Raw genomic sequence first — 120,845 nt, forward strand, 5'->3', positions numbered from 1 at the left:
AATAAAACAGTATCAATTAAGATGACTGCAGCTGTCATGAAAAGTCAAATCATCATTGCATTTCAGAGTTGAGTAAAGCTGATGTAAAGCTTGATGTACCCAGAACCCAGTGTACCAGTGTTTTGAGCAAGATACTGAACCCCAAATGCTCCTGATGCCAAAATGGTTAAACCAGTGCCTTGCATGGTAGCTTGCTGCTGTGTGAGTGTTTGTGTGAATGAACAAATGAGATGCAAACAATACAGCCCTTTGGATGAAAGTGCTTTACTGTAAAGTTAACTTAATTAAAAAGTCAATATGCTTGTAAATGTCAGAGTATATTTGTCTTTTATTTCAGTGACATTTCCTGCAGTTTGTAATCTTCTACTCATTAAAAGACTAATGAACTTTGCTGAAGATAAGGTCGTTTCTGTAAGTGCTGAAATCATCCAGCAGGGGGTGCTCATTGTGTTTTTCTGCGAACGTCGTTTGGCGACGCAGGACGCTGTGAAGCGAGCCAGCCTACACAGCCTGTTCATTTCCAGGCCGGGTAGGACCCCAGCAACAACACTGCAAGCGGTTCGACCTATGAAGATTGGGCTTTACAATCGCCATCCATCCTTTGATTAGACAACATTTTGTGGAAATATATCACTGTCACTGATCAGAAGGTACACTAAGTCGTTGAATCGGTGAGTTATGGGTGCGGATGGTTGTGCCAAATCTTCACTTTTGCTTGATTTCTCCGCTGCCTAGTTTTATTGTTGCTTTGTTCTGTGCAGCAGCCATTTTTAATCGCCTTGTCCTACATTCCCATCCCTGTCGTCTGACCGTTCTCAAAGCCAAGAAAGGTTGAAAATATCAACATGGGTGTGATTTAGAGAGTCCCCATTAAAAGCAGTGTGTTTAGTAGTGCCAAATACTCCACCACTGAAAACCCCCGATCTGTCAAGGTTGTTTTTAGAAAAAAAAAAAAAGATTGGAAGTTGAACGGGATTGCCGTTTAGCTAGTTTGCGAAGAAGATGCGACTGTCGAAGCTAGCCATTGCTAAGTAAGAGCAATTGCTTGTGTTTTGTTATGCCTGTGTGCTAGCTGAAATAAACGGAAAATCACAAATTTCTCGCCATCTCCTGAGCCGGAACTGTGGTAAAAATAATGAAACACAGCTCTACAGGACCTTGGCCACTAGCGGTTGGTGTTTACATAGCTATTTTCTTTAGCCACTAGCTAGCATATTTTACCAGTGATGGCTAGCGACTGCACCTAGTGTCTTTTCTGACGTTTGTGTTGTTAGGTTAGGTAGTTTAGGGTAGTGATGTGTAATCTACAAGCTGCTGCATTCCCAGAACAGCTTTTATGTTTTGTCTTGCTAGTTGAGGTCGCTAGATTGTGTTTTTGTTTTCGTACAGCCTGAACTGACTGATGTCGGCTTCATGTGCCGGAATTAGCATTAGCTTTCAAGGGGGTAACGACACCAACAACTAACGTTAAAGAGGTCAAACGTTATTCTGCTGTCCAAGTAAACATGTCATAGTTACAGCCAATGTATTAATTTTCGATACTAATGTTATTTTCTTTTAGTTGTGTGGTGGAAATACAGTTTAAAGTCTAAAAGTCAAGAAATGGAAAACGCCAGCTGCGTCCATACCTAACTTGAGGTAGCGTAACTAACGTTAATGTTGAATATATTATTTGGTGGTCCTTGTAGAAATTTTTTCCTGAATCTCAAGTCGGAGGAAATGGCCTGACATGATCGTTTTAATACTTGACTAATACGACCTTGATGGACGGATATTTTTCTTAGGAGGTCCCGGTAAAACGCCTATGCGGAGCTTTAACCGAGCAGCCTCCCATGCCTTATGGATTGTCCGGGCTGGTATTCTGCTCAAAAGACCATATTTATTTGCGAAGATTTGTGTGTAAAAAAAAAAAAAATCATAATCATATCAGCGGTGGCCTGTTGGGCGTAGCTAACACTATTTAAACTAAAAAAATAAGGGCATTTCGGCACAAGCCTAACCCGCATCGTGTGTTGCTTGGTGTCAGTCACTTTGAAATGTGAGCCCTTGTAGCCATCATAAAAATGTTCAACTAAAGAACATGTTTGGCCATGAATCACAACATTGAACTAGAAAACGCTTGCCAGGGTCTGCACCTCATTTGATATGACTGTCTTTGATCAGAACTGCTTCATGTTAGATAACAGAAAATAAATCTGCTTGCTTATTGATAATTAACTGGATGGGAGATGATCTGTTCCTGCAATTGTTTGCAAATGTTTGCTGCCCTCACTGAACTGTTGTGTCAAGAGAAAGCTAATAAATCAATTAGAAAATGCCCCCTAATTTGAAATAATTCACCCAGACCCGACAAAATCTGCTTACCTGTAACCTCAAGTGAGAGGTCAACTGGAAAACATCATTGAATTGCCTTTTATTTTTATATTTCCCATTTACAGTGTCTTGCATATTGTTGTTTGACCACAGTCTTATGTATACCTCTGTAATTAGTGCTGTTAGAAGTTACAATTGCTGCATTACATAGGTAACAGTTGGCCTTGATAGTTTCATCTTATTCAAGTATGCAGCTGATGATTTGGATTTTGTCGGATGTGATTTTGTCGCACAGAGCATACAAAAGCTTAACCCGATGCTTTGAGAACACAGTTCCTTCTTTATGAAAACATATGCACCGCAAGTCAAAGCCACAAACACAGCATCAGTCGAACAAAGGAGCTCGACAGGAAGGGAAGAATAGATGGAAATGGGGTTTCAACCAGGGAAGAGAAGGGACTCTTTGCATGGCAACATCATGATGCTTACTTCCTGCCAACAAGAACATGGTCTGTCATGCTTCATTTTGGTTTATATAAAGTGTTAAAACATGGCAGACGCTTACTCATCTAAAATGGAGAGCCAAAATAGCATAAAAACATTTCCCCCTTAGCCATAGTGGTATCTAATCTTACAGATGTAGTCAAGGTTTTGAGATATCTGCAGCTGACACTTGGTGATGAGGTGTCACATTTAGTGTATGGTGTGTGTGTGTGTGTGTGTGTGTGTGTGTCTGTCTGTCTGTGTGTGTGGAACAAAAAGTAAGAGGTAGTATCCCAAAAACAATGTCTCATTTTAGGATAATCCACATACCTGAATTGTTTTCACTGTGAACTATTTTCTCTTAAACATAGAACTAAGCGGCAAATAATTGGTGACAGGGATGCTCTGATTGATGTCCAGTTTCTGTGGTTTTAGTTAAAACTGCGATTTCATAGTAATCTGATAGTGTTTAACTGTACTTGTGTGTGCTCTCGTATGGACATATGAAGGGCAGCAAGTCACAGCAGTGGTTTTAATCACAGCTGCTCACATCAACTTTATGTTGTGTGTGAAGTATGTATTTGTACAAAATACCAGTAATCCTATTTGAGGAGCTCTGCCTCAGACATGTTTTAGACAAGTTGGACGTGTTTGCCTCTCTGCCATCAGGACAGGATATAGAATAAACAAAAACCGAGGTTGAAGTGAAGCGCCAGATACAGCAGATAGAAACATTCATAGCCAGCATGCATGTACAGCCTGCACCTGTGAGAGGAAATAATGTGTTTCAAGTTTATAAAACATCACAGACAGACGATCTGAACAAACTATCCAACCAAGTATATGTCACTGTTAATCCAATTAAACAGTCTCTTCATATCCTCTCAATGCACATGGCGTATGGTTGATTTAGAAGTTGGCATTATAAAGATTTCCTTTGCCTTTCTTGTATTTACTTCGTACTGGCATCTTCAGGCTGTGCTTTTCTCGTGGCAGAGACAAGAAAACTAAAGGGTAAATGGGATCAAGCTGAAAAGACAATCAGAAAGCTCTCTCCAGTCCACTGCACCTCTTCTGTTTCATGCTTAATGGTCACTGCAGCCTATACTGTACACATCAGTTCTACACACCAAGCACAAACTATGGGCAATGGTAGGCCACATATGCTAAACGGTGGTTATTTTTAGCTGTCAAGCTTCAATTTCTCTTGTTGCAATGACAACCTTCATGGGCTGATTTTATCAGCTGTGGTTGATTCATGTTTAACTGTCAGTTAACCCCCTCCCAAAAACAGCTCATAGGTATGACGGGCCGCAAATATTTTTAGTTATATGAGCCTTGGCCTTGAGCTGTTTTCCTGTGAAAGCAGTACTTCCATCTCAGTACAATGGGGGCAAGAGGAATTTTGTTTGTGGTTCACAAAACCTCGAAAATGACATTTGACAAAAACTCACCCAACAGTTCGTCATTCCAGAAAGTTCTGACTTCTCAGAGTAACTCACAGAACTAGCTGTCAACATTTTTCCTTCATAGTATTTCTCTGGTAGACAGTAACACAAGTTCTGCAAAAGTAAGAAGTCTATACATCTTATTTCAGTATGAAGGAAACAAATTTCACCATTATACAGTGTCGCTGATCAGATCCTGTGTTTAAACATAAATTCACAAACAAATCCACAGGGTAGCTGTTTACAGAGCTTGATTAAAACTTGGTAGATTTAAGGGTCAGTGTTGGCATACATTATAGTGACTTAGTGTTATGTTAGGTTCTTTTTCTGAATAGATATTTGACCTATTGTAATTTAAAAATTAAAAATTTTTCATAGGTGTTTGTTTGATCCACCATTCAGCCCAGATGACACAGCAGGTGTAGTTTCTAGACTCAGTCAGTTGTTTGATTTTACACCTACAAATATGAATACTACATTTCTATTTCTTCTTTTGGTGGACAAAAGACAAAACATCCAGTACCTCAATTATAGTTGCCACATTTTCCAACCACGCTGTTCTGAAAATATGAGTTTTAGCTTCCAAAGTTATGGCTTCCTTGGTTTCTTTTCATACTGGAGCAAAGTGAGACGAACTTAAAATAAGTTCAGTATTAACAAAATCTAGATAATGCTCACACACAGTAGCAGATGAGCACCCCCCACCCCACCCCACCCCACCCCTAAGGTTCAATATTTCTTCTCTTCTGTTTGTAGAATCAGAAGGCACTGGGAAGAGGCGCAAAGAAAAATTTCCATACTCGATGACATTACATCGCAATGTCCGATCGTTTGGGGCAAATAACCAAGTCCAAGGATGGGAAAAGCAAGTATTCCTCACTCAGCCTATTTGACAAGTACAAGGGAAAATCAATAGAAACTCAGAAAAACACAGGTAAGGTTGTTTATTCTGTTCCTCTCCTCAGTGCTTACATACTTTCTTCACATTTCTGTTGCCCTCTTTCACTCCCTTTCTTAATTTCACCCCCATGCTTTATCCACCCTTGTTTTCTCTCTCAGTAGTTCCGCGACATGGCTTGCAGAGTCTTGGCAAAGTGGCCACAGCCCGGCGCATGCCCCCACCTGCTCACCTGCCGAGCTTGAAGTCCGAAAACAAAGGAAACGATCCCAACGTGATTATTGTGCCTAAAGACGGTACAGGATGGGCGAACAAGCAGGAACAACCCGATCAAAAGAGGTAAGGGGAGAAGGGTTAAGACGCTCAAAGCTATCCTCTCATCTGATCATTAAGTCATCTGTGCTCTTGCCATGTATCAGCTCGTCCTAAATATGACAGCTTTGACTAAATGTCACACAACTGACATTTATCCTTTTCTTCATTGTAGTTCTATTGCATCAATACCACAGCTGCCGGAGTTGCAGCCACAGCTGGCTTTACAGAAATCTGTCTCCAATCTTCAGAAGCCCTCACCGGTAGCCAACCAGGAGGTGTGTATGTGTGGTAATGGTTACGTTCAGCCTGGGACATGTCTAAAGATGTGTCCCCTATTTGAGAAGCCCACCTTAATATACAGCTGAGAATTCAGTACAGATTTTGTGAATTATATCCAGAACGTCAGGAATTCCCCTTTTGTGCAAGAAAACTCACACTGCAGCCTTTAATTAATGTGACGAAACAATTGCTCTTTAATAATCCATTTGGAAGTTTTTGGCAAGTATCACACTCAGTGTGTCTGAGTTTGTGTTAGATACTCCTGATTCAATAAACAGTTTCAGTTTGAGAGCTGCAGCCTTGAACAAAAAAAAAAAAAGACAAATAGCTGTTTACACTGTTATTACTTTCCATATATCAGAAGGAAAATAGTCCATATGCACACTCAGGAAAAACGACTCAGTCTGTGTCTCAAAGGTCAGAAAGTCTTCATGCAGGTATTATACTGTGACCTCGGTTTTCTTCATTTCCACAGAACACAAACACAGGTGGACCAAAGCAATGGGCCCAGCTAAATGGAAAGGCAGTAGAGCAAGATGGTGAGTCATCTGTTTACGTATGATGTATAATTGAGATTGTGGAGGGCTGAAAATCGAATGACATGGTGATGATGATTGGTATGCTGTCCAGATTCTGACACCCCCCCACGTCTGTCAATTATTACAACACTCTTCTGTTTGCATTAGTCTGTCAAACATCTTTCTTTATGCCACCTCTGTCAATGACAACATCAGGTTCAAGGGCCTCAAACCGACTTCAGCCCTTCTCTCACGAGGAATTTCCCACGCTGAAAGCAGCTGGAGAACAGGACAGGGCTGGCAAGGAAAGAAGCGGCTTCGATCCGTCGTATGGGCCCGGACCAAGCCTCCGCCCCCAGAGTAAGTTTCAAGTCTTAGGAATTTGCTGATAGTGTGATAGATTACAGATAAAGCCTGCTGGGAAGCAAATTGTTAAATTGGCGACAGGAGTTTCGACATTCTGGAAGATGTTACTGTTGAAACACATTAATGGCTCGGTGATAAACGAAAAGAAACAAATTCCTATGGAAGGATGGAGGGTATGGCGACTGCCCCGACTGGCGGACGGGAAAATTCCTTTTTGGCTTTTTTTAAGCATCTGTGTAAAATTAGGATGTTCCATACAAGGAGCATTGATTGACCACATATTTAACTCCTTTCTTTAAAGACACAGAGATGATGTGAAAAACGGTGTGGTCTTACTTTTAGAATTTGTTCATCGTGATTTTTGAAATCTCCCTGTCCCCACTTCAAGATGTGACGAGCTGGAGGGAAGGTGGTGGCAGGAACCTTCAACCCTCGTCCCTGACCCTCGGCCTGCCAGCAGATCCTGAGGGTAAGGTCACTGCCCTGGGTGAGACTGGCACCCCCCAAGCCTCATCTCACCCCACCTCTACCACCGGCACAACCTCTACTAGTGTAGTGACTGCTCAGTCACCAGTCCTTGACCCCAAGGAGCCTTCCCTACGACCCGCCCAGCCTGTCCGGAGAACAACCGTCCCTACTGCCCTGCAGTACCAGCTTCACCACACCTCAACTGCTGTCTACCATGACATGTTACCTGCATTTGTAAGTATTATGACTCCTGAAAACCGTTGTTTGTGAAACACTCAAAGACACTCTACTGTTTTTAAAATGAGCTGTCAAATAGCACAGCTTATCAAATTGTTGCGGTGCCTCATTATGTTGCTATTAAGAAACACATTGTTTCATCCTGCTGTTTTCAGATGTGCTCTAAAGAGACACGTGAAGCCCCAGGTACAGAACATGTTCCCACCACCGTTGCAGCCCCAGCCCGATTTGACAGCAAGCCCTCCTTCAGGCAGAGCTATGCCAAACCTGAGCTTGTCAAGTAAGTACATTGTTCATTAAGCTGTTTTATTGAGAAGTTTGTGGCAACTGACAATTGCTGATTTGTTTTTTTGCCATCTCTTATTGCAGTGGTGATGTGAAAAGAGAGAACCGATTTGTCCGCGCTCCACCTCGACTGTCTTCTCAGCCCATCCGCAGGCCTGGTGACAGACCGCAACGCCCGGCCATTATTAATCCAGAGGACCTGAAGGATCTGGATGAGCTTGACAATGATTGTGAGGATGGATGGGCTGGTCAGTATTCCTTACAATTATTTAACTGCCTCCAGTCCCTCTTACAGTGAGGCCAAATACCAGATTTCAGTTGACTGTGCGATGTTTCTTCTGAATATTTACAGGCCATAGTTTGCACATCAGTGTTGCTGAATAACTCATCATATGCCAGCATTTATTACCATTCACTGCTCTGACTCCTATAACAAGACTTCAGCAGTATGTCCTTAGCCTGCATCCATTGTCTTATAGGCAAGCTGGAAGATTAAAATCTGTGCAGTTGCTCTGGTTTTGAGGCTTTATCTCACATACACACAATATTCAGTCAAATTACATTACATAGAGAGACAAAGATTTGCATTCTTCATCCTGTAAAGTCAAGGTAGCTCAGACAGTTAATCAGATCAAGCTCCATCTGTAATGTTAGCTTGTGTAGCATTCTGTGGCTCATACTCATTGGGTTAAAAGGGTTAATCTCTTCAGCGTCCAAATGATTGCAGGAATTTTGTTTGACTGTTATTAGACAAGTAGGATGTGTTGGCATTACCTGCTCAGGACAGCCTTTCAGCTTTTAGGTTTTCATTCAGCTAGATTTTGCTGTCATTTGTCTTTCGAGCTCATTTCATTCAGATCTCTTCAGCCCAGATTGAGGTTTCTTTTAGCAGTTTCTCTGCACCGAGCCTTTGACTTGACAGATAATTCTACATCTTTAAACTATAATTTCATTTAAAAACCTTTTATAAAGCCATCTCAGGTATTAGTCTTTGTCAAATACTAACATATAGTTGTTAACCAGTTAACCAGCTGAGATTATGCTGATGGATACCAGTACCCGTTCCTGGTGTTCTTGATCCTGTACTACAGCACTGGTGGTAACTGTTAGCTCACTGTTTTTTCAGGACTCCATGAGGAAGTCGATTATAGCGAGAAGCTCAAGTTCAGTGATGATGAAGACGAACACGGAGATAAAAACAAGATGTGGTGAGACCGCTTTCCTCATAGCTCATTATTGTTTTAAATAATCTCACACTCTTTGTTTTTTGCTATCATTTCATGGGGTTCATGGTTTAATTTTGATCTGTTCTCTTTTAAGGACTGAATGGGAGAGGGAGAGAGACATCCAGCGTGACTGCCAATCCTCCCTAAGTTCAGGTGAGGTGTCTTACCCACAGGAGGGCCCTGAAGAGAGTTATTCTTACCAACATCACCATCACGAGCCTCCCAGGAAGACCAGCGGCAGATATCTCTCGGCGGACACCCCGGTAACTACACACTGTACTGTGTTTTTCCACTTTCATCGTCCCCTTTTGAGATTACTTATCAAAGATTAAATCCTTATGATGTTATCCACAGTTAAAACGCATCTTGTTCTTTAATCCCTCCGTGACTGCGGAGGATAAGGCAACACTACAAAGCATATGAATAGCAGTGTGCCTTTGCACACCCTCGAGAGAGACTGTCATTGTGAATTGAGAGAGATGACCTTGCGGTAACCATAGAGATATGTGCCTCACTACTTTTTATTTGCCAAGCCTTTTGCTTGGCAAGTGCAAAGGATGTGACAGACATAATGAAAATACAGATTATGCCTCTGTTTTTTGGCCAGTTTCAATGTGAAAAATCTGTCAGACAAATTCTCTTAAGATAAACTACAAGAAGAATTGCACATTTAGGCCTGTGTATTTGATACTATCATTTATTTCATGAAACAGGTCTGTCAGCCTTCTCAGTTGTCAGTGTGAGCAGGTGTGCTTAGCAGACAAAGTAATTTTCGGGCTCACAGTGGTCTAAGGTGCTTACTATGTAATGGTTATTTCCTGAGTGAAAATTCGGCATGGGGCCTAGTGCTTCTCATCCCTCCTCCTTTTTCTTCCACATTGCCATAATTTAGAGGAATGCGACATCTTCAAATAGTTTTCCTGAAAGGTAGACTGAATCAATTTGTTTTATTACCAAAAATCTCATTGCCGGGGATAAACAGATGGCCACCCCCAAGCATGCACACTTTCAAAATTAGCAAATCCTTTGGGTCATTTAGGAGTAAAAAATAAATTATGATTATGATAAACTTATCTTTTTACGAAGTTCCTTTAAAGTCTTCACTGCATATATTATGAGTCTGGACAGACAAGGCTGTAAACTGCAACTTGACTGGCTGGCAGAGACATCGGTGGAAATTCTAGATTTGTATATTTTGAACTGTGTTTGATTGGCCAAACAGATACACACGCACACTCATAAAAACAAAGCAGAAAAATTGAGCCCTCTCCCTTTAACTGTCTGTTTCATCCCAGCAGAAAAGCCAAGGTGAGCCCCTGCCTGACCAGGAAGATCACCAGCGCCAGTCTCAGACTCAGGGACCGGCTAGGGCAAAATATGTGTCACCTGAGCTGTCGGAGGCTGTTGAGAGAGCACGCAGACGCAGGGAGGAGGAAGAGAGGCGTGCCCGCGAGGAACGCCTGGCTGCCTGTGCTGAAAAACTTAAAAAGCTGGATGAGAAGTTTGGGAAGACTGAAAGGCAGACATCAAGGACAGATGAGGGCCAGAAAGAGGGAGAGGGCAAAGAAGCTCCACTGTCCCCAAACAGGGAACAGAGTAAAAGCCACCATGAGAACTGGCAGTACAGCACAAAAGGTAAAAAAAAAAAAACTGCGAGTGAAATTGGACATTCAGGATTACATATTATATAATGCTCATATTTAAGCATGTTCCATGCATGTTTTCCAGATGCAGGCGAGTGTCCTCCCAACAACTCACCTGGCCATAGTTACCGCGAGGAACCTGGCTTCTCTAGCTACCGTGGCAGTGAGGATGATGGCCAGGAACCCTCCTCTCCATCAGGAGACTACAGTGGACGTCATTCCTCCAAACCCGTCCCACCCCGCTTTCAAAAGCAGCCACAGCACCACCAGCAGCAGCAGCAGGTGAGTGCCAGCCGATGCCCCTTCTAACCCATAAAGTCCTAATCCCAGACTAATGCGTCAGTGTATTAGTGGCTGCTTTGTGAGAAGAGAGCTTTCAAGAGCTCAAGGAAGAAGGGATTGTTTTGTGGTTGCAGTCATCAACGTGAAAAGCAGTGAGCCTTGTGAAGGGTGTTAACCTATTTGTCTTTGATTGGATAGTTCATTGTTAATTTTTGCAAGGGGTTTTAGGAGCCAGCGTCATTTGGTTATCTCATGTAAGAACAGGAAATGCTGTCCATACAGAGGATTCATAAAGTAGGCAGCATTTCTCACATTACAGTTCACCTTAAGAGAGTTAGTTGAGCCTCAGAGAAGACATTTTAGTATGTCACGATCAGAAAGACACGCAGAAATTATGCAATTAATAATGATTGAATTCCATTTAAACTGCTTTGGCTCACTGTCACACTGTCATGGCTTACTGGGATAGATTAATAGAACTATTTTTCATGTTGTAGCAACACCTTTGCTTTTTCTACCGTCACAAGTCAAAATGTCTGCTTTGAAAAATAGTGCTTTGCTATATTGCTTGACTTGTGGGTAATTTTCTCCCTCACAGAGAACAACTGCTGTGATAATGACCATGGCAGGGTCATTTTCATGCAGAACAAGAACTGTGGATTTTTGCCACCATCTCTTACAAGTGTATTTGTTGTATACATTCTACAGGAACAAGTGTACAAGATGCAACACTGGCAACAGTCAGGCCACCCTGCCCCCTCTGGCTCAAGCCACGCCCAGCGAGGCTACTATCCCCCACATGTCCTTGGGTTTGATCCCCGCTGGATGATGATGCCACCTTTCATGGATCCCCGCATGGCCCAAGGACGATCTCCTGTGGACTACTACCCTGGTGCTGTCCACTCTTCAGGTGAGATTTAATCCAAGAAGATGAGTGCATCTGAAATCAGACTATATCCTCCAGTTTTCTATCATGGGACAACTCTCCAATTTGAACACTGTTTTTTTCAGCAGGAATGATGAAACCCATGATGCATCAGGATCACTTAAACAGCCCTGGATCCGATGAGGGATGCCATCCTAACCTGCATCAGGAGAGAAGAGCCCCTTCCACTGAGCCTTACCCTATGTGGAACCAAGATGGCTACCCTTTGCGCAGCTTCACTCCACCTTACCAGAGACAACATGATAGCTCAGACAGTGGCCAGCCAGATGACAGGTCAGTTATTGTGCTTAAAAAAATAACAGTGAGTGAATTTTTAAGGTCGTTAATGAAGGCTCTCTTTTGTATTTTGATTAAAATCCATGTCTAAAACCCTGCTGAGTGACATAGACTCCTCTTGGTAGGTCTGTTTTTGTCATTCTTCATCTTTTTTGTGTCTTTTTTTCACCCACAGAAGTGATATGGCCTGCTCCCAACAGGATTCCTATGAAGAGAGGCCCAATGAGTGCTTGGCCCACCCCCAAGAAGATCTCCCCCATCATGCTTACCAGAGCCGTGTCCCAGACAGAGAACACCAACACCATGACCAAGGCTTGCTTACCACTGCTCAGAGTCATACAGATAGTGATTACCCAAAACAAGACTCTAGAGACAAGCATCTGAAAGACGGCTCTGAATCTCAAGATGAGGCCTTAGATGGCTCCAAGGACAATTGGAAAAGAGATGGAGGCCAGAAACAAGATGGAGGACTCAACAGTGCACAAAGCCAGTGGTCTGAACCCAGTTCTAGTTCCAGTAGTAGTGTCAGCCAGCCATCTGAGGCCATTGGGCGCCCCTTGACTCGCCGAACTGGGCCCATCAAGAAACCAGTTCTTAAGGCTCTCAAAGTGGAAGACAAGGAGAATGAGAAGCCTAAGCCTGAGCCTGAGGAGAAGACTGTCCCTTATCGCTTGGAGAAAGAAGTCCTTACTAATGTTTATGACTTGAAGAAAGATAACCAGCCTGCCAGCAACAGGCGTTCAGCTTCACCTGTTGTTGAGAAACAGCCAGAAGAGAGGCAGCGTCAATCACCAGCTCCCACCAAAACCGAGAGGCCTCTGAGCACCCACAGTGATGACTCTCCTAAGGAGAGCGCTTGGGACAGTGGCAAGAGCCAGTCGCCTAGAGATATCCAGGAGAACCGGGAGCCACATGCACCACGGCGCAATAACTGGATCTTCATTGATGAAGAACAGGCATTTGGTTCAGTCAGGGGAACAGGTAGAGGCCGCAGTCGAGGCTTTAGGGAATTTAGCTCAAGGGGTGGAACCCGCGGTGGCAGGGGTGGAGACAATCTCCGAGGGGCTTACAACAACAATAACAACAGCAGTGGTGCTCAGCGTACAGGCAGAGGTCGAGCACCACCAAGGGACCTTGTCAAGGCGGAGGAGTTCCAGAGGGGCAAGCCCAGGAGGCGAAATGTCAGTGAGACCTTGAGTGAAGCCTCTGAGTACGAGGAACTGCCCAAGAGACGTCGCCAGAAGGGATCTGAAAATGGAGACAGTTACACAGAGTCTGGAGAAGTTCGCAAAGCTGATAGAGATTCTTGGAGATCCAACAAGGTGTACACAGATGACCAGACAAACCCAGATTCCAGAGAAAAGGTCAAGGCCAGCAGGGGCTTTGGAGGTCGCATGCTGCCTCCCAGATTGAACACCACTGGAAATTACAGTCGAAGCTTCGGAGGATCCAGGGACATTTCTACATGGAGGGGCCGTGGGCCTCAGTTTAGTAGCAGTGGTGGCCCCATGCAAGAAAATGGTTATGGTCCTGGAGCTGAGACTACTTACTCCCGCAGAACCCCTGTTGAACGTGAGACCCTCAAGTACCCCCCTAAATTCACTGGCTCCTTCATGGAAAATGGCACAGAGGACCGTGAAGGAGAATACTACTTTGACAGTGACAACCCTGACAGGCAGATGTTAAGGAGACGGCGTCCACCCCGTCAAGACAAGCCTCCACGCTTCCGTCGTCTACGACAAGAACGTGAACCTGGCTCAAACCAGTGGACAAGTGAGGAATACATAAATGGAGACTTTGCAAACCCCTGGCCTGGTCGTTCCAAAGCCAGCGGGGAAGACAGCTGGCCCAGTGGCCACTACTCTGGTGGACGTTCTAGCCAACATGGTCAGGCAGAGGAATGGGAGACGGGATCAGACAACAGCGACTTTGGTGACTGGAGAGAGAAGCGAGGTGGAAGTGGGGGCGCAGCTACACAGGGACATGGTGATATTCCGTCAGACTCTGGCCATAGTGAACCAGGCTCTGGTGAGAAGAGGGAGCTTTGCAAGAGAAGCTTCTCCAGCCAGAGACCTTTGGTGGAACGACAGAACAGGAAGGGAGAGCCATCGCTGCTGGAAGTGAGCAAGATGGCACGCACACCTGATAATCCCCCCACCACCTCCTCTAACAGGAGTGACAGTTGGCAGAATGGAGGGACATCTTGTAAGAGGTGAGGTGACAATAGAACAAACTCTGAGTTGAAGTAATTGTAGGTAATACTCTCCTGTACCCATATGTATAGTTACGTGAAATGAAGCATCCTCAACATGTTCTTGGGAATTATACTAATGGTGTAGTTTCAGGTCTGGTTGTTATAGTTGCATAGAAACCAACAACACAGTGTGTCTCCTGTGTTGTTTTGACTTTAAATGTTTTCTGGCTGACACTGTCACAGTGAAAGGAGTGAACATCAGGTTTTGGTTTTTTTTTGAAGAAGAAGAAGAAGAAATAAACAATTCTCTATTATAATTGTAATTGTTCAGTAACATTCTTGGCTTGCACTTCACCAGCACTGGTTATATTGCCAGTCACTCTGATTTAGTTGAATTGTTGTGTCTGTTGTTAATTGTATTGACTGTTAACTTTTGAGGTGTAATTTTGTCCCAAGTGGCTGAGGCTCACTCAAATTAGCTGTGGCTTCCTTAGTTCACATGGGAATTGGAACATAGCCATGCGCCATTCCTACTTTATTTACCAACAATTGTGCATCACTTGACTGAAATTGATTCAGTCATTAAATACATAAATAGTTTGTAAAAAATTATTTATAGTTTGCCTCTGCTATTAAACAAAATCTGTACTGGTACTGAGCATTTCTGGCCTTGCAATATATGTCCCACAAGTCAGTTTCATTGACTTGAATGTGGGCGAAGGTGTCTGTTTGCAACTGGAGGATTGGCTAAATGAGCAACACTGTATTTTTCATTGCATTCCCCTTAGCCTGAATGTTAAGTCATCCTGTTTCTTCTTATTCCACCTGCCATCTGTAGCCATTGCTGAACTTAATGGGCTAACTAAAACTATGTTTTAGGTAGATAATATTCCCAGATGTTTTAGTTATTTTGCCACTGTTACATTTTTTATGAAGATGTTTTAGTATTGCTCAGAATACCCAATTAAAACCTCCTCATCTCTCCCTTTTGTGTTTTCAGCAGGGGCCCAGATGAGTCAGGCCCAGTCTTCAGCATAGAGCAGCCAGAGGACCGGGAGCCCAATGAGCCCTCTGGGAAGAAATTAGACAAGGAGCTGAAGCAAGGACCTGTCAAAGCAGACATAGCTGAACCTCTGTCCCAGTATGAGCTCAGCAGCTACCCAAGTGAGTTCAGTTCTTTCAATTTGTCTTTTTGTGTTCTCCATGTTTATAGAAGTGAAAATAGAAATTCTAAATGTGAACTTTTACCTTTTCCAATGTAGAACTTTGTTCCTACAGTGGAAAAATCCCCGGGCAGTTGATTCAGTTACTGAAGTACATTTTTAGGGTAGCTACCGATCTCATTTAAGTTAAAATCGTATGATACTTGTTGTACTGATTCACAAAATCTTGAACAGCAAAACAGAAAATGTTCAGCACTGCAGTTCCTACTTACCTACAGATAATCTTGCATTGACCACATGCCTGTTTTTGTAGTTGAGGGGGATACAGGGGGACCAGTTTCAAATCCAGACGGATACCAGGATGCCTTGTCCAAAAAGCAAAGACGCCCACAGGAAGATGAGAGGAGGAGGAAGGACCAGGGAGCTTCAGTACGTTAACATATGCTCAATCTAGACACTCAGTAATCATGAAAAGGATGAACAAAAAAGGGTGCAGTTTATCAAGCTGTTTCTCATTGTTGCCTGTATCAGGTGCCAGTGAAGAACAGGACTATCGCATCCAAGATTCCGCCACGCTTTGCCAAGAAGCAGGGAAGCATGAGCATTGAACAACCTGAGGAAGCGCTTTCTTCTAACAACCTGGGAACTGAAATCTGGGAGACCAACAGCTCAGGTACTCGACAGACCCAACATTGTTTCTATGCTTTGTTTTCTTCATGGTTTTATTGGCGTGATAAAGCAAGAGACCTTAGAGACTAGTTTATAGTAGCCTGAAACTGTTTGTCAAGCATATTTGCTTAATTAAATCATTGGAATATTTCCTGACAGCAAATGTATTTAACAAATACAAATATTAAACTGAGAGACAGAGTTCATCATGGTGACATTTCTTAAGCTTTGTTATTTTAATATTTACTTTAGTGAATTACTTTGTTATTCACTAAAGGCATTCGTTTATGTTTTTCAGCTCTTTCAGTACAGTCGTCAGGGGGAGACTCATGGACTAAACAGGTGTCTTACACTGGGAGTGAGCCCAACTCTGAGGTAACCCAATGCAGTTGCTTGTTGCAGTGTCCACATACACTGCATATATTCTGTATCTGTATTTATTGTTAAATATTTCTTAATGCTCAAGATAACATTTCCTCTGTCTTATTATTGACCGATAACAAATTAACTGCTATGGGATTACTTTGAGAAACAAAACAAATGAATGCCTGTTCTTCTTCTTGGCCAGGACTCTGATGCTGGCCCAGAGCAGAATAAAGAACAGCACAAGCCAGGGCCCATTGGAAATGAGCGCTCCCTAAAGCACCGCAAGGGCTCAGAAGGTGTTGATAGACTGGAAGGCGGCCCAATCACACCAGTCAATGGTGTGGACCTCCATGTGGACACTGTGCTGCCTGTGCCTCCCATTGAGTTTGGTGTCAGTGCCAAAGACTCTGATTTCAGCCTTCCACCGGGCTCCACCCCAGTGCCCGTCTCCAATCCCGTCAACAAGCTTCAGGATGCACTTACCACCAATGTGAGTTATTAAATCTGTACTTTTGCAGCGTCCTATAAATCAAATAACTGATGGTAGTCTGGTGTGATAGCCAATCAGTAGTAGAAGTGCTTCAAGTTTTTTTTTTTTTGTTTGATAGTGCTTAAAAACAAGACATGTTGACATACCACTTACAGATCCTTAACTTCTTTTTAAACAGACGGCTCTCAATCAGAGTATCCCCATGCTGCGTTCCAACCACCTGCAGCCTGGCATTAACCTCAATCCCATCTCCTTCCCCAGTGCTGACCTCACTCTTAAGGTATTTGAATTACAGTCCCACATACACAGATACATCTTTTCATACATGTCATAATAAGGAATAATCAGCATCTGTCATGCATCCTTTTCTTGTGGTGTGAAAAATGTAATAAGAACATAATAACAAAACTGATATTCAAACATGTATCTCAACTTAAAAATTTCTTTTCTTCAGATGGAATCGGCACGCAAGGCATGGGAGAACTCCCAGTCCCTCCCTGAGCAGGGCTCTCCTGGCGGAGGTGCTTCAGGTGCTCAGCCTCCCTGCAGCGTTGGCTCATCCAGTGGCGTCAGCTACAGTTCCTTTGGAGGGGTCTCCATGCCTCCGATGCCTGTGGCATCAGTAGCACCTTCCATGTCCATGCAAGGTAAAACTTTGTTTCATGAGGGCTTGATGAAGCCTTGATCTCTGAGCAGAACTAAACTTAAAGCCTGTTGTTTCCTGTCCCTTCTGTAGGTAATCATATCCCCCCATTGTATCTGGATGGTCATGTCTTTCCAAGCCAGCCACGCCTCGTCCCTCCCACCATGACCCAGCAGCAGACCTACCAACAGGTAGAGAGCTAAACACACACATGCACACACAGACAGGCTTGTTTGTGTAGCAGCAGAAGTGTCATTATGTTTTGTTTGTTCATGCATTCAGGCGGCCGCAGCCCAGCAGATTCCCATCTCTTTACACACGTCTCTTCAGGCTCAAGCTCAGCTGGGGCTTCGAGGAGGTCTTCCAGTCTCCCAGTCCCAAGAGATGTTCAACTCTATTCCCCCCTTTAGGTACTGCCGCCTCATTTTTTTTATTCTATTGGTCCAATTATTTTTCTTCTTTTTCTTTCATGTTGTGGCACCACCATGTAGTTCACTCACTCTGCTGGCCTGCTTTCCTCTCAGGTCCCAGGTTTACATGCACCCCAACCTGTCACAGCCCAGCCCCATGGTGCTATCGGGCGGAGCCCCTCTCAAGGGGCCCTATTCGGCTTTCCCTGGCATGCAGCCCTCAGACATGGTAAAGCCACAGTCAGGCTCACACTATCAGCCTATGAACGGCAGCCAGCAGCTAGTCTATGACAGCCAGATGAACCAGGGGCCTGGTATGGGTTCTTCCCAGCTCATGGACTCACAGCTCATCCAGGTGAGTGGATTTGACAACAACCCAACGTACTGTATTCCTCTTAATGCTTGTCAGATTTCAGAGGGATTTATTAAATTACACATAGCATTCATTTAAGCCCAGCAAGTATCAGCCTTTAGAGCATAATTACACCATCATTGGCATATTGCCTTAGATGATGATAATATTTACAACAAAATCCTTGCATTCACCAGGTGACCATGCCCCTACCTGGCTCTCAGCTGCGCTATGGCTCAGCTCAGCAACATCTCATCCTCCCACAGTCCATTCAGCTTCAGCAGGGACAGAACCTGTCAGTCGGTGCCCCACGTCGAATGCTGCCACCTGGCTCCCAGCCCGCTGTCATGACTGGCAGCCGAGAGGTGTGACTGACTGATCTTATGTTGCTCAACCAAAAACTGATGTGTTCAGACAATGGACGTTAAAATCCATTGTATGACACAACAGTCTAGACAACTTTATATAATGCCGTACATCTTTTATCTATAAAAAAGCAGTCCACAGTTGTTTATGTGTATTGACAGCATCTTTCTCATTCTCAGGGCTCGCAGATGGAAATGAAAGGCTTTCAGTTCTCCGACAAGCCCAGTCATTCCCCGGGTATATCTGGAGGGTCCTACAGGTGAGTGGAAATGACAAATACCAGAAGTTAACTGTCTAGAACACTTATTATGCAGCTTTGTTCTGTCAACACTTGAGATATGGTGTATGATGAATCCACATTTTAGGAAGTGGTTTGTAAAACCAACTTTATTTTCTTTCTCCCCTCATCAGGCCTGGGTCTGCCAGCCCCAGTGGGAAGCCCTCAGGTCCTGGGGGGCCTGTTGGCCCTCTGCCAACACATTTTGCCCAACAGGTATTTATGTTTCAAACATACAAGTTGAGATGTGTTTACTTAAAAGGTTAATCAGGGTATTTTTATTCTTGCTAGTTTGTTGCTCCCTTGGTCCATCTCAGGGTTCACTTTTAAAAATTAAGAATTTAAGAATGTGATTGGTTGAAGGCATCCACAGTCGCATCACATCATTATGTACAGTCAAGTATTTGGAAAGTCTGAGAATGCCCTAAAAATTTCAATACTAGCATGCTAATTATTTGTGTTTTCGTTTATTTCCAACACCCTCATCTACCTCCCCCATCCTCCTCCTCCTCCTCCTCCTGCCCCGTGACCAACAGGTCCCACCTGCTCAGGGTAGCATGGTGATGCACATGCGGCCCCCCACCACTGGCCCTTTCCCCAACCCCATCCAGAGACCAGTCATGCAGGTCAACAAGCCTGTCATCATCCGCTCCCCCCCTTACCCCAATCCTGGCCGCGACCCTCCCCACTCCACCCCTCCCTCTGCCCCCGAGCCCCCTGTCAAAGGGCCAGAGGATGGCATGAAGGTGAGCCACCCACTGTAAATATAGGTAATTTAATTTTAATCCATTTTCTTTTTCTCTATTTGCGTTATGTGTTCAGTGTGTACCTTTGACTTTATGTATAGTTATATTTATCATGCTAAGATTTTTAGTGCTGTAAGATTTCTCTCTGATAGTATAAATCTACACTGGTAATAGTAATGTTAAGAATGATAATGTGTGTATAGACGTAACTGTACTGTGTAAATATTTCACAAATATAGTTGTCTGTAATATTTTTTGGAGTATTCTCTTCCACATGCTAATGATAATGACTTTTGTATTTCTATATATGAAGCTTCACAATTTAATTTCACGTGACAATAATGTGTCTGAAAACATTTCTGTAGAGTTTGTGGCATTTTATGGTAATTGAAGTAGACGTTATGTTATGGATAGCTGTCTTTCACCAATATAGTTCACCAACTGTTGTCAGGAAATGTGCAGACTAAGAAAATTAAGCATCTACTTTTTTCCCCTGATAGCTGAGCATCAGTCTTGGATTATCTAAACAAGTGTTGATGCATTGAATGTATGGTTTTCCAGGCGCTGCTGCAGGTCATAGTAACTCCGCCTCTTCTTTGTGCAGAATAAAACCATGCGAGAAGTGCGCAAGGCAGTGGGCGAGGGCAAGACACCATCCGGGGGCATGACCAGCAAACTCCAGGAGCCCCTACCCTCCGCAGGGCAAGCCAAACCAGCACGCACTGGAGCCATCAAACCCCAGGCTGTCAAAGTAGAGGAGGGCAAGGCATAACAATGGACCTTAAAATCCTCATGACCACCCAGCCTGCCAACGTGAGGCCCTTGACCAATGTCTGAGCCTTCTAAGAGCCACCGTATCTGAAGGCACCAAGGCAAGGGGCATACATGCAGACGTCATAATGAATTACTCTTCTTGAACTGTCAGAACTGGACATTATTATTTCACACCACGTATAGAGATATATAAATATATATAAATATATACATAGACACAAACAGTCTTTTAAGCAGATCTCTTCAAGGTCCTCTTTAATTTATTATTAGTCACTTTTAAGGGGAGATTGGTAAAGAGAAAAGATATTTCTTTTTTTTTTTTCTTTCGTTTGTGTGCGTGTGTTTCTCTCCGAGGTGGGGAAAAGGAAAGTGGCCAACTCAGACAGATGGTTCATTTTTTTCATACCATTTTGCCAAACTGTATTTACTCCCTGTTTATGGACTGTAGCCCTTAAAACCAGGCAGACTCTTGATATAACTCACTATGAGAGGCAAAGTCTGCTTAATTTTTTAAACAAATATGAAATGCAGCGGGGAACTTTTTTGTCATTTCATTGGCATTTTTGCTGGTAAATAAAATGTTCATCTTCACCCGTTCCTCCACTTGGTAAGGACTTCTTTTATTAACCCAGAAAAATAACCTCCAATGTGTGGACATCACTGCATGTCAACATGGCAAAAGTCAAGTGCATCATCCCTAGAAATGCATCTCCTGGGGTGCCTCACCCAGCCCACGAACCCTGGCGAAACTGCTTAGATTGGTAGAGATGATTTCTTTTCTTAAAAACGCTCTTCTTTGCTTTTACATTCTGTCGCTCGCTCTCTTCTGTATGTAAATTGAAACGTAAAGGTGGACATTTTACCAAAATCATGTTGCTTCCATGGGAACTTCACTGGCATTGATAACAGCGTGTGCATGTGATCTGCTGAACATGTGTAAACTCGCAGGACTCCTGCCTAGAACCTAGCAACACTTCACAAAGACTGAACCTGAACTCAGCATTCACAGTGCTGCCGTTGACTGTGTGGATTTTGATCAACCAAGCTGACAGTTTTTTGGGGGGGAGGGTTGGGGCTGTTATGTGTGGGGGAGGGGCTGTGTTCACAATTGCTGTAAAGGACCCCCCCAGAATAGCTGATTGAAATGTTTGCTTTCTTATGGCTTTGTTTGGGTTGTAATTAATCAAGCTGTCTGTTAATGAACATGTGTTGTAAGTGATGATTTTTGCGTCCCGCAGCTGGGGCGTGTTTTTTTTTTTTTTTTTTCCTTTTAATGCTTTCAAAAGACTTCTCTCTCTAATTCCGTTTAAATCGCATTTCTCACAATCCTCACTCTGGGGAATTCAGAAGAAACGGACACGTCCCCATTTGATTATTCAGCATCTGGTCTCTGAGGTGGCACTAGCAATAACTGCAGCCTAACTATAATCACAATCAGGGTCCAAATAACTCCTTTTTTTTCTGTTAGAAGCTAATGATCACAAATGAGGGGCGTTTCGCATTGCTTGTTGACTTTAAATGCGCTCTTTGCTTAAGCTTTTTTTGTGAGCACTGCAGTTCCAGTGGACTACGAAGGACTTTTAAAGTGTTTGTTCTATTTGAAAATGTGAAGCTGTTGGGATCCTCATTACTTTGTTTTTTTGTAATGGACACTCGTTTTGAAACTCACAATGCCAATGTCATACCTGGTTAAATGTTACTGCTTACCATAACGCTCCATGACACTACAAAATGTTACGATTTATCTTTATGACAGTGTTTCACTGGTATATATGTATATGCATACTTAACTGTACAGTCAAGCCTTGTCAGCGAGGGGAGGCTTAAATCCACATTTCATTTTAGATATTGTGGCACTATAAAGGATTTAACGTTGAAACGGTCACTGTGTTCTCAGAATGGACTGCTTTCACTTGTTGATATGTTTATCGGGCTTGGAGTGTTTTGCCTCTCATCCCTTCCTGCAAAAGATCTTTATGCTTCTCATCATTGTACCTGCACCAAAATGTTGCCCTGACTTTTTTTGTACTTTTAAGATGCATATTTCATTTTGTCAGAGGACCAGTGCTTTCTACAGCTGATCCAGCATTCTATTTATCCTACCTGATCTTTATCCTTTCAGATATTTGGTCATTACTCTCCCTTGTTTAAAAAAAGAAAAAAAAAAGAGCTTATTGAAAGAAAAGAAATAAAGCAGTTGTGATTTCTTAAATGTACGGTTGATTCTGTGTTCTCACTTTGTCATTAAAATCTTGCATCTTATTCGTGTGAAAAGAGAAATTATGGGGAAATGATTTTAGGCTTTGTGTCCAGCAGTTTCTGACAGTACATACATACTGGTCTGTCCAGAACACCAAAACTGTGTTTAAATGAAAAGCCATTTATTGAAGGCATAAAAATACTGTAAATCCAAGACCGCTCATGATTGTGCAGTTTTAAGGGTCTGTCCTGTTCATCCTTGTGTAGCCAGCTCTGGTGGTTCCCAACCTGAGGGCCAGAACTCCCCACAGAGACCCAAGATAAATCTAAGGGATATGAGAGAAAAGTATGACAAAATTATGGATCTTTGTCTTGTAATGCCAGAACGTTCTTGCCTGACCAGTTTTCAAATGTGAATCTGCAAAGAAAACATGAGCTCACAGATTCATCCGGTTTCCAGACAAGGAACTTTTTCGTCTTCAGGCCTCTAAAAAAAAAGCCTCCAGCTGAAACAATCTGGATTTGATAGCATGTCTCTTTGTTTTAACTGCTTATAACTCCACTCTTTGTAGAACCCTGATTCCGGAAAGTTGGGACACTCAACTAAAAACAGCACAAAGACAATATATTTAATGTTTGAGCTCATCAGCTTCGTTGATTTTTATAAATATCTGCTTATTCTGAGTTTGATGGAATCAACATGTTGTAAACAAGTTGGGACAGGAGCTACATAAGACTGGGAAAGATGAGGAATGCTCCAGAATCACCTGTTTGGATCGTTCCACAGGTAAACAGGTTGATTGGTAACAAGTGATAGCATCATGATTGGGTATGAAAGGGGCATCCTGGAAAGGCTCAGTCGTTCACAAGCGAGGATGGAGCGAGGTTCACTGCTTTATGCAAACATGATTGTATAAAGGATATTAATACATCGGCTCAGAGACACTTTGTATGAAAGAGTTGTTGGTCAATACAGTTTGTTTGGTTTAAATCCAATGCAACACTAAGTGATTTTAACAAATTTTGTTTCTTATTACCTCTGAATTCTCCATTGTTTGGTCACGACTTTAATGAATTAAAATCCGCATGAATAACGCACCTGCATGAAGCGGAACACGTGACGTCAGAGGTGTCACATTCCGGAGATGTTTGCGGGACAAAGAGGCTTGTCCGGGCCAACAAAGTACACTTTCCCCTTCGAGTCTACGGAGCCAGAAAGTCGCGTACCTCATCTCGGGATTCAGCGGAATTTTGACGTTACATGCGCGCATTTGAGTGTTTCCACGTCAGGTAAACAAGGTAACTTCACTTACACTTTTTTGTCGCCCCCGCCGTGATTTACTAGTCAGAGGACAGACTCCGGTTTGCTGGTGTCCTGCACGCGCAAAAAACGTTTAGCATTCAAAATGTAGCGTTAGCATTTAGCCTCGTTCTGAGGATAACCAACGGTCTACGTGTTTCCTTTAGTTTGTAATGGAGCAACATGAAACTTGGTAGTATGATAATGGATATGAGCACGATGTCCTGTTAGCTAAAAACACCTGGAGCCTCGTTTGGACAGCTAAAACCTCTGCCCGCAAACGATGCTCGCTAGCAAAACAGTTATTTCCGAAGTTAAAAGTCGAACATGGTAGCTCAGTTAGATGAAAGGGGTGAAAGCAAAATCCGTGTCGCTCCAGAGAGGAAAACGTCAGCCATCTTACCTGGATCACGCTAACTCTTGTGTTGTAAAACTGATTAATTAATCGACTGGTGAGCATGTTATTCGTCACCATGTTAAGTAAACAGCAACAGAAAGGGCCGTTTTTGTTACCACCTGATTTACAGGGCATCTAGTGGGGATAAAAGTTGGATTGATGCACCCATGTAGTCCTGTGATTCTGGTCGAAACCAATACAGAAAAGCTGTGATTACCAATTGTTTCCCTAAGATATCATTTATCTCATATTCTGCAATGTTTCTGTAAATCACATTTAAGGTGAAACAAACGTTTTCTCATCCAGTCGCTGGTAAAACCATAATTTGCTGTATTTCTCATGAGCAGTGAAATGGTTCATTCCACAGAATGGTAAACTTTTTTTTTTTTTTTTAACGGTGACAGCTGTCAAATGAGTGTCAGTCGTTTGCCTGAAATTCCATCATCAACATGGTGTTACTCATTGTTACTTGTCGTATTCAAATCTTAAGAGAAATTCAGTGAGAAAAGGTTGCAGCAGGATTTTTCCACTGCAGCTCAGAAGTTTGCTCCAAAGAGTTTGTGTGGTGCTGTGTCTCCCTCTGGTGGTTGTCCGCAACAACTACAACAACACCAATAATAATAATAATAAACTTTATTTATATTGCATCTTTCAAACAGGACATGCAGCTCAGAGTGCTTTACAAGAAAGAAATGACATGCACCATGTGAGTGTTTCACATCGAAAAAGACAGAATGGACATATAAACAGATTAAAAAATGAATGTAAAATAAAATGAATAAAACCCACTTGATAATGATAGTAAAAGCAAATAAGGACGAAAATAAAATGAAAGACAATGGGACTTTGTTTAAAAAGACATTTAAACTTTTGAAGTTATGATTGGAGTCACTCATTAAACACTGCCTCCGAGGTCAGAGATCATAATAAAGCAACATGTTAACATCAGAAAATCATCTTCTTGGTTGATGGTAATGCATCATGTTACAAGCCAGCATGTTGCAATTTTCTTGAAATAACAGCCGTGTTTCTGTGACCCAGGATGGCTACCAAGGGTGGTGTCAGACCCGATGAAGGCCTGATGATGATGCAGGAGCTTGACGACCGTCTGAAAGAGCAGATTGACAAACTGGAGCATGTTCGCCTTGCTGCTGTTGAGCTGAAGGACAACTTCTCTGGGGTACATTAGGCAGGCAGTAGATCCCCATGTGTAGTAATAAAAAAATGGTTGATCAAAACTCATTTTCCTTGAGCTCTCTTCTGTTTTGACCTGATTTTCTTCTAATACAGAGCAACAATGATCTCACCCAGTCTATCGCCGACCATCTGGATTGGTTGAATCACTTGTCAGAGCGAGTGGAGACGCTTCACATGAACACAACTGTTTTTGTTCAGGTGAGAAACAGACAGAGCTCCTCATGGGATCTGGGTAATGTGCGTGCAAACGTTTGCAGTAAGCATCTTCTTTATATATATTATGGTATGCTATGCCCTTTGCAGATGAACCCCAAACCTCGTGCATGGGCAGGAAAACAGGGTTCCAAACATGGCCACCGCTTGGGACGTTTCCACCATGCTGAAGACGCCCAGTCAGAGTTTGGCTGGTCCCCCATCCGCACACGACGAAACAGCGATGCTGCTTCTGAAATGTCCTGTAACTGGTGAGCTGGCAGACTGGCCAAGAGATCAGCTGATTAATGCAGACCATTGTACAACTCACTTCCACCAAATTGATGACTGAAAACTAAACTCTTTGCACATTTCTTTTGTTATTGGTACATTTCCACTCATTAAGATGCTAAGTTTTATAGGTAGTGTCATATTTTTCTGTGTCCTGTATTGTTATCTTGTTGAACAGGCTAGATTTTTAATAAAATCATGGCTACCCAGTTCTGTCAGTATGTCTGTTTTATGTCCATGGTATGTTTTTTTTTTTAATTTGCTTAAATAAAAATCATTACGCATGATATAACATAATATAGTATAGGTTTTTGACCTACAGATGTAAACTTCAGGGTTACAGACCAATCCCAAAGTTGGACAATTGGTGACATTAGGTTCAGAGAGACTGAAATGATCATTGTTAGTATTATTATTAAGTATTAGAATTGGTTTTAATCCAAACTGAATAATATGTAATGATAAAATGTATAATAAAAGAAAATGTAAAGAATTTTCCGATGTGGGATTATTCAAGGTGATGTCCAAGCTCATTTTCTCAGAAGTGACTTTGTAGGCTTTAGTTTTTAATTTATTGAAGCTTGCAATTTCTGTGCACTTGTTCTCAAAAACAGCCAACAGATACAACAAACTATTTTGCAGTACGTGTCCTGGTTGCAGTGGGTTTTTCTCTGCCTGATGTAACGTGTGTTTACAAAGTGCAATCAGGCTGAAAACCTGTCGATCCGGATGTAGGTCACCGGGCTCCACCAGCAGGGGTCGCTGCCGACACTCCATTATGTCATTGTCCGTCACTCTGTTTTAAATAAAGCTATAGCTGAACGCGTGGGAGATACTTCTGGACGGAGCGTGTGAAACGTTAAAGTAGCACTACCCCATTTAAAGGGTTAATTTTGAACACGCTGAGTTGAAATTATTTTTATATATATATTTAACATTACGGGTATCGACTGAAGCCCCGAAAAGATGGCAGAAAGTGACTGGGATACCGTGACTGTGTTGAGGAAGAAGGGGCCGACTGCTGCCCAGGCCAAATCCAAGCAGGTTAGCATGAACGCTGCACTTCGCCTGTGTTTGTTTGTTAGCTGCTCTGTTAGCTGCTTAACTGTGGGTACCTAAAATCACCTCAAATTGGGTTTGTTATTGTAGTAAACACCCTATTAAACGGCTAGAATATAATGTTTCAGATATTTCTGCTTGTGGTTACGAGCAAACATCGACCCCCATGTATCGTGGTTTAGTTAAATAACAGTAGGTAGCACCGTCTGTCTCCCCCATTTTTAAATCGTTCATAACGGTTGGAATGAAATCAGCTGTCTACTAGGTAGCCACATGCAGATATCTGGTGATATATGTTAGCAAACTTAGGATACAGATGCTTTATAGGCGTCAGTAAACGCCTCAGACAGTCTGTCTTAACGTTAAAATATGTATTTCCTGCTTCGTTTTGGTCCAGTGTGAGCCGAAGTATTGTGCTCAGACAGGATCGGTCACGTCATCTTCTGTTTAACTTGTTCGTCATACTTAGATAAGCAGGTTGATTATTGACTGACAGCATGATCTGTTGCTATGAGCCAAAAGCTGGTTAAGGGGTGTGTTATAAGCCACATAAAGTCATGATACAATCTGCTGTCAGTAAACCTGGAAAATGTTGTGAAATGTAAGATTTGTACGTGTCCATCTTTTCTCCAGGCTGTCACCACTGCTCAGAGACGTGGGGACGAAGTTGAGACAACCAAGAAATGTAAATTTATGCTTTTTGTACAGTTCACTTGTAGAGAGACATTATTTTTGATGCAGTTCAGAGTTTCTTCTCTTCACGCAATTTGTAATTCTGCAGACAAAACTTAACAAGAACTAAATAAATTTAATGACCTGTGGTTTTGCTGTGAAGTTCCACTGATCCACTGCTTTGTCGCACAGGGTCTGCAGGGCAAAACAAACAGCATCTTGTGACAAAGAACACAGCCAAACTAGACCGGGAGACTGAGGAGCTACACCATGACAGGGTCCCCCTGGAGGTGGGCAAGGTCATCCAGCAGGGCAGGCAGACGGCTGGCCTGACCCAGAAAGACCTGGCCACTGTGAGTAACACTGGAAACACTTCTCATATACCGACATGCAAAGCAGAAAACATCGTCTACCTTTGTTATGCATGTTGGTGGATCTGACATTTGCTCGCATAAAGTGATGAACAGAGGATAAAAGATGACTAAAAGCAGAAAATTAGGATAAAACCAACCAAGTCACAGTGAAATATAGTCACATTATGTGATGATAGAACCAGTGTGTGGCCGTCATTCACAGGCTAGGATATAAACTATAAAAGTCTTTGACAGAATCAACTGCTGCGCACAGTCCTGTACACAAATAGTCACAAATGATGTTGAATTCCAAATGACAAAACCATAATTCTTCCAACTGTTAAACAAACAACAATATACTTGGTATAAAATGCTGTCATTGTACAGTAAGAAACCAAAACCAAAACCCCAAACAAGCCTTCAAGGAAGAAACAAGTGGGTCTAAATCTGCTGAGGTTTGTTCTGCTCATTTGAAGCTTTATATATTGATGTTTTGGAAAACAGCTCTTGTTAAGGTTTGGATGACAACCTCACATGCCTGTTTAAATGATGAACATGTGATTGTTTTTAGAGGTGGTAGCAGACGTTTTGCACTGTGGCCTGTGCTGTAAAACCTTCAACCTCTGAAGCACCAGTGCTATGTGCAGCCCTGAATCTCCTTTTTCACTGAACAGACATTTTTAATCCAGCATTTACAGCCAGTTCCTGTCTAAACCTAACCATCATTGCTTTTTATCATGCTGACCATGAGAAGAAAAAAAATGTGTAGATGACCATTTCCTCTTATTGAGCGTTTGACAAAGTTGAGGTACATGTGACTGCAGTCCTTTGAAACGTGTTACTGGCAGTTTTCTTCAAGGCAGCCCAGAGATAAAAGGATTCCCAGCCACAGGAAGTGTTTCTGTATGCTTGAGGAGTTTGCCGGTTAAACACAGTTCTAAATTATTTATGTCCAATCTTTTCTTCAGAAAATTAATGAGAAGCCTCAAGTCATTGCGGACTATGAGAGCGGGAAAGCAATCCCCAACAACCAGGTCCTGGGCAAGATCGAGAGAGCGATTGGTAAGAATACTGCTGGCTGAAACTGAGCGATCGTGTTTATTATGCGTCAGTTGCCAGCTGTATGACCCGTATGTTCCTCCTCTGTCATAAACAGGGCTGAAACTGCGTGGGAAGGATATTGGCCAACCCCTGGAGGCAAAATCCAAGAAGAGATGAACACAAAGCCTCGAAATCAGCCCCCCCCCAGGTCCCATCTTTCCCAGTTCCTGAAACCTTCCTCACACTACCTCCAAGAACCCTGAAAAACTCTCCTCCTCTCCCCCATCCCTTCCTCTACCTGGGCTGATCTCACCTGTGTCCTTCCTGAGGACCGGGTGCTCCACCGCATAACACGCTGCATACTGACAAGTCATCAGAAAATCCTTTCTTGACCACATAATCGAAGGATCGAACGCATTTTTCAACACCACAAACTCGAGGTTCTGTGTATCTCTTTTCACTCACGTCTGCTTAGGCTTTGGCATGATAAATTCAGCTTTTTGATAGTGATGTAAAATCATGAAAGGTGAATTAGTTTTCATGACCAAACCATCTAGTTTGACTAACGTTAATTCTGAGCATGATGTTAAGCCAAAAGTGCTTGATTGCATATTTTTTTTTCACACTCGTAAGACAGTGGGTGAATGTCGTTACAGTGTTGAAATGCTGTGCTTTGTTTTGATCTTAAAATAAAGTTTGGCAGTTCATGACATTTCTGGGTGTGCATTTATAGCCACTGTAGCACATGATTTCCCAACAAAAGCGGCTGACTGTCGCAGAGCTTCAATACATCTTACCTGTGAATGCTGACAAAGAACTCATCCGTAAGGAGTCAATGCCTCATAATGACAAAGACGCCACCAGAACCAGTTGTTATGAATGTATGCAACTCATGAGAAATGTCTACTATAACAAGAATGTTAGAAAAATTACTTTATTTAAAATCATAGCTGTGTTTGGGTTCCTGAACGTTAAGGAGTGGGGAGACAGAACGCACAGTCAACCTAAAATCTGAATGTAGTAATGATAATGAGCCACTAGATGTCAGAATTGTACCAGGAATGTACTGTTACTGTTAAACAGGCTGAATAACACTACGGAAAGTCAACATTGCCGTTAGACTTTGTGCAAAGATGTGACTGCTTTATGTAAAAATGCTTCAGATGTTTAGTTTTTTTCAAGCCTGTGAAATGCTGCCAAAGAGTATCTACCAGAAGACAACTTGCCCCATATTTTTTTACCGCTGCTGATAAAGCACAGGTGCATAATTGTGAATTTCAGCACTTTTTGCGGAGATATGCTGAAGTGTTTCTTTTAGAGTCTTCAAAGGCCTGCACCCTTGAACACTGAAATGACCGGCCCCGATGAAGCTTAACATAGTCGTGATTTGCAACGCTTTTCATTTCAGTGTTCTTCTTCAGACCATGGGTTATTGATTTGAGTATTACTTTTGCCAGCAGTAAGGCTGCCTTCTGTCTCATTAAAGATTCATGGACCTTATTGTTGCAGAAAAACAAAAGCAGCACGGCGAGGGGAAGTGCAAGCAGGGCGCAGCACTTTCAAGGACGAAAAACTGGAGTGGAGAGGAATGCAGTGTCGATGAGAGCTTGAAGGCTGGTGGAGTGTGAAGGACTGGGAGGAAAGCCGGAGAAGTCTGTCTCTTCTGTGAGGCAGTGTGGCTAAGTTGAAATGAGGGGAAGGGCAATCGTCTCTGCAGCCTTTCAAACCAGGACTGCAACAGAACCAGAGCAGGCCACAAACCCTTTAACTGTTTTCTCTCTGATATGTTGTGCTGTGTTCTGCCATTGACCTTGATCATAGAGTCATCAGCAACATGATATTGGAGCTGGGGAACTGTGCAAGGAACTAGGTCCTCCTCAGGTGAGAGAGAGACAAAGGAAGAGCACACAGCGGTCAAGCAGAGCAAACCATGATGTCCTCTGTATCGCATAACCTCTATCAAACCCACAATGCAACCTCTGGTTTGGTGAGATAAGACCGTGTGGTGCCTCTGGCACATTCGTGAATCAATGTGGTCACCATTGGAGGGAGGCTCCAGAAACACAGCAGGCAGAGAGCTGCAGCTGCGACTACAGCGGCCGTTTGTTTGGTTCACAGGGGATTCTGGGTAACATGGAGTATCACTTTAATCTTGCTCATTAATTACAGAGCAATGCTGCCATGTCTGTTTCCTAATTGGTCTTTTTTTCCCAGCAGACATTTTGACACAGGTGTTGCTAACAGCGTTAACGATGGCTCCTCTACTCAGGTGTGCCAGTCAGCCATGACAGTGAACCAGCATGCACGATACCAGGACCCTGAAACTGAAGCAGGTAAATGAAATCTAGCCGTCATACATCTGTTTTTCCTACTGTTTTACGTCAAAACGTGTCCTGTGAAACTGCCTACAGAACCGATTCATGGCTTCAGGGTTTGAGCTTTGTTTCAGGGATGAACCCACAGCCTAAACACAGAATCTGTTGCAGTTCATGCAGCAGTAGTAAGAGCTTTGTTTGAGTGGGCAAATGGTTGCAAATGGCAGCGAGCAGGAGTCAGAACAGCAAGGACACAGACAGGAGACATCTGAGCCGCCACACACCTCCACCCAGCTTCACTGGGAATCCCTCCCCAGTGCTGAGTGGGCTCAGTCTTAATGGGCAGCTGTGTCGAGGTGATGGAGCAGCAGCCGTCTGGGCTGCTGTCAAATTAGCCGCTGGCTGTGCGATAACAATGTGAATGGAAATTTGGCCTGGGAACTTCTCTACAAAGCGGTCCTGAGGCCTGCTGAGCCAGCCAACGCTGAGCATGAAATATTCAAACTGTTAATGGGGTGAATACATAAGCATGGGTGAAATATGCCATGTGCCAGTTTGTGCACCATCCACATGATTTAAGCATATACGTACTTCCAAAAAATACTGATATGTACATATTAATGTGGGTTGTGTCTTTGTATTGGGTGTTATAAAATTATTTATTTACTTATAGAGAAGTGCGTGCTCCAGCAGGAGATCGTGGTATTCATTAATAATATGCAAAGTCAGGCATAATAGACATAATGGGTGTATTTATATCCAGTGTAGGACCCACTATCTGGTTTAAAGAATCAAATGATGTGGATGGTTGAACAAATCTGGAAACAAAGTCATCACATTATGTTTGTGTTTGACCACTCATCCCTATAAGAACAAGAAAAAAACACCACAGAGCAAGAAAATGGACCCGGAGGCACAGAACAGTGTTTTCAGACTGGATTTTTCCTTTATGTTTCACGTTACTTTAAATAATGTTTCTCACAGCAGTTGCATGTGCAACATGTTCATATTTAAGGCGTGGGGAGGTTTGAGCGTGCTGTGTTTGTTGTTGTCTTCTTAGGTCCCTGCCCCGAAGACGGTTTGCTGGGATGCATGTTTACTCCAAGTACGCAACCTCCTGACTGGTGTTCGCTGGACAAACAAAGAAGGGAGCCATGTTGTTTCCAGGGGGTTATTTGGATTCTTGCTCAACAGGCTGCTTCACTCAGTAAGTGTGTGTGTGTGATAGACAGAGGGAGACAGAGACTGCGTTCCTGGAAATGCCATTCCATTGGTCAAAGCACCATAGCAACATAGTTCCACCTATGACAAGGGAGCAGCCAGCGGTTTTGACGGAGCGATGTGAAGCAGAAAGCTTCACGGGGTGGGGGCAGCGCTCAGGGAGGCGCTGGGGTGGAGGAAAAGTCTGGGGTCTGTTTTGGCCCGAGGCTCCAAACTCAAATTGAGATTCCACCACACGTACAACCTGTTGTGTTGATCCATGAAATGCACCCTCTGTCTCAGCTGAAGGAGAAGCTCGGTCCTCCTGGTTTGTGCCCGTTTATACTTCCTTGAGTTTTAAAAATTGCTTTAATCCCTTCAAAAAGAACCACTGTAGTTATGTATGTACTTATCCAAATTCTATTATGTTGGAAAAAAATAACCTGACAGTAAAAAGACTAGAAGAAGGATGCCTTCAGCTGCAGTACGGTTTCCTGCGGCTCCATACATAATGCACTTCAGAGCAACATGAACTCTAAGTAGAAACTACAGTAAGACTACAAACAAAACAAAGACTTGGCCTCTCTGTATGAAGTCGTGCTCATGTTGTACATCAAAACAACACCCACCACTTCCCCTATCACAAGACATGGGGCCCGGACCCCAGTCAGGCCCTCATTTCCTGTCACCTCTGTGCTGCTGAAGCTCTAATAAAGCCCTAAAGTGAAACACTAATATGTTAAAAATGTGATTAAGACTGATAAACTCTACCATATGGGACGCAGCCAAAAAAAAAAAAAGAAAAACACCAGATGACACTGTGAGAAAATATATGCACAGTTTATTGATAGATGCAAATAGGTGAGGCACACACAAAATAATTCAAATCAACCATGTATTAGTCGTGAGCTCTGACCGTGTTTGTCGGTCAGCCGTGGACAGAAACCTGCATGCAGGCTGTGAAATTCTCTCTTCTGTGGACTTTATTAAGAAATTCCTCGCCGGAGATAAAATTCCCATAACTTGTTTTCTCTGCAGCCTACGTGAGACACAAGAGGCCAAAACACAAGACAGGCCCAGCTGCTGCTGCGCCAGGAAATAACTCAATAATCTACATATGAAAATAAACAGAAGTTCCAGTGACTACTACAGGATAACAAATTATATCATAAATATTTTTTAACTGCTGCTCATATTCATGGCTTTTAAAGACCTGCTCGGGCTCATCTACAAATTACTGTACAAAACCGCTTCTAGAACATTCTGTGAAAGGCCAGTTTCACAAAGGACGAATGATCAGTCATATTTACATTTGGCTTCTGCGTCACTGTAACGTATACAAAGAACAAAAGGCACTGAGACAAATGTCAAAACATTTAAATACGTACTGAAAGTAAGCTGAGGGGAGACCTGGGCATCCAGTCGTTCTGTCCGTCCAGTTACGTTTGTGTCAGACAGCACGGCTCATGATTAACCAAAACTAAGTCTTAATTATGCAACGCTGTCTTAACAAAGATTGTGACATGACGGCACACTGAAGGAAGTCTGTGCTGCTGTGGTTCCCAACCTTTACCCTCAAGGGACTCCTTTTCTAGTACAGAACAAGTGATTAACTGTCCAATTAACTTGAATAGTGAACTCAATAACTGCAGGAAGTTTGTGTAAAATGCGCAATTTGAGATTTCCTGTGACTATTGCATCAGATGCGTTTTCCTGATATCTGTATTATGTAATTTTTACTCCTAATAGGCTTCTTTATTTTGATAAATTCAGTGTTTTCTTCACTCTGACACTTGACCGCCGTTCTATTAGCTCATCGGTTGTTTTAAAAGAATACTTTTCTAATGCAGGACGAAATCTTAAATGATAATCTAAACTTTAAAAAATGCCAATTTTAATTTAAGTTTCCTTCTCAGAAATGAATGAAATGCTGAGATTTAGCCCCCCCCACCCCTCAGGTTGGGAACCAGTGGTTTACACAGTATACAGCATGTGCCCATGAATGAACGTGACGGAAAAAGGTGCAACAGTGTAAGTCTGCTAGTGACCTCATACTTCTATTCAAATATCAAACAAATGAAAAGTTAGCTGCACACTGACGTAGATGCGACACGGCATTACTTTGCAAAGCTGGCTGACGCAGAGTAAGGTTATGGATTATTAGCCTGCTGTCAGTGAGTAAAATGTCTTAATTTTTAATAAATACACATAATACAGTGTCAAACGTGAAACTTTGGTAAGTGTATTACAGGATTAAGAATACTGTCCATTATTCTTCCTTTTTTTTTTTAACCAATGTATTTATCAGCACAAAGTGATGCTAGTCTGCGGGTGATGCGAGTGATTTTGTCCATATGTCTGTGACTGTTACGAGAACATCTAAAAACTTTTCACAGGTTATGTCTTTGCAGGTCGACAGTCTGTTGCAGGATACTGACAGTGGACGGGTTGATGCGCGGCTCTCATGCATGTAGCAGTAGCGCAAACAGGTGGGTCGGTTCACAGTATCTCCAGAGGATCACGCTGTCTGGATCAATCTATAGTGTCCAGACGTCAACTTTGTCGGTCTTTCTCATACACACATTCACGAATTCCTTCAGATCCACTCACACGTTTTTAACCCTCAAGTGAGGCGTCACTTTAGCGAGTAGAGCAGTTCGGCAGTATGGCAGAGAGACAGAGGGTGAGCCGAGGAAAAGTACTGACAGCACAGCCAGTCCTCCAGCTCCGCGTTCCTCTCGGGCTCCAGCGAACGCTCGGCAAACTTCATCATCAGCAGGGCCCGTTTCACATCCAGCCAGTTGAGGAGGCCCTCGTGCCGGGATCCGCCCATAAAGCCTCCGTCCTGTCCGTGTCTCTCCCACTGCTGCTCCATCAAGTCCTTCCTGGGCCCCCAGAGCAGGCTCTGCAGTATGCGCTTGGCCTCCTGGATGTGGATGCGTTTGATGGGGTCAGGCTGGAGCAGGAGCTGGGCCAGCCGCTGGAGGCCGGCGGAGTAAAGGGACACGGAGGGGATGGGAGGCAAGTCCTCACAGCGGTAGTCTTGTTCCTTCAGAGCTGGACTCACCTCGAACGGGTTGGGTTGGTGCAGCAGTTCATAGATCAAGATGCCCGTCTGGAACTCGTCAAATTTACGGTACTGGGCCGCTGAGACGATCTCAGGCGCCAGTCTGGCGTGGTCACGCTTGATGCGAGGATCCACAGTGGTTAAGCCGGCATCCTCGGAGGAGCGACGCTTGGCCTTGGCAAAGTTGCTGATGAGGAGCCGAGGAAGGTGGCGCTGAATGTCAACACCACCTGAGCCGTTACTGGTGTTGTTGTCAGCGGTGGTCTGTTGGGAGAACTGGGAGGGCCTGCGGTGATGAGGCACCAGCAAAAGGTTTTCAAGGCAGAGGTCGCGGTGCGTGACCCCGTGCTCCTTCAAGTGCTCCAGGCCATTGCAGAGCTGCAGGAGGAGGAAACAGATGCGGCGCTCGTAGACCTCTGGCTGCGTTTTATGGAACGCATCCCACTCCCGAACGAAGTCAGCTGCCGTCTGCTGAGGGATCTCCGACGTGATGACCACCACTCGCTCTCGGTCTGCCTGCTGGCCAGGCGCAGACGTGGAGGGCTGAGGCAGCGAAGAGGCGGGTGTGGTGGGCAGAGAGACCTCGTCAGAAGGCAGCATGCTCTGGGGAACACAAGCGAGAAAGTGGCCACAGTCCTGCTGGAGGTTGAAGTGGGGAGGCATGCTCTGCTGCACCGACAGACTGTAGAGATGGCCCTGCTTGGCCTCCATGGATGGACTCTTGCAGATCTGGAGCAGCATAAACACAAAGGACAGTGGGAGGAAGGAAAGAAGTGAAGGAGAAGAAAGCGACAGCGGGGGGAGAGAAGAATTCCACACACAGGGAGACGGGAAGGGAGTGGAGCCAAGAAACATAAGAAAGGAATTCTTGTTAGTGAGGTTTCAAGGTCAACGCCAATTCAGTTCCTGCTCTCATTCAAGTGAAATCAGTGTCTTTGATGCAGATTTAAACCCAATCCTCAACTGAAAGCTTTTAAAAAAAAAGAAGTGTTTCTAAGCCATTAGTAGATGCCAGGACTGAACTACTGTTTAAACTACTACAGCCCCTCAGTGCCTGAATTTTCCCACAGCTTGCAAGAGAATGACAAGCGTCTCTGAATAAAAGCTTCCATCCCAAATCTGAAAGTCTTCTGTTAAATTTCAGTATGTTCTCGTTGTGTGTTGGGGTCAGATTTACAAATATAATCTCTTCTTTGTGATTTAACAGGACTAAAATCTACTTTCATGGGGTTCAGCTGGTATTAGTTCTGAATATGAACTCAAAGTTTTCATGCTAATAGTCTCATACTACGTAGTGTGTACTGTCTGGTGTGTGAGTGTGTGTGGCCTTGACAACAGGGGTTTGTCTGACTGTAAATCCTGCCTGGAATGTAAAGATTAATTGGGCCTAGAGATATTAAGCAAGACTGCGGGCAGCCATGCCGTGGCACAACACATACTGTACAAACAGCCTCTGCTTTGTACAGCACTAATGACTTTGAGACAAAGGTCAACGAGACTGAATACACACCCTACTTCCTGATTGTTTACAGCTCATGCCCTGAAGGTTTGTGCCGTAGCGGGGCCATCCCATCTTTAGCCAAAGAACAAACAAGACCACCCAATTTTAATCCACTCTTTCTGTCCTCAAACTGTCAAATCCCTGCTTAGAAGATCAACCCACTGTGCAAATTTTTCCTTAAACAGCAGCGAAGATGATATTAAGTGAGCTGCGAGTTGCTCTCTGCACAACAACCTCTGAGTGGAGAAAAACATCTGTACATTACAAAAACATCTTCTTCACAACAACCACCAGCCAAACACAGAACCCACAGCTGTTTACAGTCCTGTATTTGTCTTCCATACTCAGTGTTCAAAGTCAAGGAAATCATCATAATGTTCAAACCTTGTAAAAATTAAACATTTAAAATGTATGAGGTGATGATGATCCAAACAGGCAGAGCTGTGTTTCTCTTGAGCATTAAAGTTATAATCCTTAATATTTTCATCAAGTCAAATCCTGTTCTCCATATTTCCATCCAGTGTTTTTACATTTCCATAATTACCTTCTATACATTCGTTTTCCCTGTCAGTGGCGGAGTCCGCCAGTCATGCGTGGAATTTAAATTGTCTTCCTACGCATGAGACAGAAACAATGCATCCAAGCATGTAACCATAGCTGGTTTTAATTTATCTCATTCATATAAACTGTTATTATTCACTCTTCTAACGTTGTATCAGAGCTGTATTTGTATTTCTGACAAAATATTTGCTGCCCTCAGAATTCTGGGATCTTTAGTATCACACAGGACTTTCCACCATTAACCACCAAGGCTGAAATATTAAGGATTATAATGGTAAGGTGTTCTGAAAGTGAACATAACAAACACATATTTAACAAATCTAACAAAACTTAATTAATCAAAATTAGGCTGGGGTTTAGGATTACCTTAACAGCGTAGGAGTTGCTGGGGTCTGAGGCACAGGCAGCAGAGTAGTACACAGCATCCCCAGCATTGCAGCTCGGCTTGTTAGAGGTGAGCCTGAACAGAGACCAGTTGCTCTCCTCAAACCGAAGTGGGTTCTTCTGGGAGCGAGTGAAGTGATCCTCACATTTTAGAGCCAAGCGCCGCAGAGACTCGGCGTACAGGCCTCCCAGCTTGGAGTAAACTCCCTCCCTGCTGTCTATGTTACTCAGAAGGGTCTGGAGCTGCAGGCTGGAGCCCAGATTTGGTGCCAGACCCGGTTCTGAGGCTGAGAAGGGAACGCTGAGTTGGGGGGAAGAGGAGCAGGTGATGCTGCTCCGGCAGTGGACACCCAGACGCCCCTGAGTTTTCAGCGGTTCATCTAGAGTCCGGGACCTGGAGGACCGGCCTAGCAGGGCGTGGCAACGCTCTAGAGACTCGTTGGAAGAGAAGAGGGGTCGCGGGTCAACAGGGCTGGACGGTAAACTGGACCGGGAGCTGACATCAGCCGGTCGACACACGTTGCTCTCCGAGCCAGTGAATGGAAGGCGTGGGTAGGCTCGGACGAAGGGTTTTCCATTGGCGCCATCGGGAGCCGACACGGTGCGGTTGACCATTTTTTTCTCCGGGAGTGGAGGCGGCTGGTTACCGAAGCTGTTAAAGGAGGGCGGGTGAGGAGACCCTGGAGCTGAGGCCACGGGACTTCTGGTGAACGGAGAGGAACAAGACATCCGTGTAGCATCCCGAGAACCTAAGAGGAAAAACAACAACATCATCAGAACAACAGTCAATCACTGAAAATGAAAGTAAGCATCACGGCATGATCAAGATCATACATCAACACGAGGAACAAACTTCTTCACGCAAGTGAATCAACCGTACTAAGAGGAACAAAATTACTCGAGCTGACAGTGAATACAAATATTACAAACCTTGTAAAACAAACACAAACTTCACTTTTCAGTAAGATACGCATATTGTTAAAGGAACAGTTCAGCATTTTCGGGAATGACATGCTTATTTGTTTTTTTTGCTGAGAGTTTTATTAGAGGATTGGTATCACTCACACGTCTGTACACCAATTATGAAGCTACAAGCAGCAGCCAGACATCTTATCTCTACCTGTACACAAATACAGGTAGAGATAAAGACCTTTTTCTGGATTCACACGTCTTGTTTCTCTGTGCCCTTGTAGGTTAATTTCCTGTAACCTCACAGTACTCACAGATTTACGTATTCCTGGGTGGCAGCTGTGAATGTGATTTATTTACTACACCCCTTCTGTCACTGCCGACTGCTTCGCCTTAGTACAAACACATACCTCGCTTCCTCAAAAGAACTGGAAGTTTCCACGATCCGGGATTCAAGCTGACACTCAAAACATCTTCTTCAATTATCATCCATTTGTCAATTAAAGACTTAAAGCTGGAACTTGACATTACGCTAGAGGAGACAGATACTGGGATAATTGTGCAGCGCAGTCTTCAATAACTGCTCCACTGAAGGGGAAGACCGTAAAGAAAAAAAAGTACTCTGTAGGATGTAGCCAAGCCCTTTTTCCCTCGTTATCAAAGTCCATAATTATCTCTTCTAACAACATTGCCCAGGAAGTTACAGCAATTACAAGCGTCTGAGCGCCACAGAGGTTTAAAGCTGATATGCGGAGGATGACATTAATTTCTACACTAAAGACACACGCCACTCACTCTGAATCACGTCTCAGGTTTGATGATTATAGAAATCTTGAACTGCGTCATGATCATGATCACACGGTCAAAACAAACTGAATATGTGCACTTGACGAAAGAGGAAGAGAGGAGATAAGATGACAGACTGCAGCTGTAAAACCTTCCAGCGCTCCCTTTCCTCTTCTCACTGCTGTTGCACAGTTTCCCTCTGGACAAAGTGCATCTTCATAGTTAAACAGTGTCTGAACAGCAAGATGACTAACATGCACCCAAATGCATATAAACTAAAACATCCCGTAAAAGCTGTGGAACACATGTCTAACCCGCTCAATAATCTACAAACTCTCTGCTTTATCAGATACTGTATCAGACAGATATGATCCTTGGACTCCCTGTGCATGTTTCTGTTGGAGCAAAAGGATCTGCACCACTCAGATATTCAAATAAATCCCTTTAACCAGGCCAAAATCTGAGTGTGCGAGGTTTCTTACCGGTGTCAGCAGTCAGGTTGTCAGTGGAGGCAGCGGGTATGCTGAGACTGCCCAGGCCCCGCAGAGATGACGTTGGGCTCTCGACCGACCCTTGTTGGCTGCAGCGGTCAAGCTCCATGTTGCTGCCACTCATCTTACTGCACACTCTAATGGAGAAGACAACAGACAAAGGGTAAGTCAACATAGCGGGGCAAACAAGATAGAAACAAACACCATATTTTGTGTACATTTGCATCTGCATTGCTGCCCGTCTCAGCTTTACCAAAACATCCCGACCAAGTGCAGCGTCTGTAGGTTCTGCAGAAATACAGTATTTTCTTTTCGTGCACCAGTTTAAAAATGTGGAAGCGCTCCACTTCCCCCTGAAGTCTCTTTATCTGCAATATGTACTACTAACAAGTCCACGTGACAGAGCACATTGTTTCTTTTTAAATGACGAACGTGTACCGTCAGGAGTAGTTTCACTTCCCCGTTACAGAGGAACACTTCTGGATTCAGTGCTGATTTATGACTGCACCAAACCAGCCTCACTAAGGAACGACAAAGAAGAAAATCATCTCATGACATGCTTGGAGTCTGTCAGATGTGGCAGTTATGCTCATTTCTAATACTGGCTCGCCTTCTTGAAGACAGTTAACTGCTTCAAGTATTATATTTCCTGTCAAAACTGAGCCTCAAAGTGAGATTCTTTAACTTTAGTAGATTTTAGTACCAATTTTACACATCAAAGTCTGTTAAAAGGTCTCGGGGAGCGTGAGTGCATACGTGAAAAGCTTGCGTATAAAGCTTTTTGTGGCTGCACAGGGAGCTGCACAAAGTCTGATGAATTATCTTAAGTGATGCCACTTGAGGAAGTGTCAGCCGGGGATGAAGGCCTGAGTGAGAGCGAGTGCAGCAGGACCGCAAGCAGGAAACGCCTAGAGCACACAGCATATCTGAGCTAAAATAGCGAGGGTCATCGAGACAGGAAACCGACTCCTTTAATGCAACATGTAACCGCAGTTTGCTATCATGAGCCACCGTTACCCATTGCACATACAAGACCAAGTAAATGTGCAGCAGCAACAGAGCAGCCTCATGGCCTCGGGGTTAAGGCGCTAACCATGAACTTCTCGGTTTGCATCCAGCTGGGGGCCTTTCTCGCATGTCACTTCCCATCTCTCTCTCACCTCCTTTTCCTGTCATCTCTCTACTATAGGCTATAAATAAAGGCACCGGCAAAACCTCTGAGTGCACTGATTTGAGAACAGCTCACTTTTCATTTCTAAGAGGAAGATTGTGAGATTATTTCTTATCGTTTACGAGAAAGAAGCTTTGCATTCCTCTCGTTCAGTTTGCCTGACGACCATGATGGCCACTTATAATACCACTGAAAACCGTGCATGAGCAGACTTCCTAATCAAGGTGGCCAATTAGGCTGAGTGACAGCCTTTCACGTGTCTCATTATACCCGTTAATGGCTCAGAGAAGCAGGATCCAATCCCATCCCTTCATCTCTCCTTCCTCTCTTCCATCACGACTCTCCTATGCATTTATCTGCCGGCCCCTGACTTCAATTCCACCATAAATCAGCAGAACAAACAGACGAGGAGGAGAAAAGGAGAGGTGCACCGGGGGGAGACAAAGGGTTAGGTATTCTCTGTGGGCAGTTAGCTAAAGGATCCGCTATCGTTTTACACACAAAAGACCGGTGATGAAAGGCAGTGGAAATGCTGAAGCAGAGGAGAAATGGTAATGGGTGCAGGGATTATGAGTGTATGCGCATGTGTGCGCCTGTGCATGTCTCACTCCACATCTCTCAGATTTGTATCCAAAACATGAGATTTTCCTTGGTGAAAGAATGTCACTGCTTATGTCCTGCGGGAGGATGTGCATGGATGAATGAGCCTTCTGAGCAAGGGCATGTAAAAAGACCTTGGCTCTGATTAGGACTGCATGTAGGGATATGCAAGCGTTTAAGGGCTGCAACTAACAAGTATTATCGAAATTGCCCAAAATGTGAAAAATACCCTCCACGATTTCCAGGAGCTCAAGGTGATGCCTGCAAATTATAGTTTTTGTCTACATAACAGTTCAAAACCCCAAAATATTCAGCTTATTGGCAGCATATTCTAACGTTTAACGAGAAGCTGGCACCATCAAATGTTTGGCATTTATGCTTTAAACAATCACAGATCAACTCATCACTTAATTAGCTATTCATTTCAGCACTACAAGCCCCGTGCTAGCACTCAGTCTCATGTCATGACGCACAAAAGCACCACGCATCAGGATTTGATCGCTCTGCTTGGAATGCCCAGTTTTAGCCAAAACATCTATTAATAAACATCTTAATTGTTTACTTCCTCAGAATTGATTTAGCTGCTTCCTTTGCTAAAAAAAAAAAAAAAAAAAAGTCCATGTCGTGATCAACCATGATTTGTGTGCCGCAATCAGCCGGGCAACGACAGCAGCCCAGATTTAGAATGTAAACAATCACGCCACAGTGAGAAACCCACCGGATCTGTTGACCCCGACATGTGCGTGGTATTAATAAAGCTGTGTGAGAGGAGCTGGGGCAGCTTTTAAAAAGGGATCAGATTGGGGTTACAGCTAACTAGCTACAGAGAGCAGTGTGACAGCGCAAGAGGAGACCCTGCAGTGTTGTTGTTGTTGTTGTTGTTACGGCTCAGGTTTGCACTGCTTTCACTTGCTGACTCTTATTCAGAGCCTTCGCTGTCATAAATAAATCAAATGCGAGGCAAGGTGCTGTAGGTCCATTTGTTACATGCAAACACACATTTCCTTTGCTATTCTATGTTCTGACAATTGGTGAATGAAATGAAATACTGGAACCGGATAACGCACTCCCAGCGTGTCAATGTTGACATATAATTCAGGGTTTTGTTCACATGAGGTGGAGTTCGGTATGCTCACTCAGATTGTACTCAGGTGTGGGTGCGATCATGAACACCTGTGCAGTGTAATGCAACCCCCTTCAGCAGCCATGCAAGAACACAACCTTCAACAAGCTTTTTTTTTTTTTTTTCATGAGAGACGACTTTAAACTGCTGGGTTATATAAACAGTGTTAATTGCTCCTCTGTTATAGTTGAACACATAGTTTCCTGCATGCAACCTCTGTATGTTACAACGTAGTGCAGAGAAGAATGGCATGCATTGTTTTTCGCATGATTACAGGATAGTTACCATGGCTATACAGCCATATAAACCATGGGTCTGAAACAAGGATCCATTGATGTTAGACACCAATCCGTCTTATCTTTTGCAAACTCCTCCAGCCTTGCCTTGTTATCTTATGCTGTCAGCTATCTCCGTCCTTTATTCATTACAAGCCACTCTCACTTGTTTGCACCACATTGCATAAAGTAACACACTTCAGTTTCACTTCTCACCATCCTCATCTTACAACTGTTTTAATCTTACCAACATGATAAGCTCAAATAAAAGAATAAGTAGGCAGAAAAAAGACTAGAAGAAGAGCAAAAGGCATGGTTTGGAAGAGGGAGGAAATAAAAGATTGAGCAAAAAGTTTAACACATACCATCCGTCACTGCGCCACTCAAAGCCTCATGTGAATTTGGATGACCGAGCACCTGACAGAGGTGTGAAAAGGAGCCAAACAGGCCTGTGCTTACCTCCGAAGCCTCTGTGCTTTATCACAATCTTCCTGAAACACACTCAAACCGCGACCATTTCCCTGCGTGAACGAGAACATCGCCACTTCCTGTCACAACACCAACGATAGATGTGTCATCATTTCTGGTGTCTCACTGAGGACGCGCATGAGAAAAAAAATGCCGTCAGGTGCCTACCTCATGCTGGAGAGGCAGAGGTCCTTGTCGGGCTGGCGGGCGCAAAATGCCCCTAGATCAGACCGGTGGCTCTCTAAAGCCCCGCCATGTGTAGTAACACAACCCTGGCTCCACACGAGTCATACGTGTATTTAAAGTCTCTCTCTGCCGGAGACGCAGCATCATCCGTTAGATGCTCAAAATTAAAGCACTCATATCTCATATATAGCATTTACTCATTGACCTAGTAGCTCACTTTAGAGCAGCTTTAGGTCTGTCAGGCGGCAACAAGATGCTATCTGCTCTGCTGCACAGAGGGGATCAGGATGGATCTGTGGAGGGAGGGGCAGCACATCTTGGAACGATGGTTTGCAGAGCAAAAGGCAATTCAAACCCAAGTCTAACTCAGTGGACTTAAATCCACACGGCTGATCTATAAATTCTGCTTCTATTGGTGGCAACCAACTGCCAGACTGGGGACAGTTTGGGAGTTGCTGGGGGCAACAATCTGTTCACTGAAGCCCCTCCCTCACTGACCAGTTGACACGCCTTCCAGCGTTCAAGGGTACTTCCTCACAAACTCATGCATGACATAGGCACAAGCACAAGCACACACACGTCTTAGGCTGACCCTCCACATGATTATGGAGGTTGTCCAGTGAGGAGGAATAAAAGAGGGAAACTTTGGTGTTTTCCACCGTGATCAAAGGCTCCGGGAGGCAGATTTTTCTAACCATCTGTGGCTTTTAAATGATTCAGCAGATCAAAACGCTGCTTCACAGGGTGCATGTGTGCATTTGCATTGTGAATGTTTTCCATTCATTCCACACACAAGATTCCTTTTTCTGACAGAAATAAATCTTTCCATTAAAATTTGATGCAAGCTTTCGATTCCCTGCAGAACTCTGTCACTGAGTTTCGAGGTCATGCCTGGTGACCAGGGACACTTGTTGATTAAAAACACACTAAACCCGATGATAAGCTTGGAGCACGAGAAAGCCACAACTGTCGCCGGTTGGCTTGAGGCGTGTTCCCACATGTGTCTCAACAAGGTGTATTTTTATCAGCGCAGAATGTCGGCAATGTCATAACAGCAGAGATAGGTCCTTACTAGAATTACCACGAACATAAGGGCTCTTGAAATGTGATCGGCAATCCGTGTTTTTGAAGGAAAAACATTCCCACTCAGCTTTTGCTGACTCCAGCAGCTCAAGATGGTAGAACATCTGTTTCTTTTGAGGAAGTCATCATGACGTCTCAGACAATGCAAAGTTTATTTTGAGGAGATCATTTGATGCTTTAATAACTGCAACACAAGGCTCTGTTTCTGCTCTGGGTAGCTGACTCAGACAGCGGAGTGTATTCTTGGCCTCGTGCAGACTCAGGTTAAAGCATGTGTGCAAATGTTACTGCTAATAAATGGCTGTGTTGGCGAGGAGCCCCGCATAGGTCACAACAGTCTGAGCCTCGAATAAAGGTGAACATTTATCATTCTGCACATCCTGCAAGTGAGTTAAATGCTGTTACTAAGCTTTAAAAACAGCCGGGACGTGCATTTCAGCAGCAACCTGTGAGCATCGAGAATTTAAAGCACAATTATGCCCACGGTGCAAATATGCATTTTCTTTCCCCAAAGATGCATCTGAACGCCTGCTAAGGGCAGCTTTGTCAATATCAATGGAACAAGGCCTGTTTTTTTTCTGTTCTGTCTATTGTGCTGCAGCCAAAACAAATTTACAGCAACATGACAAAGCAGAGGACTATTTAACAGACCCATTTTGTGTGTTAATTAGAATTGAAAAAGTCACACTACTGGCATGAATAGAACAAGGCATGCATTGAGGAATATGCCGGAACAGTTTGAATGATCACAAGGCGCTAGAATGAAGGCTGATTCAAGGCCGAATAATGATGCTATGAAAGGAGAAGGCACAGTAAGATGCACACAGATGACTGCAGTCACATGCATGTATGTGCTCATATGCACAGTCACAGGCAAGATGTTCCATAAGCAGCACCAACACTACCTATATATATCACTATGTGGTCCCGTGAGAGAGCAAAACACATTAATGCATTTAAGTGCATGTTCTAAGTGCTAAATTATGGAAAATAATGAAACCTCGCAGTCTCATGGCTGAATTACAGTCCCATTAATTCTCATGCAAGTTTCAGGTAGGAGACTGAAGGACAGGCACGCAAATATGTGCTGTAATGGCAGTTTAAGTTTGATAAATGCAGAGCATTCATCTGACAGCAAGTGTATAGCATGCCAGTGTTTAATTAAACCTCTATTTTTCTTTTCCAGAGCTGCCTTATAGCAAACAATATTTAAGACCGACCCCTCCTTGAGGTGGCTGCTGTATTCACTGTGCTTTGCAAATATTTAGCACAAAGGGTACTATGAGAAATTTATAATAGGCCATTTGTTGGAGATTACATGAGAACAGATAAAAGATGTTGCACCGCTGAATCTTCTCAGCTGCACTAAACAACACAAAAAACATAGCATGAAAAACATAGCATGTGGACTCTGAGGAAACACTCATCACCTACGTCCGTTCTCGAGAGAACATTCTTGTCATTCTGTGGTCATGGCTTCCCAGATGTTAAGTACTGCTCACTTTTTATTGTTTCATGTTGTAAACTGAATATCTTGACTACTTGTGTCTATTTGTCAAACTGACTAAGCAATGTTATGGCCTCACACTGCATTTTGTCATTACTTCTGACATTTCACCGATTAACTCACCAAGATTAATCAGTAATGAATGACATCTATTAAATATAGTCCTACCCTGATGCAGTGCTAGTGTTCAATCCTATTTGACAGGTAATAATTTAATGTGCAAATGCCTAACAAAAAGTTCTTTGTTCTTCTTACCTGTGCAGTTTCTTAGGTGGGGGAGGTGGTGGATTGGGTTCATTGTTGGCAGCTCCCTTCCCTGCTGCCAGCAGCTCTGATGAGCTGCCATGCAACGGTTGCCTGGCCGGCATGCTCCCGTTATGCTTGGCCTCCTCCTCTGCACCGGTGCCCTCAGTCTCCCCCTGACAGGCACCATTGTTGGGGGCAGCCGGGGGGGCCGTGCCTGGCTCTGTCATCGGAGGGGGGCTGCTGTGGGCCATCCCGTCACTGGCCTCCTTCCAGACAGCGGCACCATTGACCAAGCTTGTCACCCGAGAGGTTGTCCCTGGGTTAGCGGCCAGTTTTTTCTTCTCCCCCTCTTTCCGCTCTCTCTCCTCCTCCTCCTCTTCTTCCTCAATACGACAGTTCCAGCCAGGACTGTGGTGGTGGGGCTTGTGCCGGCGTTCGGGCACTGCTGGGCTGTGGTTCTCTGTATGCACCTTGAAGTGGCCCTCTCGAGCAGAGACGAGGAAAAGCATGGGGAGTTCAGGGAGAGGGACGGGAGACGAAATGGATGGTGAGAGGCTGGAGGTGCCCAATCTGGGGAGATCAGGAAGAGGGACTGGAGAAGACATGGACGGTGAGAGGCTAGAGGTGCCCAGTTTAGGGGAACGGATGGTCCTTTTCGGGGGAATTGGCGGGCTAGACTGAGGCTTGGGGTGAAGGGCTGGGGCAAGGCTGGCTTCTGAGGTCAAAGAAGGTGCGCTGTGGCTGGGGCTGGGGCTGGGGCTGGGCCAGCGGAAGGCCGGGGTGCTGGGGTCTTTACGTGCTGTCGGGCTGAAGTGGCATTGGGTGCTGATGGCTGAATCTGGACTGCTCAGGTAGAAAGTCCTGTTGTTCTCCTCTGTGTGAGTGGCCATTACAGTAATGGTGGCCCGTTGATTCTCTCCTGAAAGCTCAACCTCAGAGCACTGGGACGAGTTCTTACTCTGGATGGGTGACTCAGGATGGGATTGCACCCCATTTCCTTGCGGCCTGCGCTTTTTCTTGGTGCTCTCGGCATAAATGGGCTCTGAGTCTGGCTGTCCATTGGGAGAGTTGGGAGCTGACTGTGAGCTACCCATGGCCGGTAGGCTGTGGGGGCTCCCTGACCTAACTTGCGTTCCTCCCACCCCCTCTGCCCCAGGAAGTGAATCTGTACTGCTACGATAAGAACAAGAGGAGTCTGACAGGCTGGTCTGTTTAGTCAGGACAGGCGGCGAGTGGAGGGACGGTGGGGGATTGTGGCTTGTGGTGTCCACATTTAAGGCTATTGTGGGGGAAGTGCTGGATGTCTTAGTTGTAACAGTAGCTGTACTCCCACTGCTGATACCATTGCTTTGAACTGTGGCAGGACTGGAAGGGACAATATCCACAGATAAAGGTATATCCACAGATGCCTGCTGGGACTCTTGACAGTTTGCCCTGGTAGTCACACCAATTCCATTAAAAGTGCTCTTGGTTCTAGTGGTGGTTGTATTCTGCTGCCTACAAGTGTCTCCATTGGCATTCTTCTTTAAACTCTGAGAACCTCTACCCTCCTCCTGGGTGACAAAGATATTGCTGATGATCATGGAGTCTTTAGGCAGGATGTTGGGGGATAAGGAACCCAGAGAGAAGCAGTTGTTGTAGTCCATCTTGGCTTCAGGACTCTGGAGGACCGCCTCTCTATGGGCCTTGTTGCAGCCGTTACTGTCAATGTAAAGAGACGAAAGGTCCAGGAGCTTCTTCAGACCCAAACGCTCAACTGGGCTCTTTGTGTTCTCCTGTCACACATAAACATGAGCACACATTAAGACACATCATTCTGGAAAGCAATAAACTCTATGGTTTGTTACAGGAAATAGACATTTAAGAGAATCACCTGCTCTACGTTCATGTTGACATCAGTCACCGACTCGCTGGTGTCAAGGCTCATCATAGTGGGTTTGACAGCGATGGTTGGCTTGCTGTAGGGCGAAGGCGATGTTACTCCAGCTTCTTCATCACCTCCCGGGCTGCTCTTCAAACAAGCGGTTGGCACACTGCCACCCAGGCTGCCGACAGTCTTGTGGTGCGCACTAAGTGGGTGGAAGCAGTTCTTACAAGAGCCGGGTTTCCACACGTGTTCTGCAAAGTCGCTGCACGCTGACATCTTTGGTTCGCTAAATTAGGTTTGGTCAGAAGTGGCTGTTGAGGGATCTCGCAGATACAGGATGAACTGTCATGGCTGGCCCACAGAGGGTGGCAACGTCACAGGATGGTGATCACAAGGCAGCATGTAGAAGAGAAAGAAAGAGGAATGAGGCACATTATTAAGAGAATCATAATGTCTAAATAATCACTTTTTGCCCACAGGTTGTTTGTAATCCCATGTGTCTTTATGGCTAAGAAAAACTGCTTGTATTACATATGAACTGTGACCTAACTAAAAATATAATTCATCCCATCATTTCCTCTACCAAACATTCAGAGCATCAAACTGTTTCAGAAGCCAATCCGACACACTGGATTAGCATTGGTCCAGATACTGACCATATTAAGCAGCTCAGGTCTGACTCAAGACACCTGAAATTTTAGCCAAAAGAAAAAAAAAACAGAGAAAGTAAGTAAAAAAAAAAGTTCAAACACCTCCTCAAAAGTGTTCAGAAAGTGATGAGGGAGTCTTGGCTGACGGGTGTCTCTAAGCTCATTGAAGACCTCCGTTAGGACTTAAGTGTCATCTGTGGATGTAACCGAAGAAGACCTGCTGTCTGCTGTGATACTTGTTCCCATGGCCTCCTAAATTAGAGGGTATGTGGTTTCTGTTCAACCAAAGGGCCTGCCGGTGTGAGCACTGCAACATAAAAGCCCTCCAGAGTCCTCTGCAGCCCCCGACATGCTAGAAGAAGACGGAGGAGCCTCAAGCATCCCGGAGGTCGGAATGTCAGGAATGTCTAAAGGCGCAAGTCTCACCAGGGTGAATCTCACACCCACGACAACCTCCCTTCCCCCTTCCACACAAACCTCCCACTCCACATGTGTGTCCTCCTCGTCTCACAAACAAACAGACCCACACACACACACACCTCCCTCCTCTCCCTCTGTGTGTCCTGTTTAACTGGACTAACAGTGAGAGGATCAACACCGTTTCAGAGAGATCATTTGTTTCCTTGCATCTGGGTGTCCCTCTTTATGCTCTTTACACAGCTTTAACTGCCTCTCAACAAGGTGATGCAATGACACAAGACGACATTAGACCACAGTCTTGACTCATTATCCAGGAAAAACAAAACAGAGGAGACGGGAAGATGGACGTTTACCGCCCTAAGACAATGAAAAGGGGGCATGTGCACTCAGGTAGCCTAAATATTAGTGTTATATTAGACATTCTTTTAGCCACAGCGATTGCTTATTTGACTCTACACGTGTCTATTAATGAAAAAATACCAGAGCAAAAGATAAGGAATGCTTGAGACGTGTTAAGACTACTTCTAATTCATGTCTCCAGTGTTGCAAACCATGCGATCTACTAATCCTATAGGAATGAAGAGTTTTCCTGTTATAGAGATAATGCGTGTTTACATTTTTCTTTGTTCTGTCTGACTCAGTTTGGGCAGGAAAGCAGCCACTGGCTCACTGTTTGTTTAACCGTTCCTGCGACAACAGAGGAAACGGAGCCTTGCCTAACATTTGACGGTATTGTGCTTGACTCATATGAAGCGATGACTGACTGGAGACACACATCATTAGGCTACTAGGCCTGCTGCTTCAGAGGACTGCCAGTCAAGAACATATCTGGGGGGGGGGGGGTTTGTGGGACAACTGAGCAATAACAACACATAGACAGGCAGAGTAGGTTAAGACCAAAGTGACTGGGACCCTTAAGCAGAAGTGGACATGTGCAAGGTTCAGTTTCATTTCCTGTGTTCCATCTGTTTTTTTGACACACATCTCAAACTGCACCTCAGTTTTGGTGTATTCCACCTCTTGTTTACATGTTCAGCCCTGCTTGTTTGAACAGAGATAGACCCCGCTGTCTACATTCCCCACACCTTCTCAAGCTCAAGGTCCAATATTTCTCACTTACAAAAACACACACGGCACAACCGCCAGACTATGAAAAATATCTCATGAAGAGGCTGGATAAATGCAAAGGGAAATGACGTGTGGGTAGAAGTTAGTCTCATGTTGAATTTACAGTTTTTGGGTCACCTAATTAAGACATTATGAACCTTGAAATCACAAGCCACATGTCCCTATGACCTCTGCACACCCACTTCACATCACACACAGTCGCCTGGCCACTAGATGTCTCAAAAAGCAAATTTAGTTTTGCTGAGATGTTTAACACCCTAATCTGAGGGATTCTGAACACGATGCTCTAAGTCTGAAAGTCAAACTTGCACACAAATTTCCCCTTGAAAAACACAAAACTGGGCGTTTGCTTTGAGGTAAGAGGATGTAGTAGACTGGAGAATGCAGTCAGGCTGCAGTGTTAGACAGGAACTGTTTAAACAGCCCACAGATATGACCAGGAGGACTAATGGAGGTAAAGGTTGGAGGGCTTATCAACACTGTCTCAATCCTCCTGCAGCAACATGCAAGCAAGCAGCTCCTGCACACACGTCTGAACCAAACACGCGCGGACGCACACATGCGCGCTGGTCTTAATGAAGTAGCCTGTAGGTCATGTGATGGTTATTATTCCAGATTTACCTCAACATAAACTCACTGCATTACTCTGCTGTCTGACTCTACAGCTGTGCCATGTAGAAGAAAAATAAATGCGCATGTGCTTAAATGAATGAGACGCCCGCAGAATAACGAGCTCTGTCATTCATAATCAAAATAATTAGACAAGCCACAGTCCACGTAACGGTCTGATAACCGGGTCACATCAGTGTGTAGTCACCCACTTTGAATACAAATTCTTTTACGAGCAACATTTGTCACGCCTGCCGCACTCACACAGCCCATTCATTCAGACGGGGGGCGCAACCTGTTTTCTCGATACTCGGGAGGAATTTCCGCCAAAAAAAAACGTGTCAACTTCTGACAAAACGCCTCAAAACTTCCACCTTTAGACGATTTCAATGTTTAACAAGCGCCTGTTTGAACACACGCTCGACACAGCTGCGCACTCCACGTGTTTCGATTGGAGCGTCCGGTTTTTAAGAGGAGGTAAATGAGAAATTGGACAAACGTTTGTGTCGCCTGGAGTTTGCTTTACGGGGGTTATTAAGGCAAAAATTTAAAAATAATCCTTTGTCCTCTTGCACTGTGGGAAAAACACATTTTCTTTACCTGCATTTATATAACATACATACCAAATTTAACTAACAACTTGGCTCAACCTATACCGCTGCATCAACAGAATAGGTGCGTAAAGGCGACAGACACAACGCACCGACGCTCAACTAGCCAAGGTTAACTGGTGAATATTGATTGAACGCTTACCTGCTCGGACTTTCTCTGCCCTGGCAACACAAGAGCTCTCCAAAATACAATAATAAAAAAAAATAATCAGCCGTATCCTCCCTGCTCGTCTGATTCCCACAGGAGCAGATATCCGTCTGTCTTCACCTATTCCACATGCGACAGGTTAATTAGCCAGGAGACTGTGTGCTGCTGCAGGCTGGTTTCGGCTCCAGCCGCCGGGCATGCTCCTACTGCTCCTGCTGCTCCTGCTGTTGCACTGTGCAGAGGTGGAGTGGTGAGGCGGAGCAGGAGTCCTCTGCAGCAGCGTGGGGAGCAGCACAAGGAGGTGGGAGGAGCTCCACACCAACCATGCAGTCTGGCCAGCGGCCACACTCACAGATTCCCATTTCATTCTTTTGTCCTATGAGCTGTCACAAGGACTTTTTTTTTTTTTTTTTTGTAAATACACAACCCAGCTTTCAGCATGTCATTTAACTTGCAGAAAATTCCACATTATTTATTTATCTACTTGCAAGTGCTGTGAAGTTACAAAGGATGCCAGGTCTCACATAAAGCAAACACTTCTTTGGTTAAAAAACCACACTGGGCTGTGCAGGTTTATTCTGCAAGCAATCAGTCAGAAGCCCTTTGATGTGGGGAAGGTGGACGCATACAAGCTTCCCCGGGTTTTGCTGCCCCTCTCCCTCCTGCTACTCCCTCAGCGGCTCCTGCTTCTGTTCATCATGGCTGGGGTGACAGAGTGATAGAAAAACACTGGCACTGTTACTGAGCCAGGCTGGACCCCTGCTGGTTTCCATTACAGGCAGCAAAAGGAGAAGCAAAGCTCACAGAGTGACAAACACAGTCAGCCGCTGTGTTGGATGAAGGCAGTCATCCGTGGAGATTAACCTTTTTATCTGAGCACCTCCTCTTATGTCTTACTGAGAAGTAACACTGGAACAAGGTATTATCCGTCGGCTTTTTGACTCATTTAAACAGGAGAGGCTGAAACACCTTCACAATCTGCTGTGTTTTGTGTCTGTTTTGCTCCTTTCAGGCAGCTCCTTTTGGTTTTCTTTAGTTCCTGATAAGGAGGCCAAAAAGACAGGCCCTGAAGAGATGGATAATTGCAGATCCTTTAAAAAACCCAGCACTAGATCTGAAATCCCTCAAATCAAGTAGCCTTTCCCTCCGCTCCGAGGATCCCATTGCTCTGGTCTGCTTCCTGTGAAAGCACACATCCATGAATATGAATCGATTGGACACAGAACCCACCAGTTTCCTGAACCTCATGTGAGGATTTATAGCAGAGCTGAGACAATCAGCATAAGTGGCACAGCAGAGACTGGATCCAGGAGAAGTGATATCTTTTACAAGACCACCTGTTGAATTTGGAAAGGGTCACAATCCTCTCAAGAGGATTAAGAGTTTGTTGCAATGCATCTATTTTTGGCAGTAGAGCATGTAATAATTCTGCTAATGGGGTAATTCAAAGAGCTTGTGCCTTGCAGAAAAATATTGGAGGACGTTTGCGAAGCTTCGAGACACATTCTGCTGTTCAGACTCGGCCCGTGCACTCAGGCCATGATGCAATTCGCAAATTATTATTTAATCTTACAGTAAACTCATGCAGGAAGTGGCGCAGCCTGTTCTTGTATTGATGTGTTTTTGTGCTAAGAATCTTATTTACTGTGTGTGGTGTCACAGGCAGGGCTGTCATATAAAACTGTTTCCCAAGACACGTCGAGATAAATCTTCCATCACCAGCCGAGATTTTAGTGCTGAGATGTTGTGGGAAGGTTCAAATTAGAGGAGCACAGCGGGGGGGCGGAATTGCTTAAGGATGCTGCAGAATCAGAAGACTTTTTCCCACATTTTCTTCAGCGGAAATGACAGTGAGGAAAATCACAACGGTGATTTAGACACAAAAAGAGAACGCTTGATTCTTCTTTGATTCCCACCAAACCCGCTTCCGCGTAATATCTATAAATTATTACAGATAACTCAAAGACGCCATTAGTCTGCATGTTTTGCACGCCACATACACTTCACAGTCCCTGCTTGCATGAGGCTGAAGTTGTCAGGCTGTGTGCAGTGCGTCCCCATAAAGCATTTGGAGTTGCTCATCTTTTATAACGCTCCCTTAAATTATGAAGGGAATCAGATACACTTAATGTTAATGTGGCCGGCTCTGCCACACTATGCGCACTGATGAATTAGCAGTTTGCTGACATGCTGCAGAGTGCAGTGAGTTTGTATGCGAGAAAAGGAGGGAGAGAGGATGGGTCAGAGGCAACCTCTCCGCACACTGCAACACGAGGATGCTGCTGGACGAGAGCCAATCATACGCTGCCCAGCCGCAGGTGCGACGCCAGGATGCTGAAATATGAGCGGCGCTTTGACAACTCTGCATGATGTATGTTGTTTGCATCTCGGCAGATGCCCCTTCCCTTCTCCACCATGACGGCTATCACACAAGTATAGAAGAGGTCAATGAAAAATTTTAATATTCAACATTTGATAACAAAGACTGATCCAGTTTTGCGTGGGAAGACGGGTTCAGTCTCTACACTGCCAACATCCACGTGTCGGCAGCATCCACACTGCTGTACCTGCTCTCTTTTTCTTCAGCGCGAATGAATTATTAAAGGGACAATCATCTCAAATTAAATTCAGCAAGGAGGGAAGTGGGTTTTAATGCAAAGTAGCAAGAAATAGACTCGTGACGATTGAAGGCATTACTCAGGTCAGATAGGAGCGACACTATCTCCCCCTCGGAGTCCGCTGTCAGTCATGATAAGTGTGGTAATATCAGAGTGCTGAGAATGACTTTCTGCCATGAATAAAAGCTCAGTTGAGTGAATATCTCGGAGTTTATTGAAACTGACTTTCTCCAGTGTATTCAGTGAGGAGAGCTCTTCTTTGAGCTTGTAGCAGATGTGCTTCTTTCCACAAACGTGTCTTTAAAATCTTTGCTATTGCTGTCGCATGTTTTGGAAAACCCAGGAAACATTCAAAAGCCACATATGCAGTCTAATAGTTTCATTTCCCTTCCTGAACTTCCTAACTTGTCTCGGCAACCTCATTTACGTTTTTCAATTTCTAGGATTTCTCACTTCCTGTCATCAAAGGGCATCCTGACATTTAAGCTCAGTTCATGACATGTGAAATTATCTTCCAGAACGTGTTTAAAAGCCCAGAATGGACTAAATAATTTTGATCCTTTATCTTTCTTTAATCTTGTTTTTTTATGTTGACATTTTTGACTTTATTGTGGGGTCTCAGAGAAGTTGTTACCATTCACCATTTGGCTTCCAGGATGCTCCTTGTTTCATCCTTGAAAATATCTCACTGCTGTGTTTGGCTGTGTGTTGTGTCCCCATTTCTACCAGCAGTGGGAAATCCTTCTGACTCCAGCGTCCCCATAAACTAATGAGAGCCTGGACATTTGTTCAACAGATAATCTCCACGGTTCTGATTTTTTAAAGTGCTGAAATTTGATGGTAGGAACTCGTCCCTCAAAGCGAATGGAGAACAGCGGAAACACATTTCTCCAAAGTAATTCAGTAACTGTAAAATAATGTTATTTTTTGCTCCTTGTCAGCTTAGTTTATACACTAAAAACATATTTAAATCAAAAGGTTTTTTAAACTTAATTTCTAATTCCATGCTCATAAATGTTACATGAACTTTATTCTGGAAATCCCTATTCGTGTAAACCGTCTGTGGGGGCATTGTCGCTGTCAAATGTGAAGCCTCGTCACGTTACAAGAGCTCTTAACCAAAAGGAGAAGTTCAGAGTTTTGCCCTCTCACTGTGTTTGTTTGGGCTAATTGACAAACCAGGTATTGTGCTGCTCAGGTTTCTCTCTGTTTCTGTGTGTCACTTCCCATTACCACGGGAGGCCCCCATAAAAGATATCCTGTCACGACACCAAAAGGTCTTTGTTTGCATTTGGCCTGCATGTGAAGAATACTCTTTAGTCCGTCACTGGAGACATCAGACTTCCCATTTGAAACTCAATGCTTCTCTCAGATTCTCCTCAGCTAGAAAAAAAGAAAAAAAAAGTCTACCTCAACTTAAAGTTCATGTGAAATTTGAACATTTCCAACAGGTGCCTGACATGAAAGATGAAAGAAGGAGCGCACTTCTGTTTGCAGTCAGTCTGTTTACTGCTTGTCGGAAACACTACAAAGAGCGAGAGGGGCTGAATGTACACCAGCTCCCTCAGGACTCACTTTCTTCTCCACAGGTCGTCCCTCTTAAAACCTGAACATTCAAAGGTAACCCCCTCGTGTAACTGTATGCCTCTGAGAGCCAGGCACCAGGATTTAATTGTGTCTGTGTGTGTGTGTGTGTGTAGACGTGTATTACTCATGTTGTGGGGACTCAGGTGTAGGGACTCGCCTCCCTTACAGGAACAAACTCAGGTCCTCATAATGTTAGGTTTAGGGTAAAGGTAAGGTTAGGGTTAGGGAAGTACTGGTCATGGTTAGGAAATGAATGTAAGTCTATGTAACGTCTTCAAAAGTGATGGAAACATGGCTCTATGTAAGTGTGTTTGCGTGTGTGTGTGTGTGTGTGTGTGTGTGTGTGAAAGGGAGAGGTGGGTGTCAAATTTAGTGCCTTTTTCCTCCTGGGTTGCCATGGCAGTCGAGTCGAGGAGTGTGGTGTAGTCAGGAATGCAAAGATAACGCAAGGCAGAGCCGCACCTCACACACACACAAAGTCAAACAATACATAAACCCACCCTGTATACTTTCTATCACCTACACAGTCTCCGATGACGATATTCCTCCACTGCCTCCATCGCTGCATTCCTGTACCTGTCCTTACAGGTTCACCCTGTGATTATGACACACACACACACACACACACAAAACACTGAGAATTTTCATTTCACCATCAATAGCACACATCATTTGTTTACAGAGATTGAGGGAATTTCTTATGTGATCTCACTTCAATTTACCCAAATTACTGTGTAGTATGAGATACCGTGTGTCTCAAAGTTTGATCAGGAGCCATCCTGTTTCAAAACTTCGATGTTACACAACTGTACTTGGCAATGATAAAGGTGTCCCAGTTTAAAAAAAGAAGCAGATGAGGTAGAGACAATGAATTATTACCTCACCTCCAAAAAAGACAGGTTGCTGAAACCATTATCATTTTAGCTAGCATAGTTAGCTTAAGAGTTAGCTGGTAATATAGCGCAAAGAACAAGTATTGTTGCTTTAAATGAGGGTTTCAAGTCTAAAGCCCTGTTCATTTTCTTTAATGGTCCCATAGAGAGTGTATAGTGACGACTGGAGCACTTTAAAGGCTTGGACGGACATGAAATTTAGTACGGTGTCTTCTGATGTGAAGTCAAAGGTTCAAGCCTGCTTACAAAAACACGTATGAGGGCAACTGGAGCAGGCTAGGCTATGACTCCCAAGCAGCTTTTAGGTCAAAAACAAAAACATTACTTTGACATTTCGGGAAACTCTTTTATTCACCTCCTCATGAGAAGATTGATACCACACACATCAGTGTGTTAAGCATGAAACTAGAGCCAGGGGAAAATTAGCTTTGCTGAGCAGTAGGCTAACCTCCTGTTAACCTCATCAAGAAATAGCTGAGTCATACAGTTGGTCTCTACAAAACCACAATTTGTTGAGACATGAGAAATAGTGTGTTTATTAGTGACCTTCAGTGGTTTTGGTAGGTATATTTTTGAGCTTTGGACAGAACTATGCTTGATGTTTTGCTAACAGTTTTTATGCTAACCTACGGTGTAAGCTAATCATCCTGTGGCTCAAAGCCCTGTTCTTAACAGACAAGCATGAAATCACTGGTTTTGTAAAAACCTTACGATGCATTCAGCATGTTAAATCATTCCATTTTTGGATGAATTAAGCAACAATTTTGTGGCTTTTTGCTCACAGATGGAACATCGAAGTGTTTTGACTTCTGACTGACTTCCTCTACACAGCAATGCAGGCAGAGGCTTATGGGTACTGTAGTATTTAAAAGCCATTTTCCCCACTAAACCCACAGAAAAACATGATTTCTCAAAAACAAGGTTGAAATCATTGAAATTTTCAGGAGATTCGTGTGTTTCTCAATTAAAGAACACAGGAGATCGTTCATTTTTGAAATGGTGATTCCACACTGATTTAAAACAGTGGTTAAACTGGAGCTATATTTGAGGTCTATATTTGAGGTCTCACCTGCTGAACAAATGGAGTAAGGTGTTTTCTTCTACCATGGCACAACAGTCATCCACTGGATAAATGCACACAGGCACACTAAACACCAACATGGGTCGTATTCTTTCCAGTGAAAGCCTTAAAATCTCATTACAGTCTGCAGGATCAAAACTGATAGATTTTTGGTATCAGGCAGACATGGCTGTCAGGCAGTGATACAGAAACACACCAGCTGGTCAGTTTGTGATTGGCTGTTCATCTGGCTCACACACAGACTGCTAATACTAATACCTTTGCACACCATTGACCTGTTTGTCCTGGGATCGGGCTGCTGCTCTGCTCGAATACTTAACACACATAAACACAAACATGAATGTTAACACAGTTTTCACAGATGCACACACATGCCAACGCACACACACACACACACACACACACACACACACACACACACACACACACACAGAGCCATCTGCCAAATGCATTAGCAGTCTGCAGATGCTCGGGTCAGGCCGGGCCTCAGCTATCATAGCAGGGCACTGGGAGTGTGTGAGTTCAGGGGTTCATGAGTGGCTCAGATGATTTTAAAAAGTCAGCCAAAGACCTCCTTTCTCAGAGGGAGTCTTCTTCCTCTCTCTCTAAAAATCATGTTAACATTTATGCAGCCAGAGTGTTTGTTTGCTACAGGAATCTATTGTTAGAGTTTTGTGCCAAATCAGAGAGCCTCGAGTTTAAACAACGCTTGCGAAACTAAAGCACAAACCACAGAGACATACATTGTACCATGACTGTATTGTCTACAATGCTATGACCGCTGTCTGTGTACTGTGTAAGTTATAATATATGGTTACATTCAAAAACCTGCAGAAGAAGCATATTAACTGAAACAAGTTTAACCCTGCAGCAGGATTATGCCTCTCAGCAACATGCAATAAAGCTGACAGGACCTGGCTGATAGGGCAGACAGGGTGCAGAGGATAATATCTGACAGAAAAATAAAAATATACATATACTTCAAGAACAAAATGCCTCCTGACCTACAACTACACAGTATATTATGACTATGATATCACTAATAATGTCATGTTTTATTTATGCTGTTATGTTGTGGCACTTTAAAATGATTGATGTTAAAAATCAAGGCTCATAAAGTTCTAAGAAATATCTGTAACACTTACACAAAGGTGACTATCGAGGTTTAACTACAGTTTATATAAAGTCAGATATGCAGTATTACGAGGTAATACCTGATTCCTATTAAATGCTGAGAGCACCTAAATTTCTCAGCACTCGTAACGTAACCGCAAACCACATAATTAATTCATTTTTGTTACCTGCTTTTTCTTATGACAGACCTGCTGGAGCCTTTCCCAGAATGCATCAGAAGAAGACAAGGCCAAACCAAACAGTGGTGAAATGAGGCCAAAAACATAAACACAAGGAAAATAAAACAAAAAAAACATGCTGTCTTTCAATGAAAATGCAGCCATGTTTCTGCTTGAGATCTGCATCTTCATGAGTTCCAAAAATATGAAATATACATCAAAATGCGAATGATATTTCATAACACTGTAGCATTTTAAACACCAATGGTGACGCAAGGAACTGGGTCCCCGGGCGCCGGTTGGATGGCAGCCCACCGCTCCTGGTCTGCCGCGGAGGAAGGACGACCAGGATGGGTTAAAGGCGGAAGATAAATTTCACCAGTGCATGGCGTGTGTGGGCATGATGCATGTATCTGTGTATCTGTGTGACAAATAAAGGGGATTGTCCCTCTGATTCTTCTTCTTCTTCTTCTCTTCTTCAAATCAATGAAACGACACTGGATTTTTGTGTTTTGTCGTGGCAAATAGTCAAATGGCGCAAAACAAGCAGCTGTTTCACTAACAGGAATAAAAACAGACTTATTGGCTTTCGGCATACAAGTTAGACTTGTTGCCACCTCGTCTCTGTCTCCCTCAGCGGAGGCCAAGTCATCAAACCCCTTCATCAGTATTGAAGACACCGCTGCCTCTGAATTTCAGCTTCAGCTTCAACACCCACTGAAAATATTGTGATGCAACACACAGCAAACTGAACGCAAAAGAAAACCACAAGTCACAGGGTGAAAGGGTATTTACCGTCGCTTGGGTGGCTGAGATAATAGCTTTACTGTAGGTGATGGGACAACCCATTAAAATGGGAAATAACACAGACAATACGGTTCATTAAAGCCACAACAAGCCACATAATGTGCCATATAGTGACCCAGCCTTCAGGATTATTTATCCCACAACCCATAATTACTAAAGAAAACCATTTCCCGCATGGGGAGAAAGAAATCTCTCCCAGTTCCACATGACACCGTATCCGTCTGTGAGGTGTGTGCCACTGGGCTCCAAGCTGTGAATCCATCTCTAATTTTCAGAATAGCGCAAATATCGCAGCGTCGTGTGACCCTGCACTCTCCTCCCGTCTGCCTCACAGGTTTCCCAGAAGGCTGATCATCCTCACTTTGCCGCTGACATTCCTCCCACTCGATGTGACTGACTGCATGTGCGCTCCATTGAGCCCATTATTAAAGAATCCACCAAAATGTCTGCTGTCTGCACCATGACACCAACGCCTCCATCTTCATCTAAAACATTCTCAGTAACTGGGACAGACGCACTGACCCTTTGACCGAGGCACTGGACTCAGAACTGGAGCTGGTCCCGGCGGCGCTGTGCTTTACCCACTGCTCCCTCTGTATTATAAGGGTGGAGGGCAAACTATGCATTTTTAATAAGTTTGGGATGAAAGACGGGGCCCAAAACACAACAAAAACTAAGGAAAAACACATAACAAGCACAACTTTACTGGTTTCTTTCTTTATAAAACTTTAACACAAGATCCGTTTACAAGAATGCACAAGAATTATTTATGAGCTTGCTGCCATTAAAAAAGGCCTGAAAGTGTGAATGATGCAGTTGGCACGGAGCTGTGAGCTTTGTGACCACTCTGTTGTCACTTTCAGGTCCTCAACAAAGACACTGAGGTGCAGCGCTCTAATCACCTCCTTTGTGGATAATAACAACCTTCTTCAACTCGTTACTTATCCAGTCACTGCCACGTGTTCAGTGCAACATCACTAAGTGAACAACTTTCTAATTGTGCGCCGACTGTGGAGCTGAACTCCTGCCCCAGAGGGAGAGCTGGAATCATGCAGCATTGTCTTCTTCTGATCGGCTTGTTTCTCTTTCTGCAGGGTGTTTTGAGTCTGAAGAAGAAAAGACTGAATGAATGAGCGATGAGCCCTTGATTAGTCAGGAGGAGACAAATGAAATGTACAGTTGTTGATTCACTGGAGGTCTTTCTAACTCTCACTCGTAAACACTCGGAGGACTCCAAACAAAGCTCCTCTCTCAGCGAAGTGCCCGAGGCTCTGTATGGAACAGAGCTGGATGTTGATGAGCAGCGTGTGAATCACACTTGGTTCCCAGACGCACGGTCGCTCCAGACTTCACCTCCCCCCCCCCCCCCGTCTCTCTACCCTCTGATGACCTGCTGGAGGTCAGCGTGTCTTTATATCACGTCAAACGCTAAAGACTTGAGCGCAGTTCATGAAAACAACTACCGGCCTTCTTCTTCTTCAGGCCTGTAGCGCAATCTCTGCATCCTCATGTATGTGAATGCTCATTTTTGTGTTCGTATGTGTGTGTATGCATGCACACGCTGATGTGTTGTAGATGCATTTTTAGCAATGTTAGTTCCTCACTCTCACTGTATTACTCCCCGGTAACATCATGCTCAGTGGGACCATTTTCTTCCACTGAATGAAATGTTATTGTGATGTATGGAAGTTGCAAAGAGGTGGCTGGGGCGAATATTGGCCGTGCATAATGCTGGACTGTGAGGCCCACATGCAACAAAAGCACTTAGGTTCAAGGTAAGGGAAAATTGTGGCATCTTTTAAACATTATTTACACTCTCATGCTTCACTTTTGACGTTTTAAATATTAGAGAGATCAGCATCTTCCACTGACTTTAACCAAGTGTGGTGAGTGCCTAAACGTATCTATAACAGACAATAATTATGCTTTAAATGCTTCAAAAAGACATTCAGTAAATGCTTTGCTGATATGTTCAGTTAAACAATTTACAATTTCGCAAATGTGCTCATTAAAAATGTTTCCTGATGTTGATAAAAAACGTAATTAGGGTGGGATTGGGCTCATCTAAAAACATGTTATTGCAAATTAGGTGTATATAAATGGAATATCTGGGACTCATCATAGATTTCATGAGGGTATTTCTGTAGTTGACGCTTGAGCCTTTGAAAATGTTGAAATATTTAGTCAGAAAACATTCACAAGTGTTCAAACAGTCTGCAGCATTGATGTAACTGTTATATCATTTTTGGTGTAGAAGCAATTTGTACACCTGTGCCAGCAGAGAGGCGGGGGGAGGGGTCACATCTCTGCGGTGATTGTGTGCAAATTATCATCCTGATGATTCTCATTAAGGGGAAATTCAATTCTGCCAGCGAGGTTTTATTTTCCCTTTTGTTCATTTGTTTGGGAGATGATGTTAAAGACATTGTGAACAGACTCCAATCCACTTTGGGAACGCTGAGGAGATTAATGAAACTAATAAAAGTCCTAAACTGTGAGGTGTCGAAATAAATTCTTTTTATTAGCATGCAAAAAGAAATTCAGCGTGCAAATAATCCAATAACTAACAGAACTTGTTTTATTGGCTGCCTGGCTCTTCCTTCGGTCTTGTTCCACCAATATGGTGAGCTGTAGCTGGATTAGACGGCCGCCAAGTTTAGCACAAGTCAAATTTCAGCAGATACATGCACATACAGCATCTTACATGTGTCTGATTCTTCAACGCCACGCCTTGGTGTAGCACACTATATTGACTTTAAGGCTTAGTGGATTGCCAGGATATTAAGAACAGAGATGTGAATGTAGAAATAAGGTGTAGGACGGGGAGAAAAACAAGTTGGGTGATAAACACGAAGAAAGATTAAAATGGAGGGTAATGAGAAAATAAGAGAACAGTTAGTGGGAGTAGAAGCAGAATGCTGTGTAATTATAACAGCAGATGTGGAGAAGACACGTCCTGTAAAGTCAGAGACTGGGTGTGAGTCGCTTCCGTCTTAATCTTCGCTTGTTAAATCTGTGGCTTAAAGTACACAGACTGAGTGGGATAGAGAAGTAGAACAAGAGGGCGTGCTGTGAAGTGGGACAGGGATTCAGTAAACAAGACAGTGATATTTTCAGCATGTAAAAATAGCCAGTCATGTTTTCAGAAATAACTTCAGTCCGTCTGGGGAACAGAGATGAAAACGGCAGATTTGGACGCCCTTACTTCTCCTTTTATTTCAAGGCTGCTGTGTTTGTATCACAGCTTCATGTGTGTGTCACCGTGTATCAGGTTGGGTGGTGGTTGTTCTAAGTTTGGCAGGTTTTTTTTTTCCCTCCCTACAATGACCTGTTTTTTGCCAGCCATGCTCAGTTGACTTACGCACCAGGCAGTGCTGCATGAAAGGAAACCTCCAGCTGCTCACGAACACAGTTTATCTCCGGGTAGAGATATTGCTCTGCTGTCATGCAATCCTAAAATAATTCTCAATATGTGAAACAGTCATCTTCTGTTAAGAAAGTTTGCTCGCAGTCATTCCAGCAGATACTGCAGATAACTGTCACCCCTCTGTGCTCCACGTCTGGGATCAGCTTGAGGAATGTGCAGCATTTCATATCTTGTCAGCCTCTTCAATGCAACACAATCACTTAACCTTGAAATTCCACACAGGTTAGTCAAAGTCAGGTCGAGTTGCAGAGTTGCAGGGAAACTGTCCCTCCAGCGATTCCTCACTCGCTCACATTTGTGCGTTCAACCAGAACCGGAGACAAAAGACGCGGATTTAGTCAAGCATGCATGTGGCTCCTCACCAGAGTCTTTGTTTACAAGCCTCCTCTTAAGAACAATGATGTCAGTGTTGAAACCAGGAAACCAGGTAGAGTCAACTAGAGGGGAAGCATTCAGCGAGCTCTTCAGAGTCAAAGTATCTGAGCAAATTAGTCATAAAATATGTAACAGAATAAACAATGCAGTGGAGTCAAGCAGGACATCTGCAGCGACGCTAGCTGAAAGGAAACAGTCTGTAGCACCTGAGTGCTAAAATCTGCCTCATTGCAAAACCACAGAGCAGCCTGTGAGACTCAAACAGAGGCCCAGGGGCATTAATATTAACTAAATTCAAAGGCGATCGATATGTGAGGGCTATCACAGCGCGGGAGCGAGGCGCAATAAAACATTCCTGACCAGGCTGGAATCAAAACAAATACGTTCGCAGCGTAAACCAGAATAGGCTGTTAACGAAGCGTCAGAGGACAGACTAGACTAGCAGACTGGCTGTGTTTCCGTCTGTCATCATCGGCGAACCAGCCTTTCATTTCACACAGAGAGAGGCGTGCATGAGCCTTCCCTCCCTCTCAGTAGGTTATCTCATCTGCATTCAAATCAGCCATCCCATCGCCTTGCATCTTTCTTATGAGCAGCTGTGGCAGGAATATCATGATTGCTGTAATGATCATCATTATAATGATAATTATCATAATCACCATCGTCTATGCACTGTTCTAATTGTTTTTATTATTATTAAATTCATGTGTTATATACTGTACTGTCTGGAAACTGCACATTTCCATGGAAGAGTCATCTGGTCAGAAACATCAAATATAATCACTGTTTAATCACGATCAATTAGCCCAGTCACGACAGACCAACACTGGGAGGGAGCCATCCCCCAAATATTTATATTCCCCAAACATCCAGCTTTGCTCTGCTTTAAATGTTTAGAAGATGTGATTGAATAGCTTTGATTAACTCGAGTGAAAACTTCACACGAGCAGACCAACATGTGGATGTTAGTGTTTATGTCAGTTAAGCCAGAACCGTCAACAGGATGAGGAATTGAATTCCAAAATTCAATTTAAAATACGTCTGGTTTAACAAACAGGATTTAACTTACGGCAACACACTGTGACATCAGTGAGAGAGATCATATTCAGTGTTGTGGAGGTATATTCCTCTGTAGTGTAATTAAATGGACATGATGAGGTGTGTGTGTGTGTGTGTGTGTGTGTGTGTGTGTGTGTGTGTGTGCATTAATCACAATTACTTTTTAATGGCATGAAACAGGGCTGTGGACACAGGCCTCAGAGGAGTTGGAGGAATGATGCATTAACCTCTGCTGCACCCAAACACCTGCCTCACCAATTTATGGAGACAGAGCAGAGGAGAAGGAGAAGAGGGGAGAGGAGGGCCGGAGAGGAGAGGATCTGTTTAATTCCAAGAGAGAAATTTGTTCATTTTTCATATTAAACTGCCAATTATTCATGTATCAAAATGTCACATAAATCATCTACAGGGAAGAGACAGGCTCCGAAATTACAAAGCACCAATAAACATATGAAACACATTAAAACAGCCACTTAGATGCAGCAGGTCTTAGAGACCTTCAGAGGGCCGATATTGATGTGGAAACTCCTTGCAGACCTTATGTTTGCCGCTATCATCTATAATGTAACGGGGGCACATCTGGCACTCAGTGCCATTATCCTGCTCATGCTTGACCACACATGCAGGGATAATCTTGCACACTTGGACACAGGTTGTTTTTTTTTTCCTGGAGCAGATAAGAGGCATTCTCTTCACCTCGGATGAGTTTCATTTCAGCTGGGAGAGAACTGGAGAGCAGGAGGTGGAGCGGTTCCTCAACAGTGACAGTGGTTTGTGGTTTTATGCTGCATTCTAGTCTTTTTGGGCACGGGGAGGATGGATTCTGTGGAGGGAGTTTCTTCTCAAAGATATCGGAAGAGAAAAGGCTCTCCTGATGATAAATCCTCCAGACTTATGTGTTTTAATAATTCAGATGAGCAGAATTTTTGTCCCGTGGGATTTGAAGAGGCGACAGGGGAAACCGCTCGCTTACAACCCGCCTACCCAGGAGATCGCATTACCAGCCAGTGCATTAGGATGATGAGAGCACCTGCTCTCTCTCGTAGTTATTATCGGACACAGAAAGGAGGCCAGAGTTTATGGTGCTAAATTAAAATGTGGTGATTAATAATTATGTGTGTTGAGGGAGAAAGAGATGAGGAGTGGGATTAAGCTCTAATAGGAGGAAACTGGAATGGGTATAAAAATAATTACAGTTTTATATTCTGTTAATAATGACAACAGCCACCACTACCACTACTAATAACTATGATTATATATATAATATAAAATTGTCATGTCATTGAAAAAGAGAGCTTGAGAGAGAAGTTCATCCTTTCCCCCCTCCATACAGCTAGTTAATCACCGCGTGAAGTGGGTGTTAACATCAGGTTGTCAGCTTCAGAAAGTTATACAAGTTGTCGGACGCAGCCCCCACCTCTCAGTCTGACATCGGGAACTTTTGATGAAGTATACTCATACACTAAATATGAAGCAGCCGCCAGCAGCTGATTATCTTGACTCAGACCGGAAGATCAGCTTGTCTGGAGTCCTGCTGTTTCAGTCTCAGGCTACCTCATAACTCTCCCTAAAACCACCATTATTATCATCATACTTCGGTTTATGTATGAGTTAAACAAACAAGCTTTAATGTGTTAAATGCAGAGCTTTAGAGGTGATAGTAAGCAGAATGTCCGTGTGTGACGGGTTGGAAGTGAAAACGTGTTGACCTTCTCATCTAACTCTGGACAAGAAAGCAAGTGTGATTCCCAAAACGTAAACCTAAGGTGCAGCGCCATAACTGAGCAAAGTAATCTGCGTGATCTACCTTCTGTTCGCTGCTCATCCCCTCAGTTGGTGCCACGTAAATCCTATCCCTCTCTGGCTGAACTGGTTTTCTGGGTCCATACACAGGCACTGGGCCATGCCAAACTAGGATTTAATGAGTTACAGTAACCATCCAACCAAGCTTAATGAGTGCTGTAAAGTGCTGCGGCACACAGTGACACAAGACGCACAAACTCTAGCCTGAAGCATGCGAGTCATCGAGTCACAGACACATGTGCTGTGATGGAACACACATGTACAATGTAAAAAACAACATGGCTTTGTTTTTCTGGCAGCTGTCATGTCAGATCCGTCACTGCACAAACTCTCGTTAGGAGGCAAAAACCCCCACCGAATAAATAACGACCAGAAACATCCCATCCACCCACAGAGGAAGTCCCGTCCTCGCCCCCACGCAATCTCACTGATCCTTGATTCATAAAGAACATACCATTCTCCATCAATAACCACCACAAGAAACCCCAGAGCACTTTGGCTTCACATATCAAACAGCTTCCAGACTAACAACGCGGCGAGGAAAACCACAATAATAGCTGGAATATTAAAAGCAGAGTTTGCGTCAGATGGCAGCGCCCGGCAGAATGAAGGATCGCACAGAGTTATTATCACTGAGAATGAGAGACAGATCGCTTTGGTGAAGAAATGCACTGGTGAGAAATAAACTTAAAAAAGGATTCATCACGTAAAATGCAGCTACTTCATCTAAAAGAGGACAGAGGACAGAAAGAAACAAAAGAAAACATTATTGGATCCTCTAAGCTGGTTTCAAAGCCTTTATGAATTATATGGATTTCCTTCCATCTGTTTGGGAATTCCAAAACAGCTTCACAGGAAACTTTGAGACTCGACAAAGCCCCGCTTTTATCTGCTCTGGCTAGTAAATAGAAAAGTACATTCACTGCTTATTTATCCTAAACAGAGCTGTACAGCGTTTGCAATACAAACAGTGGGCAAAATAGTGAGATGAGGGAGAATTTGGCGATCTGTTCCTCTTTTCTGCTTTCTTATGTGAGAGCAAAAAGGAGGAAAAGGAGATCATGAGGACGGTGGTGGGTGGTCTGCAAGAAACCTTCATCTCGCTCTCTCTCTAGCTTGCTTTTTCTTTCTTTTTCAGTCGCATGACCCCAGCCAACTAGGGCACAAGAAGAGGAAGAAAAGAAGGGCTTTGCTGTCTTAATAAGCACCTGTCTGGGGGGGAGACCAGAAATTCCTGTCTGGTTTGTGTGTGTGTGTGTGTGTGTGTGTTTGTGTGTCTGGTAAGCCCCATCACAACGACGATCACTGATCGCTTGTCAATTGTTGACAGAAGAGCCACAGGTGCAGGTTTTTCCTGCTCTGTTACTCTTTTCTGAGTGGAGTTTCAGCCATGGTGCATTCAGAGGCAAATGTCTGTCTACAGTTGAGTCTTTGTGTCCCCTCTCAGCGTCTTCAACCCGTCTCTCTGCTCTCCTCAGACTCCAACCGGACTCAGTTGGGGAGTTATTCAAAAATTAGACACGGGAACAAATGGCAGTTTAAGTTGGAGGCAGTGTAATTTGGCTTGACTACAGGGAGACAAAAATCTTTTTGTTTGCTGTGTCAGAGATGCCAAAACACGATGAAGTCATAAGTGAGGCAATTTAGATAAATACCAAAAATTGACGGACATGGTGGTACTCGTCTGTACATGCGCAGGTGAGACATGAAAGTATCACAGTTTGAGTCTTAAGGTCTTAATATTGAACTAAAAAGACATGAAAGTACAGGAATGGTGCAAAGTATTATTTTGATTTGATGTAGAATGAGATTTGGCTATTTCAAGACAAACGTATCCACAGCAGCTATAAGCATTTAAACAGAGCCATCCCAAGTATATGACGAGCCGTTTTGTCAGTAACGATCTTTGAGACAGCTGGAGTGTCTGCTGCATCATTAGCCATGTTTGACCGGCCACTTTCTTTAGCCAGCTCTTGCTAACAGACAGTTAGCAAGCTTGCTGGTACTAAGGCTAACAGACAGGTAGCAAGCGTCTAGTATTAAGACTAACAGACAGTTAGCAAGCTTCTGGTATTAAGGTTGACAGTTAGCAAATCTCTTGTAGTAAGGCTAACAGACAGTCAGCAAGTTTGCCAGTATCAAGGCTAGGAGACAGTTAGCAAGCTTCTGGTATTATGGCTAATGGACGGTTAGCAAACTTCTAGTATTAAGGCTAACAGACAGTCAACAAGCTTGCTAGTATTAAGGCTAACAGACAGTTAGCAAGCTTGCTACTTTGGAGTGATTTTTACAACCTTGATATTCTTTATTGAATGATGTATTGAAAACGTATAGAGCAAATAGAAATAAGATTGGATAAATCGTGACTGACCGGCGCTAGCCTCGCTGGTTAACATGCTAGTGGTTAGCTCACTAGCTAACCCAGCGAGTACTTGTGCTTGCAGACGTGCATTTTAATTCTTGTTTGGCTTTCTGGCCTTTATGCTGATCTGCCTGCAGGCCTTGTGTATACCTGGGTCAGGTATTAATTGAAACCCTTTTAATCGATCTCCTCGCTTTGGTTTTGAGTTAAAATAGGTCAGATATGTATTTCTGGAGCTGGATTTGCTTTAGTGCTCCAGACGTAATCAATAAAATTATCCAACTGTGTCAGACATGCCCAATGAATCTCACAAATGTGATTGAATACATTTCTAATGGCTATTTAATGAAGACAATATTGATATTTTTACATTATATTAGTTCTGCTTTGTAACACTGAACAGGTCTCTGCAAGCTGAGGCTGGACCTGTTTTGTAGGTACTCCATCCTTCCAATAATCTAATTTAGCAGGTTTAAATATAAAAAATGAGATTGTATGTGTCTGAGTAAACCACTGTAATAAAGATAAATAAATGAGAGAACAAGAGAGAAAGCAGAGTAGAAGAGTGAGGTAGAGAGGACAAGAGGGAAGCGAGGGAGGAGAGAGAAGTAGAGAAAATCCTGAGTGAAGAGACAATAGAGGAGATCTTCCTGTTGTGCAAACCTAAGCAGTGAGGATGTCCCCTGCAGACGCAGAGTTTAATTACACACAAACACACACACACACACACACACACACACACACACACACACATACTCAGACTCAGCAAGATGGACAAAAACTTCCCCCTGATTCGGCCTTCGAGCATAACATTGAGCAGAAACATTGTTCTGTGTTTCACTTCACATCATCTGAAATAAGACGGAGCGAGCGGAGCAATAAACCGGATCGCTGTGGGACAATTCCTGATTGCTTTTCTAACATGGTGGAAGTGCTGAATCAGAAAATGGGCTCCGTGAAATTACACTGGCCTCCAGCAATAATAGATGATCCAAAGACAAAGACACTGACTCTGCCGTTTGGAAGAGGGGGACAAAAACTCTCCCCGTATTTGTTTTAACAACTCATGGATGAGGAGACATATTGACATTTCCATTATTTATTTCTTGGTTAGGCTAAGAAATAAATTCCATTAGTGGCTGTCTGTGACCCTGCAAATGGCAGGAAAGATCTTGTCTTAGGGTCCCTAATTGATTGATTTTAACATTTTATTCTAAGTAAACCCTCTGCATTTTTGGAAAGCCACCACTGGTCAATAACTTTTTATTCTTACATAGTTAACTGCTGTAAATAGTGTAAGCAGGAGCATCCATGTGCATCTGAGACAGTCTTAATTATTTCTGTTGTTCCCATCACCGTGTTGTCAGCAGAAATGACAACTGTCACTAACAGATTTTATCAGCTGTAAATAGCTGCTTGTAATTAACATTATCTTCATGAGATGGCAGAAAACGACGCCTGAGGTTGAGGCTGTTTTAAAACAAGAATTCTGCAAAAGAATAAGCACTTGATGGCTGCATACCATGCAGCCATCATACCATTTGGCTGAAAGGTCAAAGCTGCACATCCAAGGCAAAAAGTCAAAACAAATCCCCCTTGCCTAAAGCTAGGTACTTACTGTAGGCAATAAGCTAGTTAGCTGGACGTGCTAACGTTTGTAGCTTAGAGCACTGTTTAATGCATTGCCTCCACATTTCCCTTGTATTTTTGGGTCTGGACAGGGTGAAAGAAGCAACCACCATCCTTACTGCTTTTAGTACAACCTCATGACATCTAAAGGTAGACAGCCCTGTCGTGCTGGTTGTTAAGCTATGATTGGACAACCGCTGTCAGGTAGCAAACATGATGGGTGTAAACAACATAATGGTCGATTATCATGTTTGTCCTCAGATAATGTCCTCGTATTGACATCTTACTTAATGTAGGTGATGCTCTTTTAAGGTAGGCTTACGCAATTATCACTTAAGATGTGAGAAAAATAGACTCATAAAAATGAGTGTGTGTGTGTGTGTGTGTGTGTGTGTGTGTGTGTGTGTGTGTGTGTGTGTGAGGGGGTGAAATTTTTTGTCTTTAAAGCACATATGAACACCAGTGCAACCCAGCAAATTTGAATGATCATGAATATCATATGAATTCATGCAGGGTTTTTATTCATCTTCCTTTCTTCAAGCAGAAAAGGAAACTCTGCTCACAGAAAATACTTTTCGATATTTTAATACATTACTGGAACATTAAAGGAGAACTCACAAAGAGTTTCTATGTGCACATAATTCAGTATATCGGCAACCATCAGCATTCTGTAGCATAGATTATATTTCCTTGCACAAATGCAAATCTAAAACTGTTTTACTTAGCCTTGATAAGATATGGATGGAGGGAGTTTAAAAATAGATCAAATCTCCCAGAATTCACGTCACAAGGCTCATTTAGAGCAGCAAGTAAAAATGCAAATATGAATTAACTACAGCAATATACCCTCCCAAAAATGTCCTTCAAGAAATCCACTCAAAACACAAACATCACATGGTGTTATGCAGAACTCGTTCATTTAGCAGAAAGAAAGAGGACTTGAATAGTAATATTTCACCACCTGGATTTGCAGCCCACATAAACTGAAAGACCTTTGAGCCAATTTGGAAGAGCAGCGTCTCACTAATGAGTGAATTATTAACAGCAGAAGCCTCCAACTGTACAAGCAGCCTGAAAAACTCATTTGAATATTCTGTTTTTAGCCCAAAGTGAAATAACCCTCCAGAGGGAGAAAACGCATATATCTTGATCATCTATTGGTCTCAGCAGTGTGGACTGATGTGTCAGTTCAGGAGAGAAAAAAAAACACCTGCTGCGCACACACACACACACACACACACACACACACACACACACACACACGCACACACTCTCACTGTGTGGAAACTATCTCCAGCGAGGGAAAGTGTAATGACTACTTTGTCCTGAACAGTTTCTCCCACCGGTGCTGATTAGATCTACATTCCTCGCTGACGCAGTCACCATCAAAGAAGAGACACAGAATGAGACCGCCAGTCCTCGAGGTTAAATCCCTTTTTTCTTTTGGTTTTCTCTGAACGGGGGAACAGAACATGTAAAATCTGACGGCGCTCTAAACTCTCTTGAGGACACAGATGGAACATCTTCCTGTAAATGTCACATAAATCACAGGAAGGATACGAACTCATGTCCTTCTGTGTCATTAAATATGAAGCTATAACCAGGATATGGTTAGCCTAGCTTAGCACAGAGAACAGACACAGGGGGAGCTGCTTTTACATTACAATAACAAAGCATTAGAGCTGCTGGTAGCTGTATTTTGTTAGCTTTGGGCACAGCCAGGTGAGCTTTGACTCTGTCTTTCCAATCTTTATGCTAAGCTAAGCTACAGTTGCTGGCTGTATCTTCAAATTTAGTGTACAGGCATGTGAGTGGTATCATCTTCTAGTACTCAAGAAGGAGTATTTCCAAAATATCAAACTATTCCTTCGTGTAAGTTTAGATAACTTCTTCACTGTTGGCTGATCAGACAGTTAGATCATATTCATAGAAAAATAATTATTTTTCCTGGAAGATCAGCAAGCCTTGGAGCCACCTTGCAAGTCTAATGCTGTTCAGTCGTTTGATTTTAAATCTCTTTGTAATATTAGAGACAGATTTGCCCTTGAAGACTGCGTGAAGGCATGGAGTCACTGACTACATACTGTAACTGTGTGTGTGTGTGTGTGTGGTTGAAAAGACGGAGAAAAGCAACTCTCCTTTCTGTTGAATTATTCAATTTCAAACAGCCTCGTGCAGGTTGGAGCATGATAACGGATGGGGGGGGGGGGTGAAGGCATCAAAATAACTGTCTTCATTTGTATGCATGTCGGTGTGTGTTTGCGTTTGCATGCATGCTTGCATACATGTATGTATTTTATGAGCTGGGAGGTATTCAGGATAAAAGACAGAATGGCTTCATAATGATACTGAAGAGAATACTATATTAACTATTTACTGTTAATTAATTTACTAAAACAGTGGCTGCACAAATCTTCTTTTAATATACAAGACATTGTGCACACTGCTGTCTTCGCATCACACTCTTTTTTCTGGTTTTCTCTGACAACAAACACACAACATGCTGAATTATTACTTAGACACTGTATCATTCACCTATTGTCTGCTTGGATGAGTCAAGACATGCCCACTCCTCTGTCCTGCCTCTCTTTTCTGTCTGTTTTCCTTTTCTTTTCCTCTCCTTTGTCTCATTTAATAATGACTCTTTTCTGCTTGAACAATGATTTTTTTTTTCTTTTTTCTTTTGGCTGTGTGAGGGGTCAGTCTTTGTCCAACCCTCTCTCCCTCTATTTCCCCACGCCGCTTAATCTCATCCATTTTCGCTCTTGTCTGTTGTCTCCTCGCTACAGAAACTGCTGTATTTTCTCAACCAGTGTTCAAGACTCTTCTGTTCTGAAGACGCAGGACTCGTCTTTGTGGTCTCTCTGTTCTTTTTTAAATGGAGGAAAGAAACCTTTGAAAGTTTGTCAAAGTCAGCCATGTGAATACACATGAAAACCTCGGTCCTCGGGGGCATTTGAGGAACATCTTTTAACATGCTTCACTTCTCAAAATAATTGGTCGGAGAGACTTTACTGTAATGCAGTGCAAAGACACAGAAAGGAGGCACAATGTGTGCGAATCACGCTAGTCCATAGTGGTTGCTGGCCACATAGTAATGTGTGCATGGTTAATCTTTTCCCATACATTCAACCAGTGTGTGTCAGTTTGGGGCAGCCCTACAAAAGCCTTTTGTGTGCTTCCAGTAACCCCAAGCTTTGCTGCTCATCTTACTTAATTGGCTATGCTCTGTTTGTGGTATTGAGGGGAGAGTGTGTGTATGTGTGTGCGTGTGTGTGTGTGTGTATGTGTGTGCGTGTGTGTGAGAAAGAGAGAGTTTGGGGAGAGGGATGACCACTGGATTAGTCATTAGACTTGTCAACGGAGCAGAATGCTGGTTGGGGCTGCAGAAGTACTTGGATCGCTTTGAAATCTTTGAACTTCATTTGGGTGTTAACAGGAGAGGACACACACATTCATGCACACACAGACTCCTGAGCCGGGTGTTTTGGGAAAACAAGTCAAGCTTCAGCTGTATTCGCACAGCACATGCAGCTTCTGTGATATTGGCAGATGTACCACAGGAGTGATTTTTTTTTAACCATTGTAAGCAGAATGATTGTGCATGGAAACGTATTCAGTGCATGTGCTACTCATGATCTTTTTCTTGCATAACCTGTAACATCACTGTAGAAACATAACATCCTCATCACTTTAATGATATCTTTGAAATCAACACACACACACATCTTTCGTCTGGGTCAGCCGCAACAATCAGCACTGCTGGCAAACCTAAGTAATATTACCACTTTATCACTATTACCACCAGAGTTAGTCAGCGAGTTAGCTGGACATGCTAACACTAGCAGCTTATGTTCAAGCAGACAAACACATTGTTTAATCCATTTCTTATACTTTTCCTGTCATATTTTTGGCTTTGCAGAGACAGAGAAAAGACTCCATCATCCAAACTTTGGATGCTGAGTGTCACTCTTACTACATCAGTATGCACACTGCTCCCACAATCCAATGCATGACCTGTCATGCCTAGCTGTGGTTGCTAAGCTTTTGGACAATCTCCATTCAGGGGAGAGTTTTATTGAATGGCTTGTTCCATTCAAAGTGGCACCCAGAACTGCTCACAAACACACAGAAACACACGATGCTGACTTCCTATCTCCGGTGCTCAAAAATACCGTCACGTGCTGACCTTTCATCCCCTTTCCTTAAGGAAGGATCGCTGCCAGCAGGACATCCTGAACTCATTCAGATCCTTTGGGAGAAGAACCCACAGCTCTGAACTGCAGCAGAAGGACAGCCAGAGTCTCCCTCTGGTCAGACGTTCTCATTGACCAGCCTGCTGCCTGAGATTAGTGCAGCTTCCTGACTTTTTTCAGCAAAGTCACACACTGACATGAACTCAAATTAAGCCCCTGAGTTTTCTATTGTAGCAGTTTTCCTGGAGCTTCCCTTTGATTAATCCTGGAATTATCCCACTGCGTGCCAGCGTGCATTGTTATTTCCATCCAGCGACATTGCAGTTCAGCTGAAAGTACTCCCACTGCAAGCAAAGAATGTGGTCCTTTGTCTCCATCAAGCTTTTTTTTGATGAGAAAACATTTTGTGGGAAATGCGATAAATTTCATCCATAATGGCGAATCTGCCGAGTGTGTTTTTCTTTTTTTTTTCTCTGCAGATAGTGAAACAATAAGCTCATTTAGTGGACTGTGCACAAAAGAAAACAGTGCAAGCATTTCTTTGGTCATAAATCATGTTTCATAATCATGCACACAGTCCCAGGACGGTCACGCTGTGTGCATCACTCCGTGTACATACGTGAGGGTATTCTAGAGTTCATTGTCTGTGGCCACTCTTGCTTATCAGTCCGACTTCCTGCTTTTGAGCTGCAGGGGGAACTGAAACCGGATCAGTCACTGATCTGCTTCCTGTCTGTGTGATGCCAGCAGGTGACACTTACTTCTCTTCAACGACCAGTCAGATCATGCCCACAGGAACCATACGGCCTGCAGTCCAAACCTGTTGTTTTCTGCACACACACAGACACACATACTTCCCTAATTGTTCAAGCGTTTGGTCATGATCAACTCTTTACCAGAATGTGATGCTGATGACATAAATGCAAATGGATGATATGGAAAACTCACCAGTAAGGTCAATAACACGCAAGACTCACAGACACTTTCTGGTTTTATGAGCCAGTGATTCACATCATGAGCGCTGACTCAGGGCTTTTCGCACTGCACAGGGGTTACATGTATGACTAATCAAAGTTAGATGACTGCAAGGTTGCATTTTAAAGAGATAATGAATTATTGTCATTACCATTTGTTTCCAAACACATTATTTCCAATGGGAAGAGAGAGCTGCATGAAGTCTGATAAGGCAACGTCAGCTGGGGCTGAAGACTAGTAATGAAAGTAATGAAATGCAAAAAAAAAAAAAAACTGGGGATGTGGCAGTAGAAAGAAGTGTTTACATCATTAACCGCTCGAGCATAACACACCTGAATCTGTACAGTCGAGTTACCTCTGGTTCCAGCTTACTCTGATTTTAAACTGTCCTAGTGAGTCTGACAGAGTTACAGGATTGCAGTGCTAAATTGGCGGAGTGCTCTTTTAATGCATACATTTGCCAAAGAACTACAGCTGGAACAAGAAAGAAGCAGCTAAATATGTCAGCTAATGTGAAGTAAACTGCACTCAAGGATGTTTCAGTGCAGCATGTTTTATCATCAGTAGATAATCAGGTGAGAATGCATTTCATCTCGGTTAAAAGCATTTTCAAAGTGTCTCAATCTAATTGCACTGTTGATTTGCTCATTTGTTATTTTGTGCTCTTCTTCCCAGGCTTCGCTCTCCGTGGGACTTCCTGAATAAATACACAGCAAGTCAAAGATACCTTTCATTTGTTTAATCTTGGCGTTGGCTGGCATTTGGTATGACAGGAATGTGCACGTGAGAGCTTCTTCAGCTTAAGACAAATTGTCTTTGTCTCTCTCCATGCCAACTGCTTTGAGGCACAGTGTGAGGTTTACTGCGTGCACTCGCTTTGAAAAAAGCATGACATGACATGTACACTCGCACGCTGGCACCGAAACCCGAGTGTAGACAAACACGCGCTCACGAAAGCGCTGGTTTGCCCTCACACAGACGCACATCTAGACAAACACACACCCACAGAAAAATGCAGTGCCCACTGAGCCTCCCTCAGTGAAGCCCAGGAGGCAACACCTGGGAAGGTTTACGTCAAACGGGTATGACAGCCACAGCTGTCTTAGACTCGCACACAGACGCACATCCTGCCATCTGTCTCCTCGTATCAGCGCTTTGATTAATAACTGCGGTGGTTTTGATAGCTGTCTCTTTTTGTCGTGTGTCACCGTGTGTTTATATAGTATATGTCGCTCTTCCTGTTAAGACAGTCGCACAGGAAAACCCAGTTGGCTCACATTGTTGTGCTCTGAGAAATCAAGAATGCTTTTGATGGCATGGAGGAAAATATAGATAAGTGAGGCTATGCAGCAGCTGGGGTTCCAGTGCTTTGACAGACACCTTCACAATGAGTCTAAAAATCAGTGTTTTCTTGCAATCAAGAGGGGAAAATAATGGATGAGGAGCATTTAGAAAACCCAGTTTAGAAATGTTCATTCCTGATCTTGGAATTTCTTTGATCTACGTCTCTACTTTCTGTGATTTTTCTTTCATTTTCTGCTCCTCTATATTTCACTTCTTCTGTAACTCCCATTCAAATCTTAAACGTTCCTTCATCTCCTTTGTTCCTCCACTTTCACACGAGATGAGGTGAAAGTAATACCCTATGCGAGATGAATGTGAAATGAACACATCTCAAACCGGCCATAAATCATTTATGGCCTCTATATGAAGAGGATGGCTGCTTCTTTTCTCTCTCTTGTAGGGCCAGGGAACCTTGTAAGAGAAGAATTTACCTGTTGTTTCCATATAAGGACAGAGTGAGGCCGAGGAAGAAAGGTGAGGCAGAGGAAGAGAGAGCAGGAGGAGACAGGAGGGAAAGCAGAGATAAAGGGAGAGAGTGAGGGAAAGAAAACTGAGGCTCATACACTCAGGCTTATCATAGAAAGGTTTGACATATCATTTGACATGTTTTATATATTTGACCTTGTGGATCAGCACGGTGAGGATACTAACTTTAGTCTCAGTCTTTTAAACATAATATTTAGCCACTGAAGGGACATTTAAGACCTATTTGACAGGATTCAAGCATTAAATGGAGAGAGCATTTTGGTCCAACTTAAAGAGGTAATGTTAGCTTAATTAGTTAGCTAGCTGTTCGTCTTCCTCTGTCTGAAATCAAAAACCCGTTGATTTAATTCATGATTGAATTTCCAGAAAATGTTTTTATTGATACTGCAGTATAAAATGACATGCTCCACGACAGAAGGATTTATCCGTATCACCCACCCGTAGAGCATATCAGGCTGGAGTCCAGCAGAGCGGAGTAATTAACCCATGCAGCGATGCTTTGATGCACCTCAGCACATCATGACTTCACACACACATTATCTGGGGTGACCTCTCCAAAGGGCAGGACGTACTTTGCCGCCGCGAGCAAACAAAGGTGTCGCGGCGGTTAAACTTAATCAGGGTTGCTAAGCAACAGCAACCACACACACACAGACCCAGAGATATTTTTTCATGTTTCGTGCCGCGAGCGACCAAGGCCGACGCAGCCGTAAGGTCTTTCCAGTGAACCTCACTTCCTGGTATTCATCCGCTTCCTTCCTGTCAGCCAATGAGAAGCGGTCGTCTGAGCCGTGTGAGTATCATATTCTTGGTGGTTTCGCCAGCTCAACTGGCTTTTAAGTGGTACGTGTGACGGCCTTGACCTACTCCAGGTTCCTCTCTATTGTGTGAGTGCAGACGTAGACGGGCTGAATGTGGGGCACCGAGAGGAAGGCAGCGCCGAGGACAAACGCTGCTGTTTTGACAGATGTGGAAAGACGTTATGTTTAAGCGTATTTGACTTAAGTTCACACTGTCCTTCAGGGACAGATGGAAATAACACTGCATGGTGACACAGCGGAAATCCCACCAGCCCGCCCTATTAGCTCCCTGACACTCACATGGAAGCCCACCAGCTATCACAGAGCCATCATCTCAGCTCACAGCGTTCAGATATTTATATTTAAGATCGCACTTCTTGTCTTGTGCTTTGGCTCATTGTTACATACCCGAACAGTTATATGGAGCCTTTCCACCGCGTATTGCCCCATCCCAGTAATGTGATCCCTGTCACTAAGTGCTGTCTGTCCTATGAATGTTCCTGTTATATAGAGCGTGGAGCCTTGAGAATATAACTGCTCCCTGGGGAAACTCTGGAATAGACCGTGCGATGGGTGTTAGGAAGAGCTGATTCAGCACTGTGTACCGACCTGACCCCGCCCCACACACATGCACACGCACACACACACACGCCCCAATGCCAACCCCGCTGCCTTTCTTTCTTATCACACCATCACTTTCCCCTCCATCTTCTCTAATAGTATAGCCTTTATCAAGACTAATCGTCTGGGAACACGAAAGAAGAGACGGACTCTGAGATGGTGTTTGAGGGAGGGAGGGGCTGTTTCAGGCAGGAGCTGAGACACAGAGACAAAGAGAGAACTGCAGTGGAAGACAACGCAATCAATGAACGCTCTCCAAGAATGATTCACCTTTCTTGCTATGTGTTCTCTCTCAGTCTGATACTCATAGTCTAGTCTAGTCAACACCTTCCGAAGAAAAGATGTACTGTTTGTTTACATGTCTGTGTGTGTGTGTGTACCAGTCAACAGACCCACAGTACACGGTCTGTGTTTCCTGTGAACTTCACAGACATGCAGGCAAACAGGTGCTTCGTTGCATCAGTGCCTGCAGTTTTTCAGCAGATGGGAATCATGCAGCAATTTTGTTTTGAGTGTTTACACACAAGCTGAAATCCTGTTTTTTTTTTTTTTTTTTTTTAATGCAGCAGTGATTTGGCAAAACAGGAAAATGGCAAAAATTGTAAGCAAGTTGAACATATCAGTCTGCTTGTATAACACATTTTTTTTCTTAATGTTTAGAATTTGATGCCAGTAGATGCTGAAGGAGTGAAAAGGTAACTACGCTGTGTAAAAGTATGTTTTCGTGTTGTCAACAAATCACATGAAAAGACCAAAACCAGCCACGTGTTAGTGCCTTAAAAACGAGGAGTAAAACAATGCATTCGTTGGGGACTACTTTCAACTGCAGATTAATACACGTTTGGTGATTTTCTGAGTATTTCAGGCGGCAGGGCGGTTTATGTGGGACTCACTCAGTATAAACTACAGTGCCAGCATTCATGTTGATGATGGAGCATATCGCCCAGTGCAGCAGTGTGGCTAATTGATGTGTTTACTTGTTACCAGGATTTACTCATTGTTTGGTCTTTTCATGGGATTTGCTGACAGTGAGAAAAACATAGAGTATTACCAGTCTTATGCTTTAAACACATAACATTAGAGTATATCCTACATGTTCTCGTATATGAACATGTATCCAGGGATGCATTGCAGAACAGCTGTTGCCTTAAAGTGAGATAAAGATAAAGGGCCATAGATGGTTCTATACAGTATCTAAGAACACGTGGCTGCAGTTAGCTTTTATACTGTACAGCCCTGATTTCTAAAAAGTTGGGGCAGGTAGTAACATCCTTTATCCAATCATGTGTTCACAAAGTGGTCCCTTCTGTGTTGGAATCAGGGTTGTTGGTTTTGGACTTTGTCACTGCTGACACGAACAAAAACTCTGTGGCTCTGCTGCTTATTTTACCTTTTTTACAAGAAAATATTCTAAAGCACTTAATTCTGATGAATAACAGTTGACGTCCATTGATGCGTGGCCTCTAAAGAAATTTAGAGCGCGCTTTGTGGACCGGCTACGAGCGCATACTAAATCTGATTGGCACCGCACACCAGGAGGAGTTTTACAGTGCAGAATTAATGGAGCGGGCTCAAAGCGAGAAGCATTCATCTCACTGTTTCACTTTACTGCCTTAGCTAATGGCAAAACACACTGAAGGGGCCGATTTGTTCTGACATCACACGTGCGTGGACTTATGCATGCATGAACATGCCAGACACCTGCAGGGTATAAATCAGACGCCCGGGTCTTGCAGGGCACAGAGCTGCCCCTCCCTGGCAGCTGGGGGTGAGAAAGAAAGAGGGTGAGTGTGTGGGGAGGGGGGGGGTCTTCTTCACTGCTTTGCTTCTTTAGCCTTCTGGTGTCAGAGGAGTCTGGTTTCACCGAAACGCTGCTGATGTACGTTGACAAAGGGAGCCTTGGGGATGCTGCAGTGGGCCTAAACAGCGAGCTGTGTGTGTGCATAAACAGACAGTAAAGCGTTTTCTTTCGTCGGCCCTCTTGTCTGGCAACAGGAGCCTCGCTGATAAGATCTATTTTGGAGCCGAACAGTTCAAGGCGGCTCCGCGCTTGTGTTTTTCTTCTCTGTTTTGACCGTCTCTCTAATGATAGCCAGATTATCCAGAACCCTTTTTTTTAAAGCTTGACTGTTGCTGCCCTCTTTTCAAACTTGGCAAAGCTGCATGTAGCATCTGTGCTTAGATGCAGCGTGTTGATTTGAGACACAACAGTCAAAAACATCCTGCTGTATTAAACCCCCCTCAACCCCCCAACCACCACCACCAAACACACACATGCACACAAGCCACATTCCCTTTCCTAAACAAATCGGTGAGAAAAGTGTTGCATAGTCTCCTCTAACATGTCTGGACATGTCTCAGAGGAATGTGTGTTATGTACTGTGGTGGACAGACAGAGGTATTTTTGCCCGTTCATGCACCACCTATCAGCACAAAGTCCGAGCAGCTATTGCCCCAAGCCCATCCACCGCCATCACCGCCCTCGCCAGCTACCAGCACTACCCTCAGCGTGGGAAAACCACACTGGAATGTCTTTAAGAGACACAGCAGCTCAAATAAACAAGCTTCCTCCTCTGCAGGTTCGTCCTGGGGCAGATAATGGGAGAAACAGCGTGTATCTGCTCTCAGGAGCCTTTGTCAGCACACTGAGCGTTTCTTTCAGACGCGACAAAGTGTGTCTATGTGTTTGCTAGCATCTGTGTGTTTTGAGCCATTCCTCATCAGTGAGCAGTGAGTACACACTAAGAGGTGGTAATCAGTACCAATTATCCTCAAGCACGAAGAGAGTCAAGAGGAGCATTCCTCCTCAGCACGACAACAGCTCAAGTCAGGCTTGATTAATCTAAATGTCTGTCTGAAGCAGCATGGGGAAATTAGCGGGACTTGATATAGAAAAAAAAAGAGCGAATCCATTTAGCTTTCACTTCAAATGATGCTGATAAGACGAGGCTGATGTTTCAATTACCTCCAAGAAAATAATGGAACAAGTTGTTTATTGGAGAAGTACTGCAATCAAAGTTCCATCATAAACATGTTTAACGTCACTCTGGATTAAGGAGACATAATTAATTCAGAGTGTCCTTGACAGCCAGCGTTGCAACGCTGTGGTTAGGACTTGGCCTTGATTTAAACACAGAGAGCGCATATCTTTTCACTAAGTGCAAAACATTGCCAGCTTTCCCACCGTGGGTCCACTGACGCACAAACACTTCTTTTTCCTCAGCAGTTAAAAGCCGACAGAGAGCAGCCAGAGCCTCTGGCAGTCTCTCAGTGGAATTAGCTGTTTTAATTGACCTGCAGTCTGACACCCTGTTGATGTGACTTTAGGAGAAAGAGGAGCGATTGATCACCGGACTAAATGAACGGACCAGATTATTAGAGATAGAAGTAGAGAGGAACAAACAAACAGCACCACAAGAGGAGCTTTTTTTCCACACATACAAACACTGAAAGGTAATACTGGAGTCGCCACCATCAGCTTTTACTTTACTCAGATGCTACTGTTTTTACTAAACTTACATTTAGAGAGAAGCTTCACCGCTTTCTATTAACACAAAGACATACTGTGCTAAGATGCTTCACAGTACAAACCTTCCACTTGTGCCTCATTGTTAATGCATTCAGTTTAGATAGCAACAAAGACAAAAGTGCCTTGAGTTAGAGAATGGGTTATGGCACTTGTACATCTAAAGGGGGTTTCACTGAGACACAGCTGCAGGAAGCGTTAACCACAGACATTTGGCACAAAGGGCTAAAAAACTCCTTGGTGCATATGATCTAAATCTATATTTGCTACAGCCGCATTGAGTGTCAGCTCGAGCTCTCTGTAATCACCTCTACTATGTCTAAATAAAGCAGATTTCACTCATATTCTTCTTCTGTTGTTAGACAACAGAGCAAGTATGAAACTGCACGGCTCATTTCAAAGCTGCTGCACTGCTGTGACAGCCATTATTCAACGATTGCAGCGTTGAAGTCGACGTAAATGCAGGTTAATGACACCACCTGCGAGGTGATTGCCTATATTTATTTTTAAAATTAACGTCAAAAGCGACAGGAAGTACCTCTTAGCGTTGCCGTTCTCAGCCCTCCACCCTTAGTGGGCAGGTTTACTTCATCATTTTGCTGAAGCTCTGTTTTCTCCGTAAACACTGAAACCCAAAGAAAAATACCAGCTTAGCAAGGATGAAGGACTGGAACAGAGAGAAGAAGGTTTTTAAATGTAATTGGCTTAATGTGGACTCACTCTAAGACAAAGTGTGAATATGAATGTGAAGTGTGAAGACCTTGAATGACAGCAGCGACTGTCACGTTAACGTTGCAGCTTTTGGGCTGTAACTGTAAATGTACCAGACAAGTATCAGGGCCAGTTCTTCTGATCTGTGACAAGACTTTCTCGTCTTCAAACTATAAAAAAAGGCATTTATATTAGTAGCTGTGAAAAGTAGTTTAAGTTCTGTCCTGGGAACAACATGGCCTACATACCCAGGGTCATCTTCTACAAGTTCAACAAGTTAAAGGTCAGTGTAAAAGGTCAATACCGGTTTGACCTCTGTAATGCTGTGATGAGTGTGTTTTCTGTCAGCTTTTGCGCTCACTCTTACACGTGCCTTTCTGTGAAAACGTCTTTTTTTTCTGTTACTCTTTGATCCACAAGCCCTTAATTTCCAAAGAGTGGAGGTGCACACTCACACAAAAGCACACTGCAGGGTATAAATCATGTCCTATTTTGGTGATGCCAGATTTGGGCGAAGCAGTTTTTTTTTTTTGCCTTCTCTTCTTCCACTTAACTCTCTCTGACTAACATAAACAGTCATAGTTTCTATTAAGGTATTGCCACAGCCATCTCTCTCTCCCCGGCTCTGTGGCGTGGTTTCACCAGAAGCAGACAACACCCACATTTGGCTTTCCCAAAATGATACGGTGCAGCCTGGTAGCAAAGAAAAAGTGTGCGCATGTGTGTTTATGAGAGAGAGAGGAGGTTAGTGAGGTTTATAAAGAGGGTGTAGTTCACCCTCCACCCTTTTCCCTCCATGCATGATGCATGCAGAGGTGTTCTCGTTTGTTTTAATAACTGGAAGGGCTCCATAGAAAAAAGGAGCTGGTCCTTAGCGTTATCCTGGTGTGACACACAGGAGCACGCAACACTCCTCATTTCCTGCTTGTATGAGGAAACGACGGCTGCATCCGGAGAAAGAAGGAGAAGGAAATAGAAGGAGAAATCTTGAGCAGATGTGATGGTGCACGGCGGACAGAAATCCATTATAACCACTTAAAATACTACTTACATTAGTGCGGGAAGAAGCACTCAGATCCTTCACTTCAGTAATGGAACCAATACAAGAAGTGCTCATTATGTTCAACAAATGGCCCCTTTGAATGATATTATGTATGACATTATTAGATTTTTAATTCCAATGCATCAAAGTGTAAGCAGTATTTTACTGATACAGCAGGTGGAGGCGGAGATATATATATATATATAATCAGGTAGTTTTGTCCAATTGTTCTAAACCGAGGGGTTGGGCCTCCTCCCAAGTGTTTCAAGACAAATCTGAGAGGTCCTGAGATGATTAATGGGACAGGAAAGTAGAAGAAGAAGAAAGAAGAAAAAATTTGTAGGAGTTTTTTGGAATTTGGTCTGAATCTTTAGTTTTTTTGTGAAATATTATGAAAATTTCCCTGTTTCTCACAAGCTTGGAAGGGGAGGGGTGAGGGGAGGGGTAATCAGTTGACTGCAATCTCCAAACTCACCATTAGATGCCACTATATCATACACACTGGTCCTTTAAATGCAAGTACTGCAAAACTGTATTTTAATACATTATTTGTGTAAATGCAATTAGTTACTTTGCACCACCAACTTACACCAATTACTCTTTCATAAATTTACATCCATCTGCAATAATCAGCCTGGAGGCTTAACCCTAAGAAACGTTTCCACTGCACGAGTAGTCGTAGTAGTAGCCTTTATCTTTTTTGCTAATCATTATGTGCAACTTTCTTTAGTATGATAATTATCATCCAAACCTCGTCTGTGTAATCAAAGAGAGGACACTTGGGCAGAGTCACTGGCGTTTAGGCTAAGCCATCATTTGGTACGCACGTAATCAGAGACTAAAATAATCTGTTTATAACATGACTACTAATTTACCACAGAATGACGCCAGCCACACGACTCCCTGCATCGTCGTGTGGTCGGGCTGACACACACACACACTTGGTTGAGGATGCTGGAGATAGAATTCAGTGCATTTTTGTGTCTAGAGCGTGTGTGTGTGCGCGAGAGTGTGTGCGTCGTTGGCAGCTGACAGCACTGTGGAAAGGTCTCGAGGGTGAGAGGTTTTTCCAGCCAGACCCAGAGGCAGCCAATGTCCCACATACATCTAGTTTCCTGAGGCGGAAAACAACAAGTTGACTCACTGACTGACCTTCTCTGTACATTTAACGTGCTGCAGACCACATTGTCCCATGTGTCACAGTCCCGAGTTGTTTGCTGCTGTTTCTTTTCACGCAAGTTATGGTAAAAAGTTAAAAACAAATTGTAAATGCTCCTATAAGCTCAGCAAAGAACAATGGCATGGCACGACTGTTCGGGGTCGCAACTGATACTGATATTAATTGATACAGCAAATGTATTAGCATCCTCACAAAATGCGTCTAAATATATGGCAGCTGTGTTGGAGGAAAGCACAACTTCAATAAAAGTGAGAAACTCATTTCATAAGCCACCTGAAGAGAGTTAAACAGACTGAAACGTCATAAATTAATAAACACTCCTGCAGTCGGCAAGACAGCTGGCAGAGTTTTCTCATTATTTTTGAAGAACTACTGCCTTTTTAAAGACCTAACAGACAGGGAGCAACATTAGCATTAATCTGAAGTCATGTTTGTGTCCAATGCTCCATCTCTTTTAGCTCTATTTTGGTCTCCACCAGCTCCTGAGGGAAACATCTGTCTCTTGAGATATTAAAATGCTCCGGTATGTTCACCAGCTCGTCACTAACCCTGTCTGTCAACCGTTTGGTGCACGGTGGGTCATCAGAGGGTTTATCACTGAAACAGCGGTGAAGATGAAACAAAATAGAGAAGCTAAAACGCTGTACAGCTGATGGGGACTGCAGAGTCTGGAGATCATTTTCAATCTGAGTGACCCCTTTCACATTACAGAGCCTGACGATGACCAAATCATTGTGGTTTATGCTGGTTGTTATTCACTCTGTCAGCAGCAGCGAGGCATCCTCCCCTCTGGCCTGCCTTTTGTTGTGTCCTCAGCCTAAAAACCAAGTGGGCGATTTACACGTACAGCAGATTTACACGGACTGTCTACAGCACACACTAACTTTTCCTCGCACACATAAACACGGTGCGTCGTCAGGCCTTCTGCTCATGCAGTCGGCCTGCAGCAGCCGCTCTTCTTCTTTGTCAACACAGCCGGAGATAAGCCTCAGCTGAGGCAATGAGTGTCTGATAAGAGTGAAAGACAGCATTGATGTATTATCACATTAGTTTAATCTACAGCACTCACCAAAATAATTACGAAGTCTGGCATGCAAATGAGCAATGCAGAGATTTAGAAAACACCCACTTTATTATATATAAATAACTATTTTTTTTAAAGGAGACTTCCTTGGATGATGTTAGTATTATTGTGCTACTTGAACAGTGTTTGTGAATATGTTTTAACAGCACACCAGCTACAACAGATCTCGGCTTCATTCATCCCTTTAGCCCACAATGAGGTGTTCCCGTTCTCTTATGACGCACATTCCTAATATTTCAAGTCATTTTGTTTTGTACGCTGGTGTCTGACCGGTGCCAGCGAAAGGATTAAATGATTCATGTTTCTGTGCTTGTGGCTGTAGCTCAGGATGGGTGTTTGCTCTTTTTACACCTACACTCTGAGCGTTTGAAATCAATGCAGACCAGCTCCGTGTCACTGCCTGCCTGCCTGAAACTAGTTGCTGTTTTTTTATTCGGCTTGATGCGGCCGGAGGAGGAGGAGGGGAGGGGAGGCGGGATTACTTGAGGGAACTGATCCTGAACCCCTTTTGACCTTTTCAATCATTATGAGGGCAGCACTTCTGTTTTCATATACACATGGTGTTAAGGATAAAGACAAGTGAGTCTTTGTGTAACCAGCTTCGTTGTGTCTGCTGAGGAAGCTTGATCATGAGACTCATGGGAGCGAGAGGACCTCAGCAGTCTGTCACGCTGTTGAGATGAACAGAGCATCTTCCGGCTGTGTTGTAGCTCGTGTTTTGTCTTTGTTGCTGTTATTATGTTTCTTGTTAGTTGTGTGTTTGTGTAAAGTTACGTGGAAACAAACACAACCAGGTAACGGTCCGATATAATCGCTCCAGCCATGTTCTTTAAACAGATGTAACCTTATATGACTGGTTTATAGCTAACCACAAACACGCCGCTGCTCGCTCCAAGGCATTTTGGGGTTAGTTTCTGTTTTAAGCGTTGTTGCCGGGGATTAACGTTTCAAGGTGAAGTGCCACAGCGCCTGAGTCACCAGGTTTGAGATAGACGTGGATGTAAACAAATCTCTGTGACATTGTTTACCACGATACGGCTTTCACAGCAGACAGGCAGGATGAAAGTTAGGCCTGTTTTTTTATCACAGCGGTGGAAGGAGCACTCGCATTTCTTACTTAACTAAAAGCATCATTACCACAAAGTAAGCATTCAAATCCTACTTAAGTAAAAGTTTTAGTAAAATGCACTTAAAGGCACAGTTTGTCATTTCTGCCAGCAGGGGTCTCTCAATCACAACAATAACAAAAGAACAAAACAACCACCACTGATGATGACAATGTATCTGGCGTGACTCAGGCAGAAATGTTGATGGTTGAGGTAATGAAAAATACTGTGTCATGTGTTGTTATCCTTGTTTTCACGGAGGCGTACATCTTTGTTTTCTCACTTGTCATAATGGAGCGTAGAGTTCTGACTTCAAGGTAAATGGAAGACACCATAAGTGCACAACTTAACAAAACATATAACATAGTTTTAGTCATTTTTAGACATTTGTGGAAATGTTAATTATATCATTAAAGTTACAAAGTAAAAGTACACACTCTGCAGTAAAATGTCTCTATTTGACGGGACACTGTAGCTTGTTACTGATGCGTCATGGAATGAGCAGCATTTTACTGCTGAAGCTGGTTGACATGGAGCTACTTTTAACTTCTTTATATCCAGTTAGCTGTTTCAGTCCACTGGCTCTCTACGAAGCTGTCGGGCCCCTCCGGAGGGTCACAAGATAAATCTGAGGGGTCCTGAGATAATTAATGGGAAAGGAAAGAAGAAAACATTAAGTGATGCAACATAAATCTGTTTTCAGTTTTGGGACTTTTCTCTAATCTTTGCCTTTTTTGTAAAACATCGGATATATAACAGATATTTAGGAAAGCATGTGAGACGTTTTGAGGGAAATTTACCATTTGTGTAACTGCTAATAGACGAATAAGACACTGTTCGGCCGCAAGCCAAACGGTTTGGAACCACTAATTTTAAGTAACTACTAACTGTATGTGTCAAATAAATGTAGCTGAGTACCATAAAATGGGTGTACTCAAGCATAGTAGCTCCAAATTTTATTGAAATTCTTTCCATTACTTGCAGTGGTTATGATGAGTTTAACATCAATATTAGACTGACTTTATTCGAGAAGAGAAGCTCATTTGTCCAGAGCAGGAAACGAGCGCCGAGCTGCACGTCGTCATGTGCTGCAAATGCATTTACTGAAAGTCTTTTTCAAAAAGTCATCCGTCACTGACAATAGGGTTTAACTTTGAAGAATAATTGTTTGCAGAAACATAAGCAGGCAGTTTGGGATGACGAGGGTTTCAAGTTATAATTAAGAACCATTTAAATGAATGATTCACAGGAGTCCAAGAAGACGTGGAGGAGAAATCAGCCACAGCTGTGACGCAATCTCAGAATTAAAGTATCATATGGAAGCTCGGTTATGAATAAATACGGGATGTGAATAAAAAGACTGACATTTTGGTCTGTTCATTTTCTTTGATGCTCTCTTAGAGGTCTGAGATATTTTTCATACGTCGGAGAACCAAGATATCATCTTAAATGTACTTTCATTGCTCAAATAACTGTGAAACCATGACCCTGACCATGACCTTTTTATGAGTTTTCTGTCCGTGTTGATGGGAAAAGTCTCGTCTGTACAAGTTTATATTACTTGGGAAGTAATTTACTGCAGAGGACAGAGGGAGTCACACACGTACACACAAATAATGGATCCGCTCAGTGGTTCAGTTTGATTAATGGGCTCGTACGCTGCATCTTGCTCACCCTACCAAGGAATTTGCTCTGTTGCTACACAACATGCAGACCGGCCGTGCTTTTTACAGCTGAGGGCTTCATGTGCCATTTTCCTCTGTTATTAAAATGTTCTGTGAGTTGTCCAGATGCGCATCATAGGTTACATTTTAAGGAGAGCTTCACATGAACCTTGGTACTTGAACAACCCTTGAACAACAGTGTGATCAGATAAGATGTGCAGTGTGGCACATTCGCTATTACTCAATCTGTCTTCATGTCAGCGTTCTGAAGGAGTGCCGTGTGTCCTGCACACCTCTGACAGCTGTGGTCTGTTAAATGACCACTAAAATGAATTACATGGTCCTCCTTTGTGCTGTGAATACAAACATCTCCTTTGAGGCTACTATTATCCATATTCTTATATTAAAGATGGAACAAATGGCGATGTGAATGGGGTCGCCCACAAATAATTACCACCCGACCGTGCGGCTCCTTTCAGCTCAACAGGCCCTTTTAGCATCTTTACACTGTCTGCTTTGCTTTTAAGGGCCACCACTTGCTGTTTTGGTTTACTCAAGCGGTTTTCATTTGCATCATCCTTTCCAGATGCAGCAGGAAGCTTTTTCTCAAAAAAAAAAAAAAAAAAAAAAAAGCTCTAAAAACCCATCTTTCACATGGCACGGAACAGCAGACGAGCAAAGTTAGCAAGAAGCTGGTGAACATAGTGGAGCACTTAGCAGCTAAACAGTCGGGGGCTGGTGGAGATCAAAATGAGAGCTAAAAGGAAAGAGAATATCAGACTTACATTCATTAAATGGAAAAAAAACAACACAACTTCAAATGAAGTCTTCTGTTGCTCCATGTCTGCTGGATGTATTTGTGAACAAGTTTAAAACATGACTATATGTAGCTGTGTTGCTAATAAACAAGCTGAGAAATGATGTTCTGTTGTATAAAGAAAGTATCTTAAGGGCGTGACGTGAAAAACGCAAAGTCTCCATGAATTATTTTTCTTCAATCTTGAGAATAATCTGTATAAAATATACTGATGGATGGATTCAGCCCTGTTTTCCGATTCATCCCACACTGTCTTCTGCCTTTCCAAGAAGAAAAAAGCTGACAAACACTCTAGAAAAGTTGACCGTGCATATTAGACTAACCACCCAAAGGACGCATAGGAGCCATGCCAATAAGTCATGATTAAAGTGAGGCATTTTACTATTTCACTGTGGGATTATTTTACTATTTTGAAGGGAAAGAATGTTGACCAGAAAATCTAATTTCACACGCAAACACAAGCCAAAAATGTGTGGTTTATTTTCAGCTGCCAGCCCCTCTTCACTCACGCCTTTTTCTTTTCAATGGATCGAACAGTTTCACCTGACCTTCAATTGATCAATGAGAATGTAATGTTTATTAGAAACAACAGCCTGACGTCCCCCTGAGAGGACAGCGCTGGGGGGTTTGGAGCTGGGGGGTAACACACTGGTGACAGGCCGGGCGTCCACAGATATAATTGAATAAAGATTCCAGTTGTTCAGTTGAAATCCCCAGTTGTAGCCTCTGAGACTTTGAGGTGGGCCCCAGAAATCCGAGGAATGAGAGGCCGCCCCTGGCTGTCGGCGCTGTGGACACAGTTTAATCCTGCACCACTGGGAGAATACTGATGAGCGGAGCTCGGACGACGGAGGGGGTGGAGTGCTGAAAGCATTGACGAGCACTGAGCCTTGAACCTGAAAGATCCGTGATCCTATAATATATTTATGGGAGGTGTCACACAGTGTAGCTGGGCGATATCTAAAATGCAGGCCCTTGAAATAATGCACAGCTTCCAGTGAAGCCAGTCAGAGGTTTCAACAAGCTGATACACATCTCAGCAGCACAAACACAGGAGTGGTCTCGGGTGGAGTTTCACTGTGTTGCTGGTTTGAAATACGCAGTTACATCATCACCTGACCATGTTAGGGGTTGAGAGTTTTCTATAGATATTTATCAGCCCGTGTTCATCATGGCTTTGGAGACACATCACCTCCAGTGGGAGCATCCATCACAGTTGTAGCCGGTGGTGCAAAGTAACTAAGTACATTTACTAAAGGACTGTATTTAAGTACAATTTTGAGGTACAGCACTTGAAAATGTACACTTTCTGCTACTTTACAAATCTACTCCACTACATTTGAGAGACAAATGTAGTTTTTACTCCACTACATGTGTTTGTAACTTTAAGATTAATAATACAAGATACAAACAACAAACAAATGATGATGGAATCGTAAAGAGAAAGAGAAAACTTAGTTGATCTAAGGGGGAGGAATTCACAAGCTACCCAGCCGATAAAGTGTATAACGTAGTTGCTCCATCTTTACCAGCTGCAACATTAATGTGATTCTTACACTTAAAGCATAAATAATTACAATCCAATAATATAATATGCATTATTCTGAAATGGACCACTTTGCATTATGAGTACATCTACTTTGGTGCTTTAAAGTATATTTTGATTCCAATACCTAAGTGACTTTTACCTGTTAGAGTATTTGTTCACTGTGTTCTTGCTACACTTCTACGTAAGTATAAATTCAGAGTACTTCCTCCACCTCTGGTGACACAATGGCTTGTGTGTAGTCTAAGACAAGGTCACAAAAAGGGGAGCAGTCAAAAGTTTGATGACTCATTTTTTTTTTTTTTTTGCCTTTATCAACCAAACATTGTTTTTCTTTTGCATACAGACTGACTCACTGATTTATATCTTTTAATAAGAGAACATAATATATGATTTTCTTTAACTGTTGTTGATGGATGGTTAAGTTTCAGTGAGATTTTAAGAGCACGCGCCTCCGCATTGAATAGAGCGTGTAATGGGTGCCATCTAGTGGCCATCACTTCACATTACAGCGTCTGGCACTGTTTTGACTCATAATTTACTCCTGATAAATGACCAAAAACATTCTGCGAGATAGATAGATAGATAGATAGATAGTATACAAACAGCCAGGTGTTCTTTCCAAATGATGAATTGCAAGTTTGTTTATTCTCTACAGGCGACGCCATGACTACTGACTCGCATACTGCAAAAAGTTTTAGTTTCATTTGAACTTTTTGGCAGCAGCTGCTCATTACAAATCACTGCCATCTAATCTGTAAAGGTTCATTCAGTTATTGTGTGCATGGACCCACTTGTGTCAGGCATGACAGAAACAGTAACTTCTTCAGTTTAGGTGTGTTTTTCAGTTGCCATGTGGCAGCGAAAAGGTTTGTTCTAGAAATCAAATGAGGACGGATGTCCTGTTGGGAGCAGGTGGAGCTATTATAGTGCCAGTAAACCCTATCAGTAAGGTAAAAGGTTAAAGGTAAAACACAGAGTGAGCCACGTAGACACAAGGACGGTGCCACCACCAGGTGTCATGCTCGTGCCACGCAGAAGACAGCTGTGTAAAAACATAGGTCACACGTAGGTCATAATCTTCACTACAACAGCAGGTAGTCCAGGTTTTACTCCACACATCCATGATTTCTATACTGATGCTGCAGTGAATCTAACCTCATTAAACTGGCTTGAGAGATTCACAGCAGTTCAGAAAGGATCACATTTTGAATGTGTTCAACGTGTTATTATAAAAACATGATTGGTGCTCTGGTTGAGCGGGTGGGCCGGGCCTCCTGCTGTGACGGCAGGGTCAGTCTGGTTCATCAGTGTTGTGTCAACACTTCCATTAAGTTTCTGTGTGCTGTCAAACAAAAAAAAAAAAAAACTTGATCCAATGTGAAACAGCAGACTTACTGGGGATAACCATCAGAGTTTGGTTTTAGTGATCATGTAAACCTTTATGGCAGCTTCTGTATTCCCTCACATTTTCATAGATCTTCAACTGTACAAACCGTAACTGACAGGGCTGCGAATTCTGGATGAGAATGAGACGTGTGCATGTGTGAAGGGAGGAAATGAAACAAAAGTATTAAAGCAAACATTTTCTTTGGATTTCTTTTATAAGTCACACACCACAAGGGAAATACCTTGTTTGTTGGATCGACTCAGTACTTATCAAATTCTCATTTATATGTGTCAAATTCTTAATTATGTGAAGGAAGAATGTCAAAGGGGTAATAGAAAATAAAAGGAACTGGAGTAGAGATGATTATTTATTTTGTTTAATATCAATCAAATCAAATCTATTCCCTCTTGTGTTCGAGCTTTATGGATGCATCTGTTACAAGGCACTGAGTGGGTGTGCTGTTCACAGTTGCCTCGTGTCTCGTCTGTTAATAAAATAAATACTTTCTGTGTGTGTGTGTGTGTGTGTGTGTGTGTGTGTGTGTGTGTGTGTGTGTGTGTGTATCTTAGCTGCCTCAAGGGCAAGCTCAGATCCTTCCTCTGAGCCATGTTAACATGACACACTTTCCAAACTCTCCAACATTTTCATATAATTATGACATCTATTCTCATCGACATTACAACTTTTTAATATGATTTTTCAAAATATTGTTATTTTTTCTCAATACTTTTTGGTGTTTTACTCAGAATATTGTACCTTTTTCTTCATATCTTATGACAAAGGGGGTCATGCAATGATGCAATATTTCCGCAATTTGACATATATATTCAGTGACTTTGTGAGGATTATTTCAAAACTTCGCTGAATCTGTTTTTGTAGATCCGTAATCTCTGTAATCTCCCACTTTATATCAGGGTAAAGGGGGCAACTACAGCCCATCTCCCAGTTAATTTCCTGCTCCTCTCTGCCTGGACTGCGACCATCTGTCATAAGTCATGACTGGCTGGAAAGGCAGACTGCCGTATGGCTACTAACATTAGCCCGTACTAACCAACTCTCTTGCGAAGCAAACTATGTCTACATTTATCAAATGCAATTACGAGTGTCAAACTACCTGTATGGGGCAGGATCTATGGCATAAACAGAAGAACAGTCATATTATAAAATGACCATAACTGCACATGATAAAAATAACAGCAATCAAATAGGTAAAAAATAAAATTAACAGATAAATATCTGGTTGGGCATGTTCCTCCCCACAACCAGCTTGAATGGGTATGACCTGAATAGTTGTGACTTTTCACTCAGACTATTGTCATTTTCCTCTATATATTAGGACTATTCATCACTCCTTTTTCCTCAGTACCTCATGACTTTTTTCCTTGGAAAGTTGCACTGTTGTTCTCAGTATACTGGGACTTTTTCCTTGGAATATTACGTCTTCTTTTCCTCTAAATTTCGACTTTTTTTCTCTGAACGTGATGACTTTTTCCACTGAATATGATGACTTTTCTCCCGATATACTGAGGATTTAGTCTGTAAGTCTTATGCAGGGTCATATCTATCTGTGTGTGTGTGTGTGTGTGTGTGTGTGTGTGTGTGTGTGTGTGTGTGTGTGTGTGTGTTTGTGCTGCTCTGTTTGTTTTTACAAATCCATGTAGCATCACCTCTCAAGCGGCACCGCTGAGAGCCGGACTGTTGCACGTGATTGGCTCGCCGTGCTCTCACTCCACCAATCACAAAGGTGCTCTGGCTCCGCCCGCCACATCACTAGCATGGCGGAACACGGAGCAGGAATTCCGCGTATGCGTCGATGACAGCGTCGTTGATGGGGCCAACGCCGACTATGACCAGCCTCTGGCAGTACAGATCTGTTGCCCGGAGACCAGCGGCCATCCCTTAAGACAGCTAACCAGCTGCGAGCGACTTACCGCCACTTTTTCCGCGGACACACAGCTGTTTGGGCCACCGGCTGCTGTCAGACTTGACTGACGGCGGATGAAGCCGAGCGTCAGCCCTGATGCTCTGAATTGGACCGGTGCCTTTTTCTCCTCTCGGAACTCCTCGCTGGGATTGACTGGACTGGCTGTCTGTTGCTGAAGAGTTCTAGAAAACCATGGATTTGTTCGGGGTGCTGCAGCTGGACGAGCTGTCCCACGGGCTGGCAAACTTGTCCATGTTTCCATACTTTGACATGGCGCACTACATCGTGTCAGTCATGGCTCTGAGGGAGCAGCCAGGTGAGTTGAGCCGCGTGATGACCGCTTTCTGAGGCACAATTTTCACCAAGTTTTTACGACAAAGCGAGCAGCTGCTCTGGCCTGGTTAGAAAACTTCCATATTTAGCCTGAAGCTATCCTGAAATTTGAATCTCTCCACCTGAACTGCCACGTAGCCGCGAGAGGTGGCAACACACCTGAACTTAAATGAAGACATGTCTTCAGTTTTAATGTGTGCATGTCATCTCGACCCCTCCTTTCTTCTTTTGTGTTTTGGCTATTTGTACCTAATAAATCAGCAATATAGAGTAGATGCAGTATTTATGGTGCAGGGCTGTGGCAGATAATGGTATTCTGCCATAATGAATTCATAAATTAATCAAACTAAGCAGAAAAACACTCCTGGCCGGCCTCTGCATACTGCATACAGGTGTACCATACACACATTATGGTGTGGGCAATAATTCAATATACAGTTATTGTTTAAACTAGCAAAATTAGCTCAGTAAAAGTAGTGATACAACTATGTAAATATACTCCATTGCAAGAAAAACTCATTGCATGCATTCACTGTAAGTAAAAGTAAAGAGGTTTGTCCTCTGTGTCTGTATTTAACATCAGTTTTATACGTGATTTTGCACACATTTGTCACACTGACAGTGGGAAAACATTGTTACAGTACTAAAATCGTTGTCCTCTTTGTTCATCTGACAAACACAATCAAAAACACTGCGGCACACAGATGAAACAGAGCGCGTGAAAAAACAGGAAAACAGGAACTGTGTCACTGAGCCGCAGTCGATCGTATCAGCTCAGACCAAAGGCAGGCACCGAGCCAGCTACGTTATGTCACTGCGAGGGTGTCTACAGGGACAGGTGGACTTTAACTGCACGGCGACATGACTTTCCACACACACAAGAACACACACACACACGCAGCCCATTGTAGTCCCGCTGCTGTAACTCCACGGTCTATTTTCGAACTTGCCTCGCAAAGCATCTGAGCTGCTGTGACCCTTTAACCCTTTGTCCTCTGCTCCTATCTATCCGTCTGTAGCTAAAAGACAGACACGCAGAGGGAGAATACAGACGGACGATATGCCAGAGGTCAGTAAACACAACACGAAATCCTCCTGGTTTTCATTCGCGTCCATGGAAAACCAGAATAAAAGACTCCAAACGCTCCTGGAGGCAGCTCCAGGTCTTCTTCTTCCCCAAAAAGGAAAGGAATGCCATAAACCCTTCAACCCTCCCTCTCTTTTTCTCTTTCCTGTGGTAAATCTTCCCTTCCTGCTCTGAAGTGCAGTTCAGTCTGAGAGTTTAGGTCTGGAGCTGCTCAGCGCTTTGACAAAAGTCACTTTCAAGAAGACAAAATCAGCCTAATACACTGACACTGCTGTTTACTGTAGAGTTATTTTATGCACTCGCATAGCTGTGAGTGCATTGTTTAATACACGGGAGGACAGGGACGCGGCAGAGGAACAGTGGCTAAATGTCAACTAGTGGTTCAAGCCAAGAATAACCAGAGATAAGCCACTTTTCTCTTATCTAGTACAGCCTGTAACGGCTCTCTGACAGAGAGGAGAGGACAGGGGTAGAAAAAGCTCTGAGGAGGCCTCTACAAGTAAGAGAGCATTGGCTTAGGAGAGGTTTCGAGTGAAATTAAACAAGAACAAAAGTGCCAGAAAGAGCAGTGGACTTGAAGAAAAAGGGAGACTGGTGGGTTGGAGAGTGGAGCTGAGGACTAAAAACAAAGACCTGAACTGTTTCTCAGCTACAAGACTTGTCTCAATGTCCCCTTCCTTTGTGTTCATTTGTAAAGATCTGAATGAACTCCTGTAAATACGCCAATCTAAGATCATTTACAAGTGGCCTTTGCTCTCATTTAAAGTGACTTCACAGGCAACACTGATCTCAGATTACTATGTTAGCAGGCTCTGAGAGACAGAGAGAGAGAGATTTCCAAAAAGGGAACTGTCTTTGGTTTTGTTTTAATTCCTGGGAGAAGCACCGCAGCATGAGCCCACTCTCTGCCTCCCCACTGGAGCTACACAAAGAGGAAAGAAAACGAGCAGAGCGGAGGAAAGGGAGGAAAACAAGGACCCGAAAATACAACCGGGGCGGCTGACAGTTGTGGTGTACTTTGCTTGTGCTCCTTAGATTTGACTTGTAAATGAATCTCCTTCAGATGCAAACCAGGAGACAGGATCTTCATCCGGGGAAGATGTGTTTGTAGCTAAACAAGTCAGCGCAGTCCAAGCTTTGCATTGCATTTCAGAGCGTGCATTTGTGGCATATGTGCTGTATTATGCAGATTGAAATCACGCTTTGAGTAAATTAAAAGCTCTTCAATCAGTCACCATTTCTGCTCCCTCCTGAAGTCGCTGCCCGGCCGGTCGGGCTCAGATGCACACTGCAGCAGTCTGTTTGGCTCTGGAGCTAAAAGTGATGACTTAGCAGTGCTGTTTACTATGTAAGCAGCGTACCGCACTGTGTGCTACAACTGCTGCAAGACCCAAAGCACCAGCACTCACTCGCGTAGGCCGAGGCTCTCGCAGGAGAAAACGATATGTGTACCCGCTCTTCACCGTCTGTCTTCAAACTTCCTGTTCTTCTAACTGTGGCAGCCAGTTTTGAACCACATAGCTCATTATACCAGACTTCATGTACACACACGAGGTTGTGTCACTGCTTTCACTTGCAAAACTCAAATCACACACACACACAGACTAAAAACCTCACTGCGCTTTTGTTTGCGTGGCCCACACTCACTGCCATTCATTCCAGTTACCTTCGGTGTACAGCAGGTTTTCAGACTGAGGCGCACCCACGCGGGGGGTCATGGGAGAGACAGACGTGAGACACTGTGAGATGAGAGGGGCAGCTTCATACCGGAGCTCTAAAAGTAACAGAAAAACAGTTAGTGCAGTCACACACAGCTCATAAAGGCTATTAACGTACTTAAAAACGCTTACCGCCTGATTGCGGCAATTGGCATCAAACTTCTTACTTCAAAGTCGCCACTTAGTCAAGTCTGAGCACAGAGAGAGAGAGATTTTCTCATTCAGCATGATTTACACTCTCAAGGTTATCATTGTCCCTGAATAAACAAATAAACATCCACTAATCCACTTAGAAATCATGGACAGAAAGATGTTCTTTGCACATCCAGAACTTGCTTGAGAATCATCACATTTTTAACTTTTCTTCAGTATCACAGTAATCCAGCAGCAGCTGCCTGGACATCCATGGGTGCACTGTGAACAGGAGCTGCTAACAGCTCATTCGGCATACTTTTAATGCCACTGTTTGCCCTAATGTAAACAAGTACGGGCTAAAACTGGGGCTCACAGCCCACACAGCTGATTAACTGACTCCATGGCAATGTTGTCCTTCCTGTACATCCTGCAGAGCCCCCAGATTATGGGAACTGTAGTTCAAAACTTAGAGCATTGTCATCCCTCAAATTGAAGTGAGACAAAGATTAATAACAGGAGTTAGTCACTGTATAGTTCCTGAAGTATAGTGTCAATGTCACGGCAGCATATTCTTTTATATTTTCATTCTTTTTTAGCGTCAGAATTATAATCCTCTTAAATGTCTCTCATTTAGAAACAGTCCTTTGTAACTTTGCACAGTTCGTGGTAAATTCAAGCTCTTCTCTATTATTTCCGTTTTCTTTTAGAAGTGAGAGGAAAGTTAAAAAATGAGCCACGCAGGCTGAATCTGCGGGGAGTCTGCAGAGGAGGCAGATAGAGCTATAAATCCTCCCGGTGTACCGATCTCTCTCCAGGAGTCTATAATCTTTCTGTAATCCTCAGATTACCAGTATGGTCCTGTGTGCGGCCATAGTGACTCGGGGCAGATGGCTCAGACGCTACCTGCCTGAGGTTAAGCGATATGCGTATATCATAGTGTACATTGGCAGCATTAAGTCTTGGATAGTACTGCACTATCGCTGCAAACATAGTTACATAAAGCATATATAAGACATCTCGAGTGTTCATTTGGTCAGTAAAACCTCTCGATTATGAAGCTAAATCTTTCAAAGTGAAGATTTACACTAAGAACATACCATAGAATTCTAAAACAGCAGGTCACATGCTGAAAAACGATTGGTTTCAGTGCTAAAAGGAACACAGTGTTCTGTGTAAAGAGGGCGGAAACACTGAGCAGCTGACGGTTATCTTCACTCAACTGATATCACTGTAACCATCGCGCCTCTCCTCCGCACTTTGAACCAGCTAGGCCCTGATGACTAAGGTCAAGGACAGTTATTGTTCCCTGTGTTCGTTAACTCGGACTAGTTAATAATTCTTCAGTACCAGGGATTGGGAGACTCATGCAGCAGATAGGGAAGAGGCCAAAGTATCAAACTCCACTGTCTTCTCATGCTCTGATGTACCGTAGACTTAGTGTAGACTAGATGTTAGTCATACCCACAAAGCCTGCTGAAGGGATTTATATAATAACAGTAATCATGCCCTTGTTTTATGTTTATTATCGTAAGCATTCAACAAGTGACTGAAAGCGGTTCCCAGGCTTTTACAGTACCTGTAGGAATGTTAATACGTTATTTGGGACTCCACAGCGATCCTGCTCATGAATACACTTCTGTTCTTGTGCAGGCGCTCTTGAGGTCTCCAGGGTCAGCCCCTTAGCCTGCTGGTTCAGCTCCATGCTCTTCTGCTTTGGTGGAGCAGTGCTGTCGGGGGTCATGCTGGCCGAGCCACCTGTCGCACCTCTGACCAACAGCACCAGTGTCCTGCTGGCGTCGATCATCTGGTAAATATCTGAGGTTGAAAAATATAGAAGATGGAGAAGAGAGCGAGAGATGAGGTCAAATGTGACAGTGAGAGGCCCTCTGCGGCTGAGGAAGAGAAAAATGTCTCTTTTTTTATGCAACCACAGAGCAAAACACAGAATGAAGAGCTTCCCTTGTGAATAAATGTGCAACAGCTTAATTTCCTGTAGAGAGAGCATGAAATGTGGAAGGCATTGAATGAAACAGAGAGGTTATTGTAAGTTCCCACCTCTTAATACGAAGCCTTTGGTACCCTCTACTGGTGGCACATATAACTACACTCTTGTCACTAAAAATACACAGTGCCCTCTGCTGGTGAAGCCAGGCACTGAAGTCTGGCAGGTGATACTGTCAGTGTTTAATGACCACATAGTTTCCACGCAGCAGGAGGCTGAAATGTTTGCGTGTGCGTGCTGTTTATCTGAGCCATATGTGTCTCTACAGGTACTTGGTGTTTTACTGCCCCATGGACCTGGTCTACTGTTGTGCTGCCCTGCTGCCTCTCAGGCTGGTGCTGTCAGGGATGAAGGAAGTGACCAGGACGTGGAAGGTGGTCGGAGGGGTCACCCAGGCACAAAGCAAATACAATGACAGTCTGCTGGTTATGATTGCCATCGGGTGGGCCAGAGGTCAGCAGCATGGCGGTGCACGCTGAAGGATTTTTAGGATTTTTGAAGAGCTGTGGCGTCACGATTGAGTCTTCGGCGTTTTAATTCATTTCAAACATGTGCTACATATGAAGCTGCATTAACTAGACGTCTCTTTTCTTCCTCCACCAGGTGCTGGAGGTGGTCTGATAAGTAATTTTGAGCAGCTTGTTCGAGGTGTGTGGAAACCAGAGACTAATGAGCTCCTCAGAATGTCTTAGTAAGTCTTCTGCTCTGAGATGCATTGAGTGTAATGTCAAATTTAAAGGATTAGTTTGACATTTTGGGAAATACACTTATTTACGTAAGGAGCACTCGTTGCAGTCCCTCCCTGGAATCTCCTCTGGTCATTTTCATGGATTAATCAAACAAGATGTAGCTAATTGATTAGCGAGCTTTAGAGGTTCTGCTAAGTGGATTTTCTTACCTTTTGGACAGAGCTGCCTCCAGTCTCCATGCTAAGCTAAGCTAACCAGCTCCAGGTTATACCTCAGAGGCGTGAGAGTGGTGTTGACATTCTCATTTTCCTCTCAGCAGGAACATGAATAAGCAGATTTCCCAAAATGTCAAACTATTCTGAAGCAAAGATGGAGACACTCATCCACGCTGAGGATATTCTACATCCACGGTGACGACGTGCGTCTCCAGTTTGGTTCATTTGTGCAGAATAACTGAAGCATATAAGATGTGACGTCTTTCAGGAAGCGTGCATAAAGTCGTCACCCTCATTCTTATTATTGTCGTGTCATAACTGCTCTGTTCCTGCGTGTTTGTTAAGTCCCACCAAGATCACCCTGATAGGGGCGGTGCTGTTTGCTCTGCAGCAGACCCACTACCTGCCTCTGCAGAAGCACCACCTGATGCTCATCTACACCGTCTTCACCGTCGTCAATAAGGTCAGTCTGGTGCATCACACCCGACACTGTGACCTTGAGGGTGTGTACCCAAGGTGGCTGTGATTCAGATGCAGAGCAGGAAGGTGTGTTTTGGTCCATTTGATTGCTTACTTGTGACAAAGACGGCCGATTAATTCGATCTTAACTGGGGTATAACAAATGTTTTGGCTGTAGCTCCCTCCAAATCTGTGGTGTCCTGTCTTCTAAATGACCTTTCTCCCTGTGCTTTTTTGAAGTTTTAGCTGATGTGACTCACATTAGCTCGGTATTACCCGCAGGGCTGGGGCTTTTGCATCATTTTCATCAGCTTGCATCATCCTCTCTTCTCTTCTCTGGGAAACTTGTGCTCTTGACTGAGACACAGATAAATCGACCATGTCTTCTTTCAACTCTCATTCTGTTAGCTCCCTCTGACTCTGATCTGTCAAATTAACGCAGAGCCATTTCATCAGATTTAAGAGCAGCGTCCAAACCTGTTGTTTATTATTTTTTACTCCTGATGATGGAGATGCTCTGCTCTTGTCTCATAATTAGAATAAGGTTCAATTATATGGCTACTGACCTGGTGTGTCTATCTGTAGACATGGTCAGCATCACACTGGCTTTGACTTGACCTCATCACATGATGTTAAATTTTTCTGGTTGTTAATTTGACTATTTTTGGCCACTTGGAAACAGAGGATCGAGCTGCAAACAGCACTGACATATTCACTTTATGAAGCTGATGGAAAAACTTAGCAAAAAGTTGCCTGTTTCCACGTCGAGCAGACACAGAGCAACTTTAGCATTTGTTTGAAGTGTCTTTGACCCTTTTATCTTATCATCCTGTACAGTCCAAAATTCATCTCCTCTTAGCTCTGATTTTGGTCTCCACCACCTCCTGCAGCAAACATCTGTCTCTTTAGCTGCCAAATGCTCCACTATGCTCACCAGCTGTTCGGTGCAGACCATTGACTGCATATAAAGATGGACGACATGACAGCTCCCTGAAAGTGAAGCCAAAACATCTCGATTGCCCCCTGGTGGACAGCTGCAGTATAGGTCATAAACCCTGACCCCTCCATGTTAGCAGATGGGACAAACTAAGAATCAAAGTACAAATACGTTTCTCCCTCCTCCTTCACACTTTGACACATGTATCTTCTCTCTTTCAGTCAAGGATGATGCTGACAGGCTCCTCCGCCTCGCCATTCGCTACCATCGAGTCGGCCATCTACAAGACTCTCTTCACCGGCTACTCCCCTTACGCCGCCCTCACCGACGAGGTACAGAAAGCGTGTATCGATAATGGCACAAGCAGCACGACGACCTCCACCCCTGCAACCAAAGATTTCAGTGAGAACGGAGCGGCGGCGAAGCGCACCCCGGCCTCTCCTGTCAAGGGACAAAGTGGACCGCTCGAAGCCAAAGAAGAGTCAGAGAACGCAGAGGCAACAAGCTGCAAGAAGACTGATTAGTCAGCCTCTGCCCCATAGCGCCTTTTCACCTCTAAGCAGGGTTGCGGAGTCATTTCTGATTCAGATTTGTCATGTCAGGACTTCAACTTCCTGACCGCTGTAACAGAGCTGACTCCAACCCACCCTGCACCTTACTGCGGGATAATCACCGCATCCTTAAAGTGCTGTGATATTTATGCTGTGGGATGTGACCATGATACTTTCCTTGGGCTGATTGCACACTTGCAACGTGTAGCTTAATTTTTAATATATATTTATAATGGGTACAAGCTGTTAAGAATTTTATCCTGGGGTTTTGGGAACAGTGCTGAGCACCTGATGATCTCTGAATGTCTGCGTCTTTACATATTCTGCTTCATGTAAATGCTATATTTCCTACTCTGAGATGGCTGAAACTTTTGTAAAAGAGATTATATTCTATGAACACGCAGATATTTTATTTATACTGAAGAATTGCACTCTTGAATTTATAGTTTCAAATGGAACTTTTTATTGCATTCTGTGTCTTTAGCGAATGCATGAATGACAGTTGACAGCATGAGATTAAAACAGGTTTAAATGCACAACAACGTGTGTTTTTGTCATCTCTAGCCTCGCTGATTTGAACAGTTCAGTCAGCATGGATCCATCTCTTTATTCCCTCACTTTAAAGCATCAAACAGATCATTAGTTATATTTAAAAATCTGTAAAAGAAAGAAAGATTAGCTGCTGGTAAGTTGATTAAAAAAGAAGCAGCACGGCGTCCAGAAGTAACCTCCTCTATAGGCTGAAACATTGCATCAGTGTAACATCAGCACCTGATTGATACCTCACCCTCTTTAAAAAGCTGCTGGAGAGAAATCCCCCAAATCCCCCCCAATTCTCATCTATGTAACCTCAGACGGCAAAGAAGCCCCCTGTGAATACAAATTAAGAACAGAAAAGGGGGGCCGAGTGTTGAAGAGAAGAGAGGAGACGCTGAGAAGACGATCAAAAGCCATACAGGTTGAGATGATGTACCTGTCTTTAATGCGCCTCAAGTCCACAGATGTCAGATGTATGCATGTCAGTTACAGGCTCGTGTCTCAAAAGTGCTTCCTGCAAAACTGCTTTGTTTTGGCGTGTGTGTGTGTGAGTGTGTGTGTGTGTGTGTTGATCTCCCAAACTCTAATGGTGAACTGTGTGACCTGGAAAAGTGAAAGACACGTTAATAAGCCGCTGTTTTCCTTACGCTGCCTCCTATGACAAGAAGGCAGGTGACATGACGGCAGCTCACAGCCTGAAAGTTCCCAGACAATTCTCTTAATGAGGTCCGGACCTGTATGACCCCCTCCACAATTACTCACTGAACTGAGCGGCCCCCCCCCCTGCTGTCGAGCCCCTGCTCCCTTCGCCTCCGCCCTTCACCTGCCCTGCAGCACATCTCCTCAGCCCTCTTTTTCATCCCCAGACTTCTGCCTATTTTCCAGTTGTCAGGTGCAGAAAATTAATCCTTAAACGTGTGCACACAAGCCGGCTAACGCGCACACACACACACTCACATACAAATTACACACAATGCACACATTCCTGTAGAGTTGGACTGTAGTGACGTCTGTGGATACAGTAAGGATGCAGCATATTAATGTGGCTCAGAAATATCAGATTTTCCACCACACATGACCCATGCACACACACACACACACACACACACAGCAAGAACACTGTATGCACACATTCCTACACACATGGTGACGTCTGAGGAGGTCAGGGACATACCAAGACTATGGCATGCTACCCACAAACAAACCCACAACAGAGAGACACACACACACACGCAGGGGGAAGAAAGAAAGGCAGCTTGGCTAAATGCTGGGAAGCCATCAGGGTATGTCTGACACTGACAGCTAGTGTCTGTAAGTCAGTGGGATCCTTCATTACTATGAAGACGGGCGCTGTAGTTCATTTTCATACAGTTCAACATAAAGCAGCCTGCTGCCATAAATGCTCGCTAATGAATCCGCAGCTGAAAATAATCCCGAACAAATGCGCCACGTACTCCTGACTGAGTCACGTTTGCTCAAAACTCGAAGACTTTTTTTTTTTTTTTTTTAAATGACACACTGGTTTTGTGACCTCAAAGATTTACAGAGAAATAAAAACACAACCAGCAAACTCAGCTTTTAATTTACCAATTTTCAATTCATTTTCTTCCTCATGTAAGACCTGTAGAATCTCAGGGCAAAATATTAATCACTGCAGCGCTTTTTCTGGAGGGAAACATTAAAAACTGATTACAGAAAAAGTGACATATTTAAAGTAATTTCTCAAAACTTTTCATTTTTGGAAAAGTTTTTTAGAAATACAAGCACACCATTTTTGATTTCCAACATTTCTTTTATCTATTTTATTATTATTAGTGTTATTGTTTTCATTTTATTTTTGTTTTTTATTCTGTTGTTGGGTATTTTATATTATTTTACACATCTGATTTTATTGGCCTCATTGCAGTCTGTATAAATAAAGTTTTTTATTACTATTATTATTACAAAGTGACATCTTTCCTTTAACTTTCTCACACATAGACGTTAACAACAAATGTGAGCTAATAAAGGCACCAGATAAAACTGACATGACGCTGTAACAGCACGGCTTTATTACAGTTTAGAGTACACGGCTTTATTTCATGATGTGCTTTAATGATAATGCTTCAGCACGCCGATTCTCAAACCCCATCCGTGAAGCTATAAACACTTCTGGCAGCATCCTAACTTCCACTGCTGCCTGGAGGATGGAGCCCCTGTTGCTGAGCGGTGCAGGACAGGTGATTACCACTTGGTGGCGTGAGGAGGCGTCATCCCTGATGGCTTGATGCCTGGGAACTGACAGGCTGGCCAGCAGCTGCAGGCAAGAGGGGATGGGGACAGGAGGGGACCCTCCTCGCCGAGCCAATGGTAGCTGCCTGCACGTGTGTGAGTGTGTGTGGTCTGGTTTAGCTGTGCTTATGGGGATTGACTTCAGGCGGTTCACTATTCTTGTGAGGATATTTTAGCTTGAGAGGGTGTTCTGGATGGATCGAAAAGAGGATTTTAGGGTTAGTGGTCCAAGATGAACTCCTTTAAACCCCCAAACTCCAAAATAACTTTCTGAATGTTCTGAAAGTCAACTGAGACGTTTTTAAAGAACAACACGACAGAGCTGTGCGCTACGTCCTCACTCCTGTCCTCTGAAGTATAGCAAAACCAGCCAACTTGTATGTAGATATGTGTGAGTGCTTGCGTTTGTCTGTGTCGCTGCGTGTGCATGTGACACGTAGAGTGGCGACCAAGGCTGAGTCCATCAAAAAGGCACAAAGAGCTGTGGGGCACACACACACACACACACACACACACACACACACACACACACATACACCTACATACACACATACACACACACACACACACACACACACACACACACACACACACCACATCTCTCCAGCCACCAGTGAGGCCCTTTGTTTTCCTCTCTTCCTCCAAACATGACCCACACACACACACACACACATCCACACCTCCGCTGTCATCATGCCTTTGTCCAAATTTAAATACTCGTTTAGCCATTTTTCATTTCGGTGACGAGACAAAAATGTGTCCGCGGCGAGCCTTTTTTGCTCAACACCAGTTGGTCTCCGCCATCTCATTTTGCCCTACCGGACCTCCCATCACGCCATGAAAATGACTGTGAAAGTGTTAAACTTGCTGCAATCTTCTGGCTCGTGGCTGTGCACCTGCTCCAACTCAGCGGTGTCTAAACGCGACGTCCCAGGCTGGATGCTGTTTGGCCTCTCACCACGTACTGACATGATCTCTATTGGAACTGTGTGCACCCGTTCTCCTCTGAGCTGATGTCTGCCACGGATGATACATCAACCAAAGAGCGGAAAGCTAATCGAATCAAAAGTTTTCATAGGTGCTTCTCTTCTCCAAGTTGCAGCAAAAGGCACCGTATAATAATAATTATTTTTCCGCTGAAAACTTCTTCCTTTAGGATTTTTTTTTTTTTTTAAATGATCAAAGTGTTTTTTAATTCAAAGTTTTGTCAAATGACTCTGTGGGTGATGCAATCAAGCTCATTATCTTTTCAAGTGAGATGAAAGTAAAGCGAGAACTGCTTGGGACCACACAGGAAAGGATTCAGGGAAGTTATGGAGAAGGAAGGAGAAAGGCAAATAGAGGGCGAGAGACACGGAGGGGGAGAAAAACGTGGGGAGCACATAGGACCGGGGAGTCACATCAGGGCAGCATGACAACGCTGTGGTGTTGCATGCATGACATGCCTCTTTCTGTCTCCCTAACACACACACACACACACACTCACACACAAACACAGCAGTCTCTTCATAGAGCTCTAACCGAGCGCCAAACCAAACGGTCAGCGTCTCGCACCATTCAAGATCTGACTTGTAAAGAACAGCTGCGAAGAGAATACCAAAAAATGGAGCTACTGTAATCTGAACGGGCTCTGCATGTGTGTGTGTGTGTGTGTGTGTGTGTGAGAAACAAGCACATGTTTGTTGGTGCGGTTTGTTGACAAAAAAATGACATGACTGCCAATGATATACAGTTTTTTTTACTTACAACATATATGGGAACTCACTGTATACTACAATCTTAACTATACTGGAAGAAAATATATAAATATATCCATTTTTAACGTTTTTCCCAACCTCATTTACATTCACGAGGAGAACAAAGTATTAAAAACACCCTCCAATATAATAATAGACTAAAAGCAGCCTCATAAATGACCAGAGAGCCAGAATAAACACCTCTCTGACTCACTGTCAACAAAAACTGGACATGATAAGCTTCACAAAGATATGCTTTATTGCAGGGCCATTGCATTGGATTGCATTAGATTGAACAGGTGTGCCTGAAAATCTTGTGACTTTGTGACTGGACTGAGCAATAACTGCGCCTCTCTTTTACAGCCGGCACGAAGGTCCTCTGACTTAGTCTTTATGTTGTGATGAAATGATGAGAACGACCAAAAGCATGTTGCTTTTCCACACGTAAAAGCTGTATTTGGATGCAGCTACTGTAAGTTAAAGTACACGGACTAATCTGTGCAGCATGTGTAGAGTGATTCTGTACAATCATGTGCTTTTTAGCAGTCCAGCTAAACTCAACTTTCATCGCTCACATAGCTTCATTTTCAGCTTCAGCAGGCAGCTGTTCTCAGACACAAAGCACTAAAAAGACACCGTACGCTACCTGCTCAGCACCAATCAGTAGACAGACCCAGTTAGCAACTAGCTGGAGGGCATAGTGGAGCATTTAGCAGCTAAACAGCCACATATTACCTTCAGGAGTTGGTGGAGAACAAAAACAGAGCTAAAATGAGACAGTGAATATTGAACTTATGTTCATAAGATGACCAGAAACATGAAAGGTAACGCTGGATGTGTAAATAAGCAACTGTCTGCTGACAAGTTCACCATATCGAGCTACATTATACATCAATGATCAGCTCACAACTGGATCCTATATTACAGGCTTTGTAGTTGCTCCTCTCGGCTCATTAGAAAACTGTATCTCTTATCACTGTTAAGATGATGATATCCAACTTCATGTCTCTTTCAAGTCTGATCAGATCGACCATTTTGCACAATTGTCTGATCGACCGAAGGACTGTATGGCTTCCAACTTATGACAGTTAAACGCAGATAAGACTGAGGCCCTTATCATCGCTTAAGATAGTAACACTTCCAAGGTTGCTCAGAGCATTGGGTCCCTTTCTTCAGCTGTACAGTCGAATCTCAGAAATCTGGGTGTTATAGTTGGTCAGGCTTAATATATAAATCGCTGACCCGTGCATGTTTCTTCCCTTTAAGAAACGTTGCCAAACTCAGGTGTGTCATATCACAACATGAGCTGGAGATGATCCACTATGCTTTCATATCATCCTCTGTAACAATGGTCCAGAACGTTGCTGCGAGGCTGCTGACCAGGTCCAGCAGGATGACCCATCTTATCTTACAGTGACTTTCCATGAAGATCAGGCTTCATTTTAAGGTTCCTGTTCTCATATACCGAGCCCTGCGTGGTCAGGCATGTGTTTATGACCTGCTCCAGTAGGTCGCTCAGGTCTTCTGACCCGGGTTTACTGGTGGCCCCTCGTGCCTTTCAAGTGGTGGCTCTGACACTGTGGAGGGCTCTTAGAATGGCCTTATGTTCAGCGGTCTCTGGTGATGCCTTTAAAAGCCTCATTTCTTGTTTGGCCTTATGCTGCCTTGTGTTTGTGATTTTGTGCGTTTTTAAGGATTGTTAATGTCTTAATGTTTGTTTCTTTTTATTGTTTTTTTGGTCTTTCTTGTGAAGCACTTTTTGATCTGTGGAAGGTGCCAACACAAAATAAACTTAACTAACAACTTCCCGCTTCCCCATGAAAAAAAAAAAAAAAATCAGTTATTGCAGGTTTAACCAATCATAATTATTAAATGGGCCAAGACTGCACTAAACTCATTGCTGCCTGTCATCTAGCAGCTGTTTTATGCACAATTTATTCCAGAATGTGTCAACAAACATTATTAGCATGTAATTTAGTTAACTAGGACGGCTGCTCGTCATTTCTCATCTCCAGTGGAAGAAGGCAGAGTAGTGAATACAAGAGCTTATTTCAGAGGTCCGCATCTGATGAATCAGCCTACATTTCTTAAGTATCCAGGTTTTGTGCTTAAGAGCTTATCCATCTTTTTGCATGAGTGGCCTTTAATACACAGAAGGTCTCTGGAGAGAAGCTCTGCCAAATACCAAGTTTTCAATGCTCTCAACAGCGACGTTTCATTGAGATTGTCAGACTCAATGAGATGCCACATTCAATCCTTAAATCATTTTTATGGCCACGTGTTTAAAATGTTTAAATGAAGAGTTAAACTGAGGTGAGGTGAAGTTTTTAAGGGCTTTACACACAACACAGCCCTCGAGCAGCTGCACGTGTACATGAACCTGCTCTGGTTTCAGAGGGAATGATCTTGACGCATGCATTCATTTGTCGGGTGCTTTCTTGGCTTCACGAAGTTTCGGCGGTGGATCTTGAGGACGGTTTGATGTGAAGCTTCCTCAGATGTTGCCATTTCATCTTTAACTCTGGATGTTCTGCTGGTGCCTCCGCTCTCAGATCGGCTCCTGTTCCACCTTGGAAAGGAGGTGAGCCCAGGCTCTTCTTTTGTTCTCCTCTGTATTTCTGTTCACATAAGCATGGCCAGTAGTTGGTACATGGTGTGCTTCTGTCACTCCCCCTCCTCCTCCTCCTCTTTTCTTCTCTCACCGAGGAAGCAGATGGCGTTTAGTGTTGGTCCTTTTCCTTTTCATAAAGGACCTGCTAGATATTCTTAGCCCACGGTCTGCATGGGGTATGTGACCTTGCTAAGGAAACGGCGCTGGAGTGACCACGCCACAATGACTGCAGCCTACAGCAGGTTATTTACTGCAGAACGGGTGTCTGTCATTGGATCCACTCTTAGGAAAAGGGCGACATGGTCCAGCCGCTATGATCTGTTCATATTTCCCGTTGTTCCTTTCTCAATTTTCTCTCCAGCTCCTTCTTTCCTCCATCAGTCTGCTTATTTTCTTCTCCTAATCTGCTGTATCTCCTCCTCCTCCTCCTCCTCCTCCTCCTCCTCCTCCTTTCCCTCCCTCGTCCCCTCTGTGTCCCTCTCTCACATCCTGGGGGACCCTCATTTCACCATCATTGCCCCTCCCCTCTTCTCCGCTTGGCCCCTCCTGTATGCAAAGCAGGTGTCAGCCAGGACAAGGAGGACAGCGACTACCTCACAAAGGAGGCGACAGGGTCTTGGGGGCGACACACATACACAAGCATACACACACTTTAACACGTGCAGTCTCCTTCTCTGTCTCTGCTGTGTGCCCTCTCTATCTTCATGCACATGCACTTCACACATATGTGCTCCCTTTCTTTCACTCAAACACACACACACACACACACACACACACACACACACACACACACACACTCAAGCATGCAGCCCCCGTGGGCTGGGCTGGGGCTGGGGACAGGGAGAGCTGGAGCTGTCTGTCTGTCTGTCATTAGTATTCCAGCAGGAGGCTCCTGGCCCGGCCAGACATCTGAGCGGAGCAGCCGCAGCAGATAAAGAAGAAGCCATTAATCCACGGAAGATTACCAGCACTGATACTTTATCCCACCGTAATACAGCAATGCAACCAGACTCATTCCATTTACAATGCCGTCAGAGGAAGAAAGAGGGAAAGAGGAGGTGGAGAGAGCTGGGCGAGCTCACCTTGTGGATGGAAAGATGGCAAGGCACACAGAAAGCCTTCTTAACTCTCGTGATTTGAATTTCGTCTTTGATGGAGCAGGGGCTGGGCAAATGTGCGTGCGTGTGTGGTCTTGCATTTGATTTGTAGATGTTTTGAATTCAGAATGGGTCACCCCCTCAATCGGTGTGCCACAGATGGCCACTGTTCCAGAAATCTATGTTGGTCCAAAGAACAGCTGGCTCTCTTTCCTACACCATGCTGTGTCTGTTTAAATCTAATATCCTTAATAAGTGTGTTTGTATGGGTCTGCGCATGTGTGTGTCCCTGATTAAATAAGTAAAAAAAAAAAAAAAAACAGCCAACGCTGCAAGAACTTAACACCAAAATGGGTGCCATTCTTTCAAAATGAGACACCATGCCCAGAGTTGAAACCATCAGTCTTGTGATAAGAGTATCAGCACAGTCTGAGAACATGATACAGTCGAGGCAAGTGGTTTGAAGACACAGTGAAACAAAGAAAAGAGGAACAATAGCACAGCAGATGCGAGAGATTAGATTGGACTAAGATTTGTACACGCTAACTGATAAAGCCCAGTCATGGTCGGGATTTCTGGATGATGAAACGACATCCAGGAGGAGGAGGAGGAGGAGAAGGGACGGTTGACTCAACAAGCGGCGATGACAGACGAGCCGAGGATAGGTGGAGACAGATAAAGGAGACAAAGAGATCCTGCGCCGGCGAGGAGGAAGAAATGAAACGCTCGATGGAGACAGAAAGAAAGATGAAGGTGCAGGAGGGAAAGGAGAGAGACAGCGGGAGCGGAGCGTCCACCGCTGGTACAATGCTGAGCTCATGTGTCCTGCAAAAATCCAATCCTTCAGACTTGGCAGATAGTGTTACCATGAGAACAGCAGTGGGGTTATTGTGAGGAGAGACAGAGAGAGGGAGGAAGTGAAAGAGAGAGGGAGAGATGGGGAAAGGCCAGGCTTGCTCCAGCAACCATCTGTTACTCCAGCTTACCCTGGCACCGAGATCAACCTGCCTCTGGAAAGGAATGTTCAAGTCCAACCATGTGAAAGGCTGCGAAACAAGGCCGAACATCTACTGCACCTCAGCCAGTGTCGCTGCCGCAGCACTCACTGGTTTCGGCTGTGTATAACCACCAATGCATCGCCCAGCTGTTTGGATTTTAGCTCACTTAAGTTTATCAAGAATGTATCTGAGTATTTAAGTCATGCACTTCAAGACCAAATGTGAAAATCATTGTGATTTTACTCCAGCTGTTTTCACTCTGTCAGGTGAAAAAAAATTAATGCTCCACTTGAGACATTGCAGCAGTCATGTCAAAGAACTGCAGTTAACCTTTGAGCCACGGCCACTCATGTCAAAAAGCATGACTAGCTGCCAATAGCCAGCGCTAGCTCCCGCTGTGGACAATGGTGTATCATTCTTTCTGGCTCCATTGTTCCTCCTGGGACAAAGCAAACATTTCCAAAATCAAATAGAAGCCAAGGAAAACAAATGGATTTTCAGATGCCTTTCAAAGATGTGCACTGATGGAGCTTCTCTGGGACTTTGTGGGAGGATGTTTCCGAGTTGAGGAGCAACAAGAGTGAAAGAAACAACTGCAGGGTGGTTGGATTTTATGATCAAGCTGTGGCCTGGTGGCCTGCCAACATCATTCAATACATATGAGGTGAGAGAAGAAGCGTTTTTAGCATTTCCTGGAGAAGAGTGACAAAATGGATTAGTATCTTTCAGCCTCAAAACCACATGAAATGTCACACCTATCACCTCTGCAAAGCACGCTGTTCCATCCTCATACAGCTAATAACCTTGATGTCTTTGCTGGTAACTAAACCTTCATTTACCGCTACTGCATGAAGGGATCACGTCGTACCTATGGCAGCTACATGCTTAGACTCCATGGTTAGCAGCTACAGAGGTACCACTGTGGTGATGACATGAACTGGCAGCTTGGGTCGCTTGTGTTTTATCTTAGACGTTTCTGATGCTGGTAGAGATTCTTGGGAGTGAAGACAACATGAAGCAAGCTGTAAAAAAGGCTCAACGCCATTTCCACTGCAAACTCACACAACCTGCTCTCTATCACAATGAATGAAACAATGTAAATACGGCGGCTACACTGAACATATTCAGTGATGAAACAAGGCAGACCCTCCCAAGGTTGCTTCACAACACAAAGTAATGACAGCATGTAAACACAATTACTGTGGGGGCTGAAATCAATGAGCAATAAGGCCTCATCACGTTTGGTACATCCGGCTAGTGTTGTGATCGTGCCATCAACAAGTGAAATAGAAATCCAAACCTACACTGTAGGTACCTGCGGTGAGACTCATGTTAATCTCTCATGTTGACCAAAAATCTATTTAGTTGTGCTTGACCAAGGACGACTGGATTTGAATGCTAATGCTAGCCAGGCTTCTATTTTCTACTCCTGCACTGAGACTATGTCGTACCTTAGTGGGCGCACTGATTGAACACAGGCCTGCATTAAAATAAGGCTGCACTGGTGGGAGGTTGTTGCTTCAGGTACTGCCAGTGAGAGCTGTGGTTTGAGTGATAGATCCATGATTTCGAAGGCTTACCAAATGCCAAAACACTGCACAGCCATTTCAGACATTAGACAGGATTTTACAACTCTGGAAAGTTGTCAAGGCCGAAGTCTGTCCGAACGTGGCCTTACACAAAACAATGCACAAGACAAATGTTCATACACTGTAAGTACCTATCACTCATGGACCCCAAGGGGCTGTTTTTCTTCCCAGACTGATGTATGAGGCATCAACAAGCCACTTTTACAAAGCAACTACTGATTTAGACTCAGCTACATTAAATTTCCGCTCGCCTGGACATGGGAATGGAACATCATTGACATCACTGTGAGTCTTAGCAGACAACCGGTCATGGAGATGGAGCTCCCAGACACCCAACACCAAGCTGGGAAGCCTCCAACATCCGACTATCCAGTGTCAGAGGACACAGAAATCTGATATCTTCAGGTCTGTCTCAACGTAATCAGGGAGGAAAAACGAACATACAGTCACTCTACATCCAAACAGCCTCATTAAAACAAAAGCTTTTCCTCTCCAGTGGGCAATCACGCTTAATGAACGAAATGGGCTAAACCATTGATGTGAGGTGCTAAATCTTGTACAGCAACTCCGCTGCATGTCCATAAAGGACCAGAGGTCAGCACTTCATGGTAAGCCTTACAGCCCTCAATAAAAATCTGATGTGCTTGGAATTAAAAATGACCACTTGGACAAATGTCGGCTGCTGTAACCTTTAAATTTCACCTTCAGAATGGCTCATATTCACCGTCTTAAAGCAGTACAAAAAATGCCCGCCCCCTTTCACTGCACACTGAGTGGCAAAAGTAGAGCAAAGAAGCTCATATTGATGTGCAGGGCCCCAGCCTGATCCCAGCTCTACAAAGCACTGGTATTTGTAGTTATTTCTCAGTCGCACCCACTTGTTTTCAATCATTAATGTCGGGAACAGTTTTGGGCTCGTGTGTCTGGATGAACTCTCGATCGTGATGCTCTCAGTGACATCAATATAGAGGCAGATATGCAAGAAAAAAAAGCGGATTAAATCCAGACAGTCTGGCATGAAATCAAATAAAAGGAAGTCAAATAAAAGGAAGTCAAGGGCAAGTAATGGATACTTAACCAGTAAAGTATCCGGACAGGTGGAGTGACTTTACAGTCACATTTACATTTTAAGCACTCTGAATTCATTTCAAACACCATGTTCAAACATCTATCACTAAGAAACATATTTATACCTTAGTATAAAGTAGTGTAATAACATATGATCAGGGTCTGACTTGTATTGCAGTATTTCTGACTGTTAATGCAGCCAAAACTTCTCTAAATTATGCGATGTACAAGAATTTGACTGTTCACTCATCAGTTCAGGTGTATTTGTTTGTTTATTGGATCCTCATTAGCCTCCACCATAGCAGTTGCTAATCTTCCTGGCAGCCGCACATTAAAAACTGTCCAAACAAAATATTGATACAATCTCGAAAGCACGATCCAAATGAAAAAAAAAAAAAATTTAACTGAGCAGCTGGTGCTCGATGCCCTCAATCACGGAATTAAAGTTATATACATAACCTTTAAAGGCATATATTTAATCATCAAAAAGATCCCTTTCCTTCACTTCAGCTTCAACATTTAAATGAGACAAAACTTTGCACTGGACGCTTTGCTGCAGGGGTTTATCTAATGCACGTTTGCTCTTTCGTTGTTGTTTACATAAATTAATTTACACTCACACCCTTTATTAACTCATCACTGACTGGTGTGATTTTTACATCAGACATCATTCACCTTCAGTTCTGATCACTTTATGATCTTCTACGAAGGACAAAGAAATGGTCACAATCAGTCTTTATTATTATAGCAATAGTTTACTTTTAATGATGCCGTCTCCTTCTGAGTGATCTAGTTTTTGTGGTCTCCAAGGAAGAAGTTCAATTCCCCATCCATCCGTGACCTCCACAATTAACTCAGCGACCAATCATATCAAAGAGAGATGGAAGTGGATGTGAGCCACTCAGAACTCTGGAGACTACAGGTCCTCAATACTTCATCATCACTGTCATTATCAGACAGAGACCACAAGACTTGATGTTACTGGGGAGAACTAAGAGCAAAAAAAATCCGAGGGGAAAGGAAGACAGCTCTTTAACGAATGTCTGAGTGCGCTGTACACGACATACAACGTCTGCATTTTCTGTGCTTGAGCTTTTTGTATGTTTTTTTTGTATTTTCTACAGTAAAAAGCTTAAAACTTTAAACATAATTTTAAAGTATAAACAAAAGCACTGCAAGATTTGTTTATTTTCCGCAAACCTTTCACTCATCAATTGAAATATCTCAATATTTACAGGATCATTCGGTACAAAATGCACAATCATTCATGGCTACCAGACAAGTTATCCTACTGACTTTGGTGACGCCTTAACTTTTTTTATCTACTGCCATCATCAGGTCAAAAAAGCTAAACTAAGATGGTTCACAAGGCAAACATACCTGCTAAACATCTGCATGTTAGCACCGTCATTGAGAACATGTTAGTATGCTAATATTAGCATTTAGCTCAAAGCACTGCTGTGCCAGAAGCATGGCTGAAGATTCCTGGCAAAAGCAAAAAAAAAAATTCCCGTATTCTGACATGTGTTCATGGTTTGTGATTTAGGGAAAATCCAGCGGTATATGAAGGCAGAGCCACAGTACATAACAGGATGAAGCATCAGCCAGATGTTCCACAAAGAGACGACCACAGTAAGAGCGTCTTCATATTTTCAACTCCTCGTGCATCTAACTGTCTGCTGAATATTTAAAATTTTGATATTTAATATTCTTAATTTTATTATAAAATTTTAAGCCACTTTCATCAAGCATTTTGAAAAAAGGTCATGGGTCATAAAAGATCAGCCAATCCACTGCTTGTTTATTTCTAATTTTACAAAATGCTGTCCACCAGTGGAGACTTATGACTGTTTGGCTTTTCACCTCATACGTTTGAATCATGTCTTGCGTTCTCATGGGACCAGAGCAAGGCTGTAACCCAGTGTTATCTCCTCCCACCCTCATTTAACATCATCTGCCAGTGGCTGCTTATTTAGTGGGCTGTGTAGTCGATTGTGGCATATCGCCACCTCCCACAGAAGGTCATCGATTTCTTCTTGGGAGATACTTGTGTGTGTGTGTGTGTGCGTGTGTGTGTGGGGAGGGGGCGACGCTTTCATCAGGAAATTACCAGAGCTGAGCTGCACTGGTCATTTTGTTTTTTTTTTTTTTTTTTTAAAAGGTGGCTCCAAATAACAAGACTATTTTGAGTGAGTTTTCTACATGACAGTTCCCACAGTGTGTGCGAAGAACTGGCGACTTCAGCTTCACAGATGTGGTTTCAGTGGGTATTCACAGGATGTGGTTTTGGTGGTTTTGTTCGGGGCTTGAACAAAATGTAAAAGATGCCTTGCTTCTCTCTGCACAGCCCTGAACACCTTTATCCAGGTTCCCAAAGGAACATTTCAGTTTGCATGTTGTTGTTGCGTAATTTGTCTCATTAATCTGTATCAAGAAGAATCAATTACTGTACTTTTATTCAAGATGTTATCTAATCATTTAAGCCTTCGGGCATCGTGCATCTCTCATGTGTATTCTTTCAAACTTCTGTCTTTCAGCTGATGATTTTCTTCCATTTTTTTCCAGCTGAGCTTTAAAACTGCATCATCATTCAAAATGTGATCCTTAAACACAGGATGAAGAAAAATGTCGGAGGGAGCAGCGTTCACAGACACACACACACACACACACACACACACACACACTAATAACACCACCTGCGGTCAGCACATCTTTTGAATCTCAACCTGATCTTCTCCCCTCACCCCATAATCTCATCTTTGTCCCACAATGCACTTCCTGCCTCCTCACCTCATCCTGTTCGCTCTAAGCCGAGAACATCTCAGCCTTGCTTTGAAATCAGGAAATGAAAGAAAGTCTCAGTATTTGGCAGAGTGAGGAACCATTCTTCCATAAACACTGTATGATAAAGGTTAGCGAGTCACAGTAAGAGATAGAACACCACTGTTTTCAAGAAAGGGCTTATTCCCATTGGTGGATGGCTTTTTCCCATTGAGCAAAGCTCTCGGTGAATGATATGGCCTGTCTGTGTTGACAGGCTGGAGATAAGGAAGTGCCCTCAGGTATTAGTTGTCATTCCTTTTCACCGAGAAAAGCAGCTGAGAGTAGCTACCTTATTTTTTTTTCCTGTCTCCTCAGTGGAGCACCTTTCCTCCTCTTTTCGATGAATAGAGAAACTCACAACAACAAAGCCTTCCACTCTCATTAAGTCAGCCGCAAAGCCAAGCACCACCAAGGAGCACAATATCTGAGGCAGATGAGTAATCCCCCAGCTCAATCTAGAAGCTGGCACAGAATTTCAAATGTCCATAATAACTGAAGTGAAGGACATGCACAAACACACACAGACACACACACACGCACATTCACGTACTGTACTGTGATGAAAATGAAACTGTTATTGACCATTAGCCCACTGCAGCAGAGCAGAACTAAAATGTCCTTCATCTCAGAATGTCACACTGTGGGTGTATGCGACTGTTTGTGTGCACCGAGTCCTCAAAACCAATATCTTCAAAGAGACAGACGCTGACTCCCGTCAGATTTTTGACTATTCGGTGACCTTAGCTTTAAAAGATGACCATTTAAATTACGATCAGATAGTGTCTTTTGAGTTAAGAAATTACTTCATGAGGCAGCACATTATGTAAAACATATGCATACACCTACAATCAAACAATATACACTACACTGTAATTAGCGAAGCCTAGAGAGATAAATAGGCCTTTAACTCAAAGTGCAGCGATACATTTCAATACTGTATTGCCTTCTTTTGCATATTCAGCAGCAGAATAAGAAGATAGCTGAAGCTGGTCAGAGGGCAAGGCTATTGGTAAAGCCATTTAGCTACTGCCCACTTTGGAAATATGGAGCTGAAATGCAGAGATGAGTCAGCTCTTTTTGCCGGGAAGATGAATCATTCATCATGGCCGCCAGCAGGGTCCAAGACCGGGATGGAGGGGCGGAGGGATTGAGGGGAGGTCGATCAGGACCTGATGGCAAGTTCCTCTGCTGACTCCACACAGCGTATGAGACCGTGGATGCATCTTATGAGGATAAAGAGATAGCAGCACAAATTCTCATATTGATTGATGATTAATTCAAAGCGTTACTTACAGGTTGAATTAATTTATTCAACTACCTGTAGGACCGCTCGTCGTGCTTTGGTTCAATTGAGGGCGAGCTTACTGCAGAGGCATACAATGATATTTCAGATAACAAATTGCTTCCAACCTTGTGGAGCGAATTCGGGGAAGCCCCCGCCCTCTTTCAACTCTACAACACCCTTCCACCCGAAGTGAGGTTTAACATTTTTTGTTAAATATCAACGCCTTTTAAATGAGCTCTCCCTTCAACGGTTTGCTGAGGGTTGAGGGAGGACTGCTTTTTTGCCAAATAAACTACTCTGCAGCAAAACAAACTTGGTTGGGATGCAAATTCTGGCATTCCTCGTGAAAGTCAGACCCCACCCAGACCTCTACGCCCTAAAGGGGCCAGTATACTGCATCAGAACTGCTTGTTGGGGGGTTGAACAGCTTGGGAAACTCCTTCCCCCGACACCTTTCCGATGTCTGAGCTGGATGAGCTGCATCTGTAGCACTCAAAACCGGTGAAAAGTTAAGCCTGGTCTAAACTTTTCTGTCTAACTCTCTGTTTTCATTTGTTACACAACTACTTCTTTCTGTTTTCATGTGTGTAAACCAGAACAACACTATGATTGTCTTCAAAGAGAGACTGTCTGAAATGCATGGCATTATCCCCATATTAAAGGATTATCATGTCTCGCCTCTCTTTATAACAGTCGGCTTTTCATCCCGCCTTCACGCGTTCACAATAGGTATAAACAATCTAACCTTATGAGGTTTGATGTCTCATTGTACAAAGTAGTGCTTTTCTAGTATAACCCAGCCTTTTCTTTCCACTTTTAGGGCGCATAACTTCCCGCACTGGCATGAGACATAAAGCATTGCATACATAATCATCCAATGTGAACATAATTCCAAGGGATACTCGTCTGGGAAGAACTT

At 43.5% G+C, this 120,845-nt stretch overlaps 5 protein-coding genes across 18 annotated transcripts; 4 read left to right on the plus strand and 1 right to left on the minus strand.

The window, feature by feature from the left end:
* The first annotated feature begins 521 nt into the window (after positions 1-521).
* On the plus strand, positions 522-22,649 carry prrc2b (proline-rich coiled-coil 2B). 10 transcript variants are annotated; one of them, XM_076757631.1, is made up of 31 exons: positions 522-671; positions 5,001-5,178; positions 5,304-5,481; positions 5,630-5,732; positions 6,212-6,275; positions 6,471-6,614; positions 7,009-7,322; positions 7,481-7,605; positions 7,695-7,858; positions 8,737-8,818; positions 8,931-9,099; positions 10,132-10,471; positions 10,565-10,765; positions 11,477-11,671; positions 11,773-11,980; positions 12,159-14,195; positions 15,178-15,341; positions 15,654-15,769; positions 15,872-16,013; positions 16,308-16,384; positions 16,578-16,865; positions 17,044-17,145; positions 17,320-17,512; positions 17,602-17,699; positions 17,791-17,918; positions 18,033-18,273; positions 18,468-18,635; positions 18,816-18,895; positions 19,048-19,129; positions 19,450-19,659; positions 20,264-22,649. In XM_076757631.1, the coding sequence occupies exons 2-31, from the start codon at positions 5,064-5,066 to the stop codon at positions 20,429-20,431; spliced, it is 6,696 nt and encodes a 2,231-aa protein (XP_076613746.1). In that variant the 5' UTR covers positions 522-671; positions 5,001-5,063; the 3' UTR covers positions 20,432-22,649. The 10 variants fall into 10 exon arrangements, with proteins under 10 accessions (XP_076613746.1, XP_076613747.1, XP_076613737.1 ...); XM_076757632.1 differs by having other exon boundaries at positions 10,565-10,761; positions 11,467-11,671; positions 19,450-19,683; XM_076757622.1 differs by having other exon boundaries at positions 10,565-10,761; positions 11,467-11,671.
* A 1,117-nt stretch (positions 22,650-23,766) lies between these two features.
* On the plus strand, positions 23,767-26,481 carry LOC143337772 (uncharacterized). 4 transcript variants are annotated; one of them, XM_076757634.1, is made up of 4 exons: positions 23,767-23,931; positions 25,371-25,509; positions 25,620-25,724; positions 25,830-26,481. In XM_076757634.1, the coding sequence occupies exons 2-4, from the start codon at positions 25,372-25,374 to the stop codon at positions 25,992-25,994; spliced, it is 408 nt and encodes a 135-aa protein (XP_076613749.1). In that variant the 5' UTR covers positions 23,767-23,931; position 25,371; the 3' UTR covers positions 25,995-26,481. The 4 variants fall into 4 exon arrangements, with proteins under 4 accessions (XP_076613749.1, XP_076613748.1, XP_076613751.1 ...); XM_076757633.1 differs by having other exon boundaries at positions 23,779-23,922; positions 25,830-26,391; XM_076757636.1 differs by having other exon boundaries at positions 23,789-23,907; positions 25,352-25,509; positions 25,830-26,391.
* A 341-nt stretch (positions 26,482-26,822) lies between these two features.
* On the plus strand, positions 26,823-29,846 carry edf1 (endothelial differentiation-related factor 1). Its single transcript, XM_076758990.1, has 5 exons — positions 26,823-27,053; positions 27,702-27,753; positions 27,933-28,093; positions 29,062-29,155; positions 29,250-29,846. The coding sequence occupies exons 1-5, from the start codon at positions 26,976-26,978 to the stop codon at positions 29,309-29,311; spliced, it is 447 nt and encodes a 148-aa protein (XP_076615105.1). The 5' UTR covers positions 26,823-26,975; the 3' UTR covers positions 29,312-29,846.
* A 3,627-nt stretch (positions 29,847-33,473) lies between these two features.
* Positions 33,474-52,654, minus strand: prag1 (PEAK1 related, kinase-activating pseudokinase 1). Its single transcript, XM_076758524.1, has 6 exons — positions 52,435-52,654; positions 48,881-49,225; positions 47,017-48,782; positions 40,340-40,485; positions 38,145-38,911; positions 33,474-36,445 (listed from the first exon to the last, which is right to left on the minus strand). The coding sequence occupies exons 2-6, from the start codon at positions 49,148-49,150 to the stop codon at positions 35,285-35,287; spliced, it is 4,110 nt and encodes a 1,369-aa protein (XP_076614639.1). The 5' UTR covers positions 49,151-49,225; positions 52,435-52,654; the 3' UTR covers positions 33,474-35,284.
* A 42,970-nt stretch (positions 52,655-95,624) lies between these two features.
* Positions 95,625-104,453, plus strand: tmem38b (transmembrane protein 38B). 2 transcript variants are annotated; one of them, XM_076758516.1, is made up of 6 exons: positions 95,625-96,101; positions 100,709-100,865; positions 101,329-101,513; positions 101,664-101,751; positions 102,310-102,427; positions 103,582-104,453. In XM_076758516.1, exons 1-6 carry the CDS (start codon positions 95,978-95,980, stop codon positions 103,882-103,884), a joined length of 975 nt encoding a protein of 324 aa, XP_076614631.1. In that variant the 5' UTR covers positions 95,625-95,977; the 3' UTR covers positions 103,885-104,453. The 2 variants fall into 2 exon arrangements, with proteins under 2 accessions (XP_076614631.1, XP_076614632.1); XM_076758517.1 differs by lacking the exon at positions 95,625-96,101 and adding an exon at positions 99,653-100,343.
* The last annotated feature ends 16,392 nt before the right edge of the window (positions 104,454-120,845 follow it).

Source organism: Chaetodon auriga, chromosome 19 (assembly GCF_051107435.1).
Source record: "Chaetodon auriga isolate fChaAug3 chromosome 19, fChaAug3.hap1, whole genome shotgun sequence".
NCBI lineage: Eukaryota > Metazoa > Chordata > Actinopteri > Chaetodontiformes > Chaetodontidae > Chaetodon > Chaetodon auriga.

Excerpts from the sequence above, each read along its gene's own strand:
- prrc2b (XM_076757622.1), top strand. The coding sequence starts at position 5,064 with ATGTCCGATCGTTTGGGGCAAATAACCAAGTCCAAGGATGGGAAAAGC. Across the intron at positions 9,100-10,131 it reads ATCTCTCGGCGGACACCCCG|CAGAAAAGCCAAGGTGAGCC; the intron begins GTAACTACACAC and ends GTTTCATCCCAG. Across the intron at positions 17,700-17,790 it reads AGCAGCAGACCTACCAACAG|GCGGCCGCAGCCCAGCAGAT; the intron begins GTAGAGAGCTAA and ends TCATGCATTCAG.
- LOC143337772 (XM_076757633.1), top strand. The coding sequence starts at position 23,894 with ATGCGCGCATTTGAGTGTTTCCACGTCAG. Across the intron at positions 23,923-25,370 it reads TTTGAGTGTTTCCACGTCAG|GATGGCTACCAAGGGTGGTG; the intron begins GTAAACAAGGTA and ends TCTGTGACCCAG. Across the intron at positions 25,510-25,619 it reads TGAAGGACAACTTCTCTGGG|AGCAACAATGATCTCACCCA; the intron begins GTACATTAGGCA and ends CTTCTAATACAG.
- edf1 (XM_076758990.1), top strand. The coding sequence starts at position 26,976 with ATGGCAGAAAGTGACTGGGATACCGTGACTGTGTTGAGGAAGAAGGGG. Across the intron at positions 27,754-27,932 it reads AGTTGAGACAACCAAGAAAT|GGTCTGCAGGGCAAAACAAA; the intron begins GTAAATTTATGC and ends TTTGTCGCACAG. Across the intron at positions 29,156-29,249 it reads CAAGATCGAGAGAGCGATTG|GGCTGAAACTGCGTGGGAAG; the intron begins GTAAGAATACTG and ends TGTCATAAACAG.
- prag1 (XM_076758524.1), bottom strand. The coding sequence starts at position 49,150 with ATGTCAGCGTGCAGCGACTTTGCAGAACACGTGTGGAAACCCGGCTCT. Across the intron at positions 48,783-48,880 it reads TCAACATGAACGTAGAGCAG|GAGAACACAAAGAGCCCAGT; the intron begins GTGATTCTCTTA and ends TATGTGTGACAG. Across the intron at positions 38,912-40,339 it reads CAACCTGACTGCTGACACCG|GTTCTCGGGATGCTACACGG; the intron begins GTAAGAAACCTC and ends TTTTCCTCTTAG.
- tmem38b (XM_076758516.1), top strand. The coding sequence starts at position 95,978 with ATGGATTTGTTCGGGGTGCTGCAGCTGGACGAGCTGTCCCACGGGCTG. Across the intron at positions 101,752-102,309 it reads GAGCTCCTCAGAATGTCTTA|TCCCACCAAGATCACCCTGA; the intron begins GTAAGTCTTCTG and ends GTGTTTGTTAAG. Across the intron at positions 102,428-103,581 it reads TCTTCACCGTCGTCAATAAG|TCAAGGATGATGCTGACAGG; the intron begins GTCAGTCTGGTG and ends TCTCTCTTTCAG.